A 115919-nucleotide genomic window follows, 5' to 3' on the forward strand; every position below is an offset into this window, starting at 1 on the left:
TTCATATGATTTCCATATTTTAACATCACATTTTTAAAGTCAAACAAAAGAGGCGAGTGTATTTTCATAAACATTCAAATTATTTCAGCAATAATAAAACAATTTTTAATTTGTATTGTCTAGCTCCTCACAGTAATTAGTTGATCTGATATTAAATAAATAAAATACAATGTACAATGCATATAATATTTTAAAGATGACACATTTAATTTGAATGCATTTTTTATTAGACTTCTTAACATTCAGCTCCTGTCTCATAAAGTAAAGCAGGTTTGGAAAGAGTGAGATCTTTGGTGAGATGGCCGATGGCAGAAAAGCCACTGAGTATTTAGAATGAAAAACAAGTTAAGTATTGTGAGATTTGAGTTAATATATGACACACTATCATATTTTACACTCTGCAGAGTTAATTATCAATATACAAAACCTCTTTGTCTGAGATGATGGCATTAACAGGTTTATGTTTTAAAAGCTTTTTAATGACATAGAAATTAAAATTAGTACACAAAGCAACTTGTTTCTGACTAGAAAACATTTAATTCAAATCATGCACAAACTATTAACATGATAAGAGCCTTTTGTTAGAGATTACACTGTAAAATGAGAGATTGATTAAAAAGAAGTGAAAGTTTTAGTTCATCTTCACTCAAACCAGATGTGGGTCAATCTGCTGAAAACTGCTGAAGTTGAAAGAGTAATAATTCAATATATTTTGATACAAAAAGAAACAAAATCTAGTCATTCACAAAGTTATTCAAGCAACAGTAAATATTAAAAAGCAACTTAAGAACAGAAAACTTGAGTAGAACATTTTGATCAGATTTAATTTGTGGACATGATGTAATCATACAAACAAAGTATGAAATTATGTTCAGGTGCAAGAATTAAAAACAAAAACTTGAAGAAATAAATCACATCATTGCAAAAATATTAAATTTGTGCACAATAAACTCATAATTCCTAATATTGTTTTTCCCCAATAAGAAGCATTTGTTAGGTATTGTGTAAATGTTAGAATGGTGCCGAGTGTTTCATCAGAAGCTACAGGATGATTTACCTCGTATCTAATTTCACCAGATTTCTCCATGAAATCACTCAAGGATGACATGTTAGAAATACAAATACATCCATTGATCCAAAATGTTTATCGAAAAGCTTCCAAAGTTATAACATCACCTTGGTTTTATCAAAACGTCTAGGGATATTATTCTTATATGCTGTGTCTATTCTTACATATGGTAACAAACTAATCTGTTTAAATGTCAGTGGTTTGTGTTTGGATAACAAAATCTGTAATGTATAACTATTTGATCATGATTTTTATTGTCTTCACAGACAATGATTTTCATCTACATGATTATGCCATTTCTGGTCCCAGTGATCTTGGCACCAGGTACATTTAACTCAATTAATAAAATTTTAAGTTAATCAAATCAGATCATTTCTAATTGTTAAATCCAAGATTTTAAATGAAATTTACTTCAGTTTTCATATTTTGTAATCCTACTGATATTGTCATTTAATAAGACTTAGCAAAAGCTACATTTATATATCATATATTTAAAAATATTGCCCATTATTTGCCATTGTTATGGATGTTTTGCATTTCAAATAAACAATAAAGACATTTCAATGTTTTTCTATTATCCTGTAAACTTATGATTTGCTTGTTTTTAATTTCTCTTAGGGATATCAGAATGCAACATAACTCAATGTGATAAAGAATGTCAATGTTATGTAGCACCTGGAGAACCTCTGATATTTTACCTTCCTATTCAAAATGCAACAATTAAGTTGATGAAAAATAAAGAAGTACTTTTCAAATGTAGAAACAACACATGTAAGGAAACAACTTTCAAGTACATTAAATCCTGTGAATTCCTCATAAATGGAGAAGTGAAGTGTGGTCACTTCATAATAAATGAATCTGGAGTTTATCAGATGGATCTATATGATAATGTTGGTAAAAGCATCAAGCAAGTGAACATCAGTCTCCAGATTACAGGTGGGAACATTATTCATAGTTTTATGCTGTGTATTTAACTTATTTTGTCTTTAAAGATAAAGATAAATTTAACTGCATTTTGTAAAAATCATAATTGTATTTGTTAAATAATGTGAGAGAACAGTTATTTTTCTGAAATGATGCACAGAAAAACAAACTTTTAACTGTGTTTGTCTTTCAGCTCCAGTTTCACAACCTGCCATATTTCAGAAATGTTTGTCACCAGAGCAGAGGACAGTCAGCTGCTCAGCAGAGGGAGACGACACACAGTTCTCTTTTTCTCTGGACAATAATCCGTTACTACACACTAAACCTGCTAGTGGATATAATGGAAATGTCACCATCAGTTTAAATGGTCAGCTGGAAGGAAACCTGGAGTGTAAAGTTCAGAACAGAATCAGCAGTAAACAGATCATTGTCCATCTCTCAAGTTGTGAAGGTAATGTGTTTTATTCTTATATTTAGTTTGATTATTTTCCATTTTGTTTCTATTTTCTTTAAAGGGGCAGTGTTATGTAAAATCAACTAATCAAACAAAAAAAACCCCGTAGTGTTGATTTGATTCTTTCATGCATGTTTGAAAAGTCCTTTAATCTCCATGGCAACCATTCAGCTTCAACATGTTTTCGAGGTGCAGCTACTTTGCAGAGTTGCAGTTTCCAAGAGTCAGAGCTTCCTCCTCCACTCAGCTCCTTCAGACTAGCCAGCAGCAATTAGCAAACACCTGGAGAAATTGTGCTTTTGCTGAGCTCATTATAGGAGCTACTTCTCAGTGCAATGCTGGTAAAAATGTTGTGAAAGGGTTAATAGAGGAGCCATGTTGTGATGACATCCTGAAGGCCGTGCTTTACAAACACCAGGAGTTTCTTAAAGAGATAGAGGGAGTTAAATTACAATGTCAAATTTATTTTAAGTTATATTTCATAGAAAATTTTTATAATATTGAAATTAAGTTACTGTATTGTGCTATAAAATAGCACTATGTAGTTGGAAAACATAATACTTCCCCTTTAATTATTTTCCCAAACTGTGCAAATTTTCCAAATAAAATGTTTTGCATAATTTATTCTTCCATTTCCATATAAAAAAGTCTTCATGGTACATAAATATCTCTCATGACTTGATGTCTAATTTTATTCTAGAGTCACATTTTCAAGCTGTGATCATCTTAGCAAGTGCAACCGTTCTACTTCTTCTTTTGGTTTTGTTTCTTGGTATCAAACTATTGAAAGTGAAAATAAGAAGAAGCTCCACAACTATCACAGAAGGTGAGAAAATAATATCACTGACATTTTTTAAAAATCATTAATAGTAATGGACATCCTTTATGTTGGGTCTATTTTGCTTCTTTCAGGTGATGCTGAGGAGGAAATAGTTTACTCAGATGTCAGAGTGAATCATGCTGCAAGAAAGAGGGATGGTTAGGAAGAGGAAGGGATGATGTGAAACAAGAAACCTTTCATTTCAAGTGTAAACATTTTCAGCAGTTCATGAATGGAACTACAGAGAAATGAAATATAAATATTTGTGCATAGATCAATAATTAGACATATATTTTGCTTTCTCTCTTATAGTACAAGTACAGTATTTTAAAAGTAATTTTTGTAATCATCTTTTTGGATTTTCAAATAGGATTTCATTTATGTTTTATGCATTAGTCTCCATATTTTACTATTTACACATTATTGTTGTGTATTATTTTGTAATACAGAATATGTATTTTAAACATTTTGCATTTTGTTACAAAACAGTGATGTCAGATTTGGGTGGGGCTGAAACCATGCAAGAATGTTGTAAAACATTTTCAAGTCAATAAAATTGACTATAAAATAAGTTTAATTTGTTGAACAACAGGAAGTTGTGTGATTAGAGTCGAACTGCTGCCTATGTAAGTATTAGCATCACACAGAGGGAAACAAATGTGGGCCTAATATGTATTTGGTAACTGTTCAGAGATTAAAGATGACATGAAAAAATTTCAAATGATGAGAAAAAAGTTGAATAAATAGAAGAGCAATAAATTGGAAATGACATTGAATAAAGATCAGTAGCAACCAGGACTTCTGTAAGCGACTGAATCTATTTATCAAAATAACATTTAGGAACAATAATTTATTTCTCTTTTAGCAGATTTTGATAGTTTATTTGGTAACACTTAATTTGACTGGTTGTGAATAAGTCTGTCATGACATCGTCATAAACATGACATAACACCTGAACCCATGAACAGGAGTGAGTCTTCATGAATATTTATGACTGTTGTCATAAAGTGTCATTCAGTAAATCATGACGCTTTTAATACAAAGTTGACATTATTCTAAATGTCTTTGTTATGACAACTTGATATTAACCAAGATTCATGATCTGACATAAATTTGTTAAAGTATTACTGATTAAAAATTATGTAGCTTTATGTCATTAAATCTAAAGTTTAATCAGTAATACTTTTATAACAAATTTAGGTCAGATCATGATTACTCTTACTTATAAAGTAGCTAATGAACAATTACAGAGTAGTTGACGTTTCATGCCTCTAATTTGAGCTGTGATCCAAAATAATCACAATAAGTAGAAATAAACTCTTAACATATATCACTTTGTGAGAAATTTATATTATGTAGATTCATTATCACTTTTTGAACTGAATTACTGAATAAAACTATTGATTCTTATTCTGATTTGTTAAGATTCACCTATTCATAATAGTTTTCTTTTGTGCATCATGTATTATATAAATCTAAATTTTCTAAAGCACAAAAATGAAAAACTGATAGTTTTTTGTGGTCTGTTGTGTCATACCCAAGGCCAACAGTAGATGGCAGTAGTGACTCTGTGAGCCATCTGTACTGTACTGCATTCTGTACTCCTAGTTACTCTCTCCTGTGTTCACTTTGTAAAGAGCAGCTGTTTCGATTTTGACAAACATTGATCATTTATTGATTTTCTTTTATTGCATTTTCTTTTAAAAATGAAAATACGGTTTCCTGGATTCCCCCTGTGACCTAATTATTCTGAAAAGGAGAACTACACAGAATCTGTAAGTAAAACTCAAAATTAGCAACAGATAAGATGTTTAAAGATTTTTGGAAACAAGACAACAGATTAAACTGTAACTTAACTTTAATAAATCCTGTTTATTTATATGACGGCTTGTAAAACACAAAAAATCCACAAAACTCACAGCAGGGCCTACCACTGGAAATTAACAACATTTTTCTGGTCAGTTTGGATTGCCCTTTTAATAAAATGTGTTAATGAAAACTAGAATGCTTTCTCACCACATTTATGTAATAACATTTCCTCTGACCTTTAGGGATAAATACTGTCTGTCAGCTCAGAGACTAACTGTGGAAGATGGACTGAGGTGGTTTCATTTGCAAAGACTGTAAAGTCACCCACACACATCCGTGGAGCAAGACCTCATCCTCACATCATTAATTACCCCACACAAAAAACTCCACTGCAAACCACATGGTTCCAGTTCCCTGCAGCTGCCCTGCTTTATAGATGTGGAGTCTCCTTTAGTTTCATTGGTGCTATATATTTTACTCTGTGCTTTTCTTCTTTCTTCTCCTCTTTATAAAATAGTAGTTTTACATCCTGTTCATCAGATCATTTCAATATGTTTTAAAAATAATATACATTTTAAAGTTCTTTAAAAAACTAAAGTAAATTATTTAGTCACACCTCTTTTATGAATCTGGCTGTGGTTGAATTTACAATGATTGCTAGAATAGTCAATCATTTTTCCATATGCACCAAACGGCTGGATGTGCCAGCTTTCACTCTAGACCAAAATATTTGAAGATATCTTTAGACTGAAGTCAGGAGGAGCAGCACCTACAGGTTTTCATCGTTCTCTCCTTGCCACTCTCTCTCTCTCTGCCTGCTGTGTTTTATAGGGTGACTGCAGAGAAGAGAGAAGGGCTTCCCTCTGCTGCAGGACGTCCCAGCTCTGAAAACATGTGGCCTGGGAGTAATTGGGTTACAACTGCAGCAGTCCAGTGAGCTGGCCTTGATTTGGAGAATGACTCCATTTACTTTTGTCTGACAGTCTGCTTCTCCCACAGCTGCAGCTTTTATCCTGCTCTGACATTCAGGCTTTTACTGTTTAGAAGTGGAAGAAGTCCAGGTGAGAGTGGAACAGAGTCCTGCATTAAAACAAATCCACACATTCAGCAGGAATGGTGACAGAATGGAATAGGCCATTATTAAAAAACACTAAATAGCACATGGCACACTGTAATGAGCAGCCCTCTCCTGCGACTCTCCCACTCAGCTCCTTCAGACTAGCCAGCAGCAATTAGCAAACACCTAGTTGAACTGCTGAGCTCTTTTACTTTTCAGAGCAACACTGGTAAAAAACTTTGTGAAAAGGTTAACAGAGGAGTCATGTTGTGAATACTTCCTGAAGATGGAGATTTAGAAAAAGTAGGAGTTTCTTAAAGAGAAAGAGGCCCAATTACAAGGAGTTAAATTACAAAGTCAAAGAAATTGACGATTATGTATATATAATGATTCCCCTTTAATTCTTTTCACAAATTGTGCAATTCTTCCAAATAAAATGCTCTGCATAATTTATTCTTCCATTTTAATATAAAAAAGTCTTCATGGTAAATAAATATTTCTCATGACTTGATGTCTGTTTTTATTCTAGAGACATATTTTCAAGCTGTGATCGTCTTAGCAAGTGCAACCTTCTACTTCTTCTTTTGGTTTTGTTTCTTGGTATCAAACTGTTTAAACTGAAAATAAGAAGAAGCTCCACAACTATCAGAGAAGGTGAGGAAATAATATCACTGAAATTTTTTTATCCTGAAGAGTGTTACAGTCCCAGCCTCTACCTAGCGGGGGGCGGTAGAGAGCAATCAGTAGTAGCACGGAGAAGAAGAAGAAGAAGAAGAAGAGTAAGTGTGTTAGCTGTTAGAGGCTCGAGCGGTGCAGTGGTTGTAGTTGTCTCGTTTTTGCCAAGAAGAGAAATAAAGTTCGACAAGTTCTTCATCTGCCTCCTCCTTGTTTGGCCGCCAGCAGAGCAGAGCCTATGAGCTTGTTACCAGCAGACGAGCCGAAATAGAGACCAGCCTGTTCTGGACTTACCAAGGTAACAAGAGCATTAATAGTAATGGACATAGACTGACGGTTTTATTGAATAACGTTAATATCTTAAATCGATATTAAACTTGGCCCTCATTCCTTATTTTGTGTCTATTTTTCAGTGATGGGATTTTCGGCTCCTTTTCGAGATGCGGCTCTAATGGCTCTTCTTACTATGGAGAGCCGGCTCTTTCGGCTCCCAAACGGCTCCCCATTAGTGATGTGTCGGTCGCTAACGATCCGGCTCTAAGAGCCGGCTCTTTGAAGTGAACGATTGGAACCGGCTCCACAACGGGAGCCGTTTTAGGATCCTATTTGGGAGCCGGGTTTTTTTCTACAGTATATCGCTGTATATATGGGGAGTCCCCATATATATATTTGACATTATTAATTAATTAATAGCTTAAACCTAATTTTATAATATTTTGTTTCATTATTGACATTGTTACGCACTTATGATGAGTAAAAATGCCGCATAACAATGCTTTATAAATAAACCTTTTATTATAACCAATTAAATTATCACAAAATAGCACCACTTCCACAAAAATAACTTAAAATAAATTCAATAGTTAAATATAAATACAAACACCCACCACAATACGAAAAAGTATCAAAGCAGCTTTATAACAGAAAAGGTGCCACAATACAAATATCAAATAACATTCAGTGTTATGTGTGATTGGTCAGATGTGTGGAGCACACACTTGACATGAGGGCAGTGGACCGACCGAGGGAAAAAAACTCTCCGCTCTAGCACTGGCAGAAGAGCAAAACGCGCATGGAGAGGGAGAAGGGGGGGAGAGACAGCGAGGCACCGCAGGACAAAAAAAAACGATGTGGGGAAAAACTATCGGCTCTGGCACTTGCAGAGCACAAGCACAACGACAGGGAGGCGGAGAGACAGCGATATACTGTAGAAAAAAACCCGGCTCCCAAATAGGATCCTAAAACGGCTCCCGTTGTGGAGCCGGTTCCAATTGTTCACTTCAAAGAGCCGGATCGTTCGCGACCGACACATCACTACTTCGGACCAATGATGATGTCACGGTTGCCTAGAGACGTACACTAAGCCCCTGTTGCACTGCACCGCTGGACCCGGGTCGACCCGGGTCCATTTAATAATGGCGTATTAAGTTTTGTTGTGCTGCTTTTGACCAAAAAAGGTCTGAGCTAACTCCCGCTCTCCGGGTAAACTCAACCGACGCTCGCCACAGTTGTTCTTATCTTCCCAAACTTCAGCAGTTTTCTAGTTGTTCTGCTGAGATAGTGACATCAACTTGTGACATCACCATAGTGATGTCACAAAGAGCTAGTCACAAAAAGCTACACACTTGAATTCTGCAGTCATAAGCATTGCAGAAGAGAGAGAGAGAGCAAGAAGAAGGATTGTGTCCTAACAAGAGTTTGAAAAGGAAAGTTTTTCAAGATTAAAAGGAATTCCTCACAAACAAATAAAGAAAAACATGGGGCAGATTTTGGATTTATTCAGACAAAAAGGATCAAAAGTGAGTCAGCGCAATAAGGCTTCATCTTCTGATTCTGGGAATGAAGAAATACAGCAGATCTTGGCAAGAGAGACAGAGAAGCTAAATGGCATCTTGGAAGAAGTTAACATGATGTCCATTGAGAAACAGTCACTCATCAAAGCAAACGAGGAGCTGAAGAATAAAGTTATAGACACAGAAAAAGCTGCACTTGCAAAAGACAAGGAATTAAAAAAGCTCTTTGATGTAAACAAAACTTTACAGGACGATAACACCGCATTGAAGCAGGAAAACACTGCACTGGGGCAAAAAAATACCATCTTGGAAGAGGAAAGAAGCATCCTGGAGCAGAAAAACACTGCCCTGGAGAAAGAAAAAAATACCCTACATCAGGAAAACATCATCTTAAAACAGGTAAATACCATCTTGGAGGAGGAAAACACCTTCTTCCAGCAGAATAATAAGGTCCTGGAAAAAGAAAAGACTGCCTTGGTGCAGAAATACACCACTCAAATCAGTACCCTGGAGCAGAGAATTTCAACATTAGACCAGGAAAACACCTCTCAGAGGGAGAGAATTTCCACATTAGACCGGGAAAACACCGTTCAGAGGGAGAGATTATCTCGTACATTGCGGACAAATGCCTACCTGGAGCAAAGAATAAGGCATTTGGAACGGCAAAACTTTGGTTATGAGCTCGATAACAGAGACCTGCATCACAAGCTCAATTTAAGAAGAAGGCAACATGAGCAGGAAAAAAACTCCCTGATGCTAACTATCACAGCTCTGGAGGTGAAATGCACTGCCCTGGAGCAGAAAAACACTGCCCTCGAGGATGAAAAGACTGCTTTGGAGGAAGAAAAGACAGCTCTGGAGGAAGAAAAGAATGCTCTGGAGGAAGAAAAGACTGCTCTGGAGGAAGAAAAGACTGCTCTGGAGGAAGAAAAGAACGCTCTGGAAGAGAAAAACACCGCTCTGGAGCAAAAAAGTACCACCCTGGAGCAGAGAATAAAGTACTTGCAGCAGAAAAACAAGACCTTGGAGCTGATAAATGCCACCCAGGAGCAAGTGAAGAGCTCTCTGGAGAAGGAGAACACCACCTTGGAGCAGGAAAACAATAACCTGCAGCTTGAAGTGGAACAGCTGAGGGACAGAATAGAACAGGTGGTTTCAGACCAGCCACAAAATCAGCCGACTGTATTCAGAAGAGTGATCAGAGGCATCTCCAATATACTTCTGAAAATGTACCTAACAGGCACTCTCAGGTACTGGATTGAAAGATGGTACTTCTAAATAAAGAAGTGTCATGAGGGCTCCAAGCTTCATGCTTGATTATCGGTGGTCTCCATGCTGACTTCCAGGGCTTCGTAGCAAGTCCCGTTGGTCTCCTGGCGGACCTCCAGGGCTTTGTATTGAGTCCTGTCGGTCGCCCGGTCTGCATCCAGGGCTTCGTAGCGAGTCCCGTTGGTCTCCGTGCTGGCCTCCATGGCTTTGTAGCGAGTCCTGGTGGTCTCCGGGCTGACCTTCAGGCCTTTGTAGCGAGTCTTGTTTGTATCCGGGCTGACTTCCAGGACTTCATAGCAAGTCCCGTTGGTCTCCTGGCAGACCTCCAGGGCTTCGTATTGAGTCCTATCGGTCTCCCGGGCTGCCTCCAGGGCTTCGTAGCAAGTCCCGTTGGTCTCCGGGCTGGCCTCCATGGCTTTGTAGCGAGTCCTGGTGGTCTCCGTGCAGGCCTAAATGGCTTTGTAGCGAGTCCTGTTGGTCTCCGTGCTGGCCTCCATGGCTTTGTAGCGAGTCCTGTTGGTCTCCGGGCTGACCTTCAGGCCTTTGTAGCGAGTCTTGTTTGTATCCGGGCTGACTTTCAGGGTTTCGTAGCAAGTCCCGTTGGTCTCCTGGCAGACCTCCAGGGCTTTGTATTGAGTCCTGTCGGTCTCCCGGGCTGACCTCCAGGGCTTTGTAGAGAGTCGTGTCAGTCTCCCGGGCTGACCTCCAGGGCTTCGTAGCAAGTCCCGTTGGTCTCCGGGCTGACCTCCATTGCTTTGTAGCGAGTCGTGTCAGTCTCCCGGCCAGCCCCAGGGCTTCGTAGCAAGTCCCGTTGGTCTCCGGGCCTACCTCCAAGGCTTAGTGGCGAGTACCGTTGGTCTCCGGGCCTACCTTCAGGCCTTTGTAGCGAGTCTTGTTGGTCTCTGGGCTGACTTCCAGGACTTCGTAGCAAGTCCCGTTGGTCTCCTCTCGGACCTCCAGGGCTTCGTATTGAGTCCTGTCGGTCTCCCGGGCTGACCTCCAGGGCTTTGTAGAGAGTCGTGTCAGTCTCCCGGGCTGACCTCCAGGGCTTCGTAGCAAGTCCCGTTGGTCTCCGGGCCTACCTCCAAGGCTTAGTCGCGAGTACCGTTGGTCTCCGGGCCTACCTTCAGGCCTTTGTAGCGAGTCTTGTTGGTCTCTGGGCTGACTTCCAGGACTTCGTAGAAAGTCCCGCTGGTCTCCTCTCGGACCTCCAGGGCTTCATATTGAGTCCTGTCGGTCTCCCGGGCTGCCTCCAGGGCTTCATAGCGAGTCCTGTTGGTCTCCGGGCCGACCTCCAGGCCTTTGTTGCGGGTCCTATTACCCTCCTGGTTCCTGCTCTGGCGCGGGCAGGTACTTGCTCCGCTGCTCTTGTCACAGGTCCCATCGACCTCCTGGCGAGGCTCAGGAGGTTGGCTGGAAGGTCAACAGGATCTGCGACAAGGCTTAGGAGGTCAGCCAGGATTGGACACATCCCCAGCATCCCCAAGGTTTCCGTTCTGCCGCCAGCGTCCACCAAGGTTTCTACTCTGCTGCCGACATCCTCCTAGGTTTCTGCTCTGTCACCAGCGTCCACCAAGCCTGCTGTTCCGCCACTGTCCCCCTCAGATTCTTTTGGTGTTCCTTAGTTGTTTCCATTTCATTTACCTTGTTTTCCACATTCTTCATTGGTGTTTCTAATTACGTTTATTTCTTGTTTCTAGTTATTTTCCTTTGTTCTAATTAGGTTCCTTTAGTCTACTTACTCCTTTGTGTTTGTATTTTGGTTATTTCTGCTCTGTCACCAGCGTCCACCAAGCCTGCTGTTCCGCCACTGTCCCCCTCAGATTCTTTTGGTGTTCCTTAGTTGTTTCCATTTCATTTACCTTGTTTTCCAAGGTAAATGAAAAACATTTACATTTGTGTTTGTATTTTGGTTATTTCTCCTTGTGTAATCTTCCCCCCTTTCCTTTGCCACTTTCTCTACCACTGAAAAATATGTATGTTGAAAATTTGATCACTTTGAAATAGGAATGTGAATTTTTTTAATAAATGAAAATTGCAACCATGTACAAATAATGACACTGAATTTTTTTAGGTTAAAATTAATTCTGAATTTATTTTAACACTGAAAAAGTAAACGCTAATATACAACATTCAAATTTCAGAGGCATTTTTTATTCAAATTCTGATAATAAATTAAATAATTAAACTAATAAATTCACATATTTACTTCCATACACGTTAAAATACAGCAACAACTCCTAACTGTGGTCTGGAATTATTTGAAGATCAATGGTGAGCATTATTCTGTGTGTGTGTGTGTGGAGAGGGAGCATGATTTAAATAAATAAATGTTGCAGGTGACAAAATATCACCTTTCCTCTGTATAATTCATGCAAAGAAAATGATTACACACAAAATTGGTCAAGAAGGAAGAATAAGCAGATACCAAATAAGGGGTGGGTATCGTCCTCTTTTGTGGGGCCACTGCTCAGGGCAGCATGCAAGAGGGCAAAACCTCTAAAGCAGACATGTCCAAAGTCCGGCCAGGGGGCCAAATGCGGCCCGTGGTTAATTTTCATCCGGCCCGCAGCCTCCGTCATAGAATCAATAACGCCTGGCCCGCGTGTAATACATTGGGCAGCAGCGCTGTTACTTGCGTGTTCTAAGTGCTGACATCTAGAGGCTCAAATAGGAACAGCAAATTAGTATGTGAGGCCCCCCAATTTTCTAAAATGGCGGCAATTAGCAAAAGGAGGAAAGTTGACTGCGAGGGCCGACGGTTCAAGGATGGGTGGAAATTGGACTATTTCTTCATTGAAATACGTAACAACTGTGTCTGCCTCATTTGTAAAGAGACAGTGGCTGTTTTTAAAGAGTTCAATGTGAAGCGACATTATCAAACAAAACATGCTGAGGCATATGACAAGATCACAGGTAATGAACGCAGCGAGAAACTGAAACACCTTGAAGCTAGCTTAATCTCACAGCAGCAATATTTTACAAAAGCTCGAGAGTCAAACGAGAATGCTACAAAGGCTAGTTACGAGGTAGCAGCGCTGATCGCAAAGCATTGCAAACCTTTCACCGAGGGTGAATTTATCAAAGACTGTGTGATGACAATGGTAAAAAATATCTGTCCTGAGAAGCAGCAAGAGTTTGCCAAAGTCTGCCTGGCACATAACACTGTGGCGCGCAGGATTGAAGAAGTGTCATCGGATATCAAAAGACAATTGGGAATCAGAGGAAAGGAGTTTGACTTTTTTTCACTAGCTTGCGACGAAAGCACAGACGCCTCTGACACTGCTCAGTTACTTATTTTTTTGAGAGGAGTGGACAATGTAAAGGAAAATGATTATTTTGGTGTTTAATGCAGTTAATCTTACGACATGTGTAAAGGTATAGCCAACACTCTTATTTGGAACAGTTTTCTGTTGAACATGTGGGAACTGATATAGCAGACAGTTAAAAAAGCAGGGCCTTTTTTCCTCCCCGCTGACAGACACAAAGCAATAAAATTTACATTCCGATAGGAGTTACAGACTTCTTGGCGCCTCTCCCGTATCAGGCGGAGAGGGACACGGAGTGGCCCCCCCTTTCGCTTGGACAAAAAGCAGATCACCTTGGAAGCTGAGCTGTGGGAAGGGGAGTTTCCGGGGTTCTCTGGGGGGCCGAGACAGGGCTCTGATTGGTCGGACAACGGAATGCCTTCTTTGCATATATTAAATGGGGAAACGCCTCTTTGGTTAAAATTTCAGGTCAGCACCGGAGAGTGGCAGAGTTTTTTTCCATCTTTTTACTCCACGTGGGCGCCTTTGTATGTCTCTGTGTTTCGTGTTGTCTGTTTCCCCTTGTCTGTATAAAATGTATATCTCTGTATCTCTGCAGCTTTGTTGTCGATTGCTTTTGTCTGAATTAAACTCTGTGATCTGTGACGTCATTGGGCCTGCCGTTTCCTTGCCAGCTGTGACGACATCTGCTCGAGACCCGGCTAACAGGAGGAAAAGGAGAGCCATGCTTTTTCCAAAATTTAAGCTAACCTAATAACTTTCCTCCTTAACAACAACGAAATGAATATTACTGAAGAACTACTTGACCTACAGAGCCTGAAAAACCAAACAAGAGGAACAGATTTATTCTCTTCTGTTTGCGCTGCCGTGGATAACATGAAACTCCCGTGGAATAAAATTTCTGGGATAATTACCGATGGCGCGCCATCGATGACTGGCAAACAAAGCGGATTAGCAACACTAATAAGTAACAAAGTAAGTGAAGAAGGAGGGAAAGCTGTAAAACTCCATTGCATCATTCATCAGCAAGTTCTGTGTGCTAAACATCTCCAATACGAACATGTTATGGGACCGGTGATAAAGTCAATTAATTATATCCGCTCCAGAGCGCTATGCCACCGTCAGTTCCAACAGTCTCTCAGCGAGATTCATGCGGAATATGGAGATGTTGTCTATCACAATGACGTGAGATGGCTCAGTCGGGGTTCTGCACTGTCACGCTTCTACTCACTTAGGCAAGAAATCGGTGAGTTTTTGGCTGAAAAAGGACAACCTATGGGAGAACTAAGTGACCCTATTTGGCTGGCTGATTTGGGGTTTCTAGTTGACATTACAAAGCATCTTAATGTCCTCAACACCAGTCTCCAAGGACCAGATGCAGTCATAAGCCAACTATATTCACATGTCAAAGCCTTTGGAATCAAGCTGCAACTGTTTGAAAGACACCTGTCGTCGACCCAGCCCAGCACTGCGCACTTTCCAGCGCTGCAAGAAATCATGGCCAGATTCCCACAGAGCGATGTCGCAGTGCAAACAAGGAGGTACGCGTCAGATATTTCATCTCTGGCTGAAGAGTTTAAACAACGCTTTCGGGACTTTGCAGCAATCGAGAAGGAGATCACTCTTTTTTCCTCACCTTTCTCCGTGGACACAGATGATGTTCCAGACTATTTGCAGTTGGAGGTCATTGAGCTGCAGTGTGACGCAGAGATCCGCGGTCAGCACCAGCAGCTTACTCTCGCCAACTTTTACCGACAGCTGAATAAGGACAGGTTTCCAGAGATTTGAGCATTTGGTAAGAAAATGCTAAGCTTGTTTGGGTCGACGTATTTGTGTGAGAAGACATTCTCGGTTATGAAATTAAATAAGAGCCATGTGAGGACACGGCTATCGGACTCTCACTTACAAGACATCTTGCGCATCAATACTACTGCCATTGAGCCAGACCTGGCCTTTGTCCTGCAATCCAGATCTCAGTTTCACCCATCACACTAATGCGGACAAGTCAAAATTTTTCATTGACCTAAGTCTGAAAAACCGAAGTCTGGGGGGTTATGTTTATTGTTTATTATTCTGGAGTGAAAGCATGTAGGGTTGGACTGTAAGGTACGCACTAGCTACACCGCTAGTGCGCACATCATCACCGCGCGTCCTGTCCCCGGGTCGCCAAGCGAGAGAGAGGTGTGCCAATCAACATTTATAGTTACTGTCATATTTTAAATGAGCCCTGCACTTGTTGATATGACAATTTCTCTGTTATTGTGTTTAAAAATTCTGTAAATATTAAACTCCCATTTTGAGATTTTTTTTTATGTTTCAAATGTAATTTGCACCCAAGAGTGCAATTACTTCTCTTCAACTGTTACAAAAAAGTTAGTGTTAAAAAAGTGAAGTTAAATGAATATTTAATTTCAATTTTCAATGTCAATTGAATTTTGATATGTATGTTTCAAATGAACCAAAACATATGCTTAAGATGGCTGAAATTAAAATAAAAAAGTAAATGTGAAACACACAACAGCTCGCTGAAATGTATTTAAATTAATTGCTGTTATATGTAAAGAACGTCCGCCAAGGTTGGCCCCCCTATATTTTTAACACACCAAATCTGGCCCCCTTTGCAAAAAGTTTGGACACCCCTGCTCTAAAGGAAGATAACTTAGGTCATGTGACTCAAATAAATACAAGGATGGTTTTGGGTCAAGAACAAAAGTTGAGATGACATCAACTTTTGTTCACTAAGATTGATCAACAAAGGGAAATTAAAAGCTGGGAAACAGTCACTTTAAATGTTTGATAAAGCAAATAAATCGATTAAACAGTTGCTTTTTTCAGTGACTGTGGGAATTTGATAAATAACACACTATGTGTTAACCAGCAGGTGGTCCTAGTGGTGTATTCAATTCAGTTCAATTCAAAAATACTTTATTGATCCCAAGGGGAAATTAACTTATTACTGCATAAGTCTGTTGTCAGCGGTGAATATAATGCCGCTGTCATTGTCTCTGATATCATGCCGCTATCAAAAATGCTCTGCTATGTGTTTTAAAGACAGTCTCTTCCCACACCGCTTCGTCGGCCCGTTTTGCAAAATGATTCATCGGCCGGCCGGTGAATGAGTACACACAGTTGGCGGTTATGTCGAATGTGCTGACGGGAATTTAGGAGACAGTGACGACTTTAAAAATATATGTACTGAGAGAGACATTATGTTTTAAGTTGCTTTTTCTTCATGTGACAATAGATAGATATTTTTCTACAGGAAAACAAACATTTTACCCACCAAAACTTAACTTGCGCTTAGAAAATAATTCGGCGAATCTGCAGCCCATCAGCTCACAGCTAAACTTACATAGAGCAGTGTCATTTAGTGATGGGATTTTCGGCTCCTTTTCGAGATGCGGCTCTAATGGCTCTTCTTACTGTGGAGAGCCGGCTCTTTCGGCTCCCAAACGGCTCCCCATACATATTTTTGACATTATTAATTAATTAATAGCTTAAACCTAATTTTATAATATTTTGTTTCATTATTGACATTGTTAAGCACTTATGATGAGTAAAAATGCCGCATAACAATGCTATAGCAATACCGATGCGTGTGATGTCCGCATGTGCCTGTGCAGGTTGTTTGTCGAGCCTGCACGATAGGAAATGCTGACTTTGCACAGTCTGCACTCTGCCCTGGAACTTGATGTAGCATTAAAATGAGTCCAAATCTTGCTCCGTTTTCTGTCACTCATTTATTTTCACCTATTCAGTTCTCACACTGACTCCCCTTCTTTCTGTCGTGCTTCTTGACCGCTGAGTGAGTGTCTGTGCATAAACACCTGCCGACGAACGCTATACAGCTTGGCCAATTGCCTGCCGTTTCCACAAAAAAAGTGGAGATAAACTTTTTTTTCAGTGTTTTCCCGCCACATTATTAATTGAAACTATGTGTGATTGGTCAGATGTGTGGAGCACATGCTTGACATGAGGGCAGTGGACCGACCGAGGGAAAAAAAACTCTCCGCTCTAGCACTGGCAGAAGAGCAAAACGCGCAAGGAGAGGGAGAACGGGGGGAGAGACAGCGAGGCACCGCAGGACAAAAAAAAACGATGTGGGGAAAAACTATCGGCTCTGGCACTTGCAGAGCACAAGCACAACGACAGGGAGGCGGAGAGACAGCGATATACTGTAGAAAAAAACCCGGCTCCCAAATAGGATCCTAAAACGGCTCCCGTTGTGGAGCCGGTTCCAATCGTTCACTTCAAAGAGCCGGCTCTTAGAGCCGGATCGTTCGTGACCGACACATCACTACTATTTTTGCTTCTTCGGGTGATGCCGAGGAGGAAATAGTTTACTCAGATGCAGTGACGTCAGCAACACGTTACTTACTAACGCGACATCGGACCAGTTTTTTCAGTAACGAGTAATTTGACGCATTACTATTTCAAATCCAGTAATCAGTAAAGTTACTTACCCAAATCACTGCGTTTGTAACATAGTTAAAATGGTTCAGGTTAAATCCTGCAAAAATGCACCATCTGCTGGTAAAACGGGGTATTGCATTCACCCTAGAAAGAGCGGGGTATTATGGGTAATCCTCGGAGCCATGAGGATCACTGTCCAGGTAACGTGTCTCTGCGATGTGAAAAAGAAATATTATTTATAAAATATGTTTATGGTTTTCGTTTTTGCATATTATTGAAATATGTTTAATCCATGTTATGCTAGTTTTGCTATTATATCGTTTTTGTTGCGTTTTAGAAAAAGTGTGGCGGGAATTTCCCACACGGTAACATTATGGCTAGTGATGGTGAGATGAAGCCTCATGAGGCATTGAACCACTTGAGCCAACTGGTTCGAGAAAGGGTTCATTTCTTGAAGCTTCATGTGCACACGAAACCACCTACTGGCCAGGTGTATAATCACAGCCAGCTGTATCTTAACACGTGTGATGCATTGAATTTTTGTCTATTATGGCTCTTGGGAATGACTTCACAAAAGGTGTAGGACGAAATCATTTGTCTACATAAATTATGTATACACATATGTGTATAATAAAATATTGTTTGAATGTATTCTCTGTGTGTAATTATTCCCAAAATAGTAGTGTCATGTGATATGGCATGTTGTGTAATAATGTTTTTCTGTGACTCTAGAAAAATGGCCTGGGCTTAATCAGGCAGAGGACAGTGAAAGTGCTTGTGGAACTAGGGAGGGGGCAGTGAATAGGCTAATGCTTGTGTAACTTGGATGATTTCATGCATTTTTATTAAGAAACAACAATTTCTCCACAGTTTTTGGTTTCAAACGATTTCTCTTTTTTGACACTACATGGATGAGGTGTTATTATTGTACCCCAACTCCTTGGAGCACAATAAACACCTCACCTTTACAGAAAATAAGAAACAGTGAAAAATACAGTTCCTCATAAGCAAACCTAATGCATCTGCAAATGTTCAGTTCACCTTACCTTGTTAGGGCTTATCAAATCGAAATGTTCCCACATAGGGGAAATCCTCCTCTTTCTCACCGGCTCCATCCTACTACTATCCTGTCCTCGCGCTCCTAAATCTCCTATCTATCTATCTCTCTCCTAAACTCTCCAAACACCAAACTAACTGTCTCAAACTAAATAACCATTATCCAAACTCTGCTATCCAAACTATCAAAACTCTATCCACTCTCTCAACTCGCCTACAACAACCCACATTTTGAATGGAGCCTGTGGGGTTTCTAAAGCTGTCAAACCCCGCGCCAAACTCTGAGCCACTTCCCGAAGCAGTCACGTGGTACAGCCGGGCAGCGAGACTTCGGACGTCATCGTTTTCGACTCCTCCCCTAAATGAAGCAAGCTTCGATACGCGCTTTACGGAAACGCCCCCTCCATTACTCGACACACGCCTCGAAGCCTCGGCACATCACGTAACATCACTAATTATGGCTCCTCCTTGCAGGAGTTTCTTTCATGCCAGAGACTGACTTTACCTCGGTGCTCATGTGTGAAATGCAGGTATGTTTTACTAAATCTCTGTAGCAGATGGTTAATATAAGGCAGTTTTATATAGATATGGTTAATGTTTTTGCATTGTTTCAAGATGCAAGTTTGTACAAGCTAAAATATAAAAATGGCATCTAGTAAATAAAATGTCAGCATTTTATTTTATTTTTCAGAGCATTTTAATTAATTGTTTTACTTTCTTTAAAAAGGACACTCACTGGTTGTTCCTTTGATGTAAACCAAATCCACTATACGATCACTGTAATTTTCAATGATTTTATTTTGGTTACTGTATTATGGGTAATCCTCAGAGCCATGAGGATCACTGAGGAGTTTCTTTCATGCCAGAGACTGACTTTACCTCGGTGCCCATGTGTGAAATGCAGATGGAGAATTAAAGAAAACAACTGATGCCAGATTGAGCTCCTTGTCGTTCATTTCTGCACCAAGAGAAGCCACCAGATCCACATAGGCCACACGTTACTGTGCGTTACTATTTTCTTTTTGAGTTTAATGTTATTTCCTCTACACATCTTGGGGAGTGATCACAGCTCCTCTGCAGCAGCTGATCACAGCGACAGAAATGTAAACAATGGAGGGAGGAGAGAGATGCGCTTTTTTTTGCCTAAAAAACAGGAAGATTTTTGAGTTTCTGTCGCCAAGTCCGATTATTATAAGCAGGGCTTGGGCTTGTACTTGCTGAAGTCGATTGCAAATTTAATGAGTCGCGGGTTGCGGTTTTTTGGGCTCGGTTTTGAACGTGAAGTTGCTCATTTGGCTTGGAAATAAGCAGAGACACATAAGCGGCCCCAGAATTTGTCTTGACATCCAGATAGTTTTAGTCAGGCCTTCCAGGTCCATCATTTCCCGGATGATCCGTCCCCATGTGTCTTTATTAATGTTAAGTTAATATATTTGCTGTAAATGACGTCCAGCTTCGCGCTGCGCTACAACAAACTGCAAACATCGAGACTAATGTGAACAGCGCAATAAACGTGAAAAAAAGCCATGAATAAACGTGTCCGTAAAGTTTCGCAATTAAACGCCATTATAATAATAATTGATATTAAGATAAGTGTCACAAATCTGTGCAGCAGCCATCTGAGTGGTGGAGCCGCAGGAGAAGCGCTGCGCTCTGGCAGCAAATACAGGGCCGTAACACAACCTGAAGCAGGGGCAGGGAGGGGGGCCGCTCTTAAATTATTTATAGTTTTCTAGACAATAGTGGAACACGCAAAAACTACTAGTTTTTTTGGGGGGGGGGGTTTACTATTACACCATTAAATAATCTCCCATACAGCCCAACCTTACAACTGGAGATACATTGTTGATGTTACCATTATAAAATAACCTGCAACTTTTTCAAGGAGTAATCAGTAATCCGATTAGAGTTACTCTTTCAAAGTAACTATGCCATCACTGCTCAGATGTCAGAGTAACTCGGGATGCCAGAAAGAGGGAAGGTTAGGATGCTGCTGACCAGAGCGAAGAAGGAATGGACAAGTGTCACCTCTGGAACCTGAAGCCTTTCATTTCAAGTATAAACATGGAAACTGTTCATTAACAGATCTACAAATAATTAAATGCCTTTCAAAAATAATTGAAAGTGCATGGTTTCAAAAAAGTTACATACTGCAGTTTTAACTAGACAATATTTTAATACAACAAAAGGTTGTTGTACTTTTGTGTGTTGACATATCTGTTAATGTTTCCCAAGATGCACTGCACAGTATGTTTAGGTTGTGAAAACTTCCCATTTATATTTTAACACAAATCTTCACTCCCTCACTAGTAATATGAATTGATTTTTTTAAAGTATCGCTGACTCGATAAAACCAATTACGTGATTTGAACAGATAAACGACTCTGTTTTCATTCTGTGTACAGAAAAGCTTTTTATAATACTCAGTAGTTCATCTTTTTAAATCACGTAAGTGGTTTTATAATGCCAGTGACACTTTAAGATATATTAAAAGAATAATACTGCAGACTTTTTCTCTAAATCCAATGACCAAATGTTTAAAGATGTCAGGTAAAACTTAGCAGAAGAGTCAGCTAAACATAAAGATGTGGTACGATGGAGTGAGCTAAAACCACAGTGGCATTTTCTGTTTCTCAGCTTCCTGCGTCAGTAGCAGACATGAGGGTTTAATTTTAGATGAGAGAAAGATATTGACCCATACTGCAGTAACAGCTTTAGGCACTACAGAAAAAACATTTTGATACCAGAGTCTGAAAAGTGAAACAAAGGCCTAAACATTTATACAGTTGTCATCCTTTCAACACAGTAACCAGCAGAGTTAGCAGTTTACTAAAAAAGCTTGTGACAAACCTATCTCACCAACACAGATATGACAGATTAACATATTTTAATAGATCTTAAATGTTTACTTCCCTTCATTTCATAAAGCTGTTCCTGCCTTGATATTACTCCACTCAAAATGAAGATTAACTGGATTAGATTTGACATTTCTGCCTTATTATAGATGAGGCAAAGCAAGTTGTGGTTCTTGCATGAATGCCTCCCTGGGACAATACCTCCTTCTTTAAAATAAAGATTTTTGTAAAAATGAAATCAAAATGTTATGATGGTAAGATTTAGTAGTCCAACTTAAAGACTCACACCTCCACAAAATTAGTCTAATTTAAGTCTAACATCCCCGAACACAAAGAGCGAGAGGAAACCCACTCTCGCCCTTTGTGAGAGTGGGCGAGAGTGCCACTCTCACAAAGGGCAAGTGGCCAAAAAAATGCATTTTTTTGCATTTATTCTCTTTTATATTAATTGTTTTATCTGATGGTGAAACCTTATATTAATGACACCCTGGGAAATTGTTTGTGTTATCCTTATAAAAGAACAATGACTATTACTTCCAAATCAGAAAAGGAATTAGACCAGAGGATACTTACTTACTTACTCACTCACTCACTCACACACACACCCACACACACCCCACACACACACTTGTATAGCAACCCAGAACAGAGATTAGAACTTGGAACCCAGAAAAACTTCCTTAGCAACTACTCCTGTTCTTCCAAACCAGAAAAGGAATTAGACCAGAGGAGACTAACTTCTACTTACCTACCAACCCAGCATAGGAGTATCTAGTTTATTTACTTTGGATCAACATTGTTAGCTTTTTCTTCTTTTGCTCTTTCTTTTGGTTTGTTATTTTGTTTGTATTTCCTTTTAATTCCTGTAAAGCACTTTGTATTGCCTTGTTGCTGAAAATGTGCTATATAAATAAAATTACCTTTACATTTTAATTAAGCATTTGTTCTTTGTATGTCAGCAGTGTGAACAGTCAAGTTTCTTTGGCTAAATACCAAAATATACCAATATTGATTGGTAGCCAGGAGCTCCAAGCTTGTTTACTTGTGTCTTGTTTACAAGTGATGGTAGGATGGAACGGGAGATGAGCAGATGGATTGGGACTTCTTCTGCAGTAACGTCTGTGCTATTCCTGTTTATTGCAGTAAAGAAAGAGCTGAGCCAAAAAGCAAACCTCCCGATTTACTAATTCATCCACATTTTTACCTTCACCTATGGCCATAAGCCATGGATTGTAACCAAAAGAATGAGACCCAGATACAAATGGATAAAAAGAGTTTCCTCTGGAGAGTGGCTGCACTCAGCCTTAGAGGGACGTTGAGGAGCTACATCATCCAGGGAAAAATCCAGTAGAGCTTCTGCTTCTCCACATTGAAAGGGGACCATTGATGTGGTTCAGGCATCTGATCAGGATGAACCCTGAGTGTCTCCATCTGGAGCTCTTGTGAACATGTCTCACTAGAAGACATGTTCACATGTCTTCTTTATTCTGGAGTAACCTCATAACATTGGAACCTCAAACATTGTTCTGAGCCGTATGCAACGAAATTTCGTTCTGTATACACCCTGTGCATGCAAAATGACAATAAAGTCAGTCTAAGTCTAAGTCTAGAAGACGAACTCAGCGAAGACCCAGAACTTGCTGGAGAGACTACAGTATGTATCCCATCTGACCTGGAGAAGCTTTAGGAACCCCCAGAATGAGGAACACAGATATGTTTGGATTTACATGCAGGCTGCTCTACAAAGCCATGCAAAACTTTCAACTGTCTTTAATCAAATTTACAATGAGCAAGAGAGATGCAGCACTGTAACATAACACTTAAAAAAACTGATTCAAATGCAGTTGATTTGGCCTCTTCTCTCTGTGGCTGCCTGACTGATGACATCATGTTAATGAAGGAACTTCTATTTCTGAACCAGACTGTGGTGCATAGAGTGAATAGAGTAAACCAGCTCAGAGGAGCAGGAGGTTTGAAATACATTTTTGCAACTACTGGTAATATTTAGGCCCGAGCAGCAAAGCGCTGCGAAGGCCTATTGTATCTGTACTGTTTTATTAGGCCCGAGCAGCAAAGCGCTGCGAAGGCCTATTGTATCTGTACTGTTTTATTATTATTCTGCCCCCCTCTTCGCGCGCCCTTTTGGGGGCTTTATCATATTCAAAAACTCACCAAACTTGGCGGTCGCGACTAGAAAAATTAAAAATTTTGAATTTTAAGGTTGTCGCAAAAATCGCAAAAAAAATTGCTCAACGGCGGCAACTAGCAATTTTCTGTTGACACAATGGTATGAACGTACTTCATAGTAGAGACATGAAATTTGGTACACTTGTAGAGCTCACCAAAAGACTCAGAACTTACATTTAATGTTATAAGCCAACTATCACAGGAAGTCGGCCATTTTGTATTGAAATTCCATTTTTTACCTCGATTTTGACGTTTACAGCCTTCGTATTTGATCGAACTCCTCCTAGGGATTTTGATTGATCGGCTTCAAACTCGGTCAGTCTGATCATAAGGCATGTCTGATTTAAAGTTATCAAATTGGTGAGTTTTGGAGCATGTTGAAGGGGGGTTAGCAGGGGTCAAAGTTCACCTACTCGCCATGAAACACGAAACTCTTATATTTCCTATACAAAAACACAGAGAGGGACCAAACTTTCATTGATTGATTGTCATCGGGTGTCCTAAAATACCCTGTGGTGAAATTATTTTTTTAAGTAGGCCACGCCCCCTGAGAACAGGAAGTGTCATGTTTTACTGTGAACGGTCGCTATCTTAGCCCTTTGACCTAATCAACATGAAACTGTGTCCAGAGACAGAAGACATGTTGGTGTGTTGAGTAATCCAACCCCGACCGGCTGCGATGAAGCAGGTGGGCGTGGCGGCGTTGCGAACGCCGTCGAATTTCGTTTGGCTCTGAATTCCACAATTTCGGGCCCAGCTCCTCCTAACTCACTAGGATGGATCCTTATCCACCCACCGACAGGAATTCATAACAAAATTTGGTGGGCGTGGCCTAATTTCTCTATAGCGACCCCTAGAGTATTTTAAATGAACAGCCCCAAGCCATGCTTTAACCTAGAATTACGAAACTTGGTACATATGTGTATCTTGTCAGGACGTACAAAAAAGTCTATTAGAGCTATGGTCGAAACCCAACAGGAAGTCGGCCATTTTGTATTGAAGGTCCATTTTGGACCTCGACTTTGACGTTTACAGCCTTTGCATTTGATCGAACTCCTCCTAGGGATTTCGATTGATCGGCTTCAAACTCGGTCAGTCTGATCATAAGGCATGTTTGATTTAAAGTTATCAAATTGGTGACTGCATGAGCTTGCTGAAGGGGGGTTACCAGGGGTCAAAGTTCACCTACTCGCCATGAAACACCAAACTCTTATATATCCTGCACAGAAACTCACAGAGATACCAAACTTTAAATTATTGATCAACATTAGGTGTCCAAAAATACCCTGTGGTGAAATGATGACATCACTTAGGCCACGCCCCCTGAGAACAGGAAGTGTCATGTTTTACCTTGAACGGTCGCTATCTTAGCCCTTTGACCTAATCAACATGAAACTGTGTCCAGAGACAGAAGACATGTTGGTGTGTTGTGGATCCAAGCCCTGACCGGCTGCGATGAAGCAGCTTGGTGTGGCGGCGTGGCGAAGTGAACTGTAACGCCGATGCCATACGTTTGCATCTAGATTCCACATGTTTCGACCGAGCTGCACCAAACTTGGCCTGACTCATCCTGGTGTGATACCTGACAATGCTATGTCATCATATTATGACGTCATCTAAGCCCCGCCCCCTCAGAATGAATTAGAGAGATCTTCTGTGTAATTACATAATAAACAGTCCATGTTCGTTGTTTGTAGGGCAATGCTGCCCTCTGCTGCCCACTGAAATAGTTTCATTATTTCAGTAATTCGACACCAGAGGGCAGCATTGCCCTACGGAATGACAGTTCAATGTTGAATTATAGAGGAAAAAATTAAATAATTTGTAATTCTAACACAAAAACTGACAGACACCAAAGTTTGAGTTATTGATCATCCTCGGGTGTAGAATAATATCCAATGGTCAAATGATGACATCACGTAGGCCACGCCCTCTGACAACAGGAAGTCTTGTATTTTACTGTGAACGGTCGATAGCTTCTGCACCAAACTTTGCACGAGTGACCCTGGTGGGATCCTTGACGACCCTATGTCATCATATTATGACGTCATCTAAGCCCCGCCCCCTCAGAACAGGAAGTGCCGTTTTTTTTACTTGGAAAGCTCCGTTTATGGCTCTCTTGACCTAATCAAGATGATTCGGATGATAAACTCTGTCAATGCTCGCTGCTGGCTGAACCGTGTGGGCGTAGCCAAATGGCGAATATCAGTCCCTCGCCATATGCATACGTTTGGCTCTTATTCAGGCATGGATCATCCGATTGGCGCCAAACTGGATATGTATGACCTTTGTTCACCTCTAAAGAGCCCAACGGGTTTGAAATGTAATTTGGCTCCACTGCGCCCCCTAAGTTAATACATGGGTTGTATCTCCTCGACGCATCGACCGATCTGCGCCAGATTTTTCGACAGTCGTCGGGGAGCGCCGCCGAACGCATTCACGCCTGTCGCCCGGTGGACAGGCGGGGAAAACGCGCGACAGCTCCTGCGGCGGCTAGCGGGCGGCGATGCTGGAAACTGCGGCAGAGCTTCTGCGGTGGGGAGTTTGCTGCGGCTCTGGAAACCGTGCGAGAGCTTCTGCGGTGGCTGGAACCCCCGCGGTGGCCAATAGGCCGGAGCGGCGCTTGCTGCGAGGGCCGCCCGAGGCTGCTTGCAGCTTTAATTAGGCCCGAGCAGCAAAGCGCTGCGAAGGCCTATTGTATCTGTACTGTTTTATTATTATTCTGCCCCCCTCTTCGTGTGCCTTTTTGGGGGCTTTATCATATTCAAAAACTCACCAAACTTGGCGGTCGCAACTAGAAAAATTAAAAATTTAGAATTTTAAGGTTTTCGCAAAAATCGCAAAAAAAATTGCTCAACGGCGGCAACTAGCAATTTTCTGTTGACACAATGGTATGAACGTACTTCATCGTACAGACATGAAATTTGGTACACTTGTAGAGCTCACAAAAAGACTCAGAACTTACATTTAATGTTATAAGCCAACTATCACAGGAAGTCGGCCATTTTTTATTGAAAGTCCATTTTTTTCCTCGATTTTGACGTTTACAGCCTTCGTATTTGATCGAACTCCTCCTAGGGATTTTGATTGATCCGCTTCAAACTTGGTCAGTCTGATCATAAGGCATGTCTGATTTAAAGTTATCAAATTGGTGAGTTTTGGAGCATGTTGAAGGGGGGTTAGCAGGGGTCAAAGTTCACCTACTCGCCATGAAACACGAAACTCTTATATTTCCTATACAAAAACACAGAGAGGGACCAAACTTTCATTGATTGATCGTTATCGGGTGTCCTAAAATACCCTGTGGTGAAATTATTTTTTTAAGTAGGCCACGCCCCCTGAGAACAGGAAGTGTCATGTTTTACTGTGAACGGTCGCTATCTTAGCCCTTTGACCTAATCAACATGAAACTGTGTCCAGAGACAGAAGACATGTTGGTGTGTTGAGTATTCCAACCCCGACCGGCTGCGATGAAGCAGGTGGGCGTGGCGGCATTGCGAACGCCGTCAAATTTCGTTTGGCTCTGAATTCCACAATTTCGGGCCCAGCTGCTCCAAACTCACTAGGATGGATCCTTATCCACCCACCGACAGGAATTCATAACAAAATTTGGTGGGCGTGGCCTAATTTCTCTATAGCGACCCCTAGAGTATTTTAAATGAACAGCCCCAGGCCATGCTTTATCCTAGAATTACGAAACTTGGTACATATGTGTATCTTGTCAGGATGTACAAAAAAGTCTATTAGAGCCATGGTCGAAACCCAACAGGAAGTCGGCCATTTTGTATTGAAGGTCCATTTTGGACCTCGAGTTTGACGTTTACAGCCTTTGCATTTGATCGAACTCCTCCTAGGGATTTCGATTGATCGGCTTCAAACTCGGTCAGTCTGATCATAAGGCATGTCTGATTTAAAGTTATCAAATTGGTGACTGTATGAGCTTGCTGAAGGGGGGTTACCAGGGGTCAAAGTTCACCTACTCGCCATGAAACACGAAACTCTTATATTTCCTATACAAAAACACATAGAGGGACCAAACTTTCTGGGATTGATCGTCATCGGGTGTCCTAAAATACCCTGTGGTGAAATTATTTTTTTACGTAGGCCACGCCCCCTGAGAACAGGAAGTGTCATGTTTTACTGTGAACGGTCGCTATCTTAGCCCTTTGACCTAATCAACATGAAACTGTGTCCAGAGACAGAAGACATGTTGGTGTGTTGTGGATTCCAACCCCGACCGGCTGCGATGAAGCAGGTGGGCGTGGCGGCGTTGCGAACGCCGTCAAATTTCGTTTGGCTCTGAATTCCACAGTTTCGGGGTGAGCTGCTCCAAACTCACTAGGATGGATCCTTATTGACCCGCCAACAGGAATTCATAACAAAATTTGGTGGGCGTGGCCTAATTTCTCTATATCGCCCCCTAGAATATTTCAAAAAATCAGCCCCAAGCCATGCTTTAGCTTAGAATTACGAAACTTGGTACACATGTGTATCTTGTCAGGTCGTACAAAAAAGTCTCTTGGAGCCATGCTCTAAACCCAACAGGAAGTCGGCCATTTTAGATTGAAGTTCATTTGACCTCGATTTTGACGTTTACAGCCTTCGTATTTGATCAAACTCCTCCTAGGGATTTCGATTGATCGACTTCAAACTTGGTCAGTCTGATCATAAGGCATGTCTGATTTAAAGTTATGAAATTGGTGAGTTTTGGAGCATGTTGAAGGGGGGTTAGCAAGGCTCAAAGTTCCCCTGTGATCGACTGTGTAATACAAAGGGCTTTGTCATGTGTAGGGCAATGCTGCCCTCTGGTGTCGAATTACTGAAATAATGAAACTATTTCAGTAATTTCAGTAATTCGACACCAGAGGGCAGCATTGCCCTACGGAATGACAGTTCAATGTTGAATTATAGAGGAAAAAATTAAATAATTTGTAATTCTAACACAAAAACTGACAGAGACACCAAAGTTTGAGTTATTGATCATCCTCGGGTGTAGAATAATATCCAATGGTCAAATGATGACATCACGTAGGCCACGCCCTCTGACAACAGGAAGTCTTGTATTTTACTGTGAACGGTCGATAGCTTCTGCACCAAACTTTGCACGAGTGACCCTGGTGGGATCCTTGACGACCCTATGTCATCATATTATGACGTCATCTAAGCCCCGCCCCCTCAGAACAAGAAGTGCCGTTTTTTTACTTGGAAAGCTCCGTTTATGGCTCTCTTGACCTAATCAAGATGATTCGGATGATAAACTCTGTCAATGCTCGCTGCTGGCTGAACCGTGTGGGCGTGGCCAAACGGCGAATATCAGTCCCTCGCCATATGCATACGTTTGGCTCTTATTCAGGCATGGATCATCCGATTGGCGCCAAACTGGATATGTATGACCTTTGTTCACCTCTAAAGAGCCCAACGGGTTTGAAATGTAATTTGGCTCCACTGCGCCCCCTAAGTTAATACATGGGTTGTATCTCCTCGACGCATCGACCGATCTGCGCCAGATTTTTCGACAGTCGTCGGGGAGCGCCGCCGAACGCATTCACGCCTGTCGCCCGGTGGACAGGCGGGGAAAACGCGCGACAGCTCCTGCGGCGGCTAGCGGGCGGCGATGCTGGAAACTGCGGCGGAGCTTCTGCGGTGGGGAGCGGGCTGCGGCTCTGGAAAACGCGCGAGAGCTTCTGCGGTGGCCGGAACCCCCGCGGTGGCCAATAGGCCGGAGCGGCGCTTGCTGCGAGGGCCGCCCGAGGCTGCTTGCAGCTTTAATTATTTTTCTTCCCTACAAATGAATTGCCCTTTTGGGGGCTTTATCATATTCAAAAACTCACCAAACTTGGCGGACGCATACAGCGACGCTCAAATTTACGTATTTTAAGGTCGACGCAAAAATCGCAAAAAAAATTGCTCAACGGCGGCAACTAGCAATTTTCAAAAGACCCATTGCTATTCACTTACTTCAACGTAGAGACTTGAAATTCGGTACAGTTGTAGAGCTCACTAAGACGCTCAGAATTTACAAGTAATGTCATAGTGCAAGTATCGCAGGAAGTCGGCCATTTTGTATTGAAGGTCCATTTTGGACGTCGATTTTGACGTTTACAGCCTTCGTATTTGATCGAACTCCTCCTAGGGATTTCGATTGATCGGCTTCAAACTCGGTCAGTCTGATCATAAGGCATGTCTGATTTAAAGTTATCAAATTGGTGAGTTTTGGAGCATGTTGAAGGGGGGTTAGCAGGGGTCAAAGTTCACCTACACGCCATGAAACAAAAACCTCTTATATTTCCTATACAAAAACACATAGAGGGACCAAACTTTCAGTGATTGATCGACATCAGGTGTCCTAAAATACCCTGCAGTGAAATTTTTTTTTTATGTAGGCCACGCCCCCTGAGAGCAGGAAGTGTAATGTTTTACTGTGAACGGTCGCTATCTTAGCCCTTTGACCTAATCAACATGAAACTGTGTCCAGAGACAGAAGACATGTTGGTGTGTTGTGGATTCAAGCCCTGACCAGCTGCGATGAAGCAGGTGGGCGTGGCGGCGTTGCGAACGCCATCGAATTTCGTTTGGCTCTGAATTCCACAGTTTCGGGGTGAGCTGCTCCAAACTCACTAGGATGGATCCTTATCCATCCCCGAACAGGAATCCATAGCGATATTTGGTGGGCGTGGCCTAATTTTTCTATAGCGACCCCTAGAGTATTTTAAATGAACAGCCCCAAGCCATGCTTAAACCTAGAATTACGAAACTTGGTACACATGTGTATCTTGTCGGGACGTACAAAAAAGTCTCTTAGAGCCATGCTCTAAACCCAACAGGAAGTCGGCCATTTTAGATTGAAGTTCATTTGACCTCGATTTTGACGTTTACAGCCTTTGCATTTGATCGAACTCCTCCTAGGGATTTCGATTGATCGGCTTCAAACTTGGTCAGTCTGATCATAAGGCATGTCTGATTTAAAGTTATCAAATTGGTGACTGTATGAGCTTGCTGAAGGGGGGTTACCAGGGGTCAAAGTTCACCTACTCGCCATGAAACACGAAACTCTTATATTTCCTATATAAAAACACATAGAGGGACCAAACTTTCTGTTATTGATCATCAATAGGTGTCCTAAAATACCCTGTGGTGAAATTATGACATCGCTTAGGCCACGCCCCCTGAGAACAGGAAGTGTCATGTTTTACTGTGAACGGTCGCTATCTTAGCCCTTTGACCTAATCAACATGAAACTGTGTCCAGAGACAGAAGACATGTTGGTGTGTTGTGGATTCAAGCCCTGACCAGCTGCGATGAAGCAGCTGGGTGTGGCGGCGTGGCGAAGTGACCTGTAACGCCGATGCCATACGTTTGCTTCTAGATTCCACATGTTTCGACCGAGCTGCACCAAACTTGGCCTGACTCATCCTGGTGTGATGCCTGACAATGCTATGTCATCATATTATGACGTCATCTAAGCCCCGCCCCCTCAGAATGAATTAGAGAGATCTTCTGTGTAATTACATAATAAACAGTCCATGTTCGTTGTTTGTAGGGCAATGCTGCCCTCTGCTGCCCACTGAAATAGTTTCATTATTTCAGTAATTCGACACCAGAGGGCAGCATTGCCCTACGGAATGACAGTTCAATGTTGAATTAAAGTGGAAAAAATTAAATAATTTGTAATTCTAACACAAAAACTCACAGAGACACCAAAGTTTGAGTTATTGATCATTATCTTGTGTCCAATAATATCCAATGGTCAAATGATGACATCACGTAGGCCACGCCCTCTGACAACAGGAAGTCTTGTATTTTACTGTGAACGGTCGATAGCTTCTCCACCAAACTTTGCACGAGTGACCCTGGTGGGATCCTTGACGACCCTATGTCATCATATTATGACGTCATCTAAGCCCCGCCCCCTCAGAACAGGAAGTGCCGTTTTTTTACTTGGAAAGCTCCGTTTATGGCTCTATTGGCCTAATCAAGATGATTCGGATGATAAACTCTGTCAATGCTCGCTGCTGGCTGAACCGTGTGGGCGTAGCCAAATGGCGAATATCAGTCCCTCGCCATATGCATACGTTTGGCTCTTATTCAGGCATGGATCATCCGATTGGCGCCAAACTGGATATGTATGACCTTTGTTCACCTCTAAAGAGCCCAACGGGTTTGAAATGTAATTTGGCTCCACTGCGCCCCCTAAGTTAATACATGGGTTGTATCTCCTCGACGCATCGACCGATCTGCGCCAGATTTTTCGACAGTCGTCGGGGAGCGCCGCCGAACGCATTCACGCCTGTCGCCCGGTGGACAGGCGGGGAAAACGCGCGACAGCTCCTGCGGCGGCTAGCGGGCGGCGATGCTGGAAACTGCGGCAGAGCTTCTGCGGTGGGGAGTTTGCTGCGGCTCTGGAAACCGTGCGAGAGCTTCTGCGGTGGCTGGAACCCCCGCGGTGGAACACAACACAGAAATAGCGAGAGTATTTAACTTCTGCAGAGCAAAGGTGAAATATTTTATATCACAAAATGTCCACATTAGACAAAAACATAAAACAACATGTCTAATGAAGAATGACCAAAATAGCCCTTTGCAAGTTGTTACATCACTTCATTCGTTCATAGTATTTTTCAAGTCAACATGATACGGATTTGTCTTCCTTCAGATATAGGAAATAGAATAGAATAGAATACTGTAGAATTCAACTTTATTGTCATTGCACTGTCACAAGTACAATAAACATCTCTTAAAATTTAAGCAATAAATAGATTTTCCCAAGTGATCAAACTGATTTTTGGCCAACAAGTTTCTCCATCCATGTTGCTGTGTAGCACAGATCTGTACCATGCTGTCAGAAAACTGGGTTTTGCAGCAGGTTGCTTTTTGCTACAAAGTACAATCTTATACATTTATCACAGAATATGGAGATACCATACCTGGTCTGGTAAAATCCAGACCTATGTCCTTCACTGTTTGCTTCATTCAGAAGATCTGGACTCTTAGCTATTGAAAAATTATGTCTTCCTGAAGGAGTGGACTCTCCTGAAGTTTTACATTTTACCCTTAAAATGTAAATAATCCATCCTGTTATCCAGGTCAGACACATGAGCAGGAATTAGTGCACTAGTTTCATTCAGGTCAGCTCTAACTTGTGCTGGAAAATGGCTTCAAAACCTTCATCCTTCTCCAAGCAGACTTATTTTGTGAGTCCTCACTCTGTCAGGTTATTCAGTTCACCACCTCAGCAGTTAGCTGAATAACTTCCTCTTCACCATAAGTCATCTGTTATCTGTTATAAATCATGTAAATTCATTTAATCTATCAAAAACACTCCTGACATGACAGTGAATGGCTCTAAAAGTAAGCAGACTTTTCCCAACAAGAGTGCAAACTTGTGCCTTTTCAAATACATTTTATTCAGGTAATCAGTTTAGGTTTTAATGAATGGTTGCGTATGTATCTGCCCAGTTCAAAACCGTAAATTCATCATGCATTAATGGTTTTTGGTACTGGAGGTGCTCACTCATAAACATGCAGGACACAGAAAGCCCACAAAGAAAAATGTAAGTACAAAGATGGTGGAAAACATCAGGTCTGTACTCAGACAGGAAAGTTTCCATTTGAAGCTTTTTTTTTTTTTCAAAGATCACACAAGATGACTGAAACGCAGAGGTGGTGGTTAATATTTCATACCCTGAGAAAGGATTGGACTGTTTCATTACAGCTTAAGGGGGAAAAGCTTCTTCAGATCTGAAACATAGCATTTCATGAAACATGGTAGCAGTTCTATTAAAAACTAACAGATAAAATCACCAGGTTGTGGTCACACATGGTGCAGCTCATGTAAGCTAACAGGAAACCAAGGTAACAAGACACATGATGATTTCACAATAACAGCCTAGAAAAGTCTGTCCTTGTCTCATTTCAGCTGCAACTTTCACATGGTTGGGTCAAAACTTAGTAAAAGCATCTTGAAAACGTGGATCACTCCTTGCTTGTGCGGTACATGCTGGTAGTGGAGATGTCATGGTGTGTGGATTGTTTTAAGTACTAATAAAGGATTGCTTAGACACCATCACTTTTGAGTATTGTTGCTGATGATGCTATCACATCTTTCTCTGAGTAAAAATGAGGAGAGTTCATAAGGCAAGCAGGAGAATATTAGGCAGAAAGCCACAGAAACCTATTTTAATTTAGTTACTTTTACAAGCACATTTAATAAAATGTTCATCTGTGAGTCATTCTACTGTAGATACAAAGTTTTTATGGAGTGACCTATGTTAAGCACATCCTGAGTCCTGAACTGGACCCTGCTTGTGATTAAAGTGAAATAATGACTTACATCAGAGAAAAATTATTTTACATTCAAAATAATTCCAATATGAACCACTTCATTGTAAAGAAAACTTTCCCAAAATACTAAAAACTCTAAATTACATAAATGAGTTTTTATTGTGCCAGGCTGCAGTGCAGCGGGCAGGAAGGACCTGCTCTGCTGCTTTTACCACAGAGCTGCAGCTGCATCGCGCTGAAGACACCGCTGGTGATTTGGTATATTTTATTGAAGATGAAAAGATGTTTTTTAACTTGTGAAGCATCTTCATCTTTTCACTCATAGCTCTAGGAGGTCCAGTGCAGACTGCAACAGAAACTTCTTCAGCATTTTATTCAGTTTGTCACTGACTTTGATGCTGCGACTCTGACATCAAAAAGGTTTTCATTTAAAAAATGTATCAAAACACCAGATATTTATAGATTTTTTGGAACACAATTTTAATGTCAAAGGTTTTTAATGTGATGCAAATTGTGCTCTTAAATAAATGAAAAAAATATTTGTTTTCCAAACTATGTGCAGAGAGATGAGACTTTTACATGATTAACTTCACCAGGTTTCATGTTTCCTGTGTCTCTGACTGACAGCATCTCTGAATGTTCTCACAGGAACAGAAACAAATTTAAACCGAGCGAGAGTGACGGTTTAAAAAAAACCGCAGGTGCTTTTGGTCACCTCGACTTTCTGTTTGTTGCAGCGTGTGAAGAGAAAAGCTCACATTTCAATCAAACCACACTTTAAAGTATCTGAATCTTCTCAACCCACAATAATAAAATACCTTGCATAAAAAGGAACCATTCGTAGATAATTCTGTTTTACAATTAGGAATATTTTTATACCATACCACAACCATAATTTTTTCAGTCCTAAATCTAACTTTTGAGAAATCTTTGTGGGTTTTTGGTCTTTTTGTGTATATTTATTTAAATGACAGTTGAGCCACACCAAACGTACCAACAGCTAGAGAAAGGTGTTACTTTGTTGAAGTCATAGTATGAGCTTTGTATATTGAAACCAAAAGTTTCCTGAGTATATAAACTCTTCTTTGGCAACCATTTAACTGATGAACTTCATACACTGTAGTTCTAGAACTGGTGGTCATAGAAAACACAATAAGTCCATCCATCCATCCATCCATTTTCTTCCACTTTATCTGGGGTCAGGTTGCGGGGGTAGCAGCTTCAGAAGTGAGGCCCAGACTTCTCTCTCCCCGGCCACTTCTTCCAGCTCCTCCGGGGGAATCCCGAGGCGTTCCCAGGCCAGCCGAGAGACATAGTCCCTCCAGCGTGTCCTGGGTCTTCCCCGGGGCCTCCTACCGGTGGGACATGAACACTTCACCAGGGAGGCGTCCAGGAGGCATCCTGACCAGATGCCCGAGCCTCAACTGGCTCCTCTCGATGTGAAGGAGCAGCAGCTCTACTCTGAGTCTCTCCCGGACGACTGAGCTTCTCACCCTATCTCTAAGGGAGAGCCCAGACACCCTACAGAGAAAACCCATTTCGGCCGCTTGTATCCGCGATCTCGTTCTTTCGGTCATGACCCAAAGCTCATGACCATAGATGAGGGTGGGAACGTAGATCTACCGGTAAATCGAGAGCTTCGCTTTTTGGCTCAGCTCTCTCTTCACCACGACGGACCGGTACAGCGCCCGCTTCACGGCAGACGCTGCGCCAATCCGCCTGTCGATCTCCCGCTCCCTTCTTCCCCCATTCGTGAACAAGATCCCGAGATACTTGAACTCCTCCAATGGGGCAGGACACCCCCCAACCCGGAGAGGGCACTCTACCCTTTTCCAGCTCAAGAAAATGGCCTCGGATTTGGAGGCCACGCAACAAACCACACTTGCAGAAGCTGGCTCTTGGGAACACAATAAGTGAGTGATTTAAAGTTTAGTGGACCAATTCTGAAAGTCTGTGTGTTTCTCATAGTTTGGCATGTTGTTTTCTGAAGTCAAGCTCCTTGTTGATTTCTTTGTTCTGCTTTCCTCATTGAGTTTTAATACCCAACTACTACGGTTATATTGTTTTGTTTGATTTATTTGGCTCTCATCAGGCTCTGGGGAGTCCGCGTTCTCCTTCCATTCTCCTCTTCCACTGGCGTCTGGCCCATCATTTCTCCTTAGACACCCTAGAATACCATATTATCATCAGCAAATACAAAAATGCACCAAAATGTAATTATGTCCGGTATTATTAAGAGGATATTTACCTCTAGTTTGTCCACACCAAAGAGTCACCCTGGTAATGAGATTATCCCATGGCTGCAGTGAAGTGAGCCAAACAGGAAGAAAGTTCCAGTTCTGCAGTATTGGCGGCAAAAACTCAGGCCTCCGTGCTTGGAGGAGGTTTATCAGTATTACAGATATAATCAATATCATGACTGGTACACCAATTCCAGTCAACACCTTCCAGCCAGCCATGGAGAGAGCAAACACCACCAAAGGGAACAGCAGGAAAAAGAGGACGAGGTAGAGGACAGCAAACCAGCGGTACCTACGAACATTTCATTTGCTTAGTATTTATTTTAATTGTAATAAAACTATGTGTTGATTTTTGGTTTGTTTTAATTAAATATAGAATATTTAAAAGTATACCTGGCAGTGCACTTTCCGAGTGCAGTGGCCAGTCGTATGGGTAAACGAGTGGCTGGTATCGGATACCAAAGGAGGATACCAAAGAGGTTGAAGAAAAAGTGGCATAAGGCAACCTAAAACAAAGAACAGAATAGATTAGAATTTTAATGAGGATGATTCAGATTGACTTTGTTCCAATACATAAGACTCAACTGTGCAATGTGGAGATTAGACTTATTAATTTTCAACTATTGTCCATAGTTGAGATTCTTCAAAATCAGCACAATGATATTTGACTAACCAACTAGCTTAAACTGTACATAAAATATGGATAAGGTGTCATAATAATACTAAGAATGGATAGAATAAAACAAAAGTTTACAAAACAGAAAAGCAACACTCATGTTCTAAAACATGAAAACTTTCTGAAAGATGAAACCTGGCTGAATAGAGACAAAAACAGATTTTTTTTTTTACCTGTGTGGCAGCAGCTAACTTATCGGCACGACTAGCCAGGGCTGCTAACAGAGCTGTACCCGTGGTTCCAAGGTTGGACCCCAGGGTCAAAGGGTAAGCCCTTTCAATACTAATCACACCAACCCCTGTCAAACCACAATGCAATATTTAACACCACATTTCATAAAATCTTTAACCAACTAAAATATAATCAATAACAAACACAGCGTTCCACAAAGCTACTGTCAGTTTGTGACGATTGAAGAATGATTGTATGTTTTGATGGATGAGAATGATAAAAGACTTTTTCTTTTTTTTTTCTTTTTACCTATGAGTGGTGTAATGGCAGATGTGAAAACAGAACTACTCTGGATCACAAATGTCATCCCAGCTCCAGCTAACAGAGCCAGATAACCTGTCACCCAGGTAAAAGGGGGAGGAAAATCTGAAAAGCAAGACAGCACAGAATAAGAGAAGGAAATCAGAAATCCTGACTTTTGTCTATGTCATAACATGTTTGCTTGAGCTCTCATACTTTTCACAAAACTATTTTAATAAGTTTTGTGTGTAATGACTCAGTGATTAGCAGAACAAACTTTGGTGGTTTACCTGTGTTAATGATTTTATTTATAACATTTGCCAGTTGGCCCCTTAGCAGGGAGTTCAACAGTTTGACCAGCAGTAAGAGGCTGACACAGAGGACTAACAAGGAGCAGACCAGCAGGATGAGACCGATGGCCAAGTCTGACAGGGAGGAGTCCACGAACAGATGCTTACCTGACAGGGAGACGGAGACGTGGGATTTAAAGCTGTACACAGTTACAAGATGTAGAGATATTTTCTAAAAAATCTTTGTGAAAGTAAAAATAAAAATAAAAAAAACTCCTCTCATTGTTTCTTTTGCAGTGCAGGTTCATGCTTGATTGTTTTATGAAAAATACTGAAACTCATGTTTGTGCAGACGTACATTTATATGTTTTTCTTGAAAGGTTCTGTGCTCCCCACAATGTTTTGTTCCCCTGTTAACAATAACAGAGTTAGGCAAGTAATAATGGGACAAAAATACAATGTTCAGTTCTCACACAGTATTAAAACAATATTATCATAAGCTTTTACATATTTATGGACAAACAAAGTAATTTATTGTAAAAGATTTTACCAAACAAGACAGAAGGCCAGAAAGTCGGCTGTCTACCTTCGTAACAGCAGATTTACACCAACGCTTCACCATACTCCTGTTGGTCTGAATTTGGTCATCTGTGGCCAGAGCTGTAAGCACTGATTTGTCCAACTAAATCAGATAAAATAACATTGTGTGTCAGAGAAAAAAGAAACACTGGAAGAAATTAGTTTCCACTCTGACCCGTTTCTTTGTGTTCAGTCTGGAGCATCAGATGGATATCATGTCTCTATTGTTGGGACAAGTATCTACTGCAGCACAAAGACTTAATGCCGCTCCCAAAGTCCCACAGCTGCTGGATGATTGTGCAGAATCAGTTTGAAAGGTAAGCCTTTCTCTCCAGGAAAATGCTAAATCTCTTAATGAGTGATGTTTTCAAAGGAAACTTTTTTCGCTATGTGAGAAGGAAGTTTTTCAGACTTCATTTTGTTGCCAAGACATATTTGAAGTTGCAGAGCAGCAGGATTATGTAGAAATAAAAGAGAGAGTGAGTCACATTATTAAACGTGGCTGAAAGGAATGTGACTTTCACATTACCTGGATTACCAATTTAGTCAGCGGCTTAGTGAGAACTTTCAGAAGTTCAGGCGCATCATCTCCGCGTCTCAGCTGAAGGATGTTGACTATAGCCTGTGACAGGTGCCTTAACACTCCACTAACGACTTCCAGAGGGAGAAGCACCAGAACCGACAACCAGTTAAAGCAGTCATGAACTGTTGCTCCAGCAAATGCCCTGCAAATAAGGATAATGTCAACATTTGACCTAAACAAATATAAATAAATCAAAAAACATAATATAAGACATGCAGGACACTGCAAAATATTGAGGACTGGAATGGGGGATCATAATACAGCTGCTGAGTGATTTCAGTAGGACATCAGCTGACTTCCTGTCCACTGAACTGGACGACATCCAGAACACAAGAATATACAGAAACAGCTGCTACAGGAGGGCGACAATGTTTTATCCATCTATCGAGCTTTTTGTCCTATTCTAAACTAAGGAGATCAGAAACAATGAGAGTAGATAAGTTTTTATTATTTAGGGTTCATTATCACACACCTGGAAGAGATTAACGAGGTTATCAAAGCAGGAAAATAGAATTGATCCAGGATGATCATCCATTTATAAAATGTTTATTGCTTCAAAATAATGCCTTGGTTAAAGCTAAATTAATTATATGTACTGTATATACATAAGATAAACTGACCATGTAGAAATTATATTTCTATGCTCTATTAGTGCCACCAAGTGGTGAGATTATAATCCAAATGAATCAGACAGCAAGGAAAATTTTAAAGTTCACTTTAATTTTCAAACCATCAGGATAACTTATTGTGACATTATTTAATATCATTGCTGATTTTGGGTGGCATTTGCTTTGTTTCAGTAGAATAAACATTTTTCAAAATAGTTCTGCAGTTGGTTGGTGTGTTATCAGGAAAGGTAAAGCTGTTGATTTTTCATGTTATTTTCCTCCTGTTTACTTCCTATCCTAATGAACCTTGGCTGTAATAAAAGAAGTGTTTTTCTTTGTGTTATCTGCTGTGACACGTTTTTCCCTGAACAAACATTCTTCAAACTACATTACGTTTCTAAAGCCTCCATTATGGTTCTAGTTGAGCAGTCAGTTTTAAATGTTTTCCTAACTTCACTCAACGACTGTTTGAAAACTTGTTTGTCCTTCGCTGTGAATTATGGGTAATTTTGTTATGCTATTGAAAACACACGGTACCTTTCAAACTCTTCCCTGTGTCCAGCCTGCATTAAAGCAACAATAGTGTTGGTGACTGATGTTCCGATGTTGGCTCCCATGATAATGGGAATGGCTGACTGCACTTCCAGCACTGAAGAGACAATTAGACCAGAAAGATGTCAGGTGTAAACTGACATAAACACTAATGCTGACATGTGGTGACTATTTTCGGAGTTTTGCTAAGTGCTGCTGTTTCTGTAGATAGCTATTCTTACTTACAACCAGAGGACACCAAGCTGACTGCGATGGAGGTTGATGTGGAAGAGCTCTGGACTAAGACTGTCACCAGAATCCCCACCACCACGCCAGCCACTGGGTTAGACAGGATAGCATTTTTCTGGAAGATTTCCCCAGCTGCCCTTCCTGTAAGCAGACATTAATGGAAAACAGAAGAAAACTTTCCAGTTTTAAAAATCAATTCCTCTTCTGTCCCTTTAGTAAATGAAACCATGTGCTTAACTTACCTCCTACAAGTTGAAAGGCAGAGCTCAAAATGTCAAGTGAGCAAATAAAGATGTAGAGCAGCAGAAAGAGGAGGGGGAGTTTTAGGAGAGTAAGTGCTGTTTTTTTCACTCGGGGAAGAAGTGACTGGGTCTCCATGGTCTGAACCTTCAAGAACTGTAAAATTACAAACTTTGTAGTGAATCTTAAGCAGACCACACAGATTCAGTTCATAGTGTCAGTGGCATTTTGTATACAGTAACTTTAAACAAAACCGATTCATTCTCTCACTTCCAGAAGAACGTAGAGCCGTTTGTAGAGACGCCATATTTAACATACCTGGAGCGCGAATCGACGTAGAACTTTTTTTAAAATACATGCATTTAGCTTCAAAGAACCTATCACCGACCTTTTCGATGTGTACCGTTACACGGTAACGGTACACATCGAAATAGTTTGACCAGCATTAATTAAATTGATTGGAGATTGTAATTAGAATGTCTTCATGTAGATGTGTTAACAGAAACGAAACAAAAATTCCATTTTCGTTGGATCATCGTTGGATCATTGTTATGTAAACTGGGCCTTATATTGGTCAATCCTTTTATTTTACATAATTGCCGCTGAAAGAGCCACTGAACCCAAACTGTGCCGTAGTCAGAGAAAACATTCTCTATTTACTATTTTCATGTAAATGTACAGTAAAAACACAACGAAACTCTTCCATTTTCACCAGAAAGTGTTGTCGGGCCATAGTTTGATGACCGTTACAAATATCGTCACGTTCTACGAACAAAAGAGGAAATTGGTTCAGTTTTTGTCGCTTGTTTAACTTTTAGAAACGTGCAGTGCGTCACAATAAAGGTACAATAACGCTGATAAACAGGTGAAGAACAAAATCACTTGTATTTTGCTTTTTCTCGCTCTGTGTGTCGGCTTACCCTACGCGCTGATGCGTCGCCATGGTGATCGTCAGGCAACAGCTCAAAGAGCTGACAGAGCAGAGACACGTTCAAGTCCATCAGGAGGAATCACCGCCAAAAAACAAACTAAAAATTACGTGAACAGACCGAAACAGAACATTCAGCAAGTTACTTTATGTTGTCAGGCTTAGTGCTTATATTATTTCGCCTGAACACAGCAGTGGTTGATTAGCTGTTTAGAAACGCCTGCTCTACTCATGAGTTAGTGTGTGGGTCGCCTTATTTTAGTACGACGGAACCAAAACACACCGAACTGCACAGAACCTGTTAAGGAGGTCAATAGCAGACTAGGAGCAGTTAGACTAACATAACTGACCCACTGGTCATTTTCTCAATATTTTCTTAAAATAAAACTTTTTCCTCACTTGTAGGGTAACTCTAACCCTATTGGACCTTGTTATTTATGGCTGTCATAGTGTTGAATTAACAGCAAAACAATGCCTACTTTTTTCAGATTCTTTGCGTGATTGTGGCATTTTTCCGATCACCGATATTTCCGACTCAATGGCACATGGCACGATAATTAATGTAATGTCCAATCCGCTAATATATATTGTATATCATCAATGCTGCCTCCTGCAAGCTTCTCTCATACTTCCTGCTACTCAGAAGGCACCAGGTCACATCGAGTTGCATTCAATGTTACCGGAAAAAAAGAGGTTCGTGCTCTTAATGTCCGATTTGCCATAACTATTTCTTCAATTCATAGTGGCCAGCTAGCACTGGTGCAGGGGTGGCAAGGCTGTCAGTTAGGGTGGGCTTTCAGTTGCCACCCCTGTAGATCTGCCCCTGTTCTTCAACATACACTTGTTCTCCCAGGTTAATTGGCCAAGTTTAAAATCAGTCACTGATTATTGGCTATTATTTGCTGTGATGTATTTGAGAACAAACGCAACTCAAACACAAAGATTACAGATAGCACCATATTGTAGCCATTGTAACACAATTAAACTATCAAGATAAGTCATAAAGTAAACTTCCTAATTAAATCTTAAATATACTATTTACTTTTTTATTTTATCTCTGCTGAATACATTCAATTAAATTTTATAATATTGTCATTCTCAATAAATGTCTGCTAAAGTTTTCGATCTGTTACAATTTAACCATTTCAACACTATCAGCAGCAGAAACAGCAACATCACACCTATCAGGGAAAACAGACTAAATTTGCTCTGCATTGCCCCCACATGGTGACAATGATATAGTATGACCCAATTAAATATTAGATTTTTGATTAATATGGGTTGTTGCTATGTTGTTGCTATGGCGTTTTAAAATACTGTACAATCTTTTTAACTTTGAGCCTCCTCCCCTCCAAAGCCCTGCCAAAGTTCTTGTTTTGCTGTCATTTGAGTATTTTTTGTGATGAGTAATAACCAATCAATCAATCAAGTTTGGGTAATAAGACATACCAGAACATTACAGACTGTTCTGAAACACTTCTCCAACAAATTAAAATCAAAGGTTTTTTAAAAGTATCAGCCTGTACCTTGCTTGTGTCATTTCAGTGACTCACAGGAATGTTTGTCTCTTTCTACAGATGTAGAGCCAATGCTGATTTGTGTGAGCTGCTGCATAATGAATCCCGGCACTTTGGATTCTACAACCCTTATCAATAACTGTAAGCATTTCAGCCTTTGCTGTGATACTCATGTTTATGCTCCAGTGCATGTAATTTTTACCACCTATTCTTGAAATTATTTTGCAAATTGTGGTCATTTTTACTGACTTGATATGATTTGTAATTAAACATCCAGTTGCATATCAGAGCAAAAACTGAGCAGTGAAGTTAAGGGGATTATTACAGGTGTTGTCGTGTAAAACTGGATGGTGTCAATCTGGAAACTGACACAAGAAAGGTTTTGTCTTAAACACTCTGAAAAGCACTCTGGTGACAATTATTCAGAATTAGAATAAATTGGAACGACTAGAACCTGGATTAATAAGCTCTTGCCACTAATAATATTATAATTCTATAATGTGTGTCGATATCAACGATGTAACGAAGTGTGAAAAGATGCAAGGGTGTGAATACTTTACAGACATACTAAAGTTGTTTCCTCTGTTAGAAAGCTCTATCAGTGTGATAACGTAGCTTTCAGAAAATTTGTCAAAATTCAAACATGAGGCAGTCAACTTTTCAAGCGGGTTTTAATCCGTAGCTTACATACCCACTGCCAACTTTTTTATTTTTGCTGGAATCTTGGTTTCCAGTTCTGGTAACAGATCTGCCCATACTCTTCTCCTCTTGTCTGCTTCCTGTTGCTCTACATGACTCTTACCTGGAAGTTGTCCACCAATCTCAACTGCAGGTTTTCCAATCGATGTTTTAGGAACTGCCCACTATGCACGTCTGCATCACGTGTTGCCAGATCAGAATAGTTTTTCTCGTTTTAATCGGAACAAAAGGTCTAATCCTTCCTTTCAGAGGCTTGCAGCTCCTTGCACTGGATCCTTGTTTGAACTGGTATATCTAGCTATGCATGATTTTACAAGAGCTTGCATGTTCAATTGAACTTCCACACTATTCGTGATATGCACAATTTTTACCTGTCGCCTGCTTGATTATGTAGCATTTAACCTTTGTGGTGAGAACAGACTGGCAGACGGATCAGGAAAAGAATCAGTTAAGAATGAAAGATTATGAGGAGATTGTTGCCTTTTTGGATCAGTGGGGATGTTTTCAAAAAGCCGTCTTTTTGTTGCTCTGTGCGAGCATTATCCCCAATGGATTTGGTGCTTTCAATCTTGTTTTTCTGACTGATGTACCAGATCATCACTGCTTCATACCGGACCTCAATCTCTCAGAGGAGTGGAGGAAAAGCATCATACCAAAAACAGTAAGTCACCTCATCCAGGTTCCTAGAATATACAGTATTTAATTTTAGTGTACTAGTTTACTGAACAGTTGCTGTAACAAAAAGTTGCTTGTTCCTTTGCAAGTTTCTTGTGTTTGTGTTGTTTTAAAGAATAAATGTTTTAGATGAATCGTATGAAAGAAAATTGATCAATAGGTACAAGGAGCAGTTTTCAGGTAATGATTTTATTCAAAAAGGGATAAACGGCACCGAACCAACTTCACCCTATGTGAAAAAGTATTTGTTCCACTTATTAAAATATAAATCTCCTATGTTTAACCTCACCAGCCCTTATTACTCCTACAATCTGTTTGGTGACATGAAGCAGACTAAATTATCTTAACAAATTATTATAAGGATCCTGGGTTGTTAGGTTGTTTTGTAGTTTGATTCGATTCTAGTTTTGTTATTATTTTTGTTTTAGTTTGGTATTTTGTTTTTATTTTGATAAGATGTGTCGTGTTCCTGTTTTCCTTTAGTTCGGTGTTTCTTAGTGTTTTTAGTTATGTTTATTTCTTGCTTCTAGTCATAGTTACTCTAGTTTAATTATGTTTCTTTAGTTATTTTTTAGTGTTAGGTTTATTTCCTGTTCACCTGTGCGCTCTCCCTCGTCCCCTGTGCCTTCACTCACACCTGCAACCTGTTAGCTTATCAGCCCAGATCTTTTGTTAAGTAATCAACCTCCCCAGTATTTAAGTAAATAAACTAGATACTCCTATTCAGGTAAGTATAAGTAAGTATCCTCTGGTCTAATTCCTTTTCTGATTTGGAAGGATAGGAGTCTAAAAAGTAGTTGCTAATGTAGTTTTTTCTGGATTTTAAGTTCTAATCCCTGTTCTGGGTTGCTAAATCTGTATAAGTACATAAGTGTCTTCTGGACTTCTGGGATACTAGATAAGTATAAGTATCTTCTGGACTTTCTAAGTGTGTTCTAAATTTGTAAAAGTAATGAGTACTCCACAGTTTCTAAGTAATAATAAAAACTAAATGTTCTTGTCCTGGAAGAATTTTTTCTGGATTCTAAGTTTGTTCTAATTCCTTTGCTGGGTTGAAATAATAGGAGTCTCTGCATCTAAATAGTGAGTACTCTACAGTTTCTAAAATATAAACTAGCAAGTGACTAATAAACTAGAGTCTCTGGATTCCAAGTTTGTTCTAATTCCTTTTCTGGGTTAAAAATGAGTACTCCACAGTTTCTAACAAAATAAGATAAAAAAGAGGAAAGGACACATTAGGGCAAATGTAAAATTCAGACAAAACAAAGGGCAAAACAAAGACATGGGTGAAGGTGGTGACATCATGGGGCCATGAAACCACGTTGCTCAGCCTCCCGGCAGAAGTCCGATAAGATGTTGTTATCCTCTGAAGCACTCTGTATTGCCTTGTTGCTGAAAATGTGCTATATAAACAAAATTACCTTTACCTTTTACCTCTGTGTTTCTAAGGTGCTAAATGGAAAACAGGAACTAAACAGATGCAGCAGATACAGACTGGATGTCGTCCAGAACCTCTCTGATCGAGGATTGATTCCTGGCAGAGACATCAACCTCACTGACCTGGAGGAGGAGCGATGTGTGGACGGCTGGAGCTACAGCACAGACATTTACCTGTCCACTGTAGTGACAGAGGTGAATGCAATTTGTTTTCTGGTTTTTGTCTTGTGAATCTGAACTTCAGACAGAGCTTACCTTGGGATCCTATCTTTCTTGTTTGTCATGCTGCGTTCTGTAACATGAAACAAGCTTAAGTATCCGACCGTACTGGGCCCTTTCAGTTCTCTCAGTTTGAGATCAGCTATCTGTTATCACAATCATAGTCTTTAATCTCAGTTTTTATGGAAAGATAATATTCAACCTCAAAATCTACTTCCAAACTAAAGGAGATACAAAATATTGTTCATGCCTTGCCTTTCTTATTGTGTGCTCAAGCAGAGATTGCATAAATAGAAAAGCAAGCAGCAGGAATATTTCACAGGAATACTGAGTTCCTTACTGGATTGCTGAAATTATTTGTCTCTCACTGAAAGGACAGCTGCAGGCAAATGCTGTTTGTAATAATCTGAAATGTAAGAAAACTTAATAAATCTCCAACGTTATTCCATTCCCTTACTGCCAGGCTGCTCCGGGGAAGCTGTGGCTACAGTCCAGTAGCTTCATCAGTCTGTCGATTGTACATGACTGGAAATGACTGATTTCATGTCAAACATTTTTGAGTGTCAAAATAAAACGCTATGTCATTTCATTTATTCCCTTCTTGAGAATTAAAAGGAAAACTACATAACTAAATTCTTTTTCATAATCACAGACAAGAGTTTAACTGGTGTTGACCAATCAGATATTTGCTTCAATATGAAGGAAAACCTTCAAAATTGATCTTAGCAAAGCAGCTTTTGTACAGCAGATTGAGGAGATAACCTCTCTCTCTCTCTAATAAAAAATTTAAAAATCTAGCACCTTCATAAGAGGAAAATATGAATGTAAATGTTTTCACAAGGACATGATGGTAGATTATGATCCACCACTGAAAATAAATAAATAAAAAAACATTTAAGTCACTTAAGGTGACTGTTTCAAAATGACAATATTCTGATTTAGACGGTTTCTAACTTTATCACCTACAGTTTGAAGCACATTATGTAAAACATTAACCGTAACAACGTCTTAGCTATTTACCAAATGCTTTTATTTGCATGATCCAAGGTTTATATCATCTGCCTTTCATTTTGTTCTTGTTAATCCCTGGTTGTGTTCATCTATTTATGATGACTACTGGGAAGTTGTGCAAACGCGAAGGGTTAGCGACACACTTTACCTGATGGTTTTACAAAGTTTATTCTTTTTTAGTTTGAATGTTTCATAGTACGTAGCATAATGATAATAATGATGTTTCTTAGGATTTCTAAAATACATTTTAAGATATAAACGACATCAGTCTTCTTGTGAAACATTGTTTGTAAATGTGAGTGAACTTTAATGCTTCACTAGAACCTCGTCAGGAAATGGGCAGCAGGGAAAACAAACGTGAATATCATGGGCAACTATCACCACTTCATATTATCCAATAGAGCCGAAGAAATGGGACGAAATATGTGAAGCTTTGCTGAGCAGAGATTATATCATTTGTTCAATGTTGGGATTTAAATAAATTACATCTTTCAGTTTGACTTGGTGTGCAGTGACCAATGGGCGCAGCCGTTTACCACTTCAGTTTTCTTTATTGGAGTTCTTGTTGGATCCTTCTTCTCGGGACAGCTGTCAGACAGGTAGAGCAACTTTTGTTTTTAACTTAAAAGCAGATTTGCATATTCAGTTTAGTGATTGTTTCTGAAATATGCTTTAAAAAGTTTGTTTTAACCTTTGCGGTTTCTGAGGCTTTCTGACTCTGACACCTTCAGTGGGTTTAATTACAGTATCTGTCAAAAATATTCATACTTCCTTTTCACATTTTGTCAGATGAAACCCATAAACACATCAGTTTGTTTTCTTGGGATGATATGTGGTTAGACTAATACATAAATTGTTCATACATATTTCACAACAAAAGTAAAAAATATATTTTAAAAAAAGTGTGGCATGCGTCTGTATCTACTTTACTCCTAAAAAACCCAATGTAAAAACCTGCCTTCTATTGCCACCTAAATACTGTATTTACTATTAAATACAGTATTTATTTAAATACAGTATTAAATACAGTATTTGACAAATACTGTATTTAATAGTACAGTATTTAATAGTATTTAATCATGTAAAATGCCATGTATGATACAACTTTGTTAGAGGTCAATGGAATAGAAAAAGAATCACAAAGACCAAAAAACACAATGTAGTACAAAACAGGAGAGATTCTGGTTGGATGAGACCTACATTTTATGTTTTGGCTGAAATGTTAAATGCTATTTGTAAATAAAAAGTAGCAAGAAAGAAAATGTGAAATAATGGCATTTTTGTTAAGCAATGAGAGTTAGTAGATATGAGACTAAATGCAGAGATGTGTGGTAACTAAGTACTTTTATTCAGTTACATTTAGACTTTGGTCGAACAAGTTTACTTCCAAGAATAGTTTTGCTGTACTGTATTTCTTAGTTTTACTTGAGTAATATAACTCTGAAGTGGCACTACTCTTATTTAACAAAAAAAATCTGCACAATTCACTTTACTAGAATAAAAATATTTAAACCAAAAATGTAACAAATAAAGACACTCAGGTGCATTTTATTCTTGTTTGTTCACAAGCTTCATTTTCGGATGTTAATTTTTGTCTGCTGAGACAATTGAAGGTGAAAAAGATTCAGTAAACAATTATCACAGAAGTATTCTGTTCTAACAGATGTAGAAATCACCTACTGCGTTAGGTTAAGATGCTTTATGCTGAAAAAAGTATTTGAAACGTGTTTATTCTGCCTTAATTTTGGCTTGCATTAGGACCTAAGATAAAATATTTCTTTCCTTCTTTCTCTAGGTATGGACGGAAGCCTATTCTATTTGCAACAATGGCTGCACAAACAATATTTACCTTTGCTCAAGTCTTTTCTACCTCATGGACCATGTTTGTCATTCTCCTCTTCTTCAATGGACTGGGACAAATATCCAACTTTGTTGCAGCTTTAGTTCTTGGTACAGAATATGATTTTAACAAACAATTCTCTATATATTCTATCATGTTCCAAATAGTTTTCTTGTGATTGGCTTGTAGGTGCTGAGGTTTTGACTGGTAACGTACGTATCCTTTATTCATCTATGGGCACATGCTTAGGTTTTTCTGTTGGATACATACTGCTTCCTGTTGTCGCTTACTTTTTGAGGGACTGGAAATCTCTCCTCATGGCTCTCTCTCTCCCCTGTCTGGCCTACATCCCCCTCTGGTGGTAGGTTACAAGAAAACTCCTTAAAATTGCATTTATAACAAGTTACTTGAAAATCTTGAAAACCATATTGCATTTTAATTAAATTATTTTGTCCAATCCTGTCTGTGGATTGCTGCATTTTGAGCAGGCTTCTCCCAGAGTCTCCTCGATGGCTTCTCTCTCGAGGCAGAGTAAAGGAAGCCGAGGCTGTAATCAGAAAAGCTGCTCGATGGAACAAAGTTCAAACTCCAACGGTCATCTTTGAAACTGACAGTGTAAGTTGCCCTTCAAACTCTAAAACACAGCCTATGTGGTTCAAATCAGAAATCCTTTCTTTCAACAGTCAAACTTGAAACACAAAACACGTAAGAAAAGGAGGGAACACTGGCATATATTGAATGCAGATGTTACATCTAATAAAGAGGTTTACTAAAAACATTCTAAGAGTTCAGTGTTTAACTTTACATGATGTGAAATGAAGATTTCCCAGGCCAAAAAAAACCAACCTGCTATTCAACAAAGATGCAGCAAACAAAAAATAAAACCTACAAACCTTGACTGGAGGTGAAACAGGAATAGAAAAAAAAATTGTTTCTTTATTTAAAATTTGAATTAAAATAGTTGGAGTTTTGTTTTCCGATGACCAGTACTCAATCTTTTTTTTTTTCTTTGACACTTTCTGAAGTTTGAAACTTCTAAAACTAAATCTTGTAACAAAGTCAAGAAATCTACACTGACAAATAAAGTGCTGGATTTTAATTCTAATTCTGTTGACAATTTCTTCTAAATTTTGAGCTGAGAGTTTAAAATGAACAATTTCTGATTTTCAACAATTATAAAGCTTTCAGAAATCGAACGTTCAGGATGAAATCTTGCCAACATGTGTAAACATCATCAGTTTCTGAGAATATTTACCGAAGCTGAATTTAAAATCTCTTCCATAACTTATGTTTTCTGTCTCCGCAGGTTAACGAGACAAAATCTGACAAGAAACCAAGCAGCGTGTTGGACCTTTTCAGGAACAGCAGCATCAGAATCATAACTGTCATCCTCTGCTTGGTGTAGTGAGTACCATAACTCTCGGACTATAAGGCGCACTTTAAAGCCTTTAATTTGGTCAACAAACGACAGTGCGCCTTTATATTGTTCTGGGGCAAAACAGCGCCCTCTAGTGAAATATTATGGATTACTTCTGGTTGTTCTAACTGGCCTTGAAGTGGTTTTGTGTTTTTCACTGCGCTCAGTCGAAATGCTGTAATGTTTTAGTTACATTACATTACGGCTACAGTAGTCAGGAGCGGAGTAATTCTGTGCTTTGACTGACTGAGTTATCTGTTTTCTTTCGCTTAATGCACCTTATAGTCTGGTGCGTTTTATAAATGAAAAAAAAATCGACAACAGACAATTCATGGACAGTGCGCGTCATAATCCAGTGGAGCTTATAGTGTTACGATAGACATCTTTATGTTATGGAAAATAATAAATAAACGGTCCTTTACAGACATTTTGTCTTGTTGCTGAAATGTGCAATGCAGGTAAACTACTTGACTTGATCACTGTGTTTGAATAATAATAATAATAATAATAATAATAATAATAATAAATTGGAACTTTTAGGTGAATTTTCCATGTAAAATATTTAAAGGGGGTATTATGTTCTTTCCAGACACATAGTGTCATTTTATAGCCTTTAAATCAAATCAAGACTAAAAACTCATCTGTTTAAAGTTGTCATTTCATAATCCATTACTGTACAATGTCTTTATGATGTAAAGCACTTTGAACTGCTTTGCTGCATAAATGTAATATAAAAATAAATCAAGATTTGCTTTTTCGCAGCTTCGCCATGACGACTGGCTACTTCAGCCTGTCGTTTAACACAGCTCAGCTCCACGCTGACCCCTACATGAGCTGCTTCATCGCTGCAGTAGTGGAGATCCCTGCATACGTATCCAGCTGGATCGCACTCAGATTCCTTCCCCGACGACTTTCTGTCTCTGGGACGTTGATCCTTGGATCTCTGCCGCTGTTCATATTACTACTGGTGCCTGAAGGTAAGCAAAAAGTTGTTTTTGAGGTTATGGTTGTCTAAAGCACTCTTTAAGAAATGTTTTGTAAAAGTTAGAATTAGTAGTTTCATATTTTGTAGAAACATTCATGCCTAAAATGTGTTTTATTCCACAAACTTAACACCATTTACCTGTGTTAGATCTGTTTGGTGTTTCTCTTGCTCTGGAGATGGTGGGTAAATACGCTTTCACTACTGGGGCCTCCCTGATGTTCGCCTACACCACAGAGCTTTACCCAACATCCCTGAGGAACACCGCGACAGGGACAACCACCACAGTTTCCAGGACTGGAAGTTGCATCAGTCCTTTTCTGTTAAGTCTTGGTGAGGAAATGAGAGTTTGAACCCTTAGAAATACCTGAATTGAAAGAATCTATGAGTGCTAACTCTTCTCTCTTGTTCTTTTCAGATGGATACTTCAGCTTCTTGCCTTATGTAACTATTGGATCTCTGGGAGCTGTTACTGCCTTTGTTGCTCTTTTGCTTCCAGAGACTTTTAAGCAACCGCTGCCTGAAACCCTTCAACAAATGCATGAAAGACAAAGGTATGTAGTCAGGGTTTTACCTAATTTAAACTGTTTCTAAATTATTTAGTAAGTATTTAAGCGATGTAACTCTATCAGTTTTGCATGTTACGCTGAAAGTTTTTTTTAATTGAAATATTGATTTTTAAACCAAAATAATACAAAACACAAAGGCGACATTTTAATTTCTGTAGATTCAAAAGTTGACATTACCTTATTATTTGTAGATCTGCCTTTAAACTGCATGACTTTTGTTTACTTCCAACAATAGTTTGCTGGAATGTTGTGTATTTATCTTTTGGACTTATAAAAAGCTGTGACTTCATCTCAGCTTTAATAAACTGATTAAAAGCAAACCAGACTAACTGCCTTAAACGTAGTTACTTAATGTCAAAAGGAAGAAAAATATGCAAATATCTGGTTTCAACTGTATTTCGGTCAGTTCTTCCACACAACAATACAGTGCAGCATACTGTAACATGCAGACTTAAATTTTCACCATAACAGGGTTTATAATCCTCAAACCAGACTGACAGGCAAGCAGAGGCATAAAGACACACACTGAAAAAAATAACAAAATTGCTTTTTTATTTAGACATTTGTAACTTAACAAATTTGCATCACACGGTCGATAATATGTAATGATGACAATCAACCAGTGGATGGCGCTGGAGCACAAGGTGTGATGTAAACAACTATTAGCATGCTGCTCCACCTCTAAGTGTTGGCTGCAACCTTCACAGAAACATGGGCGTGGGTGTGTGTGGGTGTGTGTGTGGGTGTGTGTGGCTGTGTGGGTGTGTGTGTGTGTGGGTGTGTGTGTGTGGGTGTGTGTGTGGGTGGGTGTGTGTGGGTGTGTCATTTGATGAATTCATCTTGCTTTTGCTCACTTGTCTTTTTTTTCACCACAGGACAAAATGTCCCTGCATCCAAAAAACTGAAGCCTCAGAACCAGTTGTGTTACCAGACAGTCCTCTGTGACTGAGTGTTGCTGGTTCAGCCTTAAATTCAGTTTTTTTTAATACTTCCAGTAGTAATTTTTTTCTGAATTACATTTGACGTCCCACCTTCCTCAATAGTTTTATTGCTGTTTATGATAAACGTTTCTGTGTCTTAAAATTTGTGAAGTTAAGGAAACATCATCCATAGTTCTCCCTGAGTTTATCACTACAACATAGACAGTTGGGTTCTCTATATATAACGAAAGAGAGGAAAAAGGATTTAGAAAGGACTGTTCTTTTGTCTTTTTTAACAAAAGTGTTTAGTGCAACCTCAGAATTAGAGACTCTTTAAGTAAACCCATTGTTTATGTATAGAACAGCAGATTTCCATATCCTGAATCTTTGATCCTTTGCATCTTTTCTGTGCAGTTTTTACTCCACAGAATTTACAGCTGTCTGGCTAGAGACTTTTCTTCAGCAGCGTTTTCCTCTTCTTTAGTGCTGGTGAGGACGTAAGGTCTTTTCTGGCAACATCTGGAAGATAAAATAAATGCACATTTGTTCAGTCAGATTACTGACACTGATATTTAAATAATAATATAGTTAATAATAATAAGTTACAAAAGACCTGCTGGGAAGTTAAATCAGCATTTTGTGAAACTTGTCTATGAAGCTTGAATTGCAATAAAATGGTGGACTATGTAACTTTTTGAGTTTGGCTTTGCTTCACAAACCTCTCAAGCCTGAAGTCATTCCTGGTGCTTCTGCATGTTTCTCTATCACACCTCTTCCTTCCACTTAACTTTCTGGACAAGCTGCTTTTTCATAGCAAAGATTTTTTGTGGCTGATCTGCCAAAGAGGTGTAAAAGTGCCACCTCTAACATTGTCAGTTTTTAAGTTCCTTTTCTACATTATGAAACTTTCTGCAGTCTATCCAGACTGACTCAAGTTGTTAGTAGTTTGAATAAATGATTTACTTTCTTCATGCATAGTTTTAGGATGTTTTATACAGAGCAACACAGAGAACTGATCTTTTCCCATTTCTTTCTGTAATAAATATTTTTGGTGTTTTTATTTTTGGCCTGCAGAAAAAACACATCAATTAAAAAAGACAAGAAACTGCAACGCATGTCAAAAATGTGACTGGATTCTTCCAAACTCATTTGAGCTTTTTGTTGTTTTGCATTACTACACCACACTGAGAGCAGAATGTTTTACAGGTGCTAAACATTTCCCTGAGGCATGGATGGGTGTATTTGTTTAAGAATGTTTCAAGTTATATGCAGGAGGTACTGAGTGCTTGTTAAGCAAGTAGAAGCAGTTTTCTTTTTAGTTTCTGCTACACTTCCCAACACCTAAAGGTTTTGTTCATGTGAATTTAAAGCTCATACATTTATACACAAAAAGACATTATTTGATCAAATAAATGAATTATTATAGTCAAGAAAAATCAGCTTTTTAAAATTGATTTAGCATCTAAATCAATGTAGAGTCATAGATGTGCAGGAGTTGTTTTTTTTACCCAGGAAAGCTTTGCATTTGGCTGATGGTGTCGGGCAGAGGCATCCCAAAGCTCTCAGGGAGAAGCAGACTCAGCAGACTAGTCAAAGCTGTGAGGCTTCCCACTACGATGTACGGCAGGGACACAGAGTAGGTTCCTGTTTTGTAACATCAGAGAGAATATTTGAATATTTAAAAACTAATGTAAAACAGCATATCTCTACAAATATAATGTGTGTCAGTTCAGGTATGTGTTTATTTCTGGCAGGGCCTTTTTTAAAATTAAATGTGTCATTTTTTCTGACTGGTTGCAAAGAAACTCAGACAAAACAGACCAAAAATGTGTCAGATTTTATTTACAAACCCAGCCAACCTGGAGGTTTGAATGAAACAGTTACATATCTGATTAAAAGTAACTGTGTTATGAAGGGATGAAGCTGAACTCCAGCTTTAATGTTTAAGCTGAAGCAGCTCAGACACCTACAGGTATTATGGGAAGATTATAGTGACTTTACATCTGATCCATACTCCAGTCTAGAAGGTGGCGGTAATGCACCTAAAAGTTGTTTGCCAACCGCCATAAAAAAAAAACAAGAAGAAGAAGAAGCAGCTCAGACACCTTCTGCTGGTGCAAGCCTCATCATTTGTCTGATTAGTTCCAGCTGTGAGCCTGATAAGTTTGTAAAAATTCAGAGGAAAACTGCAGAAGAAGAAAGTCACTGAACAAACACAGCCTTCTGAATGAAACCATGTTATTAAAACAGCAGATTTAGTTTTCCACCCAATAAACCGCTGCATGAATCTGTTGGAGGACTGAGATGAGAGACGTCTTCCTTTCAGTGAACCAGCAGGTGAGTTAGACATGTGAACGTGTCTTTGAACAAAAGAACCAGTGGAGCTTTGAGTATTCTGCTCTTCTTTTCCTGTTTGTCACTTTCCCTACAATCTTATTTAAATTCATGCTAAATATTTGAGCCACATATCTTTGCTTCTGATTGTATTGATACAACATGTTATTCTAACCATAAACCTCAATGCATTCTTTTGGGATAACACAAATATTTTCTGATCTAAAGCATGGACAAACAAACAACTGTGATGTTGTTCAACTTTTAGGACCAAACTACTTGATTTGGTGTATTTAAGCTGAAAAACATCTCAAATGTTGACCCTTGATTTATTCCATCCTGTTGTAATTCTGGCTGCATGTTTAGGGTCTTTTGCTGAATATTTTTATCCTTGATTCCCAGTCGGAATAAATCTGCAGACATCAAGAACAAACAGATTTATTAGTGTGAGGAGGCTTGAGAACTGGAGTCTAATTGCAACCGCTCCAGTCACTGCTGGAGGGTACAGTCTGGTTGAACCAGTAAAACCAGTGAGCTGCTGTTCTAAAATCTAATTCTGCTTCTGGCTTGTTCCTTGTTCTTTATGATGTTGTTTGTTCATTAATATTATCTTTAAAAAAACTCTGACACATTCACAGGACAGCTGGAAATATACTGAGGTATAAATAGGTGAACTCTGTTTCCAATTAAGAAAATTATTAGATTTTATTCAGGATTTAAGATCAAAGTAGGCTGAAGTACGCTTAAAAACGTGATAAAATATTTTTAAGCCCCATAGTTTTGACCTTCCATAATAAGGCAAAGTTCAAGGCATCTTAACTGAAAGATTAGTTATTTTGTTTTGCTCAAAGGCTCAGGAAATATGATTGTACTTGCGTAAGTAAATGAAGTATGGAGCAATAATGCTGCCAATTCTGGAGGCCGTGGAGCAGGCGCCGACAGCCGTGTTCCTCAGCACAGTGGGGTACAGCTCTGCTGTGTAGGCGTACACAACGGCAAAGGCAGTGGACACCGCAAACTTCCCCAACATCTCAAACGTTATGGACAGAGCAACCAGGTCTGCAGGAGATTAAATATGAAACTGATCAGGGTTAGATATGTAATCCTGACGCAGAAGGCTTAATGTAGATGTGCAAGCTGTGATGTCGTACGTCGTGGTATGAACTGTATGATGAATATAAAGAATCCTCCTGCAAAAAGTGCTAAGAAATGGCTGAGTCGTCTGGAGCACCAGCGGAACATAACCCACGACAAAGCGTAGGCTGGGATCTCGATCACAGCAGACAGGAAACAGTTGATGAACGGATTTCCATGGAGGTTCGCCGTGTTCAGGGAAAGAGCGTAGTAGGCGATGGTGAGGGTGTTCCTGTTGGAAGCACAAATGATTTAGGTTTTTAACTACAAAATAAAGTAACAATGAAAAATGTCTGTACATTGGGATTTGAAGTATTGTGAGATGTGGCAGGAACTAAGAATTTAGTGAAGAAGGACACAAAGGATGAAAATGTTTAGGAAAGTAAAGTATTAAAAAAGGTTGGAAAAAATCAAAGATGATGGTTGAGGATGAGGATTTGTGTTTTAGCAAGAATTATCAAGAACACTGCAGAAATGTGAGATTTTAGTTATAGTTTTTAAAAGAGAGGTTGGGTTCTGAATGGATCTCAAAGTTGTGGCCCTTTGGGGCCCGGGGTCTTTAAAAAGTGTTAGCATTGCAGGGATTTGTTGTTATTTCTTTGCATGTATAGATTAGTTGTCATTAAATCAATTGGAACCAGCTGATGGTAATTGGTAATAACTATGTGAATTATGCTGTAAATATGGAGATTTCAGCAAATTTCTTGCTTTTTGCACCTGATTTTCTTATTTCCTTTTAACTTGCAATGCATAGCTTAGTTTAAATACTTTTATTGTCTTTGTAGGAGACAATACTTTGGGTAACAAAGTAACTGAGTGTTGAGAACTAGAGTTTATGAATAAATGAAGAATTAACTTACCAAAGCAAAGTTCTACATGTATTTTCCTTATGATTCTCACATTTTAAGAGTAAAAGGGAAACTGTGCACATGAGACTAAATGTAGACCAACAGGTTTGATGGTTAGTTATGCTCGAGGTTGGAAAGAGGAAATGGTTGTGAAACAATATGGTGATGGGAGTCTAGCTGTTTCCTCCAGTTATTGTGCAGGATATCATACCTTTTGACAATCTGCTTTTTAAGTAACACTTTAACAACCTTCTACATTAGTCAAGCAATCGAATGCATTCCGATAACTAAATGTGGATAAGAACACATTTATCTTCATAAGAGTGAAAGGTACTGGTCATTTAGGTTGCATCGCACAAATGACTTTGTTTACTGCGACCAAAAGATGATTCAACCAAATTTGTCTGACCTGTAACTGAAGGAAAACTATAGCAGCTTTCCTACAGCTGACCTCCAGTGAGCCGGTGGACGGGTGCAGAACGTCCAGAAGTACACCGCTGTGTTCATTTATTTAATACAGCCAGAAAAAAAAGCTAAGGGACTTTCTAATGTCTATTGAAAGTTGTGTAACTTCTAAAAGTTTGAGTATACTGTACTTATTTAAACAGAAGCAGAGAAATGTCTAAAAGTTGCAGGACTGAATTACCTGATAACAGGATGGTGAGGTAATATTGTGAAAGAAGAACACACCACTGAGTCTACTGTCAGTTTATTAAAAGTATGACACAATGAGTCATTCCAGTATCAGATGTGTGATAATGTTTTATTAGTCAAAACCAGATTTTTATCTTCGCCACAGGCATCAAGACAATTAAATGTGTTTACATTCAACTGACTGAGGTGTGTTGAGTTTGACACTTTAAGAGACAAACTGGTTCTATGCATGCAAGACTGAATTTCATTTTAATTTTTGTCTGTTTAAAGCAGGTGTCCTGCAACTTTTAGATGTTTCTCTGTTTCAGCACTTGGCTCCATTATTAGCTCATCAGCAGTTCTGCAGAGGCTGACGGCATGTTAGTGAAGCCATTTAAACATTTAATTCAAGTGTGTAGAACAACGGACACAAATAAAAGTCGCAGGACTTCTGCCTTCAAGGAATGCAGTTTGAGATGGCAGCTGTTAAGTGTACTAGCGCTGCGTGCGTAGTTGCTAAGCAACATGTCAGCTGAGAAAATGTCAGACTAACCAGACCAGCCACAGTGTGACAGAGAGCCATCGGATGTTTGGAGAGCGAAGAAGGTCACAGATGTTGTGCACCCTCGTCTCTTCAGTCCTGCCTTCATTCTGTGAGAAAACAGGAACAACAAATGTTTAGAAAGTATCAATGACAACATTAATTAAAGTACTTATCGTGATTGATTAGCAGTCTGGGCAACTTTCATACCTCCACTTTCGGCACACCTGCAGTAGTTGGAGTTTTTACAAGTCTGCCGAAAGTGGAAACGTTTTTCTCAGAGCTTGAACCAGAGAAGTGATTCTACAATATCTTGTTTTTGCATCTTTCTTAAGAACAAAAAGTACTTAGAATATACATTAACTAATTTTTATCAAACAAACTCTTGGAACCCTGCTGAGGGCCTGCAGTATTTTTATAAGAAGGAAAATGAAGGGCCAGTGTCTGCACAGAGGAAACTATTATTCATTATTTATTAATTATTCCTTTTTCAAGTTTAGGCACAATGCTGAAACCCAACAGGAAATATTTTCTAAAGGCAAAATTTCTCAGTTACAAAAATGATTTCCTTCTTAACATACAGTGACTAACACACTATGGGTTTGCTTTAAAACGTGTAAATAACTGTTGTTGCTGTGGGTTCACCTGCAAACATTTTAAAAATATATAGAAATATTGCAATATTCCAAATTGCAACCTATATCTGACATTTCATTTTTTCCAATTTCCTCACTTTACAACCAAAACATTCATATGTTTTAATTGGATTTTATGTAGTAGACAAACACAAAGTATTATGTGTGAATTAGAAGAAAAAGGAGGCATGGTTAACTAATTTTAAATATATATTTTTCATAAATTATCTGAAAAGTTGAGCTTGAATTTGCTTTCCTTCTTCATTAAGACAGATTATAACCCATATCCAATCTGAGCTGATGAGTTAGAGAGATAAAGAGTGATGGATGGTGAGGTGGTAGTAGATTGTAACCCAGTCCAGCCTGGGTTACAATTTATTCACTTTGAGTGAATAAAGTAACATGTGGCTGTAACTGGACAAAATGTTTGCAGCACTGTATATATGGGAATGCAAAGGAAGTGGCACAGAAGCCAAATATTACAGCTTACCTGCAAAATGTAGCAGGATTTGGCAAGGTCCAGAGGGATTCAACTCTAAAGCTATTTGGTTGTGAAGTTCACATAATGAAGATGATGGTGAGTGTTTAATGCTCTGACCTTTAGAGGTCTAAAGATGACGGGTGGAGATTCAATCCTGTTCATCTTGGCAGCGTTCCGGATGATGACCTCGGCTTCCTCGACTCTACCCTGGGAAAGCAACCAGCGAGGAGACTCTGGGATGAACCTGACTCGTTTTGCAACGTTGTGGACAGAAGGAGAGAGAAAATGAAGACTTCAGTAATGATGCAAAGCTGTTATGGTAGGTGATCTGATTGAGTTTTGCACAGCCATAAATGCACACTCTTATTAAAAGCATTTTTATCAAAACAAGGAAATTAGAAGTTTGTGAACCAGGAAGAAATATTACAAAGGGAATCAAACCTGATAAAGTTTTGATTCACATTTTCTGTACCTATACTAATGTAAATCCATGACATTATTTGTAAAAAAAAATTCTGTGCATATGAGTCATATAAGTTATCAGAAAAGTCATTTGAATTTATAATATGAAGCATCATCTACAAACACTAGCAGAAAACAACCGGTCATGTTTCTGTTCCAAGCAGCTATTTTAACCTTTGAATAATAGAAAATACATTTAATATTTTTCAAATTGCTGCACCTTTGTATTTGCATTTGTTGAGGTGACTGAGATAATCTGTTAGGTTTTTATGAATGATGAAGTTCCACATCACAGCAAAAGTATTTGATGTTTATGCTGCACTTTTGCTCATCACTGATGGTTTAAACATGTTTAATTTTATCAATAAATGAAATGAAAATCACAGAAGAATAAGACTGTTCATGTGATAAGTCATTAAATATCGTGGCAGAGACGGATGTAAACAGTTACATGAAAGATATTCATAATTCAGCCTTGTAATGAATATGAACAGAGATGGACTAGAAAACGGGAAGCTTCCCATTTAGACTTCATTGTGTGGCATCACTACAACAAATTAATGAAAAATCTATTATTCCAACCTTTCCTCCAACCGGCTGCTATATTTTTTAAACATGACACATCTAGCTTTAGTTGCTGTCCTGTGCCTCCAAATCCTACAAAAAGGTTTTTGTATAGTTTCTACCATAAAAGTTTGGTAAAAAAGGTGCCAATCTGGTTTTTAATGGCCTGTCATTCAGAGGTTGCAACAGAAAAAAGCTTTTGTTAAACAAGCAGCTGCACCACCAGTAGAGCTGGATTGGAGGGAAATCCCTGAAGGCAATCTAGAAATCACATTGTAGGAGAACCTCTCATTGGCTTTAACATCCAAGATGGAAAGAAATCTGAAACAAATCTTCCATGAAAAGAAAATCGACTCAAAAACGGCATGCAAACATGATACGTACCAGAAGAGGGGCAAACAAACACAGCCTGCCAACATGAAGCCCACCTGAAGCATCCTCCAGTCTCTCACAAAGAATGCGAACAAGGGTAGGAGTGTGTAGCCCACCGCGAAGAAAAGACACACTCCAGCAGTGGAGAAAAATGTTCGGACCTGCGGACCTAAAATTTCTGCTCCTGAACACAAAAATATATCACATTAAATTTAAATGTGTTTGGGGGATTGGTTGGGCACACAGGAATTGACATACCTAGAACAAATGCAACCAAGTAATTGGAAATTTGTTCCACTCCAATAAGAAAATACAAGACGACAAACATGATCCAGCTTGAAGAAAAAACCTGAATCAGTGTTGTGACTACTTGTAGTCCTATGGTACCAAACATCACCATTTTCCTCCCAAATCTGAAGTGAACACAAAGCAGAGAGAAGTTAGTGAAGAATTAGTTACATTCTGTTGCATTAATGTAGTGAAAGCCAAACCCTTTTCTACGTTTTGTTCTGGACACTTAACTACTGAGAAATTATCGCTTACTGTAGGAATGGAGTTTGTTGAAGTTTTAAATGATTAGATCTGATTTTATCCGATGGCTAACATTTAGCCGTGACATTTGTAATGCGCCAGCTTGACGGGAGATCTGAAGCTTACTGGAAATGGGACAACACCACCGAGGCAAACAACATCTTTCTCACCATAAAATGTTTTAAACATTCCAGACTGAATGGCTTCAATTACTTTCTCCACTGCTGACTTGCATGAAGTTTACCTAAATATCTTCTAGATTACGCATTTTAAAAAACTGCATTTTTTTAAATGTATAAAACCGGAACAGTGATTGCCTCGGGCTAAGTTCAGTTCTTGTAAGAAAATATTTAGTCTGCAACCTGTCGGAGAGCTGTCCTGAAACGAAGGAGCCAGCAAGAATGCCACCAAAAAACAAAGAAGAAGTGAGAGGCTTCTTCCAGCTTTCATCACAAACCAGGTTCCACTGTCAAAAATAAACACAAATAAGTTACATTCAGGTTGGTCAATAATTTACAAAAAGGAAGAAACAGTAGCATCACCAAATCAGTTAATGGAGGTAACAGGAACCTTCACCCAATTTTTATGACAACTTTAAGTTCCCTAAAGTACTTTTGGTTTATCAATTTATGGACCAAAAATGTTGGAATTTTTGGTTCTAGATTTGATATGAGGGATATTTACCTTTTTATTAATTTTTAGAACTTGACTTGTTGTCACAGCTGAGTGCAGATATGTTCATTAACAATTTCTATTTTGCATGTTTGGTCATTTTTATCCTTCACAGAATGGGACTTTTGGATGTCCATGCTACAGACTCATTCTCAAACAAAGTAAATTATAATAATTTATTGATTTTAATTATAAATATACCAAAACTTTGAGTATATTTGAGTAAATTATAAAAATAACTCAAAACTTTCAGCATTGCATAATGGATTTGGTTGTGTTTTGCAGGGGATCTTTATAAACAAAATCTGAAAGTCTTCCTGGATGTGAACCTGGACAAAATCCACACAGCATCCATTAAATCCACACACCTCGGAGACAATAGTAGATGTATACACGCTGTGGTCAAACTCCCATCCGTCCAGGCAGCTTTCTTTCGGCACGTTGGACAGATTAACGTCCAATCCGGGCAGAAAGCCTCTCTCCGAGTAATTTAATAAATATTCCACTTTGTATCTGGAGCACTTGCTGGGCACCAAAGCGCCGTCCCGGATCGCATCCTCCTCCAGCGGGATGCTGCTGTTCCTCCAGGCGGCGCTGAGGTTCAGGTGCGCGGGCAGCGCGCAGCGGTGATCCGGCGTGCCGGCCAGAAACACCACAGACAGCGCAGTGAGTCCGTTAGGGATGAAGCTCAGGCAGAGGAGGAAAAACGTCCGCTGCTGGAAAGCTCCCCATTCTCCGAGGAAAGATGTCGCCGCCTCATAGTCAGTGATTTTGCTGGTGTCAGAAGTTGCAGCGGGCATTTCGAGTCCGGGGCATGGATGAATGTGCGCAGGTTGAGGATTTCTCTAGTTTATTTCCTGCTGTGAATCTGTCCAACCCACAACTCGCTGTGACAAGATTTGGAGTGTTTTTTGTTTTGTGCTGCTTTTTCCTTCGAAAACAACTAAGATTCTGATGGGAGTCATTTGTCCTTGAATTACTGTGGATCCATAAACTACAATTCCCAATGAAGACAAGAAAAGCATTTCATTTGTTGCTGCTCTTGAAATTAAGTTTTAGAGTTTTGCTTTTTAATCAACATCCAAATTTAACCTAACTAAAGTTTTTATAGAATTCATTTTCTACCATCTTCGGAGACAGAAAATCAAATTATCTCCTTTTAATCAGAGATCATGCACTGACTCAGCCCACATGACTTTTAATGAATTTGTGACTGTAAGAACTCCTCCTTTGTTCAACATGACCTTTTTAAACTCTTCCTACTGAATTGAAGAGTTTTGTTTTTTTTCCACTATAGAAGATGCCATTAAATTAGATTTTATGGTTTATGGTCGTGGCTGGGTTAATCTGGTTATCCAGTAATGCAGGCTGTTTCAGATCAGGTGTTTCTGGGCAGTGGCTGTTTATTCCTCAACATATCTCGACAGCAAATCTAAAACGATTCAAAAATGAGCTTTTCTTCTCTAATCATAGTATCTTTAAAACAGTGTGAGACTTCCATGGCAATGCTCCGGCATGTTGTTTTTAAATTAAGATAATCTAGAAAAATGAAGCATCCACAGAACTACTGCTGCCTTTAGACCATGACGTCTTGATCACCTGGTTTGTAAGATTTACTTAGGATTTGGTTACAAAATAAATATTTTTGTGTAAACAGACCTAAAAGAAGTCCCAATGTGTCTTTGTGCTGCTACTTTTCTCTTTTCTTAATGTTTTTGCTTTAGAGTATATAAGTGGAGGTGGTTCATCTGAGAACCATCAGGTTTGGAAATACAATTATTTAACTCAGCTCCTATTTTAATCGCTTTCTTTTCTCTATTCAAGTTACATTTCTGTCCATTTAATTTCTGTTCTATTTCAAGCAAATTTTAATTTGCAACTGATAAAAGAAACACACCCAACATCAGTGAATTCACAAACAGACAAGTTGTACAGTGGGGCTTCAGTGCAATCTTCACAATATCTTTAAGTGAAATAAAAACACAGATAAACATGTACTTTTATTTCAGAAAGAAATGTCAGCGTGACATTCTGCTAGAAATCCACTACTGGAGCTTCATTAGTGGTGTGAGTAATGTTACTCTTATTACATTTAGTTTCAGCAACCAGCCACTGGCTTAAAGGTCAACTGTTCTAATGTCATGATAATTATCTGAAGGAGAAAAGAAACATTCACCACAACTACCAGGTCAACTGAAACCTAACAGACCTCAGCCATCATCATGCAAGTTAAAGTTTAATTGCACCTCCAATCACACAATGGGCCAACTGTATGGTTTGGGATAGAAATGTTATTTAGTAAAGGGTTTAATGCCTTTGCACAAAGAGGAGTGTCTTTTAGTTGGATCTAAACAAGAAGACCAAGGAGCCGTGGGTTACATGTTGTGACCCTGAAGAGAAGATACAGTAGGCTTTCAGTCTGAGAGAAATACTGTCAGGCTGCCAAAATAGGTCTGAAGTAAAAGTCTGCTTTATTATTTTTATGTTTAAAAATGTCTGTAATTTTACCCCCAAAAAGTTTATCGTAGTTAGACACATATTCAAACTTTATTTGTCTCTCTCTCTGCTCCTTGTAGATTTTTCTGATGCTTGAGTTGAAGGCCAGCATGTAGCAGCATGTGGGAAGAGTTGCTGCATGCCACAAGAGCAACAAGTTGGCAGACTATGGCACATTTCTGTCCTTGAGCTTCTTGAGCTCTTAGCACCCTCTGGTGGAATCTAGAGGAAATGTTTCTAATCTGGTGAACGACGAGATTAAAAAACTGGAGACTGATTCTGTAAAAGTGTTATAAACTAGTTTGTAATGCTAATGTTTCTCTTATTTACGTAACTCACAATGACTTAGCTTCTAATTCCAACTCTATATTTGCATCTATCCTTCTGAATAAAATAAAGTGTCCAGCAACACAACGGAAATATTCTTATTTTAACTACAATTTAAAGGGGTGTAACTAGGAAATGTGTAGCAAGTCTGTTGGAATCTGAAGCTCATGGTTGAAAGTCAGTTATGAAGGAAAAATGTCTGCAAATGTAGCTTGGAGGCTCCAAGTAGGGATTAGTGATGGCATTAAGATAATTATCTTTTCTATCAATATTATCAATATGTTTGGGTCTTTTATATTTCAACATGCATTTTTGCATCTACTCAATACTTGAAATTTTATCGAAATATTTCAAAAATAATGTCCATGTTTTAATAATTCAGAAATTCAAACTATTTGCGTTAAACAAGAATATAAATTTAAACATAGAAACTAACGCTGAAGAAAAATGAGCTGCCTTTCAATGTCACTGCATGGATCCTCTGATATATTGCTTAAGCTTACTTTACTTTAAACCGATTAAAATAATTGGTTCAGTGTTGAACTGCTTTGGAAAATCTTCCTGTTAAAGGGAAGTTTTGCTATTTGGAAAGTCTGTCCTGTTTTGATATGAGTTTAACACTCCTGCTCTAGGGAGCAGAAATCTGGTTTTCATCATTTCATCCACATATATTTGCTTGCCTACATCGCCCTCTGGCGGTAACGTAGATTAAAGCCTTTCGGTCTTAAAATAATCCTCTGCCTTTAAAACCTGGTGAACAGCAGACTCAAAGGTTTTAAAATGAGTAATGCAAATTTTATTGGAGTAATTTTAGTGCTCAACATAAATTAAGCAGCTTGGATATTGGATCACCTTCAGTCTCCCTGGTCAATTCAATGTTTCTTCTTTGGACCGTTTCTGGCGCCCCACAACAACGCGCTGACCCAGTCACCTAGTCATCACTGTTTGACTCATCAAATTCTCACATTTTCACATTTTTCACAAGGATTTAAGACCAAGATGATGACCTGTTAACTTAAAAAAATGACAAACAGCTAACCATTTTGACCTGTCAGTGGTCAAAATGCTTTCCCACCCATACAAACAGCTCAATATGTAACTTTAAAACACAGTCATAATCAAACTAACATCAAAAATAAGAAAAGTCATGACAAGTCTGTAAAATATGCAGTAAAAATGGAATTTTATCACAGTTTGAAAAACACATGATTTATTAGAGAACTGCTAAAAAGTACAGGTTCATGAGACTCTGTTATCAAATCATAAATTATATAAACAATCTGACAATTTCACAGTGTTGGATGTCAAACCAAAATTTAAGGTAAAGACTAACCTGTATTTGAGTAACTTTACTTTATAAACTGTTTATTCTGCTACATCATTTTCAGTTTATCAGCACTATCAACTGTGGCTGAAGTTGTATTAATGGAGAGAAACGGTAACAGTGATGCACAGTAGAGAACGGTACAGGTATTGGTACGGTACGTTAATGGTGTTCATGGAAATGTTGGACAAAAAATCATTTAAAATGTTTTTTTCTGTTTGGTTTCCCACATCAGATGGATTTTTTCATTCTGCACTCCTGGACTTCATGGCTGCTGATTGATTTGAGGGCTGCTCCTTCTGACCAGAGACTTTTCTTCTGCAGCTTTTTCCTCATCTTTAGTGTTTGGTGTCTTTTGACAACATCTGGAGAAACATAAAAACGTAAGTGGTCATCTCGCCCATGACTCTCTCTAACCAGCTTCAGCACATCTGCATCCGTCATACACACGTTGCCAATTTATCTACATGAAGCATTTGAAGGAGCGACTCCATTACCTGAGCTTTTTTTGAAGGCATAATTCTATTAGCTTTTGTACATTTCTGAAATCAAAGAAAATAAAAAAAATACTGCACCAAGTAATCTGGTGTTTACCAAGGTAAAGCAGTTTTTTAATGATCCTAACTGACCTAAAGCTGAAAAGGCTCAAGTTCCATAAAAGAGAAAAACAAACATTTATTTTCAGTGTGTAAATGTCTGGTTTTAACTGTAGATGTCACATTTTAAACAGCTGCAGTTCTCTTCCCATCCTTCATGTTGCCAGCTAATGCTATGCTCAATTTATATGTATATTGACAAAAATAATGAAAGAAAAACATACTTTACAGCACGAAAACACTTTCAAAATCACAAATACGCTTTTTGCTGAGGATTGTCAGCTTGATTATTCATTATGCTAAAGTTAGTTTCTGTTCCTGGTTGGTCTAGTTTTACAGGAAGAGCTCCAACATGATGAGTGTCAGGTTGATGACTGAACATTGTGTTTCACCTTAGAATACAGACAAAATACTTTGAATAATTAAACCCCATTTATCCTACGCCAGCTCAACAAGCCATCAAATGTATTTTCCTTTTTCTGAAAAATATAAGTAAATCTTTGTAATACTATTCCAAGATCAGGCTTGTAAAATATTTAAATGAATGAAATGTCATTTGGCCAGAGGCCTGGAGGGTCAGTCTTACCCAGGGAACTGCTGCATGTGACTGATTGTGTCCGGCAGCGGCATTCCAAAGCTCTCAGGCAGCAGGAGGCTCAGCAACCCCGCCACAGCGGTCAGGCTTCCCATTAGGATGTAAGGCAGGGAGACCGAATAGGTTCCTGTGTCGCAACATCAAACAGAGGAGAAAGGATGGTGAAAAACAACCTTGTCTACAATCAATGGACTGCTCAGCTGCTGTAAACCACAAGACAAACAAAGTCAGACAATTACAGAGAGTTTTTGTCTCCAAGTGACTGGTTGATGGTGTATTTCTGCCTTGGGCTCTACTTGGTTGTAAAATGTAGTTTCCTCCTCGATTACAAAGATCTTAAAGCACAGCAGGTGGCGTTACACAGATAAGTCCTCAATTCTAGGGCCCCGTATTTATTCCCATCCATTATCTACACCTGCTTATCCCTGTAGGGTCAGTAAAGCTGGTGGCCATATCCAGGGATAGACACACACACTCACCCCTATGGGCATCTTACACACCAAAATTACCCTAACATGTTTGTGGGCTGTGGGGCTAAAGCGTTAGCACCCTATAAAAACCACAGTATAAACATGAAGAAAATGCAAATTCCCCACAGAAACCAAACCACAATCTGAGTTTATGTCCTTCTTTCTGCAGGTCGGTAATAATGAGCTCTGGAGATTTAGTTTTACCTCTCTGACTTTCTGCTGACTGAATGGTGATGAGTGTCAGGTCCTTGGGTTGTTTTTGGATTTTGGGCTTATAGTTTTGATTATTATCTGTTTGCTTTATTTTCCTTGTGTCTGTTTTACTTTAGTTCAGTCTTTCAGTCTTCATTTTTCTAGTTAGATTTAGTTTATTTATTCCTTCTGCTCAGTTATTCTTTGTTTCAGTTAGATTTGTTTTTTCTAGTTCCCGTTTGTTTACTCTCCCTCGCCCCTTGTGCCTTCCTCTCCCCCCCAGCCTGCTTTCTGCACTGCAAAAATACAAAATGTTACCAAGTAATTTGGTCTAGTTTCTAGTGTAAATATCTTAGTGCACTTGAAATAAAACAAAACTTACTTACAAGTAACTTTTTAAGCAAGTTATAAGAGCTTGTTTTAAGTCAATATTTCCTTAATATGATTGAAAGATCTCTAGTTCCATTGGCAGATTATTTCACCAAATTCATTTTTCCTATGTTACAAGTGAAATAATCTACCAATGGAACTAGAACTTTTTTGTTAATATTAAGGAATTATTCACTTAAAACACGTGCCTAAATCTAGCTTAAGTTATTTGTAAGTTAGTTTTGTCTTTTTTCAATGTACTAAGATATTTGAAGTAAAAAATCAGAACAAAATATTTGGTAAGATTATTTTTTTTTTTAAGTGTGCTCTCTCCCCTCACACTTGCAACCGTTAGCCAATCAGCTCAGGTCTATTGTTCCAGCATTCTCCCTCCCAGTACTTGGCCACCTCTCTTTCACCCACTCCTGTTCCCTGGATCCCTGCAGTCTCCTCCCAGTTTTTTGTATGTTTTTTGTATTTTCAATTAAAACTCTTTTTCTTTATCTCCTGGTTGTTGACTTGCATTTAGATAAACTTGGGTTATCATCCAACCTTTGTTATCACTGTTCCACTTGTTCTACAAAACGTTTTAACTATTTCTCTGACTGCAGATGTAGGAAAGTTCAAGCTCCCAGGTTTTCACTTGCTCTCATTTCATGACTGAAGAACATAAACACACATTTGGTTTACGTGAATGCCAAGTTTTTATTTTCCTATTTTGAAGAGTGCCTTTATGCCACATAGTCATGCCCAAGGAACACAAAGTTGAATGTTGCTACTTAAAACTACAGCTAAAAACATATTTATTCAAAGGCCTTTTAACATGTTGACACCTGAAAATACTCCTAAAACTGGACGGGTGTTTTAAAATAAGAAACCAACACTAAGACAACTAGAGAGATCAGGAGAAAAATCATAAAAACTTAAAGTGCAATCACTTGAACTGACCACTATATTAATACATTTATCAGTTCTTAACTCATTAACCTAATAAAGCAAAAGAAGATGACAGACTTACGTAAATAGATGAAAAATGGAGCAATAATGCTGCCTATCCTGGAGGCCATGGAGCAGGCGCCGACAGCCGTGTTCCTCAGTACAGTGGGGTACAGCTCTGCTGTGTAGGCGTACACAACGGCAAAGGCAGTGGACACCGCAAACTTCCCCAACATCTCAAACGTTATGGACAGAGCAGCTAAGTCTACAGCGAATAAAACATGAATTTAATTAGTTTATACAACAAAATATGATAAAACTGTGTAAACAGTAATTTCATACGTGCTGGTATGAGCTGTATGATGAGTAGAAACAACCCTCCTGAGGAGAGTGATGAGAAAACACTCATTCGTCTGGAGCACCAGCGAAACATAACCCAGGACAGAACGTAGGCTGGCATCTCCATCAGGGCGGACAGGAAGCAGTTGAAGTAGGCGTTTCCGTTGAGGTTCGCCGTGTTCAGGGAAAGGGCAAAGTAGGCGATGGTGATGGTGTTCCTGAAGCATAAATCCAAAAATATTAAATCTTTACGTGTTAGAATATTTTAGTCAGAATATTTACTTTATATTTGTTGAATGCATAATTGCATTTTAAACTAACTGTAAAGTTTCCACCTCAAGCTGCTTTTTTTATTTTCTACATTAGAAATATTTATTCATTCCAACAAATGATGTGGTTGTAAGACAACCACATCTTATGATTTAAGTTCTACTTAAATCATTTCATATTTTTACAAATCCTAAACATAAAAAAGTCTTTGTTATGCTCTATTTTAGGTAAAAAGTCCTGTATTTGTAAAAACTATTCCAAGAAAACTTGTAGTTTGAAACGTTGTTCCTTGTAATAGTTAAAAAAATCAAACTGCACTTGTTGTTCCACTCAGGACACACAGTGCATCCATGCTGTGTTTTTGCATAAATCCTGGTTTCCATCATAGCGGTCGCTGCACAGAACTTGACGTGTCTTTGATGTTCACAAAAAAGCTCTGAAATTTACTTTACATGACACATGAACAAAAGGTGACGCATGGAAGGACTGTGTGTGTACTGCATGTGCAGAACTGTATCTAATCAAAGTGTGTGCTTGTGTGTATCTAACTGGGGTGTGTGTGTGTGGGTGTGTGTGTGTGTGTGTGTGTGTGTGTGTGTGGAATGTGGAGGCCCACTGGGACTGCATGGACTCACCAGATCACCCACAGCGTGATCGAGATCCAGCGGATGTTTGGAGAACGGAGCAGGTCACAGATGTTGCAGGGCCTCCTCTCCTCAGTCTTCACTCTGTTCTGCGGAGCAGCGGAGCATGAAGAACAACAACAGACGTCTAATTAACAAGCTGAGACATCAGCCAAGAGGTACCGTAATGACACTGAGGCTTTTGAGTTTGCTCCCACTTGCTGAGGGAACTTATAGTTTCTGCCAACTTTGTACATCCAGAGATGGAAACCTTTTTTTTCTTCAGTCAGTTGTGAAAAGCATGCTTTCATCCTTGCCACTGATTCTCCAATTCATTTTAATCTGGGCTTTGACTGGGCCCTTTTACTACTAAATAATGCAGTGATCAGCATCTTTACATTGTTGGTCTACCTATAAATGTCAGCCCTCTAAACTTCTTTGTTGGGTTGGAAAATTGTCTCCTATTCAGCTTCATCTGTCCAAGCATAAAATCTGACCCATTTTTAAAAAGCAACCCCACAGGATGATGTTGCCATTACCATGTTTCCAGTGGGGATGTTTTTTGTTTGTTTCCAGGTTATCGTTACTTTGCTTTCCAGATTTTCTTTATTTGACCAGATTGTTTTCTTCAGCCATGTTCCTTAAGGTTTCTTACTCTTCACATTTATCCACTGGATTTTGTGGTTATAATGTTTTCAAGGCAAGTTGAAAATGTTATGGTGCATGTACTGTATATTTGCAAGAGAGGAATCCAAATGTAGAGGGAAAAACTGCAAGGAGTTGTATCCCTTTATTATTTCCTATCTTGGAACAATTAAACTGCAAAATAAGTTGTATGTAACAAAATAATAATATTCCTTTAACAATAAGAAGCTAATTCCTGAATATATTTTGCTTCCAAGAACACACAAAAACTGAAAATTGAAAAATATATCTATATTTACATCCACTCACAACTAATCTAAGCAGTTTCATTTATGATACTCCAGAGGCTGTTTCTTTACAGTTTAATTATAGCAATTATTTGATTAAAACATTTTGAAAAATTGACAAATTTGTCTTTACAAAAATATTTAGGCTGTAGGAAACTGCAGTAAATGTTAAAATTTCTCTAATGAAGGATGTTCTCACCTGTATAGAGCTAAAGATGACTGTTGGAGGCTCAATGTTGTTCATTTCAGCTGCAATTCTCAGTATGGCCTCGGCTTCTTCTGTTCTTCCTTGAGAGAGCAACCATCGAGGAGACTCTGGAATGAACCTGCAACAAAGTCAACAAGAAAAAAGCTAAATTATTTTAGAGAATAGTGATGAATCTAAATCAATCTGAGCACATAATGAAAAGCAAGAGAATGTATTTCAGAGCCTGATGCAGCAGACTGGTTCTGATCACCGGTTCTGATCACATAAACACACTCACTGCTCTACAGAAACAGGTTCATAGACTTCAGTTATGGAGAGATTTTTGTTCTGTTTGTTTTACATTACAAATCACATTGATCTTTCTTTTTTCAAAGTTTTTCCAACAGATGACTCTAGTAATATTTGCAGTATCATCTGACCAAAGTCAGTTTGGCAAACGTGGCTCAAATGTTTCCATAAACACTGAAATAATGTTTTCATGACCCTTATACCCTCATACAGACTAACCTCTTTTAGAAATGCGACTGTAAACCTACTAACATTGGATGCTTTGCTTTCTTAATCCAACAAGTAAAAACACTTGAAAGAACAAAGCCAACATTGTAAAACATCCTGGAAATGTTTACTTTTACAGCAAATGTATTCTGACGCCTAGAATCTCTTTTTGCATTTAGATGATGCAACCCCAAACCAAAACCATCTTCAAATAAAAGTCTAAAGTGTTGAGTGCATTTTCATACAACCTCTTTTCATCTGACACCCCTAAATAAAATCCAGTGCAGAAGTGAAATAACTAGCTGATGTAGCGCCTCTGTGTGTCATTTAATTTCAGTATAAGTGATATTGAATTTATTACTTATTCCACAAATGGCAAACCAGCTGAAAACCGTTGATGTGTTCAGTACTTATCTTACCTACTGTCACGTTTGAACAGCACATGGTGTACTGTTCAAACACCATGTGCTGAAATGGATCACTAATGATCTGAAACGGAGAATGATGCAACCGCAAACACGTCCAGACCAATTGCTTATCTGAACTGAGATCTGTACCTCAGGAAGATTAATCTTCTGACAGAAAATGTCATGCCTTCCAAAAATGTCTTTGAAGTGTGCAAAGAAAGCTAAAATAAGTTAAATTGGCAGTCAGCAACAAACCATGCAGATGACACGGCAAACACATGAAAAACGTTGCTTTGGTCAGATAATACCAAAATGAATTCTTCTGGCAAACATTCAAAAAAAAAAACAGCAATCCACACGACTAAAAGAGCATCACTATCAGGAAACATGGTGGAAGCCGTGTCATGCTGCGGGGAGGCTGGTCAGTTGATTGAAAGATGGATTGCAAAAGACTTGAAACTGGAGAACATATTCACATAGCATTAACTGAGCAACAAAACATTTTTACGATTTAAAGTAACCCAAAGTCCTGACCTAAATACATTTGAAGATATGTGGCAAAAGTTGAAAACTGATATTCACAAATGCTCGACTGATGGAGTGACTTTTTTACAAAGAATAATGCAGAAGGACGTCAGTTACTAGACATTCAAACCTAGTAGAGGCAAAACAAAGAGACTCATAGCTGCAGAAACTGGTTCTACAAGGTTTTCACTTAGTGGGGCTGAGTACATGTACACACCACAGTTTCAGATTTTATTTTTAAAGAAAATCCCAAAAGAATAAACTGACACTTGATGAAAAAAATGTAAAAATATAAATACAATTGTGAGGCACTGTAAATGAATAAAAGGTTCAAATCTAATCTATTTTTTTAGTTTAAGTATTCACAATTAGTTCTTTTACTAACTACATAATTTATTTCAAAAGGAAAATCTGTTGAACATAAGACATTGTAAAAAAACTAATAAAGATAATTGATTGTTGCTCCAGATAGGACTGATCCAGTAGCTTACCATTATCAGCGCGTGAATGGAAATGACAGATTTTATGTAAAGCATCTTTAATTGTCCTAATAAAGCGTCATTTCAGAAAAAAATAAAGGCATTGTAAGTAAATTATCAAACTCAAACTTTGGAAGAAATTGGACACAGACATGGCAACATACACCCACCTACCACCAGAGAGGCATACACAGGCCGCTGGGTAGCATCAGGGCCAGCAGCAGCATCCTCCAGTCAGTGATGAAGAACGCAAACAGCGGCAGAAGCATGTAGCCCACACCAAAGAACAGACTGACCGCAGCCGTGGAGAAAACTGTCCGGGTACGAGGGCCCAGAACCTCCATTCCTTAAAGCAAAGTCATAACAGACTAATTTAAGTCACGTTCGTTAAACTGGGTTTAAGTAATAATGAATAATGTGAAAATATTTGAGCTGATTTACCTAAAACAAATGCAACAATATAATTTGAAACTTGGCCCATTCCCACGATAAAATACAAAGCACAGAAAACCATCCAGCTTGGAGAGAACACTTGAATGAATCTGGAGACCGCCTGCAGGGCTATGGTGGCAAACATCACGATTTTCCTCCCAAACCTGAAATTAACATTTAGGATAAATGAATTGGAAAGTAAACGGATTGTATAAAGTGAGGACATGACAAAAAGTCACAGTCAATCGAGTTCATAATAGCTTGACTATTCCTACTATTTGGAACAGTGTTAAGAGGAATTGGCTCATTTTTAAAATGTGAGAAGACATTAAATGCATTAATAAATTGACTCTCAAAACACATTTTCAACTGTAGACATGAAAACTAAGCGAAAATAAAGTAGAATTTGTACTAACTGCATAAACAGATTTTCTTCTAAGGTGTATTTTTGTGAAGCTAAATAAACTTTCCATAAATATCCTCACAATAAGAAGATTGACTTTTAAACTGTGATGGGTAGAATGTTTTAGGTATCCTGTTATAAGCCTCTTGCAGTAGTTTGCTTGGATTTTGCTCCATTCATTAAAACAAAACTGGTGTAACTCAGGTTTGTACACAACGCCTTGCTCACATATCAAACTCATTTGCAAAATGTCTCTAGGATCTTCCCACTTCGCTTAAATCTTTCAACATTTGTCAGGGACGGATATATGCTTTCTGAAACGAGTTAGTTACTTTAAGTTGTTACTCGTTTTACTGTGAAAAATACTCTAACAGTTTCAGGCAGCAACTTCACAATCCTGCTGTTTGGAGATTTATCTTCAACACCCATCATGCTCATATCTGGGACACGGAACCCATTGTTTTCTGAATAAGGAATATTTCTAATCTGTTGTATTTCCTGAACTGAATGATTTCTGCTGTTTATATCAAAAGATCTGGACTTGTGGAGGTTCACTCTTCTCTTGGTGATATCTTATTTGATTTATCTGATATGTTCATGATCAGGGAAGCACCTCTACAGGTATGCTTAACCGTCTTTTCCACATCGTTCTGAAACCTGAACACTTCACTCAGATGATCTTAGTCATGTTGGGCTAAGATTTGACCCGGGTGTTTTATTGTTGAAAGTTTGTGACTGATTGACAGAACAGCATCGTCTTGAGTCTTGGGTAAACTTGTGAACAATGATTATCTTAGTCAAAGGTTAAACCTAATGATCAGGGTTTTCCTGAGTACTGAGGACTTTTCCTTAAAATCTAATCTGATGGGTCCAATTTTGACAATTTCTACAATTTTCTAAAACATAAGAGGGGAAAAAATAAGCTGCAGGTAATTTAATAAAGTCAAAAAAATCATATTGTGTGTAGTGAGTTAATGCATTTATAGACAAAATATGGGCATTAAGATTTCGTGCATTTAACAAACAGGACTGACCAGAGCCAGTCAAAGAAATATTGTCTGTTTTGCGTTATTGTTTTTTTAGTTATTATTTATGTGAGTGCATCACCCTAAGATTCCTTCTGTATTCATGGAGAATTTGTAGGATACAAAATGATTCATGCTGCCATCTTTCTCTAAAACTACAAACAGATCCACCACCTGTCAGAGAGTTGTCCAGAAATTAAAGAGCCAGTGAAAACACCACAGAAGAAGATGGAAGACGTCAGTGGGCTCTTCCAACTTTCATCACACACTAGGTTCCACTGCATAGGACAGGAAAATACAAAAAATGTGGAAACAAGCAGCATAGATTAGATCAGGAAATCGTGCACAGATAAAATACACATTAAGAAAAAAAAAAGCAGGTTTCATAAAAATTATAGTTTTAAAATGCATCACACACAAATATTTGTCAAATGTAGCTAAAAAGATTTAACTTTTGGGAATATTATTTGCAAAACTATCATCATTTTTTAACCATACTAATAAAATTGGATTTCCATATGTAACCTCATTATAAGGTTAAGTAATTTGGTAATTTTCTATTACACTGTTATCTTCACTGGCATCAGTAGCATCATCCGATGAGTCGGAAGCTGAACCCACCTCAGAGACAATAGTAGATGTGTACACGCTGTGGTCAAACTCCCATCCGTCCAGGCAGCTTTCTTTGGGCACGTTAGACAGATTAACGTCTAATGGTAGCAAACCTCTCTCCGAGTATTTCAACAAATTCTCCATTTTGTATCTGGAGCACTTGCTGGGCACCAAAGCGCCGTCCCGGATCGCATCCTCCTCCAGCGGGATGCTGCTGTTCCTCCACGCCGCGCTGAGGTTCAGGTGCGCGGGCAGCGCGCAGCGGTGATCCGGCGTGTCGGCCAGAAACACGATGGAGAAGGCAGTGAGTCCATTAGGGACGACGCTCAGGCTGAGGAGGAAAAAGACCCGCCGCTGGAAAGCTCCCCATTCTCCCAGGAAGGAGGTCGCCGCCTCGTAATCAGTGACTTTGTTGGCGGCGGAAGAATCCGGTAGCATGTTAGAGACGGGAAACAGCGGAATGAATGAACTGAAGCTGCTGGGTTTCAATTCTGGACCCTCATCCCGCCCTCTCAGGTTTCAGGAGGTGTTTTTTTTTTATCATTCTGAAGAAACCTGTTTGTAGGCTGTAAATCTGTAGGCTGTAAATCCTGCAATAATTAACTGACCTCACAAATATAGATCTCACAGACTTAAGGAGAGAAAATGTGTATTATTTGTTCAGTCATTTACTTTAGTTTTTTGCTCATTAACATTTAAGTAGAAAAAAAATCTACCATGTTATATTACATCGTGCTGTTGTGTTGCAGGTGCTTTTCAAGGTAGAAATGTACATTCTGTCCCAAAAACCAAATTCAAACAAAATTTCTAAGTAACGTTTTTGTTTGCAAACATTTTTGTTTGCATTTTTGACAATTGTAGATAGAGGATTCAGAGATATCCAAAAATGAATTTCAGGAAGGGAAAGCAGAACATCCCCCATCTCTGTCCAGTTGCTGTCCAGTAGGAATTGCTTCTAAAAGTCAGAAAATCCCATTAAGTTTGTCAATAACATCAATTAAACTTACACCAACACTCCAGTGTAAATGCGCACAATTAGATTCACTCAAAGTGTCGACTCTTCTGAGTTTTCATACAGTATAAAACTGATCCTTAAGTTCACTTTTTGGTATTTTTGTTTGGAATTTAATGATCAGCATCAAAGTCCAGTTTCACTTTTGTAGCATTCCAATGACGCGTCACAGCTTAAAAATAAAAATGATTATTCCTCTTCCCCTCTAATAAATTTAGCAACATTGCCAAATTTATAATAAAAAAGAAACCACACTGCCTGCTCAGCCAGCACAGATGAAGCCCCTGAACTTCACTTGGTTTAAACAGATCATGTAAAACAGAAAGAACATTAAATGTTTTATAGCATGTTGTGTTTTTCAGAGACTCTAGGAACCTGAGTGTTTAACTCGGAGGTTACTGGTCCCAACTAAGAGAAACTTTGTCATTCAGTCAATAATAACAGCAAATTGATATTTTAAAGGCTTGCATTTTGTAATCATTACACAAATAAAAACAGTGACCTCCTGTTGGTTCACAAAAGGGGCAAAAGGTTATTGAACCCAAGATTCCAGGAAAACCTGAGTAATAAATGCCCACTATAAAATGAGCATAGCTATTTTTAAGATGGGTATGAACAATACATATTCATGTCAAAATAAGTAAAAATAAGATATTTTATAAATTACAGGAACAATTCTATTCTCACGCTCCTGTTTCAGGTCCTCACTTTATCCTGAAGGTTAACCCAGATACCGTTGTGAAGAAAACGCAGCTTTCTTGTCACAGCTTGTTTCATAGTTGATCAGATGAGCTTTTATTTATTCTGTTTATTCTTCACCATCCCAGACTTGTGGGTTACTCCTCTTCACTGAAGACAATCTCTCACTTGAAGATATAAAACACAACTAACCTCAAACACAACAACCGAAGGGAAGAACCCGTCGCCATCCCCGACCCTGAGGGAGAATCTGCTGCTGTTTGGTCTTAAACTGTGTAGACTTGGAGTCATCAGCTGTCGAGCACAAGCTGAAACAGGCCCGTTTTCTCTGCTTTTGGATGGCTGAGCGTTTTCTCCCCGAGTCCAACGGAAACTGATTCTCAATACTCTACTCAGATCCGATATTCCAGTTTTCAATTAATCCACTATCATTAAAAACTGCTGTGTCAGCTATCGTACCCTTTAAATGTTTGAGTAAGTGAAGTTTGGAGGTAATGTCAAACAGAAAAATAGTCATTTGTCCTAAACAAAACCAACCAGGAGCCTCATTCTTGTAAGTGGATGCCAAGTTATCTTTGGAAAACTACAACTTAGCATCTTAAAGGAATTGATTAAATCTTTCAATGACTAGAAAAATCTGTTAAATTTAAACTGTGCAGTAAAATGCAAACACAAGTCATAACTTCACCTACTGCAACTCGAAGTGACTGTCTTAACCTCAGGCACAAAACGGATGCTTTCAGCCTGCAGCGTCTGAGTCATCAAACACAAACCTGATGCCTCTGAACAATATGTGACTCAGGTGGTTCCAGAGCTTTATATGTAATATAATCCATATTAAAGTGATGCCCTTTTTGGTAAGAGAAATCTTCTCTTACCAAAGAATTATTATACACAAGTTCCCACTCCCATTTGCAACCAAACTCCAAAAACACCCAACACCCTTAAAGCTGTCAGGACAAATATGGACAAATGTTCTCATGGATTTTTGTTGCTTGTGTTTTACTTTACCTGGGTGAACAACATTTAGTTTTCAAAGATGGATGCTGTCTTTAAATAAAGAAAATATTTGTGGGCAACACATGCTACCAAGGCAGTAGGAGGCAGGGCTCCAATCGTCCACAAGGGGGTGCTGTAGACACAAAGAAATGTACAACCAATCAGTTATAAATTAAAAAATAAAACTTGGCAAGTTTTTAAATATGCTTTGTTTTCATTTGATGTTACACAAGATGTAATACAATTGCTAAAAGGTAAGGTAAGGTCATTTATGTATATAGCACATTTTCAGCATCCAGGCAGTTCAAAAAGTGCAAAAGAAGTCAATCTGGCTATGCAGGACCTCATTTTTGGAATACTTTTTCCAAGTCCATTAAAACACAAATATACACAGTTTATCCCCAAATTATCGTCATATTGATCATTAAAGTCCATCCATTATTTAACATGCTTAACCTTGCAGGGTCAGCAGGTGCCCATCTCAAGCTGTCTGATAATTAAAGTAACGGTTTAATTTTACCAACATTTTGCTTCTGCAACATATGTGCAGGAAATTAAAGCTAAAATAAGCTCTAAAATAAACCAGACCCTTATTGGTTTGGCTGAATCCATGTGCTTGTATATTTTGTCACGTGTACGCAGTCATGCCTCTGACTGTGTGCACTATGATCCTCAGTATCAGACTAGTAACATCTGGTATTAAAGCACATGTTAATGATTACACAGACTGCAACAGACTTCATCACACACAAAATAAACTCAGCAGGAACTGATGCTGCTCCTCACAGACTCTATCAATTGTATAAAATATTTTATAGTGAGAAAAATTTTACAAACAAAAATCCCATTTTCCAATGGGCAAAAAATGCATAATTCACTGGAGGGAAATGAATTTAAAGGCAAAATGTAAGCACCTAAATATGTCAGCAAATTAAAATCTGAAGTGAAACTTGAGGGTGATCCAAAAAACATTTTGAGCCAGCCTGCGTTTCTGCATCCAGATGTAAAACAAAATAGCAGACTTTTAAAATATTTTTTGTTTTAGTTTTATGCAATTGGACAGATGGATATTTAATATAAATCTCTAGAATTTCCCAAAATACACATAAGAAATCTAAAAAACTGAAGGAAATAAACTCTTAGTAAAATTTAATAATAAACATTCCCAGATCTAGCTATCCAAGTAAGTTCACAATAAAATCACATCCCAACATTCCCAAAACCCCTAAAATGAGACCTAAACTAGACTATTGCAAATGATGATGTGGAACTACATACTTCTGCAACCAGAAGTTTACCAGAGAGAAGTCTGATAAAGCCCAGCAGTCCTGTTAAAATATTATCTGGACAGACTAAACCAAACTCAAATCATCTGGACATCAAAACGGAGGAAGCGTCGTCTTTAACCTAATCCTAATCCAGCATACCAGGAGAGAAACTGTGAAACATAGAGGTGGAAGTCAGTTTGCTGCAGCTGAACCCAGCCAGCGCAACATCATGGACTTTACCATAAACTCCACTTTGCATCATGGGAGTTTGAGGGAAAAAAATTAGTTTTTGCAGAGTTGGAAAGAGCAACATGACAATGACCAAAAACAAACCAGTAAATCTAACAAAAATGGGCTGAGACCTAAAAAATGGAAAAGCAGGTTTTGGTATAAACAAGAAGCTCTTTGTATCTATTAAGAATGCACAATACATTCCACATTTATCATGTTTTAACATATCTGCATGGATCTGGTATGTAAAACTTTGCCGATTATTGCAAACCGATGTTTACTTCATTTGGTTGTTGTTTCAGGAAACTGTTAGCATGAGGTATTTGTAGGTTCATGTAGCAGTGATGGTGGTAGAAGATTGTACAAGTGTTCAACTAAAGCAAAGAAGCAACATAGGTGGTGTGTTTCCTTTTACAATATCAAAGTGTAGGAAAATATAACCTAGACGATACTGTTAGGTATCGGTTATTGCCCATAATGGTTCTATATCGGTGCTTTCTAGAGGAATGTAGGAGACCTGGAGATGGCTACAAGAAGCATTTTATGGAAGTATTTTTAACCAATAATAGGAGAAGATGTCCTAACTTTTTCCTCAGCTACATATTTGTTTTATATCATTTATATTATAATTTTACAGGAGAAACTTTCCCCCCTGTAGTTTAAATAGTCAGAATACATAATATCTAAAAAATCATTTCAAAAGACCAGAAAACTGAACAGGAGTTATGTTTTCACAACTAAATCATTTCTAATCTTTCCAATTTTGACTGAAGTGTTAACATTTTATGTTTTGAAGTCATCAACCCAAAGCAAGCTGACAACTGAGATCAGATTCAAAAGTTTGATTAGCTGTCTATGTAGAATAAAAGACTCAAATAAGCATGCTCTAATCTTATTAAGGAACAAAGAGCCTGAAACTGTAGAGCACAAAATGTCACATTACTAAATCTGACATTTAGTAATCAGAGTGGAAGTGGAAATAATGCAAACAATCTGGAGACTCTGAACTCTATTGTTACAATACAGTCCTGATGATTAATAATCAATGCACTGATTAAACTAATTGATTTTAAAAGGAATGTAGAAATTCCTTAAAATCATGTTGACACATTAATTTTTTTAATTCAGAGGTTGTTTTTCACATCTGTTTGCTCTTTTCTAAATGTTTGTGTCTAGAATACTAAAGTCCATGAAGCGGTGCAGCTATCAGTCCAGTCCTCCAGCAGAACGCACAGAAGTTTCTCTGTGAAGTCGATCGAATTATTTCTGAGGAAAACAGAAAAACCTGCAGTTGGACATCTTAAACACGACACGCAGCAAAAACCTGACTTCATTGGGAACATCTGTTCCCTAATTTTGTGAGTAAACCACCAACACAGAAAGCTTTATTCAGTAAAAACTGGTTATGTAATCCGTTAGCAGTGGCTGCTCTGCCAGACAGAATTTAATGTCTCCCTCTAGAGCTACAATCTTTAACTGCAGAAATGAAGACTTGCACATACAGTAGGTCTACTTTTTGTGTTTTCCAAAGACACAGTTATAAAAACATCAATGCACATTCTGGCCCAACAGATTCATGTGCCGTTCCACAAATGCTGGTCTGCAAAATATGTGTGGTTTCTCAGGGACCCTGTGAGTTGAGAGTTTATCTTTAAGATAGCAAAGCAAACATCCAATTGATACAGTTTCAGTAGGACTTTCCATAAAGGCAGGTTTGCCTCAATAGTCTGTTTTAACACAGTCCAACAAGAGTCTTAGTGCTACTTAGCAACATTTAGAGTACAGTCATGTGGACTACTTGGAGTATTTAAAAGTGAGGAATGCTGTTTAGAGAAAATACCCCATGGTAGTGTGGGTTGCAGGGTACATACAGTAGAATAATTTCTGTGGAGATTTAATTTACTTCAATCAAATCACTTAGTGAAGGCTCTGAGTCGGTCAACTGGCATTTCAGAAGATTTCGATTTTGGATAGAAACTTGCGCTCCACACAGCCGGTTTAATACTCACAGGACTTGGAAATGGAAATTTTTCAATTCTGACTCCGGCCCACCGAGGGACCCAGTCCACTCTACCCCACAGAGAGCTCAACTCTATAACTCTGGCACTGAGCTGAGGAGCTGAAGAGGGACACCACACTTCACTGTGAAGAAGGAAGGGGGGGAAATGGGAGACTACGATGAGGAAACTGCATTTCTTGGACAAATCGGTCCTTTCTTCTGGCTCACTTTCTTCCTCCTGAACACAGTTTTTGTATCAACCGGATTCAATGGACTTTACATCATCTTTGCAGGAGCAGCTCCAAGACACAGCTGTCTCGTTCCAGATGTCAACCTGACAGAGGAATGGAGAAATGCCATCATTCCCTTCACAACAGTGGGTGATGAAGCAGTTCAGAGCCAGTGCAGCAGATATAATCTGGCTGCGGTTAAAAATCTCTCTGACCAGGGTTATATTCCTGGGAGGGATGTTAATCTCACTAATCTGCCACTAGAAGGATGTTTAGATGGATGGAACTACAGCAAAGAAGTCTACCAGTCCACAATAGTCACTGAGGTCAGTATGAAGGTCCATTTAATGTTGTTTTTTTCATGTTCTGCTGGTTTTTTTAGTTTTGTTTCTAATCTTTGTGTCTCTCCAGTGGAACCTTGTTTGTGACAACCAATGGAAAGTCCCTTTTGCATCTTCCACCCTGTTTGTGGGATATCTGTTTGGCTCTCTAATCTCAGGACAACTTTCTGACAGGTATTTCATCCAATTCAAGAAATCTGTACAACTTTTAATTCTGCAGAGCATGATTTTCTGTCCAGTACCATTTGTATAAGTTTGTCCCAGGAACTGTGGCAACAAAAACGTGTTAATGGCTATTTAAAAAAAATAAGTTCTGATTAAACCACCTAGTGAAGTCTGCTGAAGATTTCTAACAAAGACAACAGCGCCATCTTCTGTTGCAGTAAATGCATTATTAGTCAGGTTATTTGGATCAATTATTTTCTTCATAAGTGACCAATAACTATTTTTCTTTCAACATATGAAATGTGGTAGTATTATATTCACAGGGCATTCATTTTTTAATACGCTGCCTCCCTATAAAGTAGCAGAGTTAATTTATTTCAATAACTGAGAAACTTGTACATTTTTATTTATTATTATGCACATAGTGATATATTTTGAGATTTTATTTTGTTAATTTTCATAATTTTTACAGGTAATGAAAACTGAAACTGTTCCACAGACAATACTTCATAAAACTAATTAAAATGTTTCCACCCAGAAACATCAGCCTTTTTTTGATAAATGATCTGTTTGGTGTGACCTGGATATAATCAGCCTGTAGCTCTGCTGAGGCACCAAAAAGCCCCGATTGTTTTAAAAGTTGAAGTTTTGGATTTGTGTCTCATTTTGGATTTGTGTCTCAGAGGGTTGACCCTTATTTAACCCTCTGAGATCTGGTTACAAGGGTCAAGAGGTCAGCAACCCATGCCCTTCCTATTGCAAATACAAAAAGCAGATTATGAGCAATAAAATGGTTCAGGGTTCCAGACAATTTACCAGATAACAAGTCCCAGTGTTGACATCACAGTTACACTCAGAAACACACACATTGTCTAATGCAGGGGGCTCAATACGTTTTGAGTTGATCTCGGCAGCAGGTGACAAACTGACGATGAGAGCAGAACTTCCTTCTGACGGATTATCAAAATATTCACTAAGATCCTAAACGTTTATAGCTTCATTAAAGAATATTTTTTTTTTTTTTAAATCGACAAAACGTGTTAAAATTAATATTCTCAGTAATTATTATTTCAACAAGGTGTTGCGCAATTCAGTGCCTTTCAGTTCCATTAACTTAACAAAAAAAAGGGGGGCGACTCAAAGACCGACGGACCAGCAGAGCAGGAGTTTAAATGAGCCAATCAGCCGCCGAGGCCGATTAATAATCCAGAAATTAATATCAAGCCTGGAAACGGACTGAATGTTATGTTTTTAACGTAATCTTTGCTCGGCTTGCGGGGCGCAGGCGGTTGCCACGGCAACGGGTGTGCTAATACTACAGAGAGAGAGAGAGAGAGAGAGAGAGAGAGAGAGAGAGAGAGAGAGAGAGAGATTAAAAAGGTACAAGTCTTTATTTTACCTTTGTTTACCTTTTACAGCCGCTGTAGTTTCTAAACGTTGGACTAATTACCTCGTTCGTTTGTGAGTTTACGTCATTCACAACAAACAACAAACAGAACAAATATATTTCATAAAATTTTAACAAACAAATGGCTTCTACCGCGATAATTATGTGAAATTAAATTAATTATATCCCAACTTCAGAAGATTTGCCTTTACCTTTACAGAGCTCTTTGGTTCCTGTAGTTTCTCATATTGAGGTCAAAGTTCAGATCTACCATAACTGACTGACACCTGCTGGCCTCAGGTTTGCAACCAGCTTGTGACTGAGAAACCAGTAACCTCCTCCCAGTGTCAGAATCTCACTGAGGAAGAAATTGCATTAGTTTTTCTATCACTTTAATATTTCTGCTATAACTCATGTATATTTGCATATAAAATAAGTCAATAGAGTTTAATTTACTATTTTTATGTCTTCGTGTCATGAGGTAGATCTCAGCCAGCTGGTGAGAGAAAAAGTAGATCTTGGTCTCAAAATGTTTGGGCGCCCCTGGTCTAATGGGTTCATGCTTTTAAAGATTGAAGAGTTCAATCAGCGTACAGCCAGACCTCCTTCCCCTTCTTGCAATACGCTGTCTGTCCGTCCACCCCATCCGTCCGTCCGTCCGCCCCATCCGTCCGTCCATCTAACGGTACACTAAGGCACACCAGGATAATCCAATATGCACCAGGCTGACATTACTTCAAAAACACATTTTAGTGCAAACTTAGCTTCTTTATTTTGAACTATTGTAGTTAATCTAAATGTGTTTTTAATTCTAAGCTAATGAGATGAACCTGTTTTTGTTCTCCAGGTTTGGAAGGAAGAAAGTTGTCTTCATATCTCTTGGGGCTCAGTCTCTCTCTGTTCTGCTTCAGTCATTCTCCCAGTCATGGAGAATTTTCTGTGTCATGTTCCTGTTTGTTGGAGCCTCTCAGATATCCATCTATATCTCTGCATTCGTACTGGGTAAGTAAATATAGACCTAAACCTATTTATTTATAAGTGCAGTTTATGTTTCTTCTTTAATCCTCTGATAGGTACGGAGTTGTTGAGTAAAACCATGCGAGTTCTCTTTACAACTCTCGGGGCCTTCCTCTTTTACTGCATCGGCTACATGACTCTTCCTTGGATTGCATTCGGCATCAGAGACTGGAGAACTCTGCTAGCAGTTCTGTCAGCAACCTCTGTGGTTTACATCCCTTTGTGGTGGTAGGTTTGTCATAGAACTCACTGATTTCCAGAACAATGCTCAAAATATGCTGAATGTTTTAAGCTACTTGTTCAGGTTCATCCCAGAGTCGCCTCGGTGGCTGATTACTCAGGGAAGAGTGATGGAGGCGGAGGTCATAGTGAGAGACGCAGCAAGGAAAAACAAAGTGCAGGCACCGTCAGTCATCTTCAGAGAACCTGAGGTGGGATTCGGCTCCACGCTGCGTCTTTTTCTTTACAGATGCTGTGAAACTGCAGTGTGTTTTACTCACTTCCATGTTTAGGATCGATATCTGCTAGCTGGGGGTCAAAGGGCTCACATGAAATCTCATCACTGGTGTGCTTTTCACAGAAAGAGATTTAAACACAGAGGAAAGTGTTACTGCAAATTCCACTTAAACATATGAATCACTGAATGAGCGATAAGTCTGGCTGAATTAATAGAATTAATTTTTTATTGTGCTGTTTTGTTGTTGTCTGTTAGTCTAAATTAAAATGGTTCAACAATTGTCCACCAGCTCTAAGAAGGATTTTCATGGATTTCAAAGTTATTTTTAAAGTCAAGTTTTAGGATTTTTATGACATTGCTGGATACTTCAGTACAGGTAGACTGTGATTAAAGGTTTATTTATCTATTATTCCTAGATTCAATTGATGCATTTGTATCAGGACTTGAAAATGTATTTTCACAGATTTTGTACATCCTGACTGAGTGTGAGCCACTGCAGAACATCGGACAAAATATGTGCAAAACATATAGAGACAAAGAACTGCAGTGCAAGGGAATATAGATTTAGGGTGAAAAATATGCACCATTTTCTACATTAATTTAAAAAAACATATATAAATATAATATCCAAAACTCTTGTGTTTGTTGTTAATTTAATTTTTGAGAGTATTATTACAAAACTAAACGATGTAATCTTTGCCTCAACTGTGGTACAAACAAAAATGTGCATGATAAATTGGAGATATTTCTTTGCACATGTATTTAATTTTAGGTTGAGGAAATTCCACCTGGGAAGAAATACACCATGCTTGATGTCCTGAAGTCCAGTAAACTCAGATGCATCACACTGATGTGTCTCCTTTTGTGGTGAGAATAAAAGTTTTTAATTTAAACATTTGATTCTCTGGGGATCAGAAAATGATCATTTATGGATAAATGACTGAACAATTGTACGTAATGAGAAAAATATACATAAAAATAGCTACGTATCTATCCCTTAAAATCTGGATGTAACCTTAACTGTAATATTCTCTTTGTCTTTTCAGGATGGCGATAAACATTGGATATTTTGGTTTATCCCTGAACACTTCTAACCTGAGTGGCAACCCTTTTTTAAATTGTTTTTTATCAGCGATTACTGAAGTACCCGCCTATATAGTTTCTACTTGTTTGCTGAGGAAATGTCCAAGAAGAGTAATTCTGTCAACCTTCCTGGTTATCGGAGGAGGCGTTCTTCTGCTCATCCAGTTCATCCCTGACAGTAAGACTTCTTTAATCTGATTACATTATAGAACATTTTAGGAATAGGAACACTTTGGCTAGACGGCAAAGTTACAAAAAACTTTCCTTTCAACGTCTAAGATATCGTTCTAATGTTGTCTAAAAGGGTGTAAAAAGAAAAGAATCTGGTTTTATAAGCTATTTAATCTTCAAAAAAGTTGGGTTTTAATTCTGAAATCTATTATTTTAATTAAAAAAAAAAACATTTATTCACTATTTTATGAAAATTGCATATTCTCTAAGATGTCAGACGCAGAAAGTATGTAAAAATGACTTTCTTCCATCAGTGCAGCAATCATGTACTTCAGATTATTTATTCATGTTTAAACTGGGAAATGTTTAGCTCATTATAGCTGACTGTTTTCAAGATGAAGACCTATAAAGTTGTGCTGGCTGTGCACGATAAACAGCTGTGTCAGGTAAAACAGTCAGACATTGTGTTAGAACTGATACCTGACTGCTGACTGTGCAACTCAAAGTTTACCAGAAGACCAGAACCGTGTTGATTATGTAAGCAGCTCACATTCTTTGTTTAAGGTGATTTCAGCTGAAGTAAAAGTGGCAGCAAAGGAACACATTTAGCCTCTAAACTTAAAATAAAAGTAAAAACTGTAAATCATGGTTTCAACTGTAAAACACAAAAGTTTTCTCAGCTGCTATAAATGTTTTGGATTCATTCTGTCATGATTTGTGTTGCTACATGAACTACATCACCATAAACTAAACTATTTATAAACTGTCTTATTCCTCCTAAGCTCTACATTATGTTGCTCTGGCACTGGAAATGACTGGGAAATTTGGCTTCACCATGGCCTTCACCATAGTTTACATCTACACTGCTGAGATCTACCCCACTGTGCTCAGGAACGTTGGCATGGGAATGTGCTCCTCTGCAGCTCGCATCGGCAGCATCACCGCTCCTTATGTCATCTACTTAGGTTCTTCCTGCCTCTGTTGATTTCACAAAGCAAAAAGCATCTGCACAAAACAAAATACCGAGTGAAAGTACTGTATGCCATTCTTCAATGTCTAACTTATATCCTCATATTTACAGGTACATATAACAAGGTTCTACCTTACATTCTAATGGGAAGCCTCACCATCGCCTCTTCTGTGGTTAACTTCTTCCTTCCGGAGACTTTCAACAAAGATCTACCAGAAACAGTGGAGCAGATGCAAGAATGCCACGGGTATTCATTCATTCATTCATTCATTCATTCATTCATTCATTCATTCATTCATTCATTCATTCACTGGAGTTTGAATAGAAACTGCAACCAGTTTCATACTTTATGGGATTTTTAAATTTCTTTGCAGAAATATGCCTTTCTGTTACATATAGCTACAGTATGTTAAATACAAATAATATGAAAATTAAACATAACATGAAGCAGAAGAAATAAATGGAATACTTAAGTGAATAGAAAATGATCAGTAGCTGTTAATTTAATTGTAAAAAACATTTTACTTGAAAATCACCTTCATTTTTAAAGTGTCTGTTCGGAGCTTACGTAACGTCTAGATAAGATGATTGAAGTTATGAGTTATGTTAAAACTTGACCTTGAAGCTGGTGTGCATAGAAAACAGACACTTTCAGATTACACTTCAAACAGCTCTGCTGTGTGATAAGAACATGTCATTTTGATTACCTAGACTTAGAAATAAAAACAGCATATCGCCGTAGCAACATGTAAAATGTATGAAAAGACCAAAGTTTAGGGTGTTTTTTTTCCTCACTGACAATAAAATAGTTTTAAAGTTTGTCATTTTACATAAGTTAGAATGATCTTTTTTGTTTATCTAAATCCAGAACCTTGGAAGACATTTTCCCATCAATTTTTAAGCTCTAAAAATTGATGTACATTTTTTCAAACACATTTAAAAAATATATTCCATGCAGGAAGTACACAGTGTCCAGTATAAGAACATGATGTGAAATGTTTGTATGAGATCACTGACCTTTAGTTTAGTTCTGTCAAATGGCAAGAAATCAGAAATAGGACGTATTTAGTCTTCAGTTTGATGTTGAACTGTTATTAATTTTTTATTTCTAAAACACATTTTAGGTTCTGTGGACGATCTGAAAAGAAGAAATATTTTCAAAATGGAGCCTCACGCAATCGACCAATTCTACAAGAAAAACCTGAAGTGCAAACATTAAGCCTTTAGATTTTTTTTTTGTCTTAAGGAAATAAAATTAGCCTTGATCTCTCAACAGAGATTTGTAAATGAATCTTATAAAATGTCCACTGTGGATCCAAAACGCCATCAAAAAGACAAATACTGTAGTGTGTTTGGTTTTATTCTCACCTAGCTGATGTTTAGGAATTGAAAACATTTTCTAGAAATGTTACAAAACAATAAATGAATACATTTTTTTGTATCCACTTGCACCTGGTGTGATTGGTCAACATTTTTTGTCTCAATTGTTGTCTTTCAGGTATAGTTTCCATATTGTACAAATGAATTTTCTCAACTCACAACCTGATAAATTGACTGAATATTATGAGAGAACAATGTTGTTAATTTTGTTTCTTTTACTAAGAGGTTTCTTTAGTCCTCTAAGTTCAAATGTTGTTTATTTAGAAAAATGTATTGTGATCTATTATATTTAGATCATGTAATAGATCTAAATATAAACTAGTTATATTTGACTTGGATATTTATATCCAAGTTAAATGTATCTAAATAGCATAGGAATATTTAGCCTAACTTTGTTTTATGGTGAATTTACCAATTAACTTCTTTAAAGCCATTCCAGTGGTCGCCTGCCTGTTTGGTTTAATACTTCTCCTTTGCTTTCTGCTCTTTTCTGCAGATGATGCAATGATTTAAATATAGTTATTAATTACACACTTTGCCCAACATTTCAGCCTTTTAAATACATACTGAGTCTTTGGACAGAATTCCACGACTTTTCAAAACTCTCCAGGATTTTTGCAGGAAATTATAAGTTCTGATAACCGACATTCTTTCTAAAACAAACTGTCTTACCAAATGATAACAATGAATATATATGGCAACATATGGCTTTGCACAAGCCGTAGATTGTGCAAAGCCATATGTGATTTATGGCATAAACTACCATAAATCACCAGGGTAATTTATGGTAGTTTATGCACAAATCCTGCATCGAAGCAACATTGTTACATTTATTTCTGGGTTGGCACGTTCCCAACATTACAGTAAACCAGCATGAAGGAGAATTAAGATTAAAAGAATCGCATTTAGACATGAGGAATAATATGTGCTTCTATGTATTGGAAACAATTCGGTGCCTTGTTTTGCTTTCCAGGTTTTCCTGGAACTCAAGTACGATGTGGTTTATTATTTCAGAACAATAAATAACCTGGACTTTGCGCCACTAATATTCTCCAGATTATTATTACAAATTATCCTATTTATCAAAGCTATAACTCTGAATACTTTTCACAATAAATCTGTGCCTTAAGTAAAAGGCATCAGGTTCGCTGTGTTTAGTCTGAGAAACACGCTTTCTTCTTTATGGCTTACTATCCTTTAGGACTTTGGACCTTAAACCAGTTTATGAACAACCACAACAAAGCCTTGTGCAAACGTCCTGATCTCATCATTGTTTAACTTGCTGCAATGAAAAAACAAGTATCCATGGAAACAGATAGTTTTCATTACTGTTTTACATTTATATGAGAATGATTTGCATCCTTTAAGGAATTATTTAAAGGATAAGTGTAAATAATGAATTCACAATGCGTTTAGTCATAAGAAGTCATTTGAACCTAAGATAAATCAGAGATAATCCTGTTTTATAGTCTGTATGTCCCAGTGTGACCTCCCACATTTTGATGGAGGAATCTAAAAATGTGAACCCAGCTTTAAGGTCCAAACCAAGTCTCTGCATGACACAGAGCTGAGCAGAAAACCGTGTTGCACATATCAGCCTAAAGGACTATATTATATTTTTTTTCCTAAAAATGAAGGAAATCAGTCAGGAAAAAGACGACCAAACAATCCGGGACTATGACACCATCACCTCTTTCCTGGGATCCTGGGGACGCTTTCAGATGAGGATTTTTTTGGCGTTGGGCATCAGCATCCTCCCAAACGGATTTACTGGGATCTACATCGTTTTTGTAGGCGCCACCTCGCCTCATGAATGCCAGATTCCCGAGAATATCAGCATCAGTGAGATGTGGAGGAATGTGTCAGTCCCACTGGAAACAGTCGATGGCGTCACAAAGCGCAGCTCCTGCTGGAGGCTTAACCTGGAAACAGTCAGGAACTACTCTCAAAAGAACTTCATCCCAAATGTGGATGTGAATGTCAGTGAAATTCCCCTGGAGACGTGTTTGGATGGATGGACATACAGCAAAGAAATCTACCAGTCAACCATTGTTACAGATGTAAGATTATTTTATTCTGAAATATTCAAAGAGTGGATTGTAGAGTCTTTTTCCTTGAGGGTTTTTTCTATATGATCTGATCAATGAGACGGGAAAAACAAAGCTTGGTTTAAAAGTTTTAAATGTTAATGAGTATTGTACGTTAGTTAGATTGACACACAAACTTAAGCAGAAATTACTTCTTGCATGCATATTGCAAAACTACTTTAATTTCACTGAAGTCTTTAAGTTTCAAATGTTATTAAGATTCAAATTGCCAAAAGTTTTTTTTCAACTAAATCTTTTAAAATAGTTTTGGCAAAGTCTTGTCCTGCAGCTTTCAGAGGCGATCTAAATGAAATGGTTGAAATCAGCTTGTTATTCAGCTCTGCAGAGGCTTGATAATGAGCTATTCATCTTATTTTGGTGTTTTGGGAAAATTATGCATCTTAAAGTTAAAAAACAGAAGCTGCTGAGGAATGGATGGGCACTCCTGTTTTCAAGTGTTCCTGTAATATTTTAGTGATTTAAACGTTAAGCCCAGTGCTTCTTGCAGGAACGATGTCCTGTTTGTGCCTGGTTGTTTTGGTTGGAGGTTTTAATAACCAAACTGAAACATAAATGTTTTCTCTTACATACTTATTAATAAAGAAACTTGTCGAATAAAAATCCTTTTCAAAAATCTGTGTTTACAGTGGGACTTGGTGTGTGATAATGCATATAAATCTCCACTGACCACCTCTATTCATTATGTTGGGGTGCTTGTGGGAACCATGGCATCAGGCCAGATGTCTGACAGGTATGTATCTTTTCAGGATTTTTCTTTAAGCAAACTAATTTTCCCATCAGAGGAAACTAAAGTACCATCTTGCTGATCCAAACAGTCGTGTTCCACAGGTTTGGAAGGAAACCGATTCTTTTTGTCATGATGGCTCTTCAAACTTTAGCAACGACAGCACAAATCTTTTCACCCAGCTGGGAGATCTTCACCTTCATATTTTGTCTGGTGGGAGCTGGAGGATACTCCAACTACACTATAGCATTTGTTCTGGGTATGTTGTTTAAGCAAAACAAATCAGCTAATAATATTGTTCAATGTTAGGAGCGTTTCTACATATCATAAGTTAGGACAAAAGAATTGTGCATACTATTAAGAGTCAACTAAAATGTATTTACAACGACCTGGAACAGAAAAGATGCAGTTTAGTATTTTCTGCTATCAAAGTTTTCAATTAGACTTGACTAAGTAAGAAGAAAATCTGTCTGTTATTAGTTTGTTTGATAGATTTATGTAAATAAAAAGAAGAAACGTCTCTTTTTGTGACAGGAAGCCAGTAACACATTGCCAAGAGATTATAACAAAGATAATTTTGCAAACTTGTCTGTCATACAAACATATAACGGAAAATGATTTATTAAACATACAGTCCTATCAACTGTTGGGATAAGAAACTACTTTGTAAAATGTGTTTGGTAACTTTTGTACACAGCTATTCAACGTTGTTAAACATTAAATTAGATGTTTAGGATGTTTACAGAAAATGTTCTGATTTTTAAATATTCTCTGTATGAAACCTGCAGGATCTGAAATTCTCAGCCCAAAAACTCGGGTTGTTTTTTGCTCCCTGGGCGTTTTTATGGGCTCAGCTGTTGGCTACATGCTAATGCCTGCTGTGGCCTACTTCATCCGTGACTGGAGAATGCTGCTGATCGCAATGGCTGCATCTGGACTCATCTACATCCCTCTGTGGTGGTAAGAGAAGGACACGAAGAGCGAAATATAATAATTACATTGTTTTATATAATATTTTGTTTTATTTTTTTGTACTCCTGTCTTCACTCTCTGCACTTCAACATTTGCTCATGTCAATTAGACTATATGGGCCTTTGTGTTAAAAAAAATAGCCTCAGAATGTTGGATGCTAATGTGTTTTTAAATTAGCTTTTTTATCATATTTGGATTAAATAAAGTAAATAAAAATAAAAAGCTGTTACAATTTGATGTTTTGATCATATTTGGAGGATAAAACATTTGTGTGAGAACGCATTTCTAAAAATTTAAGACCTGAAAGGAATGCAGTTCATGTGGTAAAACCGTTACATGATATGAAGTGAATCATTGTCCAGTACATCAGACTGAACTAAAACTACTTTAGTTTATTTATTATTTGTACATGATAAATGTAAAGTCTTCTTTTAAAGTAATTTTTCTTTTGTGGCTTCTTAGAATTTTTTTCAGCTGGTTTAAAAGTTTTGTTTCAGCATCACATTGGTTTTCTCTAAGTTGAGTGAATTTTTCTGTTAAACTGGGTTTTTAAAGTATACATTTTCTGTGTCAAATCTTAATTTATCTTTTTATTATTGTCCACAGAAAAAAATATGTTTATGTTAGTTGCAAAAACAACCTTTAATAGTTTTGACACCTCTTATCCCAATACCAACACCACAAACAATCAACGATGCATTTGGGAACATTTATAAGAATTTCATAAACTGTTGCCATAAACTGATGTGCAGATGATGTTGTGTTCAGGTTGCTCACAGAGTCTCCTCGCTGGCTGCTTTCTCAGGGGAGAATAAAAGAAGCTGAAGAAATTATTATAAATGCTGCAAAAATGAATAAAGTAGAAATCCCTCAGGATATTTTTAGACCAGCTGAGGTAAGTTTACCCTGAGCTACATCACTATGAAGACACAAAAATGCCACCAAAGTTTTTTATCGGTTTTGCGTTGAGCTCGAAGTCAGACATATGACCACTTTTTCTTTTAGTGCATCTTCAACAGTTGATATATTGGAGTCGATGTTAATTTCAGTGACTATTTCCTCTTACTTTACATAGATTGAAGATGCTTTGTCTAAGAGGGATGAGAAAACAAATGTGTTTGTCATCCTGAAAAGTTGCAATATAGCATCTATTACATTGTTGTGTGCCAGTCTGTGGTATGTATTCAACTTCCTTAAATGACAAAGTTTTGAACTTTTATACCTGTTGCACTAATTAACTGTCTAGCTTTTCTGCTCTTGTAATCTTCCATTAAAGGGAGTTTTGTGAATCTCTTTGCAGGATAATCATCACCCTTAGCTACTATGCTTTGCTGCTCAACACTTCAAATCTTAATGGTGACCCCTACCTGAACTGCTTCCTGTCTGCTGTGACAGAAGTCCCAGCGTATATAATAGCCTTGTTGCTGCTACGGTTCTGCTCCAGGCACCTGTGTCAGTCCTCCACTCTGCTCCTGGGAGGCGTCATGATCCTCTGTGTCCAACTCATTCCCAAAGGTAATGCTCTAAGCCCTTTTGGAACACTGTTAATTAACAAAACTGGAAAAATAATGAATATCAACGCAACTCTAACAAGATTATCAGTGCATTTTTAAGGCTAATCTGCTATTCTGTTTGCCTACAATGAATTTAGCATAAGCAGGACAAATATAGGAAATGATGCAATAAAAAAGTTCATGTTTTTATTAAACATTAAATGTGAAACTTAATTTTTCTTCTTTGATTGTCCAGATCTGCCCACGGTGGCTGTGCTGCTCGAGATGTTAGGAAAGTTTGGAGTGACTGCAGCGTTCTGTGTGGTGTATTCAGTCACAACAGAGCTCTTCCCCACCGTTATCAGAAACACAGCGATGGGTTGCTGCTCCATGGCCGCCCGAATCGCCACCATCATCTCTCCTTTCATCATCTATCTAGGTAAACAATCAAAATCAACTAAAAAGCATTGTGCCAATCTCCCATTTTCTGGAAAACATTTAAAAATGTAATGCATAGATGTAATTTTTGTGGTTTCAAAAATCACTCTGTTTTAAATACATACTGGCATATGTTGTCTAAGCCGGTATATTACATAAAATGGAGACCAGACCACAGCAGATAAACAATATTGTATGTTGAATATAGTTTGCAAAATTACTTAATGTATGCACATAACACATTTTAGATTTGACTTTTATTTAAAAACATATTTTTATATTTAGTCTATATGCTACTTTCCATTGGTTTAATATGTAATATTATAATAAAAAGACTGAATTTTGGGGTGTAATATGGCAAATAAATGTCAATACTTTAAGGCACAGTGTAGAAACAAAACTAAATTTTAAAAAAGTAAGAATCAATTAGGTGTGAGGATTTTGTCTGATGTGCATTGCTTTTTAGATTATCCTTAATACAGAATGTAAGTTTTGATAAAGTTTGCTACAAAACAGCAACATTGCTAACAACAAAAAATCTATTTTTAAATTTGATTTCTTTTAGACTACTTACGTTTTGTAAGAAAATAATTACAATTTAGATGCTTGAAATAAATGTTGATAAATTTTTGAAGCCAAAAAATAGTTCCTGTAAAAAATTATTACAAAAATAAAATGTATAGCCAGATAAAAAGCTTCACAAAAACAGCATTGACCTAAAATTTTATGTCATACTTCTCCACCTAGTGGTTATCTGTGGTAATTACAATAAGCTTCAACATGCTCTGCTTGTTCAAATATTTATTTCAGATATTATATAAATAACTGGTAAAGTTCAATTTAGGACGTGTTATTTGCAATATATTATGACTTTTTATGAAATAATAACTTTTGACTCAATAACATAAAGCAAAAAGTTTCCATGGCAGTTATCACGAATGAATTGGGGCAGTTACCGTAAGATTTTTAAAAAACTGTCAGCATAAAATTTGTACTAAAAGTTTTCCTTTCCCTCTCACAGCATGTTTATTTTAATTAACAGGGAAATACTACAAGGCGCTCCCTTACATTGTGATGGGTGTCTTAGCCATTTGTGGTGGGATTATCTGCTTCATGCTGCCAGAGACGTTTGGGAAAACGCTGCCAGAGACTTTACCTCAAATACAGCAGATCTGCAGGTGAGTCTACAACTGTTTACAATGTCTAAAAAAAAAGCTGCTTTAGTGTTAAAGCAGCTTTTTAACATGGTGGTAAAGCCACCATGTTAATAGTGGAGCTACCTCCACTATTAACTAATGTTTTCCAATTTGCTCTTACTGTTTTTATTCAAACAGGAGAAGAAAAGAAATGGAAGATGAAACTATGGAGAAAGAGAACATTCCCCAATCTAAAGAAACCAAGTTATAGTTATACATATATATACTGCGTTGGTCTTTCTGTTGACATTGTTGCCCTTCCTTAGTTGTATTATAGATTTTTAATATGCAATATCATTATGACAGCTGAGAGAGGGGAGTAAAAGTTTGTCCTCACAACTGCTGATTCATTTATTTACTTATTTCCTTGTAACTTAAATGTCAAACATGTTTTGCTTCATACTGACAGGAAAATGTTATTTTCCTGATGAAGAGTGCACATCCAGCTATTGTGACAGGGTTCAAAGGTCATTTCTCAAAGTTGTCTTTGAGTCAGAGTTTTGGGTTGGAAAGTTGGGTTTGTGTCTGAATTATGAAGCAGAGGACATCCAAAGACTAACTTTTGAACATTAAAATTATTTAAAGCCTGTCAAACTGCAATCTTCCTGTCCCCTTACAACATTATACGCCTTAATACTTGAAGAAAAGCACAAACTTCTTCGTTAAGTCGTTTGTTCTGTGACATAAAAATGATTCATACTTGGCATTTTCATGCTTTTTTTATGCTGCAAAATTCAAAGAGTTAAAATCTGCAAGGAAAATATTATAACATCTAAGTCTATTTCTCATCAGTAAAAAGGATGGACTAGGAAATACTTCACTGGCAAGATAGCATAAAGAAAACACTCTTCAATAGTTGTACACTGGAAACCAGATTTCTAAAAAAAAAAAAAAAAAGTTTCCATATAATTTACAAAAAGAAGTCAGACTTTTGAATTGCAAGGGTAATGTAATTACTTTAATGTTTTTGCTTAAGCTTTATTGCTGCGGTATTTAAGTGCAAAATGAAACACCAATCTTAGCTTTTGATGCTAACAGTGGTAAGCACTAAAACCTGAACTCTAGATTTAGTAAAACCTACCAGATGTTCTAAGTTCCTCCAGACTTGTTTTTATTTATTTAATTTGACAGTAATATGGACAAGTTTAGGTTAGTAGTTCCTTTTTAGAAACCATTTCCTGAACTATGGAGATCTGCCGCCTTACAGCTCAGTGCTATTATAAACAGTGACAGAGAAATAAATCTTTGTGTCTCATCTTATTTATGCCTCATGGAAGTCATGGCTCATTAATTCAATCAATTTTAAAAATACTGACATCAACAAATCTAAATTCTGGTTTATTATTTTTATAGTTTATAAGTACGGATAACATGATGTGCTGAGACGATTTACATCCCATCAGGTCTGGTCATTGGGGGAAAGCGACGCGTGTAAATTTAGCTTTTAATGCTCCATGATTCTGGCAGCTGTAGACGGAGAGCGTTGGTTCTTCCTCGGTGTTTATGGTTACGGACAGAACCGACAACTTTCCACCTGAGCAGTTATATATCAGCTGTTGACCTGAGGATTCTCCCGTACTGTGGAAAAGTTACCTCCACTAATACATTATCCACAGGACATCGCCCCACTGCAACTCAAACTTGGTAAGTTATGTTTTTTTTCTTCTTTACTGCATACCACATGTTTGGTCAGTCAAGCCCCTTCGGTCTAAGAAATGGTTTGAATGAAAAGAGGTGGGCTGACGCAGCTAAACCGATCTCTATGCTATGCAGTCAGTAAACATTCAGTAAATTATCTAACAGTGAAAAATAATTCAGAATAAATGTCTGCTTTTTGCATTGCTTTGTGGGAGCCTGTTTAACACACGCGGCTGGTTCCTCTGAAGAGCTGATGTGAAGTTAGCATCCCTGCTGTGACATGACTGACTGCAGCAGCTCACATTTCTGCACAGACACACACACAAGTGTTATTTTGGGGGCTTATATGTCAGCCATTTGAACCCAAGGAAATTCTTGTGGATAGACATTTCAACAGTTATATCTCTAATCCAATGACTTTATTACAAGCATAACAAACTTTTATGATCTCACTGGGTTATTCCTAAATATATTACAATCTAATTTCATGACACCTGCAAAAAATAAAAAAGGTAAACTAATCTACTTAGATTTTCTTCTTTTAAAATATACACATACATTTTCTAGTAGACTAACATTCATTCCTTAAACATGAACTTCATGTCAAAGGTGTAGGCATTTATTTGACAGGACGCCGGCAGAAGTGGAGCAAACCTCCGACAAACAAACGGTGTAATAATGGCAGAGGTAGTGGAACTCGATGCGTTAATCTGTGTAATGTACCTTTAGCATCCCGACCCACACTCCATTCCAGTAGATGGCGGTAATGCACATCTAAACGTTGCTTGCCGACTGCCATAAAAAAGAAGAGGAAGAAGAACTCGAAGCGTTAGCTCAAACATGTTTTGAGTCATTTTTGCCTTATCAGCCAAAACTGATAGGCGAGAAAAATGTCCAACCGGTCCTACATCATAAAAATGTCCAACCGGTCCTACATCATAAAAATGTCCAACCGGTCCTACATCATAAAAATGTCCAACGGGTCCTACATCATAAAAATGTCCAACCGGTCCTACATCATAAAAATGTCCAACGGGTCCTACATCATAAAAATGTCCAACCGGTCCTACATCATAAAAATGTCCAACCGGTCCTACATCATAAAAATGTCCAACCGGTCCTACATCATAAAAATGTCCAACCGGTCCTACATCATAAAAATGTCCAACCGGTCCTACATCATAAAAATGTCCAACGGGTCCTACATCATAAAAATGTCCAACGGGTCCTACATCATGTCTGTAAGGTTATTTACAGGAAACAACGGAGAGTCGATGTTAAAGCCCAAGTCTTTCTGAGCACAAGGTGTGAACGCTGTGAGTAATGACTTAAATAATACCAGCTTTGAAAATCTGCCTTCAGGAAATGCTTAAAAATAAAAACTAGCATGAAAATGTGCTTAAATGTAAATACCGTAGTTAGTGCAGCATATGTTTTCATGCTGCCGTAGAGCTACCGTTAAAATTTACACACATAAAATCAAGCAGAAGTACCTTCACTTTTCTATCTTTGATTTGACTATCAATAAGTGTCTTTATGAGAAAAAATGGGATGTTTTCTATCAGGTACCTTTGTGCAGACAGACGTGTGGTAGTTTCCGTCGATCAGTTTCATTCAACAGGACAGGAAGGCTGCAGGCCTTGATCCATTTCTTGCATTATTCCAGACTCCGTTTAGGTTTTGGAAATGTAATGAATTGTAATTCGCCCTTTAAACCCTCTGGGTAACTGCAGTCAGGATCATGTTCCCCACTGACAAACCTTGACCATGACTTCCTATTTTCCTGGAAACCTCTATGACCGCAGTGTGTTACAACTGAGGAACTCTGGTGTTCTGACTATCTGTGCTACCTAACAATCCGTCCTACCATGTGGCAATGCGCATGCGCACACTGATGTTACGTCACAGGTTGCTTACGCAGTAGCTTTCTACAAAACACCGTCAATGTTGACGGAGGTTCAACATTGCTGGTTCAACATTGCTTACTTCGAGCCAAATCGCGACCACCATTGGTCAGTTGCTGACAAACCTCCAACCGTTGCCATGATATCAATTATTATCAATATGCTGCTGGATTCTCCCAATAGCTAAAGTTGACATTTAAATTTGACCCGCGCTTTACATTTTTCACAAATATTAAGAAGATAAGAGCTGAATGAACCAAACATCTGCTTGTGTTTTTGTGCAGTCTGTTAGGTTTTTATGTAAGAGAATGGATATCCAAGAGGTCAGGGACTATGACACCATCACCTCTTTCCTGGGATCCTGGGGACGCTTTCAGATGAGGATTTTTTTAGCGCTTTCCATCAGCATAATTCCAAATGGATTTGTTGGCGTCTACATTGTTTTTGTAGGTGATACCCCGCCTCATGAATGCCGCATCCCTGAGAATATCAGCATCAGTGAGATGTGGAGGAATGTGTCAGTCCCACTGGAAACAGTCGATGGCGTCACAAAGCGCAGCTCCTGCTGGAGGCTTAACCTGGAAACAGTCAGGAACTACTCTCAAAAGAACTTCATCCCAAATGTGGATGTGAATGTCAGTGAAATTCCCCTGGAGACGTGTTTGGATGGATGGACATACAGCAAAGAAATCTACCAGTCAACCATCGTTACAGAGGTGTGTGAAAAGCTTATCTTTATTTCAAAAGGGGCAATAAAGATCTTAGCAGATTACTTTAATGTAAAAGTTTTAGTTTTTTGTAATATTTCTGTATTTGTTTTAAGATTATCAAGCATTTCAGACGACAGTGAGAAATGGGCAAAAAGGTTTTTGTATTTCTATTTCTGAGCCCTTGATAACAAGGTAATTCTATTTAAACTTCTACCGTGTTACAAACTTATTAAATAAAATGTACATAGACATAAGCTGGCTATAATGTAAAACAAAATTGTGGTTTCTGGTTTTATGCTCTCATCATGAATGATAAGAAGGTGAAATATTCTCATTTTTATCAAGGCCCAAACAGCAGACGGTATTTTTTCTACAGAATATGTGCAATGCAAACAGTTATGTGAGAGTGTGAAGGCTCAGAGCCAACTGACTGTTGGTTCTGACTGTAAACTACAAGTATGAAAATATGATGAAATACTATTTTTTTTAGGAATTGCTATGCCTGTTACAAATGACTGATAAATTATTAAAGCTGCAGCATAACTTTTATAAAAAATATTTTTTTACATATTTGTTGAAGCGGTCACTATGTTGTGATAGTGTGGTATGAGACAGATAATCTGTGAACTACCAGAGTCAGGGAGGCGGGTCTTAGTGCTGTCAATCACAATCTTGTGTGGTGCAGCTCATCCTCCCTCTCCCCTTTGCTTTGTGCTACGCTGGAGCTAGCATAGCCTGTTGTCAATGCTAGGCTAGTTAGCATGTCCACCATTGATGACAGATGAGCAGATTTCCTGTAATGGTGAGTTGTTTCTTTGCCATTGGCACATTTAGCAGTGAGTACATGAGATTGATTGACAGCGCTAAGACCCGCCTCCTGACTCTGGTTGATTGTTTTTGGTGCATTTCTACAGACTGCAACAGCAGCTCAGGCAGGAGGTGAAACAGATTAATATTTTCACATATTATCTGCCTCATAGCAAACTGTCACGACACGGTGACAATTTTAACAAATATCTAATATATATATACTTTTTTTTCAAAGTTACATACTTGAGCTTTAAGAAGATGTCTGATTTTGCAGTGGAACTTAGTATGTGAGAATCAATACAAAAACCCACTGACTACCTCCATTCATTACATCGGAGTTCTGTTCGGAGTTCTGTTCTCAGGCCAGCTGTCTGACAGGTATGAGCTGCATATCGATATACTTTCCCAATCAGTTTAATTTCTCAGTAAGGAATACATGGAGTCGAATCAAATGTATTTCTTCCACAGATTTGGAAGGAAGCCCATCCTGTTTGTCATGATGGCTGTTCAAACTGTGGGGCTAACAGCACAGATCTTCTCTCCAGGCTGGGAGGTCTTTCTCCTAATTTTCTTTATTGTTGGTGCTGGGGGATACTCCAACTATGTCATTGCATTTGTTCTGGGTATGCGTTTTTAAAGTAAACTTGATAATATTAGTTAATTACATATATATAGTTATTATGTGTTTTGTTTTTTATCCTATCTGACCTCCTAAATCAGGCCGTATTGGGTACAACTAAAGTTCCCAAGTTTTTCAGAATGTGACATTATTAAATGTCAACAATTCTCCATAAACACATATAAAAATATGGCATTCACCAACAGGAGCTGAAGTTCTGAGCCCTAAAACCAGAGTGGTTTTCTGCTCACTCGGCGTATTCATGAGCTCAGCTTTGGGATACCTGGCAATGCCTGTCGTAGCCTTCTTTCTCCGTGAATGGCGGATGCTGCTGATCGCCATGGCTGCCTCTGGCCTCATCTACATCCCTCTGTGGTGGTAAGAAAATTTATACATGCTGGCTTTTAGTTCGTTTTTTTTAATGTTGATTTAAAATATATTTTTCATACTTAAATCAGGCTACCTTTGTGCAGAAGGTTGTCATAACAGTTTTTTCTTTGTCACTACTAAAAGGTAACTAATTAGCCAAGTTTAAAAGAGAAATTGCATATTAACTGGATTGTGACTTCTGGGACCTGCTGTGCTCCAAATGTTAGAGAAACAGATTTTTAGAAACTTAATTATGTTAAATTTTAAGTCGGCATTTATCTGCTATGGACAGGAGCATTAATATCTTCAGTTTGGAGAAATAAGTATTTGATGACTTGGGGGCATTGTGTATTAAATGCTGAACTTTTATCCTCACTCGGTTCTAAAATATGGCAAAAAATAAATAATGTACCTGATTCTGATTAAATATAATACTGCCCAACATCCCAATGGTAACGGACATACAGTACGTCAACATGATGTCCCACTAGATTCGTTTACTGTCCTCACATTTTGACCTGCATAACACTGCCATTTTTTACTTAAGCATGCAAGATAAGATATATATATCTTAAAGTTTAGAACCTGCTTGTATCTGTTTAAAAATGTTCATGTGTTTGTTTAGAACACATGTACATAAATGAGGTTATAGCCGAGTTAGTTACTCTTTAAAGTAGTTTAAACACTATGCAGTTGAAATGTTTTTATGCGAGCAGGTTTATCCCAGAGTCTCCTCGCTGGCTGCTGACTCAGGGGAGAGCAGCCGAAGCAGAAGCCATTCTTAAAGATGCAGCGAAGCTGAATAAAGTCGAAGCTCCAGACGCCATTTTTACACAACCAGAGGTACGTTTGATAGTCTGTCCTTTAATATTGTATTAATATCATTTCATATTTTTTGTGTAGTTGCAAAAGTTCCCACAACATTTTTTATGGGAAACTGTTTTTTCTTTCTATGTTTGACCTGCCTTTGTTTTGGTATTTCTTTTGTCAAAGATTGAAAAAATATTGATGATGCGAGACAAGAAATTCAACATTTTGGTCCTTCTGAAAAGCTGCAACATTTTCAACACAGCGTTGCTTTCTTCAAGCTTGTGGTATGTGTGCAGTAGAATTATATTATTATTCTCACCTGTACTGAAGATTTGTCCTGAATTGTTTGGCAGGATGATCGTCGCCATGAACTACTTTGCTTTAATCCTCAACACCTCGAACCTGCACGGCGACCCGTACCTGAACTGCTTCCTGTCTGCTGCTACAGAGGTTCCAGCCTACATCGTTGTCTTGTTGCTGCTGCGCTACTCCTCCAGACGCCTGTGTCAGTCTGCCACACTCTTACTTGGAGGCATTATGATCATTTGTGTAAACCTCATTCCGACAGGTAAGATCCTGACAGTCAGCTCTATTCACCACGTTCACCGCCAGAACAGTCATGTTGCGTTTTTCACACGTCAAGTTTTATTGTTCCTAATTATAAAACTTTTTCAAACTTTAGCTACAAATTGAACATTTGGACATTTTTGTTCTATTTTAAGGCTATTTTCTTTTTCCTTGTAAAGAAAAAGTATTTTGCAAAGCAAAGAACAAAGATGAGAAAAGTTGCTGATTCTAAATAAAATGTGGACAATCTGAAAGAATTTCACTTATTCAAGCAGTTTTAAACTGTGTGTCTGGATAAGATCCATCCATCTAGGGAATAACTCCTGGTGGGATTATTGATGCAATGTCTGCATCGTCCAGACATTTCATAAAATTCAACAATGAGTTTAGTAAACATGCATTAAATAAGCAAACTCCTGCAGTGACACACATGTTACCAACACTTTGCTTTAAATCAGAATCTTACTTGAATAAAACTTTTGCATTTTGGATGTTTTTGTAAGATTGGAGCAACAGAAGTTGTATCTAAATGTGTGTGCCTAAACATTAAGCTTATCATAATCATTTTTTTGATCTGTAATTAAACATTACATGACAATCTATGTACAGTTTTTTTTTTTTTTATCAAAATTGATGAAAATAACTTTTTTTATCAAAATTGATGAAAATAACTTATTTTTGTCAAAGTGAGCACATTAAGGTGGTTTCAGTTTGCAGGGCAGTTATTTTTAAATTGGATCAGTTGATCTGATTCTTTAGTCTGATTTTGTGGCCTCAGATTTTCCCGGCGTGTCTCTGCTGCTGGAGATGGTGGGAAAATTTGGCATCACGTCGGCTTTCTGTGTTTTGTACGCCTTCACGGCGGAGCTCTTCCCGACCGTAATCAGGAATACAGCCATGGGATGTTGCTCCACAGCCGCACGGATCGGAACCATCATCTCCCCATTCATCATTTATCTAGGTGAGGGTAGAACATATTGGTGAAATCTGTGACAACCTTTTAAGATACAAATACTTTAAAAAAATGTATTTGACGTCAGTGAGAGTTACTGTAGTGTCTCATGTTTTATCTTATTATTATTCACTAAACAAACAAGCATTTTGTTTGGTTTAGAAAGTACTTGATGTTTCTCTCAGTAGATATTAAATTAGCTGGCTCGGTTATGTCGCAGGGTTTTACTTCAGGGCTCTTCCATACGTAGTGATGGGTGTTATGGCCGTCTGTGGTTCTGGTTTCTGCTTCATGCTGCCAGAAACGCATGGAAAAGCTTTACCAGAGGCACTATCAGACATGCAACAGCTACATGGGTGAGTTGTTTGCAATTATTTAAGAAGTTACACTTATTTTTGGTAAAAGGTTTTCTTCATTCTGTTTAATCATCTTTGATTGGCTTTTTCTGATTCTGTGCATTTAGGATGATAGTTAACTTTATCAATGAGCATTTGTGCAGAATTGTTTTTCCTGATATTTTGTTCCTTTGTTCAAACAGGAACTGTGTGAATAAGAAAAAGGAAGCAGAAAATGAAGAGAACACACATATATAATGGGTAAATGTTATTACAAATCTGCTGCTTCTGCCGAAGATTTTATCTATTTGTTGGGCTTGTCTTAAAGACTGACTGAAAATAACTGATTTAAATTTTCAGAAGGTATTTTATTTTTTTAATGCCATTTCTTTCTTATGATTTTATGAACAGACCAACACTTCATTGGAAATAAGCAGTAAAATGATACAAATTGTCTAACAAATAAAAATCTGACTAGTCGTGCATTTGTATTCACCGTCTTTACTTTGATGCCCCTAAATGAAATCCAGTGCAACCAATTGCCCTCAGCAGTCACCTAATTAGTCAATGAAATATAAGTTTAAAGTAAAGTTTGATTGTTTTCTCAAAGATCAACAGCTGAGCTGGGAGAATCCAGGACAGCAACAATAATTAGTTTTTCATTTTCCTCATTTGGCCTTTATGAAAGAATGAAAAACAAAAAACTTTAAGAAGTCCAGTTTAAAGTTTGAAACAAGCATGTTCAGATCAATTCGATCATTTGAGTATTACTGAAAAGTCCATTTATTTCACTAATCAAATGAAACACATTATATAGAATATTTAGGCAAAGGCTGATTTTTTTAACAGCTTTATTTCTGCTAACAGCTAATAAAAACACAACATTCAAAATTTGAATATTACATCAGACCAATGAAATGTGGGCTTAATAGAAAAGTATATTTATTACCTGCATGAAGATTATTTTCAAAAGGTATTTTTAATCTGACAAACGGGACTCATTGGACATTTATTCTCATTTTTTGAATAAATAAAAAACACGGAAAAGATGGAGAAAGTCCTTTGGACAATTTTGAATTTAACTGAACTTTTGGACCTTAATCCAAAAGCTGGAGCTGTAAAATGAACAAACCGTCTCCACCGGTGGCACAAGGTTAGCAGCCGCAGCATCCTGACGATTTTCCTCACCAGAAGTTAATTTGAGTTGATGGGAAGTTTGATGGAGAAAATCTGTTAGGAGCTTCATTTGACTTTAAAGTGGGGTGAAGGTTCACCTTAAAGCAGAATATCAGTGTTAATGATCAGAACTGCACTGAAACAGATTAGATTAAAGCATATGTATACATTCGAATCGTCCAAAACTTGAAAACTGATGTTCACCTTTAAATGTGGCCAAGCTTGATCTGTTTAGCAAAAAAAATGGAGATGTTTTTCACTGAGAAAATAAATTAACACCACACTTCCAGTTGATTATCTTTTAAAACAGGCTCAATACTATGTGTTAATTTAACACATATAGGTTGGTTTATCACAAACACAGGCAGAATCAATTTTGTATAAAGATATGATATAAAAGTGATTGGGTTTTTAATAAAGATTTTTTTGTGCTACCTATCCATTTAATTAAAAAATACATTTAATATGAATAAATAACATTTACACTTATAATAAACTATTATATTTTGTCCTTTTCCCCACAGATTTAAAAAGTCTAATATTTCCACTTTAGATGAGAAATATCCCACATTTTAGGTGTTTTTTGTTTAGTTTTGCTTTTTTTTCTGTAAAAATGGGACAATGTTCAGCTGAGAACCTTGCAGACATTTTCTTTGTGACATTTATCAGGGTATTTCAGTGGAAGCCGTGAAGGCGTCACCTGTTACCGTGGAAAGACCGCCGTCATTTCACTTTCACTTCAGCTCCAACACGATGCACAACATCGGCTGTGGAAAGATCTTTTTAAATACTCTCTCCTTGGAGGTTATTTTTCTTTTTAAAATCATCACTACTAAGCTGTAGATGTTGGCATTTCGTTGTGTTGGATTATAATTAGCTTGGATCCTCCGGGCTGATCGACATGAAACAGCTGCTGGAAATTTAAAGCAACTGCAGATGAAATTAGGGCCAAAGTAAAAGTGAAACCATCCGGATTCTTCAACGGTCTGAATCTTTGTTCGTTTCGCCGAGGCTCTGTGGCTTGGATGGATTTTAATTCACTAAAACCGAAGAATGTGATGGATTTAAGGTAAGTTTTATGTTTTTAATAGAATTTGTGTGGCTACAGCTACTCTCGACGATGATGATGATGATGATGATGATATCATTAGTTTTTCTTCAGCTGTCCTGATGCTTTTTTAAATTGTTATAGCTTCATCCTTGATGATATTTTATAATATATAAAGCCATCTTCTTTTTATTACACATAAATATAGTTTCGGTTTAATAATGTACGTGCATTGCTGTTCAGTGTTTTTACCCATCCTCATTTTTATCGTTTAGTTCTCTGATTGCATTTTGCGAAATCGCTCTGATGACGGATAGTAAAAAAATAATATTAGTTTAATACGTAAGAAACTTAAAATACATAAATATTCCTCATTTTGATCGATTTTAAAATAATTTTTAGTTCATATAAGGAAAGGCTTTTAAAAGCATAATATCATAAATGACCACTTGATGGCGACAAAACTACTTTGTTGGTGACGTGAATTTCTGATATTGATTTATTTTTTACTTTTTAAATTGAGCTGGTGTGAGGCATAAGCAATAAATAATCATATCCAGCAGCTTGGGTTGAAGCTGGAATAAAAAACCATGAATTATTGACAAATATTCATAATTTCAATAATTTTACATTATGAACATGTGTTTTGGTTTTCGTCTCAACTTTGTCCCAGTAAAGCTGCACAATCCAAACCTAATAAGCCAGTACAAGATCTTGTATTGCATCTATTTCACAAAGAAATTTCTAACTTTACTGCTTTTGATTTTTTTATTCTTATTTTTTTTCGTTGGGTGTTTTGGTGGTATACTGAAATTTGACACTCCGAAAACTTTGAAACCTTTTAAGAATAGATCAAGCTCTAACAAACTGCTAACAGGATTACGATCGGGGGAGTTTTCTGGCTGATCTCTGAGTGACTATCGCCTTTCCTCATAACACTGTTTATTACGACGGTGCGTTGGATCGCTGCTCTTGGATTATTTTTGATCTCAGTTTATATTAATAGTAGATGCGCTGTAAGTGATCCCACTCCCCTGGACTCAACCCGACTCATGAAAAGCTTCAGGATGTTATGCTGTCATCATGATATTAGTCATACTATTGAATTCTGCTCTTTCCAGCTGTCCTAAGCAGCCTGCAGTGAGCTTGGTGTGAGAAAATAACCTTTCTTGCAGCCTTGTTGCTGCCCTTCTTGACCCTTCACACATGTCCAGAAGTCCTGGCCTCACTGAGTCCAGAAACCCTCACACCTACCTGCTGCAGTTTCTGAGCAAACTCTTCACAGATCTGAAGAAATCTCCTGTACCTCACTTTGGAGTCCTTTGTGATTTTGGGTGGTCTGTGTTTTGTCTCGTTTGTAACAATAATCCACCTGTGCAGTCCTTCTAAGGGACAGTATGGAGGTTTCCAGCACAATTTCTGTTTAAAGGAACCATTCTGATCTTTCAATTTAATCAGAATTATGCCAGCTGCCTCGTCTTCCCCTGTATGACTGTCAGTTCCTGCAGCTGCATCATGTTGACACTCTGTACTATACAGTCTCATTAAAGTCTTAAACATATTTCTGCCTTAGGACTGAAAAAAATTAATGTGATTAAAAATGTTTAATATTATTATACTAATTTCAATCTGTGATCACCACTGGTCTTGAGCTGTTTGGTCTTGTGTGCTTGAATTTAACTGTTAATGTGAAGGACTGTGATATATTTTTCACTTCTACCCTGATTGATGCAAATGATATAATTTAAATGGATGCTGGAATCTGATTCTAAATCTACAATCCCAGTGGTGCAGTGGTGAACTGCACCACTGGGAGTTCACCAGTGAACATAGTTTATCTAATTTTGATGCATAAGTCATTTTAAGCTATTGCTATTTAGAAAAACTGAATATATTGATGCAGAGCTTTAAGACTAAATGGATAAATGTTTAAGTGCATGTTTATTGTAGTATAGGTAGTAATTAAAGTAAATATTTTCTTATAGAAAATACATATATACTTTATTATTTGTATAAGGAACTATTGTTACTGAAGACCATAATAGACTGATTACACTAAAATGCATTTAAACACTGACAATAATATCTGCAAGCCTTGCCTTCATTTTGACAAGTAACCACTTGGACATTAAGCTTTCTGTTACATTTTTGGAAATTAATGTGATTTTTTTTAAATTTTATTTATTTATTCCTAAAAATAAACAAAATAAATTATCACATAAATATGTTTTTGTGGGTCATGGGAAAATATAGTTTAATTACGTAACATTAAATGACTTTTCACATCCTAGAAACCATAATACATTTCAAAATATAACAAGTTGGCAACCAGTAACTGTTACCATAAACAGCTTTATCTCCAGTGAGATAAGACTTTACAGATTCCTGAAGTAAAATTTACAGTTTACCAGATGTGTCGTAATCCAGGTTTACCAGCAGCAGCAATAAAGTCATAAAGTGACAGGAAAATGTTACTAATTCTATATCGCTTCAGCAGAGTTGAAATTCATTACTCTACTGGAAGATATTTTGAAACACTGGTCATGTCTTCAATACTAACAAATAAATAAAAAATCAAAGTATGCTGGTAACATTTTGCACCAGCTAAATATAAGGTTAAATTTGTTTTTGTTTTTTGCAGCATTTACTTTGCTTTGCTTGCCAACACTTTACTGCTTAACTAGCCACCTACAATGGAAAACTAAAATTTACCACTAGATGGCACCAAATTACTTTAAATCACTACCGGTTGCCTTATACTCATGTCGTGAGAAAAATACAGTAATATACTTTATAGAGTTGATAGCAGACAGGTTTGTTGGTTTCTTACCATTTTATTGTTTTGAAATATAAAAATAAACCACCAAAACATGTTAACCTTTGACATGACAAGGAGCCTGCAGAACAAATAGGAGGCATGCCATCGAACCAGGAAGTGGACCGAAGCTAGAGTCTGTGACTACTTCATGTCCAACAAGCCTGACTTGATTTTTACATAACTGCTTTGTAGAAATGTTAACACGAAAGATGACGAGCCTTGTATCACCACCTGCTCAAACCAAACCTTTGGAGACTTTCATGAACAAAAACAAACTGAAGACTTCAAACCCGTATCCTCCAAAGGCCATGAATGTAGTGTTTATGTTACAGTGAGTGAACACATGAAGCCGCGGTATGTCTGCGTCTGGCTTCCTGAGAATCTGCTTTACAGCTGAATACTTCCTTTATCGGTCATCAGAGAGGATGACATCTAGAGATGTTGAGGCGAAGGGTAGATAACAGGCTGCCACGGATACCTGCACAAATCTGGGGAAAGAAAAACAACAGAAAAAAACCAGCAATGTCATTCTACTTCAATTACAGAAACCACAAACTGCTTTTGTTTAAGTTGCTTTGCAGCTAATTTAAGTTTGTAGAGTGCGTGTGGTTAAGTAGTATTCATTACACATTATCTCTGAGGCACGCCTCAAGTGCACTTCAAACCCTTCAAGAAGAAATTACCGGCTGTTAGAAGTGGACATTACCCAGTTAGAGTCTGGATAAGATGAACTACAAAGATGACCGCTTTCGTCTGATCCATACTTATGTTAACTATGACTTCTAAGCTTTGCAGTAACAAAAAAGTGCAAAGTATCTATTAACTGAAACAAAATGACCATTTTATGTGGCTACCAATAAGAAAATGTCACAATCTCATCAATGGATTTGGATTGTACATTGTTCTCTCATCCTGTTAAATAAACTAAAATATAGGTGGAAAGGTATGCATAATCCAGTAAATCAGGTCTCGTTGTCCAAGACTCTTAAATCTTCATAATTTGGCAACTATCTGTATTTTAACCTTGTAGTGTCAATGTTTTATTTTGGAATTCTTTGCAAAGTAAAGGACTTTATGATGGGGTTCCCAGAAGTCCAACATGTTGGAGGAATAGAATGTGCTTGTGCAATTTAAGTTAAATTGGTTTTTGTCTTTGTAGTTTCATAGACAGCAGGTACTTAAAAAAACATCCTGCTTTATGAAAGTGTTGTATTTCCCAACTCCAAAGGCATTTCCTATAAATGGCTCAGCACGCACCTGGCAGCAACAGCGCCACCTTTTGGCTACACAATAATACTGCATTAGTTGATTCTTTCAAGTCACGTGATTTAAAGGAAATCGAGGCTTCAGCTTGGAGCATGTCAGGTTGTACAGACAGTGAGACTTTTCAGATTCAGCTGTTTCTTTTTTCCATTGTTTTTATTTTTATAGAGAGGTTTGCTTCAGGTGTTTGTTTTAGTTTACATGTCTTTATAGTAAAATGTGGTGTGTGTAACAGATGAGCTGCTCTGTCAGTTTAAGTTTCAAGCTGGTGCTTTTGGGTAAAGCATCATGTGACTGCAGCATCATTCAGAGTGTTAACACATAAGGGGAATATCTTGTCAGCTGCTTTTGTTGAATTTTTGTGGATCACATAAAATATAATAAGAGACACTCTTGGCAGAACGCAGACTTTGACCAATATATTTTTAAATTTGTATGCATTAATGACTAATAATTTGAATAAACTGCAGTTGCTCCAAGTTTGTGCCGTTTGCTTTAATTTCAGATTACTCTGTGTTTAGAGCTTTGTGGTTGGCGCCCGTATAGCCTCCAGCTCCGTGTTTACTTCCTGCTGCTGTTGCTATGACCTCAATCCACCTCACCTGTGGCCACACCCTCTGCAGATGGCAGTATCAGAGCAAACATGCTCTCACTGAAGGGTGATTTCATGTAAATGGGGCCTTTCGGCTCATACAAAGGCTCTCACGCATACGGGACAGTTTCTGCCTTTTTAAAACTGAATTTTTATTATCAATATAATCTGCATCTTCAAACTGCAACTTGATTCCAGACTGAAGACTTTTGTCATTCTGTTTTTGTTAGAAAATTTATCACGCGATCAATTTATTTATTGCTTATTTCAACAGGCCTGACCAACACATGAATGCTAATCTTAACTGACAGATTAAAAAAGCAGCCAAGAGGCCTTTGCCAACCCTGGAGGAGCTGCAGATATTTACAGCTCAGGTTTTGATAGGATGGTTATCAGGAATGCATTCCACTAATCTACTAAAGTGGCAGGAAGAAAGCTATTGTTTGAAAGAAAATCTAAATAAATCTTGCTTAAAGGTTATCACAATTCAAATAAGGGACACAACCACATGGAAATAAGTTTGGTTATTTAAAAACAAAAAGTACCTTTTTTACCAACAGAAATACCCATTGTAATGCCACCTGTAGTACATGGTGGTGGTAGCATCATGCTGTGGAAAAGCTTTTCATTTGCAGAAATTAGTCAGAATTAGTGGAAAGATGGATGAGGCCAAAGAAAGAGGCAGTTGGGGGGGGCGAGAGACTCCAGTAGGTTTTAGACTGGAGTGGAAGTTGTTTTCCAGCTGGGTAAAGACACTAAACATTCAGCCAGAACTACAACTGACTGGTCAAAACATCACTTTCAATCTGTGCATCCACCTAACATTTATTAACTGCTTTATTTTGACCTATCACAGCCTATTAAAAAAGTTATTTTAGGGATACAAAGAGACAAATTGTGAATACTTTATCAAGCCACTGTACTTCCTGTAAATAGAGTTGCAAAGCCTGGCTGCACTACATGACATACAGTACTTTGAACATTAACAGTTGAAAAGAAGTATTTGGGGGCAGAGCATGGAGTGGGAGTTAATGTTTCCTGTCTTGGAGGACAAGGACAGTGTCCGCTGTAAGGCGAAAGTGATACGGTCTCAGGGCAGGAGAGAGACTGTAAGCATTTTGAGTGACATTTGCAGTCCTTATCAGGGTTGTTAGATAACCATGTAGACGATGTGAATTAACCATGTGCTAATTTACACTTACTACATCTATTTTAAACATATTCAGGAATGTCTTTGTAACATCCACATTGACTCTAACTTGCTTTTCTTTGTGTAGTCTGTTCACTACATTACATAGCAACGAAAATAAAGCCTCACGTTCCTGTAAATGTGACGGGTGTATTCAAAGAAGTTCTCTGGAAATGAGCCGACATTTTTACCTGGTTCACACAACATTGAAATTATACCTCAGGTGAGACTGACGACACGCTGCATTGTTGACAACGGCATGCCCATGCAGCACCAAGCTACTGCTACAGAAAGCTAGGCGATAAAAATCACCTGAGAGTTTGCTCTTAAAAAAAGTTTGAAACATGTTAAAACTGACATGCTCTTGTTTTCATCCAAAGGAAATTCTAGAAAGAAGACATTCATAATCATCTGTTTGACTTATGACCTTACTAAACTGTTATTTTCAATGCATCATTTGTAAGAGAAGTACATGCTTTTATTTACCTTTACGGATCACTTATACCTGAAGTTGCCTGGTTAGATAATAGCTGGTTTGACCTACATTTACTCTATAGACATTCTCTGACCCATGCAGATCCGCCCTGCTTTATGGATGCCGGTTTTATAATCCTAGAAACAAAACGGCAAAGTTCAGATCTCTCCTCTAAATGAGCTTTCTTATTTGTTTGCACATGAACTGTATTGCAAATTTTTTTGCCCAGGTCCCTCTTGAAAATGAGATCTAGATCTCAACGGGGTTTACTTGGTTAAATAAAGGAAATAAAAAAAATGTTTAAAAAATGAACAAGAAGAAAACGAAGCATAGCACACATTTCATTTCTTTGTTTAATGGACTGAACTTATATAGCGGTCAAAGCACTTTGCACTTGAACCATGTTGACTCATATTTTTACACCGATGCATAGACCTTGGTGTTTCTTGCCCGGATGCAAAACAACGTGTGACAGGAGGAGGAGGAAATAGAACCTAAAACCTCCTGATTGTAAAACGGCTCTACTGAGCCACAGTTTCTCTTGTTTAATTAACATTTAGAACAATACACATGTTACGGTCTGACCAGTAAGGCACAAGGACAAAGGTGTATCTATATAAAATCACCTATATATTGTTCAAAAAAATCTTAACAAAAGACTTTCAACAACAAATCTCAAAAATATAGCAAAATGGGCCCAAAAGATATTAACTAAGGCGTACCTAACTCAGGATAACAAACAAAAACTGACCTCACACAATGAACACAGGGGAATTCATACAGAAAGGCTGGCCTGCACCAACCAGGAGGGGCGGGAGAGAAAACAGACACACAATGCATAAACATAATAATTAATTCAAACCAAAACATTTTGACTACAACACAACTGTAAAAACAACCCAACACCAAATATGTTTTAGCAGTTATGCTATTAGTAGAGAAAGAGGCAGATTATTTAACATCAAGTCCCCCAACCAGTCCTTCAAACTCAGCAAAACAAAGTAGTAAATGATTCAAATAAACAAAAGGTTTTTACTAAATGTGTGCACCCATAACAGTAAATAACCTAATGCAATAAACACCACAAAAAGAGTGAAATTATAAATATAATGTGTGAAAACGTTTAAATAAATACCAACACTGGGGAAAAGATGGAGGAACCTCCATAGCTCATGTAAATGCAGCCAATTCTATGGAGGCTGATTTCCATTGTGTCTGATGGTACTGGCTGGATGACCAACCATTGTTTAAGTAAAAAACAAATCAGAAGATAGACGGAGAAATCACAAGCAAAGCCTCTTTGCTGATTTGCATCTTGGTTCTCTGAAGGCATTCAGAATCATTTCATTACAGCAATCTAATTTATTGCCTCTCCTTATCGGCCCCTTTCTCCTCACACACCTTTCTGTAACCTCCAGCATGCACTGCATTATCCCTCATCAGCATGCACAAGTGAATATATTCACACAAACAGGTTGTCCATGTTTGTCAAGGAAGCGATGGAATCATAGATATCTGATGGTAACAACTCAAAACATAATGCAGGATCACGAATGTTAACTGGCAAAACAAAAGCCACTTAGAGAATAATACAGCTGCAAAATCACTACTGGTCTCCAGTGGATCTAATTAGACCGACCTGCAGAGATAAACTCATAAGTTGTTTTTGTTTGTTTGTTTTTTATTTGCAAAAACCTTCAAATCAGAAAACCCAAATCATAACTCTGACCTTCTAATTGTTTTTCAAAGCCAAGATAAAAGATTTCAAAATAAACTGACAGAAAATATTCTAACTGGAGATGTGCTATGGGAGGATTTAGGATGCTGGTTTTATAATCCCAGAAACAAAACGGCAAAGTTCAGCTCTTTCTATTAAATGAACTTTCTTAATTGTTTGGTTTCTTTTTCTTTACATGCAAAGCATGAGGAAGAAGGAAATTGAACCTAAACCTTCCGATTCCAAGGCGGCTCTATTTATTTTCTTTCCTCCCATTCACTCCAAATCTCACTATTTCTCTGCAACACAATCAGATGCTTCCAGGTTTAAAACGCTCGTCCAAACAGCAAGTTATTACTTCGCATATTGGGGACCCAAAGAAAATAGCCGGCCCAAGATATAAGTGAACTAAGCAGCGACTTAGGCTCCCAGACCTTCAGGGCCGCCTGGATAAATGCTTGGGATATAGATCTAGATTAAAATATTTTATTTTAACATTTACATTTTTGATGATGTTTGAAAGTTTACTTTCTAAAAGTGTTTCAAAGAATAATCTTCATAGTTGTAATCTGATGATGCTATAAGTTTAATCTTGGTTTGTTTACAAATACATCTTAGCAAATAACCAAAAACTACTGATTGTTTTTAATTAATGGGCTCACCTGCTTTACTATTCTTCATTAGCGAGAAACATGAACCATATTTAAATCGTT

General features: G+C 38.2%; 7 protein-coding genes and 1 long non-coding RNA gene across 13 annotated transcripts; 4 read left to right on the forward strand and 4 right to left on the reverse strand.

Annotated features, from left to right (window-relative positions):
- Positions 1 to 35753: 35753 nt before the first annotated feature.
- On the reverse strand, positions 35754 to 41348 carry LOC116728002 (sodium-dependent phosphate transport protein 2A-like). Its single transcript, XM_032575711.1, has 12 exons — positions 40401 to 41348; positions 40156 to 40299; positions 39916 to 40027; positions 38717 to 38912; positions 38195 to 38290; positions 37967 to 38018; positions 37609 to 37776; positions 37328 to 37444; positions 37021 to 37145; positions 36565 to 36677; positions 36180 to 36463; positions 35754 to 36098 (listed from the first exon to the last, which is right to left on the reverse strand). The coding sequence occupies exons 1-12, from the start codon at positions 40534 to 40536 to the stop codon at positions 35854 to 35856; spliced, it is 1788 nt and encodes a 595-aa protein (XP_032431602.1). The 5' UTR covers positions 40537 to 41348; the 3' UTR covers positions 35754 to 35853.
- Positions 41349 to 43764: 2416 nt separating this feature from the next.
- On the forward strand, positions 43765 to 52675 carry LOC116727892 (solute carrier family 22 member 5-like). Of its 2 annotated transcripts, none has more exons than XM_032575567.1 (11): positions 43765 to 44203; positions 45667 to 45849; positions 47380 to 47483; positions 48680 to 48834; positions 48974 to 49085; positions 49213 to 49339; positions 50031 to 50128; positions 50904 to 51118; positions 51274 to 51456; positions 51542 to 51677; positions 52568 to 52675. In XM_032575567.1, the coding sequence occupies exons 1-11, from the start codon at positions 43997 to 43999 to the stop codon at positions 52635 to 52637; spliced, it is 1590 nt and encodes a 529-aa protein (XP_032431458.1). In that variant the 5' UTR covers positions 43765 to 43996; the 3' UTR covers positions 52638 to 52675. The 2 variants fall into 2 exon arrangements, with proteins under 2 accessions (XP_032431458.1, XP_032431457.1); XM_032575566.1 differs by having other exon boundaries at positions 43766 to 44203; positions 48914 to 49085.
- A 29-nt stretch (positions 52676 to 52704) lies between these two features.
- On the reverse strand, positions 52705 to 63027 carry LOC116727888 (solute carrier family 22 member 5-like). Of its 2 annotated transcripts, none has more exons than XR_004340886.1 (10): positions 62188 to 63027; positions 61510 to 61613; positions 60875 to 61029; positions 60629 to 60800; positions 59336 to 59462; positions 58115 to 58212; positions 56098 to 56312; positions 55819 to 56005; positions 54121 to 54256; positions 52705 to 53131 (listed from the first exon to the last, which is right to left on the reverse strand). XR_004340886.1 is itself a non-coding variant. In XM_032575562.1 (10 exons), exons 1-10 carry the CDS (start codon positions 62617 to 62619, stop codon positions 53044 to 53046), a joined length of 1710 nt encoding a protein of 569 aa, XP_032431453.1. In that variant the 5' UTR covers positions 62620 to 63014; the 3' UTR covers positions 52705 to 53043. The 2 variants fall into 2 exon arrangements, 1 of the variants encoding a protein (XP_032431453.1); XM_032575562.1 differs by having other exon boundaries at positions 55823 to 56005; positions 62188 to 63014.
- Positions 54324 to 55810, reverse strand: LOC116727902 (uncharacterized). The gene is made up of 2 exons (XR_004340889.1): positions 54718 to 55810; positions 54324 to 54578 (listed from the first exon to the last, which is right to left on the reverse strand). It is a non-coding gene; the product is annotated as an uncharacterized LOC116727902 (long non-coding RNA).
- A 2388-nt stretch (positions 63028 to 65415) lies between the features above and the next one.
- Positions 65416 to 77274, reverse strand: LOC116727885 (solute carrier family 22 member 4-like). The gene is made up of 10 exons (XM_032575556.1): positions 75884 to 77274; positions 75437 to 75540; positions 73844 to 73998; positions 73577 to 73748; positions 71488 to 71614; positions 70369 to 70466; positions 69467 to 69681; positions 69207 to 69389; positions 67149 to 67284; positions 65416 to 66331 (listed from the first exon to the last, which is right to left on the reverse strand). The coding sequence occupies exons 1-10, from the start codon at positions 76310 to 76312 to the stop codon at positions 66232 to 66234; spliced, it is 1719 nt and encodes a 572-aa protein (XP_032431447.1). The 5' UTR covers positions 76313 to 77274; the 3' UTR covers positions 65416 to 66231.
- A 4974-nt stretch (positions 77275 to 82248) lies between these two features.
- slc22a5 (solute carrier family 22 member 5) lies at positions 82249 to 89354 on the forward strand. Its single transcript, XM_032575565.1, has 10 exons — positions 82249 to 82638; positions 82724 to 82827; positions 85053 to 85207; positions 85279 to 85450; positions 85527 to 85653; positions 86452 to 86546; positions 86726 to 86940; positions 87716 to 87898; positions 88015 to 88150; positions 89028 to 89354. Exons 1-10 carry the CDS (start codon positions 82249 to 82251, stop codon positions 89128 to 89130), a joined length of 1680 nt encoding a protein of 559 aa, XP_032431456.1. The 3' UTR covers positions 89131 to 89354.
- A 1412-nt stretch (positions 89355 to 90766) lies between these two features.
- LOC116727889 (solute carrier family 22 member 4-like) lies at positions 90767 to 96511 on the forward strand. Its single transcript, XM_032575564.1, has 10 exons — positions 90767 to 91343; positions 92018 to 92121; positions 92220 to 92374; positions 92904 to 93075; positions 93856 to 93982; positions 94163 to 94263; positions 94388 to 94602; positions 94837 to 95019; positions 96061 to 96196; positions 96353 to 96511. Exons 1-10 carry the CDS (start codon positions 90915 to 90917, stop codon positions 96423 to 96425), a joined length of 1695 nt encoding a protein of 564 aa, XP_032431455.1. The 5' UTR covers positions 90767 to 90914; the 3' UTR covers positions 96426 to 96511.
- Positions 96512 to 97734: 1223 nt separating this feature from the next.
- Positions 97735 to 105413, forward strand: LOC116727886 (solute carrier family 22 member 4-like). Of its 4 annotated transcripts, none has more exons than XM_032575558.1 (11): positions 97735 to 97858; positions 100041 to 100472; positions 101551 to 101654; positions 101745 to 101899; positions 102102 to 102273; positions 102981 to 103107; positions 103258 to 103358; positions 103428 to 103642; positions 104420 to 104602; positions 104814 to 104949; positions 105132 to 105413. In XM_032575558.1, exons 2-11 carry the CDS (start codon positions 100065 to 100067, stop codon positions 105184 to 105186), a joined length of 1656 nt encoding a protein of 551 aa, XP_032431449.1. In that variant the 5' UTR covers positions 97735 to 97858; positions 100041 to 100064; the 3' UTR covers positions 105187 to 105413. The 4 variants fall into 4 exon arrangements, with proteins under 4 accessions (XP_032431449.1, XP_032431451.1, XP_032431448.1 ...); XM_032575560.1 differs by having other exon boundaries at positions 97738 to 97858; positions 100207 to 100472; XM_032575557.1 differs by lacking the exon at positions 97735 to 97858 and having other exon boundaries at positions 99048 to 100472.
- The last annotated feature ends 10506 nt before the right edge of the window (positions 105414 to 115919 follow it).

The sequence above is a fragment of the Xiphophorus hellerii genome, chromosome 11, assembly GCF_003331165.1.
Source record: "Xiphophorus hellerii strain 12219 chromosome 11, Xiphophorus_hellerii-4.1, whole genome shotgun sequence".
Lineage (NCBI taxonomy): Eukaryota > Metazoa > Chordata > Actinopteri > Cyprinodontiformes > Poeciliidae > Xiphophorus > Xiphophorus hellerii.

What these genes read in the sequence shown, in the direction of transcription:
- LOC116727888 (XM_032575562.1), bottom strand. Translation starts at nt 62,619, where the DNA reads ATGCCCGCTGCAACTTCTGACACCAGCAAAATCACTGACTATGAGGCG. An exon ending in GTCACACTGTGGCTGGTCTG is followed by an intron (nt 56,313 to 58,114) that starts GTTAGTCTGACA and finishes TGCTTCCAACAG; the next exon opens with GAACACCCTCACCATCGCCT. An exon ending in CATACAGTTCATACCACGAC is followed by an intron (nt 56,006 to 56,097) that starts GTACGACATCAC and finishes AATCTCCTGCAG; the next exon opens with ACCTGGTTGCTCTGTCCATA.
- LOC116727885 (XM_032575556.1), bottom strand. Translation starts at nt 76,312, where the DNA reads ATGCTACCGGATTCTTCCGCCGCCAACAAAGTCACTGATTACGAGGCG. An exon ending in TCTGGACAACTCTCTGACAG is followed by an intron (nt 73,999 to 75,436) that starts GTGGTGGATCTG and finishes TGTTAATTTCAG; the next exon opens with GTTTGGGAGGAAAATCGTGA. An exon ending in CTGTGTATGCCTCTCTGGTG is followed by an intron (nt 71,615 to 73,576) that starts GTAGGTGGGTGT and finishes ACTTTGTTGCAG; the next exon opens with GTTCATTCCAGAGTCTCCTC.
- LOC116727886 (XM_032575557.1), top strand. Translation starts at nt 100,008, where the DNA reads ATGAACCAAACATCTGCTTGTGTTTTTGTGCAGTCTGTTAGGTTTTTA. An exon ending in ATCTACATCCCTCTGTGGTG is followed by an intron (nt 102,274 to 102,980) that starts GTAAGAAAATTT and finishes TTATGCGAGCAG; the next exon opens with GTTTATCCCAGAGTCTCCTC. An exon ending in TTGCTTTCTTCAAGCTTGTG is followed by an intron (nt 103,359 to 103,427) that starts GTATGTGTGCAG and finishes ATTGTTTGGCAG; the next exon opens with GATGATCGTCGCCATGAACT.
- LOC116728002 (XM_032575711.1), bottom strand. Translation starts at nt 40,536, where the DNA reads ATGGAGACCCAGTCACTTCTTCCCCGAGTGAAAAAAACAGCACTTACT. An exon ending in AGTTAGCTGCTGCCACACAG is followed by an intron (nt 36,678 to 37,020) that starts GTAAAAAAAAAA and finishes TCTTTGTTTTAG; the next exon opens with GTTGCCTTATGCCACTTTTT. An exon ending in CTCGGAAAGTGCACTGCCAG is followed by an intron (nt 36,464 to 36,564) that starts GTATACTTTTAA and finishes AAATGTTCGTAG; the next exon opens with GTACCGCTGGTTTGCTGTCC.
- LOC116727889 (XM_032575564.1), top strand. Translation starts at nt 90,915, where the DNA reads ATGAAGGAAATCAGTCAGGAAAAAGACGACCAAACAATCCGGGACTAT. An exon ending in TCAGGCCAGATGTCTGACAG is followed by an intron (nt 92,122 to 92,219) that starts GTATGTATCTTT and finishes CGTGTTCCACAG; the next exon opens with GTTTGGAAGGAAACCGATTC. An exon ending in TGTCCAACTCATTCCCAAAG is followed by an intron (nt 94,603 to 94,836) that starts GTAATGCTCTAA and finishes TTGATTGTCCAG; the next exon opens with ATCTGCCCACGGTGGCTGTG.
- LOC116727892 (XM_032575566.1), top strand. Translation starts at nt 43,997, where the DNA reads ATGAAAGATTATGAGGAGATTGTTGCCTTTTTGGATCAGTGGGGATGT. An exon ending in TGTTGCAGCTTTAGTTCTTG is followed by an intron (nt 48,835 to 48,913) that starts GTACAGAATATG and finishes ATTGGCTTGTAG; the next exon opens with GTGCTGAGGTTTTGACTGGT. An exon ending in GCCTACATCCCCCTCTGGTG is followed by an intron (nt 49,086 to 49,212) that starts GTAGGTTACAAG and finishes CATTTTGAGCAG; the next exon opens with GCTTCTCCCAGAGTCTCCTC.
- slc22a5 (XM_032575565.1), top strand. Translation starts at nt 82,249, where the DNA reads ATGGGAGACTACGATGAGGAAACTGCATTTCTTGGACAAATCGGTCCT. An exon ending in GTTTACATCCCTTTGTGGTG is followed by an intron (nt 85,451 to 85,526) that starts GTAGGTTTGTCA and finishes CTACTTGTTCAG; the next exon opens with GTTCATCCCAGAGTCGCCTC. An exon ending in CAGATGCAAGAATGCCACGG is followed by an intron (nt 88,151 to 89,027) that starts GTATTCATTCAT and finishes AACACATTTTAG; the next exon opens with GTTCTGTGGACGATCTGAAA.